Raw genomic sequence first — 137422 nt, 5'->3', positions numbered from 1 at the left:
ATCACCACTGTTAGCAGCAAATGGAAATACATTCTCCACAAACTTCACATTCCGAGATACAAAATATTCTTCAGTTTCAACATCGTACACTTCCCACCCTTTTTTCCATAGGGGTATCCCACAAAGATGCATTTTCGACTCCTACTAGCAAACTTATATCCTCCTCTATTTTCATTGAGAGCATAACATAAACATCCAAATACACGAATTTGTGTGTATGTCGGCTTAGCACCAAACAACAGTTCGTAGGGTGTTTTCCCACCTAGTAGTACAGAAGGGGTTCTATTAATTAGATATACAGCGGTAAGAATACACTCTCCCCAGAATCTTAGAGGTAAATTAGCTTGAAACCTCAACGCCCTTGCCACGTTCAAGATATGGCAATGTTTTCTCTCCACCCTTCCATTTTGTTGTGGTGTATAACGAATTGAAGTTTGATGAATAACACCATTTTGTTGGAAATAATTTTTCAATGCTCGAAATTTTGTCCCGTTATCACTTCTTAAAACTTTAATTTGTTTGTTATGTTGCCTATGAACCATGGCAAAAAATTGTTTAACAGTATGAGAAACTTCATCTTTTGTTTTTAACAAGTATACCCACACAGCACGTGAACAATCATCTACTAGAGTTAAAAAATAAATGGCACCACAAGAGGCACGTGTTCTATAAGCTCCCCATAAATCACAATGAATCAAATCAAAACAATTCTTTGCATTATTCTCACTCAACAAAAATGACTCTTTTATTTGCTTGGATCTAAAACAAATTTCACAAGTCTCTAGTCTATTATCAATTTCTTTATTAGTAACATCATGCAACATATTAACCATCTTAGATGACGGGTGTCCCATTCTTCTATGCCACAACTCACATGATCCAACGCTACTTGCTTTGTACGCACGAATCGGTGTCACCACACTGAGAATGTAAAGCCCCTCAGATTGTTCACCTGCTCCAATCGTCGTCCTCGAAATACGGTCCTGTATGACACACAATGTTTTAGTAAAGTGAACAATGCAATCAACATCATGCAATAATTGAGAGACTGAAATGAGATTGCAATTCAAATTAGGCACAAAAAGGACATGTTTTAGCATGAGTTTGTCTCTAATAGTGATTGTTCCCTCTTTAGTTGCATATTTCTCTGTCCCATTAGGCATTCCAACAGGACAAGGCTCTATGTTTCGGACATCATTCATGTACGCAAGAGTGTCAGTCATGTGGTGTGATGCACCAGTGTCGATGATCCAAGGATTCTTACCTGTCAATCTTGCACTTGTCCCACCTTTTTGTGTGTTAATCGCCTTCAGGAGAGCATTCCACTGTCCAGGACTTAAACCCGGCAGTCCTATCTATTCACCTTCGCCCTCTGTATCTTTATTTGTTGTTCCTGCAACATCAACAACTTGTGCCACATTTACCTTTGCATTAATTCCTTTTCCTTTCCCCAAACCACTCATTGGCCGATGCACCGCCTTGCCACGTCCAGGATCACGACCTTCAGTCCGTGGTCTATCACCCCACCAATCTGGATAGCCCACCAGCGGAAAACATGAATCAACATCATGTCCTGAACGTTTGCAATATGAGCATATTTTTGACGACATTTCTTGAGATTTTTTTTCCCTTCCTAAACTTCGATCAGCCTTGACAGCAAAGCTAACTGAATCTCCACGTTCTTCTTTGCCTCGCGCTATCACACCAACTCTTTCCTCTTGCACTGCCATCTGGTATGCTCTGTTTAGAGTTGGTAGCGGATCAAGGCTCAAAATGTTAGATCGCACAGTTCTAAACTGTACCTCATCAAGGCCCATCAAAAATTGATGAAGTTTTTCCTCTTCTCTTTTCTTGTTTAGCGTTGTGCATATTGGTATCTGATCAAAATCATTCAATTCATCCCACAACTTCTTAAGTCGTCCAAAATAGTTCACAATTGAATCTCCGTTCTGCCTTCAATTCGCCAGTTCAGACTTCAATTGTTGAATACGAGGGCCATTTGATATAGAAAGCCTCTGTTTGATGTCATCCCATAACTCCTGGGCATTCTCCTTGTATGTGATAGTCGATCGAAGCTTCGGCTCAATCGTATTCAGGATCCACGAGACAATCATGGAATCGACTGTCCACCAATCATCAATATCACGAGCATCTTCATCGGGTTGTTTGATCGATCCGTCGACAAATCCAAATTTTCCTCTTGCCCGCAAGGAGCCTCGGCTGCACGAGCTCATTAATCGTAATTTTCACACTTCAGTTGGACTTGGGTTATGATGTTTCCAGGGTTATCACTTGAATACAGATCATATGGAGAGATCTGTTTCTTTGATTGAGACCCACTTCTATATTTAATTTCTTTTTCATTGATCTTGCTGCCTTCATCCTTATTTTCTTCCATAGTGGTTATCAAAAAGGGTTTGAGAACCAAGCTCTAGATATCGTAAAGAAAGAGGACGAGGCAGAAAAAACCATATCATATATTGATTCACAGACCATGAATATATACACAGTGTACAGCTAGCTAAGTATCTCAGACATTACTACAAATTTCTAGGAATTATGGCTAATAATGAAAGATCCTAAGTACAAAAAGAAAGAAAATAATACTTTGCAGATCTGGTGTGAAGAAACTAATGACAAAATCTGATATCTCTTATTTCCTAATACAGGATAATTTCTTTGTGTTTTTTTTCTTACACTTTCATCTCTTTTATTTCTCGCTGCAAGTTATTTTTATTTGGTTAAAATATTTTAAGTGCTTAATTTTTTAATCATTTTTTGAGTACACAATTCACCCCCTCTTATGTCGTTTGGAGTGACTTGACTGGCGGGGGTATGTGAGGAGAAGTCAGTAGAAGGTATAAGTGGTGCTATGGTTATTCCTAGTATTGATGCAGGTTTGATTGCGACAGATGCTAACAAGGTGGCTAGTCCATCTACCTTTGTACGAGGTTTAACTTCATCTACTAGATTGGTAGAACGTGAACATAACGTGGAGGACAAGGGACCCACCCATTTGGATCCTGTATTTCAATTCTCTTCATCGGTGGTCCCGTTGGAGCAAGGGGAGGTGGAACTTGTTCACTGTTTTGAGGAGGCTTCCATGTTTGATCCAACTTGTGTGGGGCAGGCTGTTGTGTTGGATACCCAAAGTAATTTGGGCCTTAGTAAGGAAGGGGTGGGCTTAGTAAATGGACCAGTAATTGAGATTTTAGACAATATGGTCCAGCAGACACGTGTACACCAGTGTGGTGGTGTTTTCTTAGATCTATCTTATAATTATACTAATAGCTCTTCAACAGCTTCGGTAGAAGGTTCCTTCGATGACCAATCCAAATCTACTAAAGTCATTCCAAAGAAGAAACTTATTCCTCAAACTCCTTTCTCATCGTTGCTGGGCCTAAAATGTTTGAGATTGGCAGGAATCATAAATAACAGTGGTGTGCATAGCCGTCATTGCAAAGGGTAAGGAACTAGGCGGCTAGTTCGTAATCATGAAGAGAGTAATTGCTGCGGTGATGTTGTTTCAGTAGCTATCCCAACAGAAGATCAAGTGACTCACAACTCTGTAGGGTTCGATCTTGCAGTGATGTTGCCATTTGGGGATGAACCTGTGGCACAATCAGGGGTTCATTTATTGTTAGATGAAGAGTCTTTGCAGAACGTAAATGGTTTTCTAGCTACTCGTGACAACCAGTTGGCAAACAAACAGGAAGCTAACAAATTGTTGCAAGTGCAAAAGACGTTGGGCGTGGTGTTTCATGGTACAGAAGAGGAACAAGTTGAAAGAATGGTTAACATGGAGGTCAGGGATAGGAAAGAGGTGACAAATCATCAGGAGTCTAATGGTCCCCAATGATAATTTGCTCCATAAATATCATAGGCTTGGGAGGGCTGGTGAAGAAAAACGTTATTAAAGAGCTGATCCCCAAGGAGAGGGTTGATTTTCTTGTTATTCAAGAGACGAAACTAGAGGTTATTTCTGATAAGCTATGTTATAGTTTATGGGGTGGGGGGATTGTCAATGGGCTTTTCTTCCTTCGTCCGGAAATAGTGGCGGAATTCTCTCGCTCTGAAGTAAGTCTTCGGCTACTCTCATTTTCTCTTTTACTAGGGAGAGTTTTGTGGGTGTTTGTTTGGAATGGGGTCCCCCATAAAACTGTGTGCTTTGTTGTTAACGTTTATTCTAAGTGTGACCTTAGTGGTAAACGTAGACTATGGGAGACGTTAATTATGTCTAAGAGAGGCTTTGGCGGTGGTGTTTGGTGTGTCATTGGTGATTTTAACGCAGTGTTGCGTAGGGAGGAAAGGAAAGGTGTTAACTCAGCTCATGCTAGTTATTCGTAGTCGGAGATGATCCAATTTGGTGATTTTGTTAGAGAGATGAATTTATTGGATTTGCCGATTCTTGGGAGGAGATTTACTTGGTTCCACCCCAATGGTGTTTCTATGAGCAGAATTGACAGGATGTTGGTGTCAAATGATTGGTCGGTTCTCTGGAATAACCCTTCTTTGTGGGTTCTTCCCCGTCCGGTGTCCGATCATTTTCCTATTGTGGTGAGGTATGCTGTAACTGATTGGGGTCCAAAACCATTCTGTTTCAATAACCATTGGTTGCTTCACAAGGATTTCAAGGGGTTGGTTGAGGATATTTGGAGAACTAGTAACATTACTGGTTGAATGGCATATATTTTGAAAGAAAAACTCAAGGGCCTGAAAGATTGTATAAAAGGTTAGAATAAGGAGGTTTATGGTATGGTGGACTCGAAGATTGCAAAACTTGTTGAAGATATTAAAGGCATTGATGTCAGAAGCGAAGTGATGGGTCTTTCGGAAGGGGAGGTGGTGCTTCGGAAGAATCTATTTGCTGAGATGTGGCACCTCAAGATTAGTAAAGACTCTGTTCTTGCTCAGCGCTCTCGCCTGAAATGGCTTCAGGAAGGTGATAATAACACTCGTTATTTTCAAGCAAATATCATATACCGTGGAAAGAAAAACTTCATCAGAGCTATCCGTGTGGGTGAAGACTGGTTAGAGAGCCCTGCGGCTATCCGCCAAGCTGCAGTGGCTCATTTTCGTGAACAGTTCAGATCTCTCAAGTGGTTTCAGCCTAATCTAGATGGTATTTGGTTCCCGTGTATGTCGGAGGAAGAAAATCAGAGCCTGATTCAACCCTTTGGGATAGAGGAAATAGAGAAGATTGTGAAGGAATGTGATGGAAACAAAAGCCCGGGTCCTGACGGGTTTAATTTTGCGTTTGTTAAGGCTATGTGGAGCTTGTTGAAGGGGGAAATTCGGATTTTGTTTGATCAATTCCACGGTATAGCGACCCTTCCAAAGAGTTTCTCTTCTTACTTTGTGGCTCTGATACCTAAGTGGATTTTGAAAAATCTTACGATTCGGTAGAATGAAGCTTTTAGAGTATATGCTGCGTCGTTTTGGTTTTTGTATCAAATGGATTGAATGGATTCAAGCATGTATTTTCTCCGGTAATATGTCTGTTTTGATAAATGGGTGCCCTTCGGAAGAGATCAATATTCAAAGAGGTTTAAAGCAAGGCGACCCGTTGGCCCCGTTTCTTTTTCTCTTGGTGGCGGAAGGATTAGGCAGTCTAATGAAACGGGCAGTGGAGCTGAACTGTTTCCGTGGTTTTCAGGTGGGAGAAAATGGTGTATTTGTGTCTGATAAGTGCCAAAAAGTGGTAATTTTACATATATAATTTATGCACTTATTGACTTATTTTGCAAGATTTGTGTATATAAGTCCCCAAGAACTTGTACATATATGTGTTGATCTAATTTTGGTTAGTTTATCTTTAATCCCAACCATTTTGAAAGGTTTTTGTAATTAAAGTTGAATTTTTGATGAAAAATTAATGTTTGAACTGATATATGCTGGCTGGGCTAGAGAAAGCCAGAGAAAGCTAGAAATCTGGTTGAATTGGCAGAGAGTTTCTGGCTTAAGCCAGAGAAAGCTACCGACCCTGTTGAATTGGCAAAATGTTTCTGGCTGGGCCAGAGAAAGCCAAAAGAGCTGAGAGGTGACTCAGAGGACTAGTGGGACACGTGTTAGCAAACCCAACTATGAAGTAATGTAGCTGGCTGGGCGACCAAATTGCTGGCTGGGCCAACTTAAAAATCCAGTTTCACTACATAAGGCCACCAGATGCAGAGAAACGGAGAAGATACCATTCCCACCACTCAAATTCGTCTAGGAGAGACTTAGGAGGCAGATTCAAGGGGTTTTGGAGGTGGATACACAACAATAGTTAAGGAATCATCATTGTAATGTTTGTTCATCTCTTTTCTTCTTAATCTTTTGTAAAGTTCTCATCATGAATATGGGTAACTAATTTCTCTTGTTGTTGGGATTGAATGTAAATTACTCTATTAGTATGTGTTGATCTTGATCATGGTGTTATATATATTCTAGTTACAAATCAATATTGATGTTATCATTGTTGTTGAAATTCTGGCAGGTTGGCGGACAGATGCTGTGACAGATGCTACAACATCTTATACCAGTACAAAACACAATAGACAAGTTAAATAAAGTGCATAACGTAAATAACACAGGTTATTTGTTAACCCAGTTCAGTGTAAACACACCTAATCTGGGGATACCAATCCAGGAAGGAAATTCACTATAATAATGTTAATTCAGAGCTAAACTCCCCCGTTTACAACTCCTCACTTAACCACTACCCGTGCTAACTTCTACTTAGGAACTCCTAGATATGAGACCCCTCTCACTTCCTCTCAATCACACAACCTGTGATGTAAACTCAGTAGCGACTCAATTGTGAAGATACACTTCAAACACAATCCTAACTCCGTACTTCAAAGCTTAAGAGTAGGTTCACACAACTAATCTCATTGCTTAAAAGCTTTAGAGATATTACAATACTCTACTCATTACCTAAAGGTTTCTGAGTGAGGACATAGTGACCATCTCACAACCCGAGTGGTTCACTTTACACCAACTCTCCTAGAGAGTGGCTCAAAGACATGAAACCCTAAAAGACTACATCTTTGATATTCTATTTTTGCTTCAAGTTTCGGTAAACAAAACTAGGTCTTGAATCATCCTTATATAGGCAGAGCTTTGTGGGCTTTAATCAATATTCTTCTCCAAGAAACCTTTATTAAAAACAAATCTTCCACAAAAATATTTTTCTCAAATATTTTTGTTTCCAAGAAATCTTCACTCGATATATAATAAAATCAAATCTTCCACAAAAATATTTTCCTCAAATATTTTTGTTTCCAAGAAACCTTCACTGGATATATAATAAAATCAAATCTTCCACAAAAATATTTTCCTTAAATATTTTTGTCCATAATTATATTTTTGCAACAACCTCCTTGAAGCACAAAAATATATTTGACACAAATCAAATCTTTTTGATTCCTTAATCTTTAATAACAAACATGAGAAACTTGAGGAACAAATCAACCTCGTAAATCTTTTGTTGATAGCTGGAAAAAGGCGATGGCCAGCTCACAAGATATTCTTCAACAAACTCTTCACTCCCAAAAATATTTCTTTGACAAAAGATTTACTCCAAAAAATATTTCTTCAATTAAAAGATTTGATACAAAAATATTGAAACATATTTTTGTAACAAATAAAAAAAACTGTCTTTTAAATAACTTGCAGTGAAAGACGCGTTTTAACTTGCTGGGGGATAAGCACGAACATATTTGTAAATCAAAATCTTCCAAAGATTCAAAAACAGAGCATTAACGCGCGCAGCTTCAGGAGACACATGTTGTACGGACATGCTACGACATCTTGGTCCAACAGTTGGCTATTGTTGTTTTTGTAAAATTGTAACCAACATTCAAAACCCAACAGTTGTTATTGTTTTCATCTTTGGATTTAAAATGATATAGGAATATATGTTTTGAATCTTGCTCTAGCATAACATCTATTAAAAGCTAAGATCTAGGAATAGACTTAGATTTAATATGCACTTAAATTATTGGAACTTAATGCTATTGGATCGATTAAGCACCCGAGGGATCGGGGTTTGATTGGTTTAATAGATTTCTCGACGTTATTTGAGGACGGAAACGTTCGATGAGCAAATAAGTGATGATATTGATAAGTAGCCTGAATATGTGTAACTGATTAAGGAAATATGTATGAGTAGTTGAAGTTTAATCCCAGCAAATTAATCTCTCTGTCAAATTAAACATCGTTACTACTTTTATATTTTCGCACGTTTTCGTAATCAAACATATTTGCGAACCTTTACTTGAAATTATATTAATTTTTGAACGGCATCGATATCGCATCAGTCCCTGCGGAGACGATGAAAACATACTTACTTTTGTACTTCAACAGTGTCCCATCTTCAATATGCAGACGATACGTTGTTTATTGGGGAAGCATCTTTTGACAATCTGTGGATGTTAAAGGCGATCCTTAGAGGCTTTGATATGGCGTTGATCTGACGACAACGTGACTGCAAGTATACAGTCGTGTCGTGTAGTTTTAAAAAGATATCGAACCCAAAGGACCAATAATCGACCTACCGTTATCTAATGCTACTGTGTAAATCTAAGGCTTAATGATTAAATTTAAGGGGATTTAAATTAAAATATATTTTTTTATGATTTTTTTTTTAAAATTAATTTGGAATAAGCATTACTAGGATGTGCTTTTAGTTGCTTTAGAGGGTTCAGTATTTAAATCGTGCTAGATAAAATAATTAGTTTTCGAAACTATATTGTTTTAAAAATACTAATCTCAGCTCTCGCAAATCTTGACTAGTATTATAAATTATAAAGGTGGTGCTTAACTCTCGTCCTCACACCCGCTAATAAAATATTTTTTGGAAAACAATATAATTTGATTAACTCTAATCCCAACTCTCGTTGCTAATTAGAGTTAATGTTCAGTTTTTACTATCTAGTAAAAGTCTCACGCTCTCGCTCTATTGATTTTTACTTTAATAAATTTTCACTCTCGTGACAAATTATAATCGTTAAAAATAAAACTGCTTTGAGAAAACTAGTTTAAAAACAGTTGCACAACTATAACTACCGAACCCCTATTAACTCCTAATTACACATCCTAGCAATATTAATTTAGCTAGACATAACTAAAACTAAAGACATAAAAATAAAATAAGCAAATAAATAAAAAGACATAATAAAAATAAAAACGAAAAATAAAATAAAAGCAATAAAATAAAGACAAGAAATAAATAAGACAATAAAATAAAATAAGAACCTGAATTAAAAAGGCCAAAGTACGGACACCGGAAAATAAAATAAAGCTCTCAACTTAGAGAAGAAAACCTGTGGTACTAAGCCTACCTCTCAATTCTCCAAGTCAAGTGTTGTGTACAAAGTGTAAGAAAGCTAGTCTATTTATACTAAAATATTGTTGGAACCAAAACATAGTTGGCCGATGTGGGACTTGAGGCAAAATAGCGCCTGGCCGTGTGATCAAAAAATGAATGGATGGCCATGATTGGAGGAGTGGCGACCGCCACTTAGGGTTGGCTGGCGAGTGCCATGCCTTGCTGCTTGTGGGCTGGGCAGCATGACTTGTTGGGCTGCACATGTGTGGCCCTGTGCTGCACGTGTGTGGCCTTTTTCGTCCGTTTTTGCTCCTTTTCAGTCCATTTTCGCTCCTTTGAAATAAAAACATATAAAATATAATAATAATTTAACTAAATAAATAGCACATTTTTAGGTGTATCAGGCGTCCAGACTCAAAGTTAACTTTTGGAAGAGTAGCCTTATGGGAGTTAATGTTTCTCCGGAGTTTTTGATTTTGACGTCGGCTTTTCTGAATTGCAGGTTGGGTTCAGTCATGTTTAAATATCTTGGTCTCCTGGTTGGTGCAAATCCACGCCGAGCGACTACTTGGGAACCTCTTCTGGCTTCTTTAAGAAATCGGTTAGGTGCGTGGGGAAACAAATATGTTAGTCTCGGCGGTCGTATAACTTTCTTGAACTCGGTTCTTAATGCTATACCGATCTTCTATCTGTCTTATATGAAAATGCCAATTTTAATTTGGAAGAAGATCCGTCGTATTCAACGAGAGTTTCTGTGGGGTGGTTGTAGAGGGACGAAACGGGTTAATTGGATCATCTGGGATACAGTTTGCTTGCCTAAGAAGAAATGAGGTCTAGGTGTGAGGGATGTGCGGTTAGTGAATATCAATTTGCTAACTAAGTGGCGTTGGAGGCTTCTTGAGGATGAGCAGTCGGTGTGGAAAGATGTTTTGAAGAGTCAATATGGGGAGATGGTGGTGGGTACAGTGGTTATCACAGATGAAAATAAGCCTTGGTATGCATCTTTGTGGTGGAAGGATGTTTGCTCCATTGGCTGTAATCTTGATAATAATTGGTTCTCCCAAGGTGTGATTAAGAAACTTTGTAATGGAGTGTGCACTAGATTCTAGCGGGATACTTGGATAGGGGAAGTTCCGCTAAATGTTCGCTTTCCACGTCTCTTTTCCATTACTACTCAAAAAGATGCTTTGTTTGCGGATGTTTGGAATCCTATTAACAACACGGTGCGTTGGAGGTTTGATTGGTGAAGGAGGTTATTTGTGTGGGAAAATGATTTACTGGATGAATTGTTGGAGGCTCTTAACCATGTGGTCCTGATGGCATAGGAGGATATGTGGGGGTGGTTGCCGGAGAATGTAGCAGTTTTTTCGGTTAAGTCCACTTACTGTTTACTGTCAAAATTGTCTGAGGTGGAGGTATTGGAAGTACAGGGTAACGCTCGTATTTTCTCATCAATTTGGAATTGTCCGGCACCGTCAAAGGTCAGTGGCTTTGTTTGGCAATTACTGCATAATAGGATTCCTACAAGGAATAATTTGGTTTTTAGAAATATCATTCAGGCCGGCGCTGACAGTTCATGTGTATTCTGTGACGAGGAATTGGAATCTGTTTCTCACTTGTTCATTTACTGTGAATTTGTGAGGAGGGTATGGACAGAGATTTTCGATTGGTTGGATGTACCTTTTAGCCTTCCTCACAACTTGTTTTCGATTTTCAACTGCTTGATGAGTACAGGGGTTCGAAAACTTCAGAAAGGTATAGTTATGATCTGCAATTCTGTTGTCTAGCATATTTGGAAGTGCAAAAATTCTATCATTTTCGACACAGGTACTGGTGTTGTTGCAGAATTGGTTGAAGGAGTGAAATTACATCGTGGAAGTAGTGGATGGCGTATTCAAAGGTTTCAGATGGAAAGATGAACCGCGCCTTTGTATCCTTAGATAGCTGCTTCTGTTGTGTTTTTTGTGGCTTGGGAATTGTTTTAGTGCCTTTTGGGCTTGCTTTTGCTGTTGGTATTCCCTTCTGTGTTGTTAGATTTCTTGTACAAATCTTTGTTTTTGTGGCTTTGCCTTGATGGCACTGTTGGAGTAAGCCCTAAAAGCCAATTTATTTTGATAAAATCTTCTTTTGTATCATGACTTTGGTTTATATATATATATATATAATAAGACATTTCTTTATTATGTTTGTTTCAAACTAATAAAGTCCCTGGAATAGATAGTCTAAATAATGGAACATTAAGTGTGACTTAATAGTGAGACTCCATTAAACATAAGGACACTATTCTTAAAGTATCCATAGTCAAGTTTTACTGTGATGTGGGATAACGATAAAACATAGAGACTATTATGTGAGTAGACTGATGACCTCATCTCACGAGTCATGGATATGAGATATCAAGTCTTCACATAGATATAAATATTAGGAGTAATATTTATATTGGATTGACCCGCCATGAGAATACTACATAGTATGTTATGAAAAATGTCATAAGTTATTCTCATAGTGATAATGGTGTATACCACCCTTCGACCTGAAACCACTATGGACCCTAGATGTGGAGTAGAGTGCTTAGTTGTCGTTTAAACATCATCCGTAACAGGATGACTATAAAGTCGGTTGATGGGTACTCTACAAATCATGCTGAGGGACATGAGTGACCTAGATGGAATTTGCCCCTCCTACATAACAAGAGCAATATCTGTAGGCCTCTTGATGGAATATGACTGATAAAATGCGTGGCCACGCCGAACTAAGTCAATATGAGATATTGAACTTATTCGTTGCTCAGTATATTCTGGGATCAAGAAATAAGATATTGAACCATACAAGGGTGACGCGATCTATGCCTTGTGTTCAATATAGATATAAGGGCAAAGGGGTAATTATACACATGATCGTTATCACAGAAAGGTTTCGTTAGATCACATGACATTCTCGTCACTTGGGTAGCAGTGATGTGTTGCTAGATACCGCTCACTGTTTATAAAATTAAATATGTGATTTAATATTATTGCCAACGTTACGAGAACCTATAGGGTCACACATAAAGGACAGATAGATGAGAGAAATAAATAAGTAAGACTTATTTATAAAATAATAAGTACGACTTATTAGTAATTAAATAATTAAGTATGACTTATTATTTAATTTATGAAAATAGAGAAATGCGGTCAACCGTAAGGTACGGTGCAGTGCTTGGCTTGATGACCATACAAGTGGTTCTATAAATAGAACCCTTGTGATGAAGTTTTGTAAGCTTTAACCTAATTCACAAAGTGAAACCTAGCCGCCGCTCTCTAAACCCTATTCTCTCTGAATCTCTGGTGGAATTGGCTAGCACCGGTCATCGGAGAGGTTCTGTTCGTGTGGACTGAGTAGATGCATCGCTACTTTGCTTTGCTCGTGATCAGAAACAGTTTCTACTTCAAAGGTTCTACACTTCAAGAGGTAAACACATAAACTTGTGGTTTTGTGTTTTTGATTTGTGATTAATGGTTTAATCAAGATCCGTTCATCGGGATTGTTCTGCTAAGAGGATTAATTTTTGAAAAACCCCTCTTAAATCCCTCCAGGCAAAGCTTGTACATTCTTTTTGCTTTTCTTGTTGTATCTCTTTGTGTGACTAGCATCCCTTGTGCTGGCCTCACTTTATCAATATATTTTAGCAATTTCAAAAAAAGAAAAAAAGAAAAGAAAAGAGAAGAACACGTTTTTTCTTCAACCAATCACTGTAGCGTAGTTTATTGTTTTGATAAAACCATGGTGTATCTTTTTTTTTTTTTTACAGACACGGTGTATCTTTTTGTTACTCCGAAATTCAATGTTTTAATCCAAGCCATTAGATTAAAAGAAAAAGGGTGAAAATTTGAAGTAAGTATTTAGACTAATCTTCAAGACATTTTTACTTTTTTAAAAAATTTGTCTCGTAAAACCTTAATTCAATACACCTCTCCCTTATTCTTGAAGTTAACGGATCCCTCATCTACTTTTTATTTGTTAAATTTCAAGGCTTTTACATCCTATCACTTTTACACAAACATTTTTCAACCAAGCCCTATACAAGATTTTTTATTTTTTTTGGTTTATAACCCTCTGATTCCTAGGGGAAAGGGGCCCTAGTAGTCCAGAGTTCGGCCACGAGGTAAGTAAAGCCTGACCAAGAAATTATTCCACCCAAGAATCGAACCCGGGTTCTCCCGAAATCCATCCTTTTTGGTAAAGCTCATTAACCACGTGAACCCAATGACTTAGTTTTATAATCCATTACCCACATATAGTGGAACAGCTCCAACCAAGATATGGGCAAATAACTGCCTCCCCTATGATACAGGACTTATCTTTGCAGTCGAGTTTATTGGGCCAGTTCAAAAGCTTTATCCAAAAATACCTTGTATTTATTTTTACATGGTGTGTATACCAAAATCTTCATAATCAGGAAAGGGCAAGAAAATGGAACAAGGCCCTTCTTCAGGTTAAACTAATTTTATTTTTCTGGCAAAGTAACAATGGAACAAGAAAACCTACATGTTAGAGAAGAACACGTTTTTTCTTCAACCAATCACTATAGCGTAGTTTATTGTTTTGATAAAACCACGGTGTATCTTTTTGTTACTCCGAAATTCAATGTTTTAATCGTAGCCATTAGATTAAAAGAAAAAAAGGGTGAAAATTTGGAGTAAGTATTTAGACTAATCTTCAAGACATTTATTTATTTTTTTTTAAATTGTCTTGTGAAATCTTAATCCAATACACCTCCCTTATTCTTGAAGTTAACGGATCCCCCATCTACTTTTTATTTGTTAAATTTCAAGGCTTTTACATCCTATTACTTTTACACAAACATTTTTCAACCAAGCCCTATACAAGATTTTTTTTATTTTTTTGGTTTATAATCCTCAGATTCTTAGGGGAAAGAGACTCTAGTAGTCTAGAGTTCGGCCACGAGGTAAGTAAAGCCTGACCAATAAATTATTTCACACAGGAATCGAACCCGGATTCTCCCGAAATCCGTCCTTTTTGGTGAAGCTTATTAACCACTTGAACCCAATGACTTAGTTTTATAAGGCATCGAAGCCCTGTACAAGATTTTATCAATAATGTGACCGTACATCAGTACATGTAAAGATCATACTTCAATTGTTGTACGATGTAGAAGCTACCACGTCATCAATATTAAAACAACAATTATGAATGTGGGTCACAATTATTTAAAATCATGATCTACATTTATTATTAGTAGTCCATCCATTTTTATGGGTATGTTTGTTTTCAAACGGAAGCTTTTTCACTCACTTGCACTGTTGTTGGGAATCCATCAACGAAACACGTCACCTGATCATTTTGGTCAGGAAGACTTTCGATACAAGTAGTCGGTTCAACCATCGATTCTAATACAATTGTTGGGTCATGGGAGGTCCGAGGATCATCACATTGGACGTTGAGAAACTACATATATAACCACATTTTAACTCAAAACCTTAAGGCATTAGATGCATGGATCCTCTCACTTATAAAATGTTCAACATCTAATTTTCTATCCAATGTGAAACTCAACTCAACCTTGAAATATAAAACAGCTTCTTCAAATAATTGGATAAGTTTGAGAATAGGTGATAATAGTCATTATTGTTGTCTTGTTGAGATGTTAACATATTCCCTTTATCCCAAAATATAAAAGAAAATTGGTCAAACAAAATTGATATATTTACTCTAACTTTTTAACCAAATATATTACCTCTCTTTAACCAATTTTCCGTGAAAAAACTTATAAAAATGCTCTTAAAATTTTAGATGACATTATAGTACTAAAATTACTTATATAATTCAATACAATACACTGAGGACCTCTCATAACCCAACCATTATGTGCACACACAGTAGGTGATAATAAAGGTTTATGTTGGAGCTGAGTAGATTAGAAAATTCATCAACATGTGAATGTTTTTGTGGGGAAGATTGAAAATAAATTAAAACGTGTCTCATGAAAAATAACATCTAAATATGATGAATTTTCTAGTCTAGATGTTAAATCATGCAACTTGTAACCTTTTACACGATGAACATAGATAGATCACAATACAAATATCCAAGTACCATGATCAAGAGAGTCAAAATTGGAATCAAGTAGTTCCAGTATTTAGGATTCACAATGGACAAACCACAAATGAACATACAAATAATCAAATATGAACATACAAATGAAAATGTCAACCAAAAGTACTATACATACTTAGAAGATTAATTTATTTTTTGTAACTTAACAAAAAAAATTATTTGAATTAATTATTTTTTTGTCAAATAATCTATTTGTTAAAAATTCAACATTAAAATTAATACGTGAAAATGTACCAAAATAAAAATAAAAAATTAATACGTGAAATGTTCAGAATTCAATCCCTAACTTTCAACCTAACAATTAAATTAAACATGGAAACACTATTACTTTTGCATTATATAATTAATTTAACATCTCTCATTTTATTCTTTCCGTCCATTTTTATAAGAGCTACTTTGACTAAAATGTATTATTAAATTTTTCTAATTTTTAATGAGAGACAATTAAAGATATTAGTGATCAAAATTTTGTATTGACACGATGGTCAAATTTGGTCTTACATCTAGGACGAATATGTTTTTGAGGAAAATCCATCTTCACTATTCAAAACGGTGGGATTTTGGTTTCTATATAACTTTTTCAGATACTCTAGAATATTTCAATGCTTATAAAGCTGTATACCAATCGAGTGTCATTTTTTGGGCCATGTTTTGAAATGTCATTAAAGATAGGTTAAACTGTAGATACAGTGACTAGTACTTCACATGCTAGCAATTCAAGTATGAAAACATATGGAGACTGGATCCTCTCCTCTCAACCGGAGAGTCCGGTGTAATCATAGCCTTTAAAATTGAAACAATAAACATTTTAAAAATTATAAAAAAATCATTGAATGGTGTGGATTACCACACATGAGGAAACTGGAGAGTCCCATAGGAGACAATCCATCCTCGAAAACATGTATTCGTGAAACTTTCGTCAGTTCCGTTACTAACATTTTATGGACTTTAGGTCAAATACAAGAAGGAACAAACAAACTTCTTTCATTTGCAAATTGAATTATCATCAACTTCATCATTTTCATGATCCAAATTTTCGTTTGACTGATTCAAATATTCATTGCTATTATTAGCCAAATTTTCTTGGATATCTACCTTTTGAAAATAAATTTAGCAATTTCTTTTTTCGTTTTTCATTATCTAATAAATGTTTCTTACGTAAGATCTTCAAAACTTCAAATAAGAACAAAAAAAAAGTCAAGTAGAGAACTGTAGTATCTATGAAGTAGAAAGTTGACTTCGAAGGAGAATTGAAAACCTGTAAAATCCAAATGGTTAAAATTGGATGAAAAAAATTTCAATAAGTATTAACAATTTGTAGAAAATAAGTTAAATAACTTATTAATAAAATTAGGAACACAAAATAAAACAACACCAAATCTAGAGATTAATTGATATGCACCGACAGTGTAAAATAGTTTTGCACAATCGTCTAATAAACAACCATTATTTTGCCATGTCATATCAAGAAAGTGGGGTGGAGTGGGGTGATGTGGCGAAAAACATAGTTGGTATTGGTTGACAGTGTAAAATTATTTTACACCGTCGGTGCATATCAATTAAATCCAAACTTAAATAAGAAAACGCTATACAATCCATACATACCTTACAAAAACGCACGAATTAAAACATCACAAAATAAACGCAACATAAACAAAGACAAAAGTCGTGTCATTGTTTCATTTTTGATCTACGGAGTTCTATTTTAATAATCCTACCAATTATATGTATAATAATTATTTTTTTTAAATATAATATTATATAAGCATAATAAAAAAATTTATACGCCTTAAAATATTGAGCCTTAAACCACGAATGCATTGCCTTAAATCAGGACCGGGCCCAACTTTGGTGTGAAATACCTTCGCGTGATATAGCATACCTCATTTTCATCACGTGATTAACATGTGGTGGCTTCCACTACTTTGCATTCATTCAACTACGTACCACTCCCTCATTTATTACCATACCCTACTTACCATTTTTTTTATTAAAAAAAAGGAAATAATCAAGTCTTATCTGCGGACTAAAATCTAGGATGAAAAAAATATCCATACCCGCAAATATTCGCGGATAAAATTCGTCACGGATACGGGGCAGATAACTTAATGAATATCCACGGATGAAATAAATAGATATTTTAATTACCTAATACTTAATTGATATGAATACAAATTTAATCGTATCCACGCCCGTGGATATCCATACCTGCTAATAAATAAGAAACTTATTTAAATATCCTTAGTTATTAAATATAAAAGAGGCTTTTATTTTTCGCATAACTTTATGATGAATTTTATTTTAGTTAGAAATGTATGTATATTATTTTTTAAAAGAGAAATTTATGAATATTATATTAAGTTTCGATAAAAAGAAGAAAAATGAATGTGGTGACATTGTTGTAAATTGAAAGTGAGATGTATGAATATTATTATGTGTTAATATTTTTCTTTTACTTCTTTTAAGAAATTCTAGGTATAATTAGAAAGAAAAAAATTTCTTTAAAAAAATTATCATCTATGAATATATGTTGATATCCGCGGATACAGCAGAATCAGCGGATTACCCGCTTAGTGAATACCCGCACGGATATGGATCGGATATGAATATCATATTTATCTAATGGAGTGGATACGAATATCATACTATCTGCGTCCATGGATATCATTACATCCCTACTAAAATCATTGGACATAGGTAATTATTGAAAAAGACCATAAAAAAAGAGTTATAAATGAAAAAAATGGTAACATTGATCTTTATCTACGGACAAACGAATTATAGTGACATATTTTGTCGGTCACTAAGTCAATTTTTTTTCAATAAGGAAACAAAAATATAACAAAATTTTGGTTGCCATCCACAATTTTACTTAAACAAAAAGGGTAAATTGATGTGGGTAAATTGTTCAATTTTGATAATTGTGTAAAAATGTTTATTATGTACACAAGTAGGCCTCCTATAAAGGTACCAAGATTAATTATCGGGGTGCCATTTTTATTTTTTATGGTTATTAACCCTTTCATTTTTAAAGAAGAGAGTTTGATAACTCGGAGTTTGGTTGTAAAGTTAATTAGGAAAATTTGGTCAACAATTATTTCCATCATGAATCGAACTCAAGTTCTCTCTTAAATGATTTGTCATAGAAGAAGCTCATTAACCACTTAAACTTAATGTCTTGATTGGTGCTATTTTAGGTTTAACTATAAAAGCGTTTAATTTTACATTTATGGCGTTCTCAAAGGGTGCACATTAGAAAGCGATTTTTATTTTAAGCGTTGTGTGTAAGGTGAAAGTGTTGTTGTTTAAGGTGTATTTGTTAGAATTTTTCATTTATTTGAACAAAAAAAAGTGTTTTCACGAGTAGGTGCATCGTTTTAAAATTCGACTGGTCAGTCAGACCGTGAACTGGTGGAGTGGGAGGGTTGGTCAGCTTGTAGGACCAGTTTTGCTTGCAAACCGGTGAAAATCGGCGTGAACAGAGCGATGGTCAGACTGAAGAATCCAAAGAACCGGCTATATATAAACCAGACCCGTTCGTAACTTGTGTTAATTTTTTTTATAATAAGAATGCCAAATTCTGCCAGCAAAGAATCAAACAAGCGACCTTGCTTATATAAGTCAATCTAACCATTGTGCAAAGTAATACAGTAGTTATATATCATTGTCAACCTTTCAATTTCTCGCTACTACAAAATTTTCCATCTCCATTGGCTTTAGAGTTTGGCTTGCAGATTAGGATTTGTGGTTCATAAATTTTATTTTTTGGTGATAAATTTTATTTTTGAACAAGTTTGGTGAGAAAATTTGAACAAACATGATCAAAATAGTCTGATGTGACTTCTGATGTGGTTACGATGTGGCCGTACACGTAAATGAAAATTACACCACAATAATAATATGATGCGGTTGCAGAAACTACCTCATCAGAGCAATAGTGCGATATCAAGCAATAAAAATACAAATACTCTGAAACACACTCTACTACCTAGTGTTAGCAAAATATTTCAAAAGTCAAAAGAATTCAAGTGTTATCTTAAAACATATTATTTCTTAGAAAGGTAAAAACACTTGTCTGTGTACTGTAATAGAGTTTACATCTCTTTGAATTACTTGGAGATGCTCTAAATATAACAATACTTCAACAAAGACACACAAAGAGGCATAGTCTGTGGATAATTGAAAATACCATAGACATTATTAATACAACCAAACCATAACAATATTTAGCCAAGACACACATAACAACAATGTATTTAGTAACCTCTGTCAAATGCATCTTTTAGTGACCTCAACCTTCAAGCCATGTTTCATACGAAGAATAATAGAAATTCTTGGCATTACAGGGTGACCTTCCACTACCTTAATTTGAAACTTCCATAATATAGTAGCTGCAACCATCTTCATTTGAACAAAGCTAAGATCTTTACCCAAACAACTTCTAGGACCTGTATTGAAAGTTAAAAACTTGAAAGATGGAACATGTATAATGTATCCTTTATTTGATATCCATCTCTCAGGCTTAAATTCCATGCAATCTTCTCCCCATATTTGTTCCATCCTTCCCATAGCATACATAGAGTACATTAACTTTGTATTTTCACTAACATGGTCTCCGCTAGGTAGTATATCGGATTTGACGGAACAAATATGCTCAAAAGGTATTGGAGGATAAAGCCTCAATGCTTCGCATAATGCAGCATGGAGATAAACTAGCTTGTCAAGATCCTCTTCCCTCGAAGCAATACAATTCTCATATTGAGTGTGACAATTCTCGTTGATCTCGTCAATAATTTTGGCTTGTACAACGGGATGAATTGACACAAGCCAAAAAAACCAACTGAGACCTGAACTAATTGTGCCATTTCCTGCTATCAGAAGAGAGAATCCTGTGTCTCTTACATACGTCTCACTCATTTCCCCTCTTCCATAACCTTCTTTCGTCAGTTCTTTTACCAAGTCGAAATAACATACGTCAAATTCTTCACCGCATCTGCTGGAATATGTACTCATACATTCGTACAAAAACCGGTCGATATTTTCTTGGGCAACCTTGAATTTCTTCTCTTGTCCAACATTGAGCCATTTCTGCAGCTTCCGTAAATAAATTGGAATGAAGTGTCTGTAAAATATTACTTCCTCCATCACAGGAAGAGATTTTAGAGAAGCAATTTCTCTAAGCTTACTAAACTTGTTTGGAAGACAATTAGGATCAAATCCATATGCAATGGTGCAGGTTATGTCAAAGGTGAACCTATTCAAGACATCTTGCAAGTCCACCTGAGCTCCGGCTTCGGATACATCGTTAAGAAATGGTAGTAGGTAGTTCTCCACCTTCTTCTGAACAGATCGGTGAAAGAAGTTCTGGAAATTTTTCCTTTTGAAAATTAATTGATTCACTGTTCTCTCTAGTTTCCATTCATGGAAATCCAAATTTAAAATACTACCTCCAAGAACATCAAGAATTTCTTTGAAGTTAGATCCTTTCCCGTAGTTTCCAAAATTCTTGTTTGTAACGTGATCGATGTTCTTTGGATCAGAGGTACCGGTAAAACTTGTGTTTGTGAACCAGGGACCTTCAAATTGAAAAGTTCCTCCATGACGTTTCAAAACTAACGTCGTAAAATTATGAAAATCGGGCACATAACGCAGAATCGTAAGTACCATACCAATTATTGGCCAACTCGGAACAATTTTACCCCTATTGCGTCTCCAATAGTGAATGTATAAGAAGAAGAGGATGGAGATGGCTACAAATTCTACAATATTACTGTATTGAAGCATGAACATTTTGGATTTTACAAAAAGTATGTTTCGAATTTACTTGTGTCTATATTGCTTGTAGACAAGGTAGAGGTTCTTATTATAAAATATGTACATGCTTTACACTTATATATAACTTTTAGTGCATGAAGAGATTTAACCATTTCATCACACCTTTAGATGCTTTAAATTCTCTTCATCCCAATAAGAGTTTGGTGCATTATCATGTGGGTTGTTAATGGTTGAAAACCGTACTAAATTATAAGATGAAAAAAAAGGTAAAATATGTCTTAATAAGTTTAACTCAGTTAGTAGAGACGTCATATTATATACATAGAAATCGGAGTTAAAATTTTGGACACTCCACTTATTCATCTTTCAGGTAAAATTATTTGCTACTAAGTTACTTGACAAGAAAAAAAAAAGTAAAATATAATAACTTCAAGTATTTTTCTTAAAAGAAATTTTATGAGAAAATGTAAAAAGATTTTTTATTGATAATCAATTATAGGAAAAAGAAGAGAGAGAGTTATGTGGCATGAGCGGAATTGTAGAATATTTAAGGCAAAGAGACTACAATTCCCCACATGGTAGATAAAGTTAAATCGTAATCATTGTGGTGGTTGAAAACGTGTAATGTTACTCTTGGTTTAAACTTCCACATTTGGTGGTCGAGCCCTTTTGTTTGTAAACTTTACGAGTATTCCATTTTAGACAGAGTACCGGTACCAGATATGTATTGGGTACTGGTACATGTACGGTACTTTCCCGATACGTACCCTCAGAGTATCGGTTTTTTTTTTCATGCGGATACGTATTTGGTACTTTCGAATTACGCGCGTGGTATATATTTCATCAAAAACTGTTCCCATTTTTTCTTTTTGCAACAGTTCTCAATCTAGTTCTTTTTTGATTTGTTTATTTTTTAATAAAAATTCACTTTAGTTTAGAATTAAAATCGATTCATTTCTCTTCCATTTTTATTTCTTTTTAAAACCAGAGCCGCATAGTACTACTATACATAATTTCCTAAAAAATATAAACCACATTATAACTACTTTAAAGTTTGCTATTTTTTATGTTTGATTATTTGTTTAAACAATATAATTATATTATTTTAATTATATAATTATATTAAAAAAAATTATATAGAGGTACTGGTACCATAATTTTTTTTTTAAATGCTGTACCAAGTACCAGGACCGGTACTTGTAAAAAAAAAAGTACGAGGACCGGTACCCACCAATGCAACGTAGTGTGATACAAATTTTAATTATATAAACTCACTGGACTGGAACAGTAAATTTTTCTTTTTTTAATACATTAAAAAAATAATATATCTGATTTATACATACCAAATTTATAATTTTTTTAAATGCAATAAAAAATAAAAAATCAAATTTCCTTATCGTATCAGACTCAACTCTTTAATTAATTGTAATTTAGGAACAGGCAACATCGTAATGGTACAAAGAAAAGGGCCCTGAAACATCACATATGCAACAATAAAAATAAACACGATTCAATTAACTTAGCACTTGACATTTGGATACTCCTTTCTACTTTTTTTTCACTAATTTTTTCTAATTAAAATTTGACAAAAAATTGTTTCACCCAAAAATCGAATTTGGATTCTCCCAAAATCCGTATTTTTTGATAAAATTCATTAAACACTTGAGTCCAATTACCTAGTTTGTTCTCTTCATATATATGAATTTAATCACCACGAAAAAAATGTGCATTAAAAAAGGGCATTTATTATAAGATTAAAGATGGTGAACAGAGTTAGGCTTGTACGCTTTAAAAATCTAATGGATGTAGTACAGTACTAGTTAATATGTTAGGCTTGTATATGAGTCATGCTAAGGGCTAAGGATCTTGCGATAGTAGTAAAAAATAAACAAATAAAAGGGTTAATTTTTACACTTTTAAGGGGAATTTTTAATGTGTATTTTTTTTTTACTGTGTTTTTACTGTATGTTTAAAAATTTGAATGTATCGTTATATATTATGTCATTAAACTAATAGGTAAATGATTTCTTTTCAAAGAAATATTTTTTTTTTACATTTTTGAATTTTTACTACTCATTTTTACATTATCATGATATTGGTACAAAGTTTTTCACGTTAGTAATGATTTATCTCTGTTGGAAATTTGTGGTGATGCAGACAAGGTGAGTTCTTCTCTTTTAACAAAATTTTCTCTATATGCATGACTCAGGAATCGAACTCCTCTGACTACATGCTCATGTAATACTCAATATTGAATATTGAATTTTGTTTATGGAAAAATGTTAAAAAATAGTGTAATGCTTATAAAATAAATTGTATTTTTCTTAATGAAATTATTATTTTTTATTTTTTGGTACAAATTATCTTTAAAATATAATAATAGATAAATAATTCTTTTATTTGTTAGAATAGTGATACACAAATAAGAAAAGAGAAAGACAGCTAGGGTTTCAATAGAATACCAATAAAATATCATTGCATTACATTATAAAATAGAATTACAAAAGATTGTATAGTAAAATCTAGTGGACTATAAACCTAATGTGCCCAATAGCTTAAGCTCAATGACTTATTATCTAACACCTACCTCAAACTCACGATGCAACATCGAGAGTTTGTCAAACAGAAAACGAAAAACAAACTTAAGAATATAAACTCAAAACTTATTATCCTAATATTATTCATACAAATAATCGAGTCAAATTATAATGGATTTTTACTCTATTACCAAGCTTAAGCTAATTCTACCTTAAAAAAAAAAACCTTAAACGTTTTTCATCTATATTTTATGAAACGCAACCCTTATTTTTTAAGACAAGAATTAATAATAGCGATTGAACAAGGGAAACCCATTTATGAATTGTTGTTTTCTTTGTTTCACCAATGAAAATTGTTAGTGGCAAAAAATAAAGCTAAATGATCAGAATATAAGAAATTAGAATTAGCTTAAGTTTAGGAACAAATATGAAAAGCATATTGATAGCTTGTTTCTAGCTAGTTCCTGATTTGTTTTTTCCCAGACATGGAGTTGGAAAAAAAAGATTTTTAATTGATATAGATGAATATCTTTTGTAATGTACTCCACATCTATTTTCTTCACGTCAATAATGCTTTATTTGGATCTACCAATTCAAAACCATGAAGTCACAAATGCCCTTAATCAAAATGAGTGTGTTTCCATTGATGTTGCAGGTCTCTCTTACCATGTTAACTAGCACCTTGGAATCGCACTCTCCACTATCAGGTGAGTAATCCTTGTTTCCAAGCCAAATCTATGTCAATGTACATTCCCACATCTCTGCATGGAGGGCATCACATTCACAACTTCCAATCTTTCGAACAAATCCTTTCAAATATCTGCATTGTTTGTTGATTCCTTATAAGCACCATCATAGTTGAGTTGACCCACACCTCTAGAGGAAAATTCCAAATTAATTAACACACACTACAAGAATAAAGAATTTTGGCAACAACATTTTTCCAACGAAAATCAACTTGTTGGCAAAAATATAGATTTAACAACAATCTTTTTAAATTGTTGCAATATGATTTTATTTTCTCAACAATATTGTTATTGCTACAAAAAATGACTTATTCCAACAAACAATTAAAAATAATTAATTAAAAATAAATAAATTAAAAATACCAACCATTTTTAACTCCACTCACCCATAATTATCAACTAAAAAAATCCACTAATCCATCACGTTTCAAACAAAGAATAGTGGTGCAGTTATAATATGTGGAACAACCTTCCTCTTATTTACCATATTTTTAGAGAATTTGTTATATAATAATGTAGTGATAACTATTAATTTATTAATCTGAAAGTGCATGAGTCATTTGTGGGAAAGTTTCTCAACCGTAAAAGTTAAATATCAATCCATCGCTCAAAGCTCAATCATTTTTTTGTATGGAATTCTCAAACCTCATGGGAACTAGGTACACTACTTTCACTCTATTCTTCATTTTAATTTGTATATCACATTGCTCTTCATATTTTATATATACTAATTCACTTTGTTATTGTTATTTTTTTTCTTATGGTGCACAAAATCAATAATATAAGGGATCATTTGAGAAAAATGTTTTAGTGAGCAAAGATTTAAGAGCAAAAGATTAGGTCAATATTAAGTTCATGAGCATGGTACACTACTTTCACTCTATTCTTCATTTTAATTTGTTGATTACTTTTCTCTTCATATTTTTAATTTACTAATTCACTTTGTTATTTTTTTTACAGTGCACAAAATCAATCTAATATAAGGAAGCATTTGAGAAAACTATTTTAGTGAGCAAAGACTAAAGAGAATAAGTCAATATCAAATTCATGAATATGGTGTACGCCGGATGAAAAACAGAAAAATGTCATAGAATAAGGCCAATGTCATGTCTATGAAAGCTAGCCTACTAAAAAAAGACCAGAACAAAAGACCAGAACAAAAGAGAAATATAACCTATAAATTTAACTCCATATTCTTTCAAATCAACTATTATATGAGATATTAAATATTTAACTATTTTTACAAGTCTATACCAAAAAAAAAAACACTACAAGAACATATATAATGACCAAAGAAAAATATTTTAATAATATTGATTTGATTCAAGAACCTCTTTATTGCAGCGACTCTGGTTGTTGTGAAAAATATTAGAAATGGCAACAACTTTAAATGTCGTTGTAAAACTTTTTGCAACAACACTTATAGCAACGACATGCACTTACCTTGGGTTTCCTGTTGTATATATAAATCATTGAGTCTTCTTCCTCAATGAGTAAGTTGTAACATTCACAAAATATCAATGAAAACCCATGAGGTATATATATTCAGAAATTCTTCTTCTTTTATTGTTCCAATATGGTATCAGCCTTCAATTTCTTTTTTCTTTCGTTCCAATAGTTACCGCTGCTCATCGTCGCCGACATGTCCAAAATGTCTTTTTTTTTTTTTTGGCACAGTCTCTCAATATGTGTCCATAAAAGCCACATTTAGTACATATTATATGGAGACCTTCATATTGAACTTGATACCATTCACCATTAATTTCGACATGACCAATAACCGGGTGATTGAGGTCGACTTCCACGCATATTCTAGCAAATCTTCCTCAAACAACTTTCAAAGTGTGTAGATGTTTATATCCAACAGTAGATCAACTTTGATAGGACTACCTACCATGGAAGCTAATGTCCAATGACACTCTCATCATTAAAAACAAGATTTAGACTTGTTTTCATGATGTTGTTATCACTACAAGAAAACAAGGGTTTATTGAGGGCCAAATGCCCAAAAGCCCTCAATAATGCACAAAATTCGCCACAATTGCATGCATTATTGGTGGCCAAGGGCCCTCTGGAAAATGCTCGCCAGTAATGTTTATTGGCGGCCCAAGACCATCAATAACGTTACTGACGGCCTACAGCCGCCAATAATGCACATGACTTGAACTAATTGCAAAAGCGACGGCATTTGTGGCGGCCTGCAGACGCCAATAATGGAATTCGAGGGTGAATTCCTGGCGGCCTGCAGCCTCCAATAATGTGCTTCGAATTTAAAAAATAATAATTTAATAATTTAATTTTTTAAAAATCAATAATATTTGATTTTTAAATAATTAAATTATTAATTTTTTTTTAAATTCGAGTTTTAAATATTTAATTTTTTAAAAAAAATATACTGCATAATAAATAATTAAAAAATATTAAATATAATTTTATTTTGGCAAAAAAATATTAAAATTTAATTAAAAACATAATATAAATACTTAACATAAGCATAATTAAATATAATAATTATATTGTCATTTCAACCAAGCATAATTAAACATACCATCACAAAAAAAAACAACAATTAAACATAATAAATTGTCATTAGGTTACAACTAATTAAATCAAAAGATAATTAAAATTACATCATGATTATCATCGATTCAATATCCGCCGTCACTTGGTCGGTCAGGCTGAGTTTGTGGTTGTTTTCCCTTGCCACTGTATGTTGGCTCACGCGGCCTCCCTTGGCCTCGTCCTCTACCTCCCTCAATTATTCTTACTAGGGGGAGTGGGTTCGGTCGCACCAAAGGCGCCAAAGGCCGCGCCACAGGCCTATGAACGAGGAAGTTTCTGCCTTGGGTTGATTGGTGTAGTTGTCATGCGGGTTGATTTTGATATGATGATCTCTGTCGATGGTATTCGGTGAAGCCAGTTTGTTGATGATTTCTACCGCTTCCGCCACTGGTTCCACTTGTTTGCTCAACAGGATCCAAAAATTGCAAATGAACTAGATCATTAAGCATTTGACTCATATCCTCTATGCTCATACTCAATATCGGATCACCCTCTCGGTACTCCGACAGCTGATTCAAATTGTACATGTTATTTAAATCCGGTCGATATTCTTGTTCACCGGCATTCTGATTTTGTTGTGCCGATCCCTGAGATGATGATCCTTGCCCAACCGCCCCCATCTGCGCAATGTATTCATTCCATTTTTCCTGAAAATGAATTTCAACTCGTTGGTCCACCCGCTCCTCAATTGTTGCTTCCATTTCTCCGCATAGTTCTTCTCGAATCGTGGCCCTCATTCGTGCTACATACTCTTCATCAGTTTCGTCTCTTTGAGCTGGCCGAGATCGTCCTGTACTCATACTAGAGGTGTAACTGACATCTCTTAATCCACTTGGGTCACTTTCATACAAAGAAGATGTAGACCCAGCAGCGAATTTGCGACCTCGATTTATACCACCAGCATTCTGAACAAAAGCCAACGAAATCCTATTTCGATGAATCTCATCATTATCTCGCCTATGAGGTGGTAGTCTTTGTTGGTTGGCATTATATTCTTCAACAAAAATCTGCGTCAACCTCTACAATAAATTAAAAAATAAAGAATCATTAATTAATTAATTATAATGTTTAAATATGTTATAAGAAATAAATAATAAATAATATATATAAATACTTACCGAAACATCTTCCACCCTTGTCCCTGTCCATTCACCGGACTCTGCATACTTGTGCATCATTTCATTCATTTCCAGAAAGGTGGGTGGACGACCAAAACGTTGAATGAATTCAAGGCGAAGTGTTCCGGCAGATTTCGAACCTCCAGAGTGTACGCATGCACGATTGGCTTCATCAGTATGTCTGTTGTTTTTGTTCTTCTGACATATTGCCTTGTAATCTTCCTCTTCCCATCTGAGGCGCAATAGAGGGTATGAATTACCAGCGAGCCAGAGTGGTGGTTTTGATGGATCCTTTGCAACGTTTTTTCGTGCTTCAGAAAGTAAGGTCGATAGACGTTTGGTTGCTTTTTTGTTGAATATTGCCTCAATAGTCGTTGTGTGATGATTTAGCCAGGTTACTTGTGACTACGAAAAATAAAGAAATATTGTTAATAAATTAATAAATATAATATATATTTAGTAACAAAATTAATTGAATAAAAAAGTAATTATAAATAATAACGTACTCTAAAGCCATTCCAAAATTGGTGATATCCACGTTCATCTGCTCTGACCTCCGTCCAATTTAGATATGGAGCTTGAAATTTGGATTTTAATGCATTGTTGATGGCCTTCGTTGCCGCATTTTGCGGTTGCAAACTGCACAAAAATGAATTAAAACAATATATATATATATATATATAGGGGCTGCTAATTTAGACCCAGTTGGGTCTAAATTAGCAAGGTGCACCTTTTGAGTTGGACAAAAATACCCTTTCTTTTTTTTTAAAAAAAAAAAAAAACATATTGGCGCTGATCCAGTGTCGCGCGCCTACCGCAGGACCACCGTTACAGACCGTTGATTTCCATCAGACGGCCAAGAGATGATCTCATCATGGCTGTCGGATCAATCAGACAGTCCATATCATCTATCTCCATGATAAGCAAGCGCGTGCACCACACTAGATCTGCGTCTGGAGAGAGAAAATTTCATTTTAAAAAAGCAGGACACGTGTCAACTGCTGGGTGGTTGGCGTGTTTTTTTTTCCATTTAATACTTTAAACTCAATTATTTCGTTGTAAATTAATTTTTTATTTTTTTATTTTTATACCAAAATTCATAATTTTTTTTTATCTACAAATAGAGACTTGGTTCGTTTGATTTGGACACAAAAAAAAAAACTCAATTTTTCACTACCTTTAATTATCTTTATATAATACTGTGAAACCATTTAGCTGGTAGAATGGTTTCACAGTATAACTCTCTGAAACCATTTTACTGGTAGAATGGTTTCAGTGAGTAATTTCTTAATTGTTTGCTTCTGAAACCATTCTGAAACCATTTAGCTGGTACAATGGTTTCAGAGCGTTGTACTTTGAAACCATTTCACTGATAGAATGGTTTCAGGGGAGTTGATTTTTAATTGTTTGCTTCTGAAACCATTTTACTGCTAGAATGGTTTCACAGTATAACTCTCTGAAACCATTCTTCCAGCTAAATGGTTTCAGAAGCAAACAATAGCTTTTAATTACCGTTTTATCTCATTTAATTAACGAAAAATAGTTTCAGGTCTCAAAAAATTTCATAAAATATACCAAAAGTTCCAGAATATTATCTAATATTTTATTAGAAACAAATAAAAAAACAATTGGTTTCAGAGTACAAATCTATGAAATTATTATTATTATTTGTTAAATGGTTTTAAATAATCAGCGGAATTTGTGAAAATAATTTCATGACTTGAACTAGGGAGAGTGATGTACACAAGAGGGTTCTAAATAATTCATAGTACTTTACATAAAATTTTGGAAATTTTTTATGGAATTATAATATTTTTAATTACCTTTTTAATCATTTAATTAACTAAAAATAGTTTCGGGTCTCCAAAAATTTCATAAAATATACCAAAATTTCCAGAATATTATCTACTATTTTATTATGAAAAAATAAAAAACAAATAGAGCGTCCCTGAGGCCGCACGCGCCCCCACGCGCCGCCGGTGAGAGTGGGCGTGGGCGACGCGCACTGTTCATCGTCCCTCCCACCCGTTTTATGCAGAAACGGGTCGTGCGACCCGGTTTTTGACCCGGTTCGATCTCCCTCAATACTCAACGAAACTCGACGTTCCTTATATGGATTTTGATCGTTTTTCAATTTTACAAAGGTTTCCGGTATTAGTTTTTGAAACCGGCGTTCGATTCGCACGTAAAATGAGGTCGAAAATTGGAAGAAATTTAAAAAATGTAATAGTTGTTCTATTGTTTCAAAAAAAAAAAAAAAGGGTATTTTTATGATGCAAATTACATACATGCCCCAGTTGCTCTATTGTTTCAAAAAAAAAAAAAAATGGGTATTTTTGTCCAACTCAAAAGGTGCACCTTGCTAACTTAGACCTAACTAGGGTCTAAGTTAGAAAACCCCTATATATATATATTAGTTAAGTATAATAATCATATATATCCAAGTAATTTATTAAACACAAATTCTTAATAATAATTAACTTACTCTGTGGCACTATATGGCATGATGATGGGTCTATTATATCGTTCAACCAACAATTCATGTTGAGGAGCTAGAAGTGCAACTTCGGCAATTTCCTCATCCTCGTGGTCATCATCGTCGTAGGAGTCGTATTCTTCTTCCACATCATCTACAGTCCGAGGCATACCCTCCAAATATCGATTCCGAACAACGCGGCGGGGTAAAGGACGTCTACGTCCTCCGCGTCTGCGTCCGACGTGTCCGACGCCCGGCGGTGGAATATCATCAACAATGTCATCATCAAAATTGTCTTCATCTGGATTCATCTATAATATATATATATATATATATATATATATATATATATATATATATATATATATATATATATATATATATATATATATATATATATATATATATATATATATATATATATATATATAAAATTAAGAAATATATGACAAATATAAGTATATAATAATTCATCATCATTAATAGTAAAACAAATATTCAAGTACAACGATTAAATATTATTACAACGCGAGTAACTATATTATAAAATTAATTGTCATCCCAATCTGATACATCTTCATCATCACTGCCTCCATCATCTTCACCATTAGCTTCGACGTCCTCTTCATCAACATCACCATCAGGAGGTACTTCTTTGGCTTCTTCTTGTACACAAAGATGATTAAAAGTTTCAACTGCAATGACATCATCAACATTGGACATCTCATCTTCCTGATATAGTTCACCTTCACGTTCATCTATCTCATTTTTTTCAATCAGACCCCTTAGTTTTGATGTTATTGAGGCACACCAGCCTCGCTTATCCCTTTTAGTTGATGGTTAAGGGACATAGTGAACTTGTCTGACGTTATGAGCCATAGCAAACGGATCATACAGTGGATAATGTTTGTTCATTTTTATGTCCACGGTATTATTCTTTGAATCATATCTGGTACCTCTATTTGAAGGATCAAACCATTTACAGTAAAACAACACGACTGTTTTCTTGTAATCAAGGTAATTGTGAAATTCTGGTATCACTAGAATGATGTTACCCAAGATGTCCCAACAACTACTTTATGAATAATATTGTTTCTATTGTTAGCACATCTTACGTAACATGTAAAATACTGACAGAAAACAAATAAACTGCACGAGTAATTGTTAACCCAATTCAGCCAACTGCCTACTCTAGGGATTACCAATCCAGGAAGGAAATCCACTAATAGTTCTAGTTGCTAAGACCTCCAGCAAACCCTAGGATTTACGCCTTATACTAAGACCTCCAGCAAACCCCTAGTTTACGTCTTATAACCTCGACACTACTCATGCAACTTCTACCTAGGAACTCCTAGACATGAGATCCCATCTCACTTCCACTCACACAACACAACATGTGTTGTTTATACAATGTTGGGAATGATGTGGCAACAACTTACCAAGACACTACTTCACTCTTGCTTAAAAGCTTCAAGTGAATCACACACGGTAAACTCTGTATTTCAAAGCTTAGGAGTAACCTTAAAATAATAAACTCAGTTCTTAACTCGTGTTATAGAATCCACAAGTAAGAATCACAATTAACAAATACAAACAAAGACTCAACAAAGACTCAATATGTGTTTCTAATACTTTTCAATGAGATAATTAGTCTTGAACTTGATCTTCATATATATAGCACAATAGCACACTCCTCTTTCTTCACAAATGCCAGGACGCTCCTTGAGAGTCATAAAAGATGATCTGATTCACTTTTGATCTTCATCAAGAATGTATAGAAACTTTCCAAAAGTGTTTAAGGGATTAGAGGATAAATGTGATCATACCGTTGTTCCATTAAGTCTTAACTTATCCTTAAAACTCCTGATCAGATCAAATCTTCAATAAGCGTGCTCTTAAGTGGATTTCCATATATAGCAGATGCTCTCATTAAATGCGCGAGATTTCCTTAGCAAATATGATGTTGTAACATGTTTTCCAACATCTTGTTAGTATATTTGTTTTAGCAAAATTAAGCCAATTCAAATATCCAACAAATTGTATTCGAATTCAAATATGTCCTCAATAACACCGTAAAAATCTCCTTCACCATTTTCAGTCACACCTTTCATACACACTCCACTGTTTACTGTTGTTTTTCATTCACTCCAACTGTGTGTCTCAAATCTGTAACCATTGACAAAGTAGGTGTGCCATTGTTTAGCGATGGACTTTGGGCCATCAGATAAGTTTCTCAAGTGTTGTATGATACGAGTTGCGGGTGTTTGAAGGTACATGTATTCTTTGAACCATGCTGGAAACTGTGAATTGATTTGAGCAGAAGTATGTTGTGTTAAAAACATCTTAATTTATTAAACATCGTAAGTTATAAGCGAATTTGGATTAAATAATTATTTAATTAATTAATTAAAAATACTCACTGTAAATAGGGCTCGACTTCATTGCAATTAATCAGCAAGTGAACATGCGCCGAATATAAAACTTTGTCACAAGGATACAACACTTTCTCACCACCACCATTATGACTAGGCAAGCTGAATATTGACATGTTTAATGGGTGAATTCTCACAGACCGAGATATTTCAGATTCATTGCGAATATGGCTTGATGACAACGTGTCTTTGAAGTAATGGGAACAAAAGTAAATTGTTTCGCGGTGTAAGTATGTTTCACAAATTGAGCCTTCAACACTAGCTTTATTTTTCACGGCACGTTTTGCATAACCCATGAACCTTTCAAACGGATACATCCATCTATATTGAACCGGCCCACCAAGTCTAGCCTCATATGGAAGATGCACCACAACATGCTCCATAGAATCAAACAAGGCAGGAGGAAATATTCTCTCCAACTTACACAAGGTCAGTGGAATGTCATTTTCCATCTTGATGAGTTCAGCCTCTCTTAGCTTTGTCGAACACAAATTCTTGAAAAATTGACTGATTTCAATAAGCGGATTCAATACATGTTGGGGTAAAGAACTAAATGCAATCGGAAGTAAAGTCTGGAAAAAAACACGACAATCATGACTTTTCATCCCACGCATCCTTCTGTGGTAAACATCATCACATCTTGCCAAATTCGATGAATAACCGTCTGGCATCTTCACTTCTTTTACCCATCAACAAACAAATTTTTCTTCATAAGGAGATAGAGTATAGTTTGCACGAGGTTTAAGAAGTTTGCCGTTAGATGTCTCCACCAACAACAGTTCGTTACGTTTTCAATACAACCCTATGTCTCTCCTCGCGTTGTCATTATCTTTCGTTTTTCCTTTGACATTCATTACAGTGTTAAATATATTTTCAAACACATTTTTCTCAATATGTATAACATCAAAGTTGTGACGTAAAAGGTTGTCTTTCCAATACGGTAGATCCCAAAAGATACTTCTTTTTGTCCAGTTGTGCGTTTGTCCATAACCACGCAGTTTAGAGGCAACACCACCTACAACCTCTACCTTTGAAATATATTTCACTTTGTTCCAGACTTGTCGGGATGTCAAATAATCTGGTGAATCACGAGTTTCGGTCTCACCATGAACAAAAGCATTTTTATTTCTTCTAAACGGATGATCAGTAGGCAAGAACCGACGATGGCAATCAAACCAAGTAGCCTTCCCACCGTTGTCTAACCAAAACACTTTGGTGTCCATCATGCAAATAGGACATCCTAGTTTACCATGTGTCCCCCATCCAAACAACATCCCATATGCAGGAAAATCATTAATAGTCCTCATCAAAGCTCCTCTCATATTGAAATTTCATTTTTGATTGATATCATATGTCGCAACACCGTTCCACAATCTCTTCAAATCATCAATCAAAGGTTGTAAATAGATATCAATACCAATAGTTGGACTAGATGGGCCTGAAATTACAGCGGCTAAAAACATGTAAGGTTTTGACATGCACATGTCAGGTGGAAGATTGTACGGGGTAACCAGAACAGGCCAACATGAATATGGAGTGGCTGATACTTGAGTATATGGTGTAAATCCATCTGACCATAACCCAAGTCGAACATTTCGTGGCTCCGAAGAAAATTCGGGATAAACTTGATCAAAATGCTTCCAAGCGATTCCATCAGAAGGATGTCGCAACTCACCTGACATTTTTCTCCTTTCATAGTTTTCACGATGTCATGTCATTTTACTAGCAGTTTGCATCGATGCATACAACCTTTGTAACCTTGGTATTATGGGTAAATAGAACATCGCCTTTCTTGGGATCGGCTTCCTTCTGACTGACCGTGAATTTCTTGTTACACGATATCTTGGTTCTTGACAAAATTTACATTCAAGTAATGCACCGTCAGCTACACCAAATTTGTTGTTATAGTACAACATACACAATTCTCTTCGCTCCGAGTCCTAACTTTGCCACTAATTGTCTTGCTTCATAATAATTTTTTGGCAATCAAGAGGGTGGTCTATTGTTATATCCAACATCAGTTTCGTTATCAAGTCCATGGTGTATTCTGAAACTAGACATTCAGACTTGATACCCAAAAGTCTAATACACACCGTTAACTTTGAGTCTCGAGAGCCTTCACACAACGGTGTATTTGTCTCTTTCAAAAGATCAAAAAATCGTTGGGCTTCCTCGTTTGGTCGCTCGACGTTAACATCAACGTCATATTCATCATCAGTCGGGTCGTCGACGTCATTTGGCACATAAATCGGCGTATTAAACCCAAGGGCATTAGTTATCATATTGTCCATCTCATTTAACGGATCATAATGCTGATGATAATATTGGGGAACAACAACGGGTTGAAAAACACTGTTTGAAGCACGATTTTGATTCACGAGAACACTCGTGGAACGTCCCTCGCCATGACTTGACCAAACCCAATAATTAGGTTGAAATCCCTTTTTATATAAATGAGACCTAATTTCTTCTTCGTTACCTATTCTTGTACATCGACAAAGTACACACGGACATCTAATTCCCCCTTCACGTATCACAATGTCATTATATTTTACTGTATTGATAAATATTTCGACCCCTAATTTAAATTCCTCTTTAACTCATCCTCTCTTTCCAGGATTATGTCTATCGTACATCCAATTACGATTGGTAAAATCCATATCTGCGTAGTTTAATTAATATATAATTAGATCAATGTATTAAATTTGCTTTATTTTTCAAAAGTATTTTGGACATATGTCTACTCAACAATAACATATTAAATTTTGAACATATTTTGGGTCAACAATAACATTTTAACAAAAATACTAAGTTTTCTTATTTGATGACAAAAATACTGACTTTTAACATTGTTTTAAATATAATATTTATCGTTGTGTTGTTTATTATTTCAAAGAATACTAACTTTTTAATTTTATTTTTTGACGCAAATATAAACGTTTAACATTTTATTTTTAAATTTTATGGTTTATTATTTCTAAAAAATACTAAGTTTTTTTGTTGACAAAACTACCAACTTTTAACGTATTATCTTTTTTTAAATATAAAATTTTTCTTTTATGGATTATTATTTCACAAAATACTTTTTTTTTTTGTACTTTTAACAAATATACAAACTTTTAACATTTTTCTTTTTTAAAATTATTGTTTTTCGTTTTATTGTTTATTAATTCACAAAAAAAACCTAAATTTTCTTTATTAATTCACAAAATACTAACTTTTGTTTATTTTTTAAAAAAATATACAAACTGTAAAGATTTTTCTTTTTTAAAAAGAAATTTTTAAAAATTTCGGTTTAAAAAAAAAGAATATAAATATACTGTTTTTTTGAAAAAAAATAAATTCTTTTTATGAAAAAATATTTACTATTTTCGAAATTTTCAAATTTAAATATACTTTTTTTATTATTTTTACAAAAACAATAACTTTTATACATAGTGATAATAAAATGTTAGTAACAAATCACAAAGTACTAATTAATATCTATTACTAAGTATACCGTCAAAAAAAAGTATCACTAAGTATTATAAATTAAAATTACATTACTTACTTGGGTGCCGAGTAGATTCTGACTTGACGCGCTCCTAACCCACGAACTCCGCTCCTAACTCACGAACTCCGATGACCACGAGAATAACACTTGCTAATAAAAATAGTAAACAACAAATATTAGAACATATACATTTAAATAACAAAGCAAAAATTTTAACTTTGTAAAATTAAAATACAAACACTTACCACTTTTTGGATGCGGTATGAAAGTTAAAAGTATAAAATTTAAGAGAGAAGTTACAGAAAATTTAGAGAGAGAATGAAAGTGTAAAAATGAAGTGAAGTAGAATGGATTTGTTGAGGAGTTATATATAGGAGAAGTAGGAGAAGTGAATTAAATATATGGTATAAGTGATCGTTGGTAAAATTTTAAAATTCGAAATGCATTACTGGCGGCCTGCAGCCGCCACTAATCAATAATGGTCATAAATTACTGACGGCCTGCAGGCGTCGTAAATTATGTGCATTACTGGCGGCCCTCCCTCACCATAAATCACCAACGGTCAACAATATTATTGACGGCCTGTAGCCGTCATAATGCGTACCAGCCTTTCTTGCATTACTGGCGGCCCCTAGCCGCCACTAATGTCCAATCTGACTTTTTTCGTTCTTCAAGGAATGATAAATGCATTACTGACGGATTTTGGCCTTCAATAACCTAAAACTACATTACTGAGGGCTTTTTTAGCCCTCAATAAGTTTGGTCAAGAATATCATATTTTTTTGTAGTGTATTGAAGTTATTTGGAGTCCCCATTGCTCAGGTTCTTGGACTATTGAGTGTATAAATGTGCTTGAGCACCCTCACCTTTTGAGTTAATTTTTGGAGTTAAAATCCAAACTCATTTAACTACGTCATTAATGTAATTAACATGTTTCTTATATTAATTTTTTACACCCAAAATAACTTTTCTCAAGTATTAATTTTTTACATCCAAACTCATTTTTTACACTTATGCATACACCTTCACCTAAACCTTCAAGTATTATTCATGTTACATATTTCTCAAGTCAAATTTTATTTTCATTCCTTTTGATGTGAATATGTGAATTTGATGATCTTCATTCTTCAGGTACTATTTAGTTTGATTCAAATCAGTGTAGAAGCCAATTGAAAATTTGAGGGGGCCAAATGACTTCAACAATGGAGGGTGAATATAATGACATTGAATTTCTTTAAAATAGTCAAGTCACTCATGGAAGCATATTGAAGGTGAGCGAGCTTAGTCTTGTTTCCAGAAAGAGAAACACAAGACCTATCATTGAAACGTCACTTTTCCAATGGATAAGTTTGTTGTTAAATGAATCTTACTTGATTTCTACCATTCCAAATGGTATTGATCAAATTAACAAGTAGCTTTAATCACAATACTACATTGAGGCTTCCAACCTTTATCATAAATCAACCAGATATCTTCCATAGAATTGAAATGCAAATTTAATTGAAATGTCTTAGCTAACCAAGTCCAAATATTGACTGCATGCATAGGGACATTCAAAAAATAAATGAAAAGAAGCTTTACCTTGAAGGCATCAAGCAACCTCTCATCATAAAACTTACCTTGCATAAGTCTCCAAGAGACAAGTGACTTAGAGAAGGAGGAATATCAATACTCCAAATTGATTTAAAAGAATATGCATGCATCTTTAAGGTTTTGCCTGAGCTCTTTTCTCCATATCACCTACTAAATTATTGGTTGGCTACTGGTTTTGCATGTCCATACAAATAAATACAATCAACATTCATTAAAAAAAAGAACATATATTCATAAAAACATATATTTTTCAAATAAACAATAGTTGTTTAAATCCTCATTGACGTATATAAAAATAAAATCGTCATTAGTTAACAAACAATCAAAAAATTATAAAGGTTATGCTAACCGGAGCTCCGAGACACAAGTTATAAGAATACTAAAACGAGAGAATTCTACCTAAAAAATAACACTTTTTACATTATTTAGACGTTGATTACACAAATTTCAAGAAGACTTTACCATATTTACTTCTTTAACTAGTGCCCGGACACTAGTTAGTATTTTCCAAATTAAATAAAGGATCGGATTAATTGACATCAGGTGTCATAATTCTCTCTGATAGTTAATTTATTATTATCTTTAATTCACACGCGAGCAATAATATCTTTACGGAATCCTCGCAGTCTCTCTTGTCTCTCTGATAGTTAATTGTTTGATTTTCTGTTTCATTTTTATTAAGGGATCTCCATCTTCGATCTACTTACTATGACCATTATACTAATATCTGGATTAAAAAAATCAACGAGAAAAAGTTTGAAGATCTCGTTAGACCAAAAAAAATAATCATGATGGTTAAAAAAACTAGAGACAAAAATCATATCACATATCAAAATATAAAAGTTCAACAATTATTATTTAAAATGTTAAAACTTTACATTACTATTATGTCAACATATTTGACATTATAGCAATAATTTCAGCAATATCATTAACAGCACTAGCATTTTTTGGAAGCTCAGAAGTATCTTCGATGGGAATGTTTTCACGCGAAACGCAGTCTTCAGTAAAATTCATTATAGTACCCATAAACATATTCACACCAACGTAATTAGAAATTTTCAATTGTTCTTGAGCTCTCTTAACCCTACCAAGAATTCCATCATCTCCAAAATAATTCAAGCAAAGACTGTAATGATTTAGTTTCTTTTGATCGCTACCACTCTGTGCAATTAGTTTTGTGATTAGAGTGATTGTATTGGACACATCGGTGTGAAGTATGCCAAGGGTGTATGATTCAAGGTCACCAAGGTCTTTTCCCGGTCCACCAGGTCTTGAATTTAGAAAAGTTAAGCAAAAAGAAGGGTTTTGTGACCGCTTGCAAATAGCTTGCACATCAACAAAATTAGTCCTCGCATAAGAGGATGCAACACATAAAAAAAACACAATCGCTAAGAATGAGAAGCGAACCATTTTTTTTTCTTCTTCTCCTTATGAATATTTCCTTTATTTCACACTAACGTCTTTATATAGATTTTACCAACCAAAAAATATTGGCAAAGCGTATAATATGGTCAAAACTCTAAGTATAATTTGATTTTGTATCTAATTTGATTTTGTATTTATATGAACAATTTTAATTCTACTATTATTATAAGATTTTTTATAATGTTTTGCGATTTTCTTTGCAAATATATTTTCTTTCCATATATATGAAATCACCTTAATTTAATATAATTCATAATTATGATAATTTTAAAAGATAAAGGTCCTTTATGATACAAATAAAAGATAAAGTACTAAAGTGTTACAAATAAATAAGATAAAAACTCATAGTGTAATTTTGCCTATGTGTTGATATTATAAGTAAAATAAAATATTATAGTTATATTTTTTTCATAATTGAAAATAAGGACATGATTGTGCATATTTTAAAAGATAAAGGTCATATATGATACAAATAAAAGATAAAAGACTAAAGTGTTACAAATAAATAAGATAAATGATAAAAACCCATGTAATTTTGCCTATATGTTAATATTAGATATCAGTCAAATATTATAGTTGTATTTTTTTTCTCAATTACAATAAATTATAATCAATGCAAATATATTTTTAAAGGAAACAAATATTTGTGTTGTTCAACCAATCGTTAGTTGGTTCAGTGGTGATTGACGCTGGCGGTGAACAAATATTTGTTTTGTGCCCGCTTGCAAATAGCTTGCACGTCAACAAAAGTCCTCGCATAAGAGGATGCAACACATAAAAAAAACACAATCGCTAAGAATGACAAGCGAACCATTTTTTTTTTCTTTCTTTTCTCAATTCTCCTTATGAATATTTCCTTTATTTCACACTAGAGAAATTCTCAAGAGGATGCAACACATGAGATTATATTAAATTCTCAATCAATCACATAATTACAAATCATTAATATATTAAATAATTACAAATAATTAATAGAGAAATAATTAAAATCAAATCTCTATAAATAAGGAAAGAAATAAAAAATGAGTTATCAAAAAACACATGTTGTGCGCTTTATTAAGTTTTTTCTTTCTAATTGCTCCTTTTTTTTTCTTTCTAATTGCTCTTTTTTTCTTCTTCTTCTAAGCTCTCTCTTTTTGTTTTTTGTTTTTAATTTCTATGATTCAATTATTTTTATGTGAATATTTCGATGATTAATACATTGTTAAATCATGTTAAGTATAATGTCTTATCACGTACGGAAAAAAAAAAGAGTATAATGTCTTATCATATTTCGATACTATAACTTATATTTACATAATTTATATTTCAAAAAATTTTGTGTATGGAATAGCGGTGTCCAATAATACAAGTTCGGTACTAAAGAATATACCTTATTGTTATTCAGTATTATTTTTTTACTTTTTGAAAACTTAGAGACTGTCCAAAAAATAGTGAATAGTTGATAAACAAACTTATATCGTATAAATTATAAGGTAGCTTATAGCCAGCTAGATAATTAAATTTGTATTATTTAGTAAAATTAACGGTTGAATTATCTTATTAATATAAAATGTCATAAAAATATTTAATTATTTTCAAGTAAGATAACAGGAATTTGCTACGGAAAATTTCAATCTCTAGATATTCCATCCCTAAAATCACCATATCAATGATGAATTATAAAATTTGTGAGGGAATTATTCCATCACAATAATTTTTTTTTAATTACAAGAGTTTTTTTTACTTACAAAACCATTTTTTTTATTAGAAAGTAGCGGGTCAGACAGGCACGTTTTGCGCCCGTGTCTAACTTAATGTAAAAAAAAAACTTTTATGTTATGAAATTAAAAATCAGAGATTAATAAAGTTTTGCAATTAAAAAATGTACCTTATTTAAATTTCTACAAAAACTAGGTACAAACCCGTGCGTACGCACGGGACGCGCCTTCGGCGCGTTATATTGCGTCGGGGCGTTAGGTCGTAAGGGGTCTTCGGCGCGTTGCACGCGAAATTGCAAATATGTACAAACTAAACTATTTTGAATGTACTAATTCATTTTGGCTTAATTTTTGAATCCTTTGTTGTAATGTCCTTTTTCAATATGTGATTTTCCTTTTGAATATACAAAGAAATTGACATGTTTTACATGTGGTACATCAAAGTAAAATAAGAAAATTATAAGTTCTAGAAGAAATGTGGAGACATTACCTTTAAATACTACAAAGAAATTATTTTTGCATTTCAGATAAACACATTTACCATCAATGCAATACTTTCACATGTTAAAACAAAAAAACTAACCTGAAAAAATATGAAATGTGTCGGTGAGTTTAGCAAACGCGGCGATTGTACAGATATATACCTCAACTAAATGCAAAGCTCAATCACTGTGAGTGACCATTGATGAAGATGAATCAAATTAACGATATTTAGAAAGCAACAAATTATGAATCGAACTTCTGATGATTGAAGTCGAGAGAACATAAAGCCTTCTCCTTAGCATTTTTCTTCTACTCTAATCTTTCACTAACAAACATGAAGCATTACTTCCAGATGGTAACAGCTTCAAACCATAAAAACAACCAAAATAGAATCATAAACAAAAATGTTAAAAAATCAGATAATATGAATCAACTGAAAATAAAAGTAGCATTATGGCTTATAATAGCAGCAAGAAACATGCTCACTCACACCACAACATTTTGACTTCTTAAATGACCAAACAACACATGAAAATGATAAAACAACTGAAAAACATGATGCTACCTAAGCAAAACAACCACAAAAAAAGTCTAAAATCCTAGACAATACTAAGTAAAATTTCGTACATTCGAATTAAATTCCAAAAACACTAGGATTGCAGTATAAAATAGTGTGTATTTTAACTCATGACAATACTCAACAGCAAGTATTGAATGTATTTTACCACATGACAATACGTAACAGAGGGAGCACGATTAGAGATGCGATTTCGGAGATGGAAATTGGAGAAGACGAAGAATTGAATGTGAACCCTAGGAATGTGTTTCATTTTTCAGGGAGTGAGAAAAAGAAAAGAACAAAGAAAATGGGGAAGAATGAGAGAACAATGTTACTATAAACATATTTCTAGTAACATTTTAAAAAGTGTTTACATCAAATGTTAGTAAAAGGTCAAAATGTAAGAGCATAAGGCCAAATGCCATATATGCAGTAGTGATAATTATATTTCCTAATATCCAAATTAAGGCAACATCTACATAAAATGAACTCAATACTACAAAATTATCTTTACTAGATAAACAACTTTATCAGACAACGAACATTCAGTTCAGGATAAGAAAAAGAAATGAATGAACTAAGTAAGAACACCAGAAGCATAAAAACCACTCAAAATACAAAGATTTTAATATTCATCAAAAAATAAAACCAATTTAACAACTTTATCACCCATGACATGGTCAGTTAAGGATAAGAAATCCAAGACAATATTAAATCAAATTTGGTGCATTTAAATTAAATTCCGAAAATCACTAGGATTGCAATATGAAGTAGTGTGTATTTTACCTCATGACAATACTTCACAACAAGTTGAGAAAGTTCCCTTTTCTTTCAAAACTGACATGGAAATATAGTAGTAAGTTGTGGACGAAATCCATCAGAGAACAGAGAGAGGACAAAATCAAATAGATCGAGTATTTTCTCATGCATTGAAAAATTTGAATCCATTCTGCAAAATTCAAAATCAAAAATAAAATTAAACATCAAGACCAGAATTTAAAATGAATATTAACAACCTTCCAACATCAGAAAAACATGCATCATACGAAAATGAATTTGCAATAAATTTAGCCTTTTAAAATAGATGAAGTTATCCTACATTAACAATTATAAATTACAAGTTTCATTTAATCACGATTGAAATGCTGAAATAGGTAGAGCACTAAACCAGTACTTAAACAGATAATACACTAAATACCAAATATTGTTCAATTAAAACGCATATTATGATTATAGCTAGAATTCTAAATACCAAAGTTATCAAACAGTCTCACAACTTTCCAATCTTTCTCAAAACATAAAACTACACAGATTAAACATGAACTTATCGCTATTAAAAAAAAATGAACTTATCAGTGCAGAATCTCTTCTAACTTTGTAATACTAGCATTGATCTAATAGAACCTAAAATATCAACTGTCAAATGTATCATTATCACATTGATGGAATACTCCTATATCAACACATGGATTGATTCTCTGACCCAACTAAGAAAAGAACCCCTCAAATTCAATTTGACTAGAAACCATAGTATAAAACCCTAAATCTAATGTACTAACCGATTAATTCAGGAGAGGTGGTTGGCAGAATTTTTGTGGATGCCAAACTGTTGGGATGGCGTGGTGGTTGGCGGCGGTGCAGAGAGGTGGAATATTGTTGTGGTGGAGGAGAGTGTTAGACGGAGCGGTGGGAATAAAAGTAGCATTATGGCTTATAATAGCAGCAAAAAACCATTTCAATCAGAGAAAATCATGCTCACATCACAACATTTTGACTTCCTAAATGACCAAACAACACATGAAAATGATAAAACAACTGAAAACATGATGCTACCTAAGCAAAACAACCTCAAAAACAAAAGTCTAAAATCCTAGACAATACTAAATAAAATTTGGTGCATTTGAATTAAATTCCGAAAATCACTAGGATTGCAATATGAAATAGTGTGTATTTTACCTTATCACAATACTTAACAGCAAGTTGAGAATGTTCCCTTTTCTTTCAAACCTGACATCGAAATATAGTAGTAAGTTAAAAAGAAATGAATGAACTAAGTAAGAACACCAGAAGCATAAAAACAACTCAAAATACAAAGATTTTAATATTCATCAAAAATAAAACTAATTTAACACTTACAGGTTCAGCACAAAGTTCTTAAAGCAGAACCAATTCGCAAAACTTTGTCATAACCAGACAAACTAAATATATCATACAAAGTCTATGTTTGACAAAATTGCATTTCCTATAGATACCCAACCTCATTCTAAAGCCAGTGAGAGTGTTAATGTACTTAATGTATCATAGTTATCTTCTTGGTGCATAAGAATCAAATCTGAACTATTTACATAATCTAACTAGTAATCCAAAGGTATGCAGAATCAAATATGAACTAGTTACATAATCTACAAATAATTTACAAATCAACTTAAAAGTTAAAAATCATTGAATTTCTTAGTGAACTAAATAATAACATAAGCTTCTAAACAACGCAAGTAACAACATGAGGACTTATACTTTTGATTCAGAATTTTACTAACCTAATCTGAATTTTGCATTATTAAACTACCAAAATATATCTGATTCATCTTGGGGTTTAGATTCATTTTTGGGGATTATTTCATCAAATTTTAAGTAGTAGTGACTTAGGCCTTAGCTCTTATATGCTAGATCAACAATATACGTCACAACAATAATGTAAGCAAAGATTGGAAACAGAATAGAACAATGTAGAAACTAAAATAAGAAAATTATAAGTACTGGAACTTCTTAAGTATAAGAAATGAAAAATCATTTCAGATACAACAAAGAAATAATTTTCGCATTTCAGATAAACACATTTACCATTGTTGCAATACTTTCACATGTTAGAACAAAAAAACTAAGATTGAAGGTAGATAGTCACACTTGTCAAAGCAACTAATAGAAATTGCCTAAAGAAACAAGATTAAAATAAAAAAAGAGAGATAAAAAGAAGCTTAGGTGGGTCAAAAAAAACGAAAAAGAAGAAGCTTAGGTTATACTCCCTCCAGCCACTATTACAACTAAAAAGTTGCTTTTCAGATTCATTGAATAATTGATGTATCTGGTTACATCAGTTATTCAATAAATATTAAAAATGGATATTTGCTTATAATAATTTACTCAACATTACCATTTCTCAACCTATGACTAGCCTGTGGATCTAATTTACTCTTAGTTGAAAATGGTTACAAATTATTAGAGAAGTGAATCATAATTCATTACCATTCATTTAAACCTTCACTAAAGTAACTTCTTCTACAACAAGGCTAACTTCAAAGAAATAAAAATTTAACACTTACAGGTTCAGCACCAGAAGTTCTTAAAGCATAACCAAATTGCAAACATGTACAAACTTAACTATTTTGAATGTACTGATTCATTTTGGCTTAATTTTTGCATCCTTTGTTGTTGTGTATTGTGCAGGTTAAGACACTTGAGGGACAAGGAGTGCCTTTAGATCAAGCTGAAGCAATAACTGCTGCTGCCATAACTCATCGGTCCAAAATCAAAGCAAAAGTGCAGAACTCACAGGTATTCATTAATTGAGAATTGTTATAATGTGATATTTTAAGCCAAAGATTTTCATATTCATCAAAATATAAAACTCATAACAGAAAAGGGAAATATATAGAGTTTAATTGCTATACATTGACGGTGTAAAAGTTTTTTACACATGCATCCAATCAAATCATATTAAATGTGAATTTGAAGCTAATAGCTTCCTGATAGAACTTTAGCACCACCCTGGAAATCTTAGTGCGCATATTTGAAATTTCGGTGAATTTGATAAAGTTACATATTTCGGTAATTTCACCAAATTTATCAGTGCAGAATCTCTTCTAACATTGTAATACTAGCATTGATCTAATAGATTAAAACTACGGATTGTTAAAGCCACAAAAAAGAAACAAAGTGAAATACTGATTTGGGCTAGCAGAAAATCCAAACTGAAACAAAGTGACCACAACAAAAGATTGAAGGTAGATAGTCTCAAATAAAAAATAGAGAGATAAAAAGAAGCTTAGGTGTGTCAAATTAAAAAAAAAGAAAAAGAAGAAGCTTAGGTCATACTCCCTCCTGCCACTATTATAACTAAATACTTAAAAAAAGTATAAATCCCCTAAAATATAGTTCTCTAAATTAACCCTACATAGAGATTGATACCCCAAATCCCAAAAAATAAAAACTTTACAAAACCCCATTTTCTTAAGATATCTCAACAACATCCACAATATATTGCAACCAAGCCTAAAATATCAACTCTCAAATGTATCATTATCACATTGATGGAATACTCCTATATCAGCACATGGATTGATTCTCTGACCCAACTAAGAAAAGAACCCCTCAAATTCAATTTGACTAGAAACCATAGTATAAAACCCTAAATCTAATGTACTAACCGATTAATTCAGGAGAGGTGGTTGGCAGAATTTTAGTGGATGCCAAACTGTTGGGATGGCGTGGTGGTTGGCGGCGGTGCAGAGAGGTGGAATATTGTTGTGGTGGAGGAGAGTGTTAGACGGAGCGGTGGGAATAAAAGTAGCATTATGGCTTATAATAGCAGCAAAAAACCATTTCAATCAGAGAAAATCATGCTCACATCACAACATTTTGACTTCGTAAATGACCAAACAACACATGAAAATGATAAAACAACTGGAAACATGATGCTACCTAAACAAAACAACCTCAAAAACAAAAGTCTAAAATCCTAGACAATACTAAATAAAATTTGGTGCATTTGAATTAAATTCCGAAAATCACTAGGATTGCAATATGAAATAGTGTGTATTTTACCTCATGACAATACTTAACAGCAAGTTGAGAATGTTCCCTTTTCTTTCAAACCTGACATCGAAATATAGTAGTAAGTTAAAAAGAAATGAATGAACTAAGTAAGAACACCAGAAGCATAAAAACAACTCAAAATACAAAGATTTTAATATTCATCAAAAAATAAAACTAATTTAACAGTTACAGGTTCAGCACGAAGTTCTTAAAGCAGAACCAATTCGCAAATCTTTGTCATAACCAGACAAACTAAATATATCATACAAAGTCTATGTTTGACAAAATTGCATTTCCTATAGATACTCAACCTCATTCTAAAGCCAGTGAGAGTGTTAATGTATCATAGTTATCTTCTTAGTGCATAAGAATCAAATCTGAACTATTTACATAATCTAACTAGTAATCCAAAGGTATGCAAAATCAAATATGAACTAGTTACATAATCTACAAATAATTTGCAAATCAACTTAAAAGTTAAAAATCATTGAATTTCTTAGTGAACTAAATAATAACATAAGCTTCTAAACAACGCAAGTAACAACATGAGGACTTATACTTTTGATCCAGAATTTTACTAACCTAATCTGAATTTTGCATTATTAAACTACCAGAATATATCTGATTCATCTTGGGGTTTAGATTCATTTTTGGGGATTATTTCATCAAATTTTAAGTAGTAGTGACTTAGGCCTTAGCTCTTATATGCTAGATCAACAATATACGTCACAACAATAATGTAAGCAAAGATTGGAAACAGAATAGAACAATGTAGAAACTAAAATAAGAAAATTATAAGTACTGGAACTTCTTAAGTATAAGAAATGAAAAATCATTTCAGATACAACAAAGAAATAATTTTCGCATTTCAGATAAACACATTTACCATCGTTGCAATACTTTCACATGTTAGAACAAAAAAACTAAGATTGAAGGTAGATAGTCACACTTGTCAAAGCAACTAATAGAAATTGCCTAAAGAAACAAGATTAAAATAAAAAAAGAGAGATAAAAAGAAGTTTAGGTGTGTCAAAAAAAACGAAAAAGAAGAAGCTTAGGTTATACTCCCTCCGGCCACTATTACAACTAAAAAGTTGCTTTTCAGATTCATTGAATAATTGATGTATCTGGTTACATCAGTTATTCAATAAATATTAAAAATGAATATTTGCTTATAATAATTTACTCAACATTACCATTTCTCAACCTATGACTAGCCTGTGGATCTAATTTACTCTTAGTTGAAAATGGTTACAAATTATTAGAGAAGTGAATCATGATTCATTACCATTCATTTAAACCTTCACTAAAGTAACTTCTTCTACAACAAGGCTAACTTCAAAGAAATAAAAATTTAACACTTACAGGTTCAGCACCAGAAGTTCTTAAAGCAGAACCAAATTGCAAACATGTACAAACTTAACTATTTTGAATGTACTGATTCATTTTGGCTTAATTTTTGCATCCTTTGTTGTTGTGTATTGTGCAGGTTGACACTTTAGGGACAAGGAGTGCCTTTAGATCAAGCTGAAGCAATAACTGCTGCTGCCATAACTCATCGGTCCAAAATCAAAGCAAAAGTGCAGAACTCACAGGTATTCATTAATTGAGAATTGTTATAATGTGATATTTTAAGCCAAAGATTTTCATATTCATCAAAATATAAAACTCATAACAGAAAAGGGAAATATATAGAGTTTAATTGCTATACATTGACGGTGTAAAAGTTTTTTACACATGCATCCAATCAAATCATATTAAATGTGAATTTGAAGCTAATAGCTTCCTGATAGAACTTTAGCACCACCCTGGAAATCTTAGTGCGCATATTTGAAATTTCGGTGAATTTGATAAAGTTACATATTTCGGTAATTTCACCAAATTTACTATAACTCCAAACACAAACTTACCTTCTAACCATACACTAATATATCATGAGTGATATGGATATGTGGCAATCGTTGTCATTCAACTAATTCCACCTATGTTTGAATCAGATTCTATAGGAAATGAAATTTTGTCAAACATAGACTTTGGAACCACTATTCATCTTCAGACTTTCGAAAATCATAGAAATGGGTGCTTTTTTTTTACGTCGTTTACCTTAGTTACTGGGGGGTTTAGGTGAAGACCTATGTGGGGAACCTTTTGGGTGTGGGATGCTCGTTTAACCTCTGTATTCATCTCGTTTCCAATTTACCTGGGTGCACTGCAATTTCAAAAGTAACAGAAACATTCAACCTCATTCTAAAGCCAGCGAGAGTGCTAATGCATCATAGTTATCTTTTTAGTGCATAAGAATCAAATCTGAACTATTTACATAATCTAACTAGTAATCCAAAAGTACATGGAACCAAATCTGAACTAGTTACATAATCTACAAATAATTTGCAAACTACAAACTGCACGTTCCAATCAACCTAAATTTAAAAATCATTGAATTTCTTAGTGAACTAAATAATTAACATAAACTTCTAAACAACGCAAGAAACAACACTATGACTTATTTTGGGAGATTGCGGCGCGAGAGAGAGTTACCGAATCTCTGTTTGAAAACCTAATCTTATATGTTTAATTCAGAATTATACTAACCTAATAGAACGAATCAAAATCTGAATTAAAAATAATAAATATAATTAAAGAGGGATCGATTATAGAAAAGAAGTATACCATAGGTTGGGATTTGTGGAAGAGGTCTGAGATGAGAGCGGAAGGTTCGGATTATTCGCCTTATCACAGCACCTCCGCCGTCAAACACTTCCATTGGCGGCGCCATTTTCGATAGAGAGATGATGAAAATGACGATTCAGTTTTGGGATTTTGGGAGCGGGAAAGAGAAAATGATTTTTGGGATTATTTCATCAAAATTTTCATTTCCGGAGTTTTTTTTTTTGAGCGTATATAACATAGTTGTCTATAACAATATATAAAAGATAGGTGAGTTTGGGCTGAATTTTTTATATTGTCCAAATTACCCTTCACTTTAAATTCAAATTTTAAATTTAAATAATATAATGGTTCTTTCTTACTAAGGTCTTCCAACTATCACAATCTACTAGTAATCTAAGAAAGAAAGATGATGCTTAAAAACCCTTTTTGTCCTTTAGTCTCATTTTTTTTCATTTTTGTTTGATCCTTCAAGTAAGGGTAAAATGGGGTTATTTGGATGAAAGTTCTCTAATTCATCCAAGGCCAACTTTTTCGTCTATGACAATTTCGCCCTTTGCTAAATACACTAACAATTTCAATCTTTGAGGGCAAAACTTTGACCAATTTGGGAATTTCACAAATATGTTTCACACTACCCAACATAATATTCTATCTCCCACCAACTCATTCACTTTATTTTGAATTTCAAATTTTAGATTTCTCAAATCCAAGATCCACTTCACACTTCCTCTCTTTGTTCTCACGTGTTCTCTCTTCCTCTCTTTCTTTCTCATTTTTCATTCTTTCTTTTGCTTTCTCTCACAGTCAATCGAAGACCGAGAAAGAAAACAACATCGGCGAAAGAACGGAGAAAGAAGAAGATCGGCAGAAGAATAATACAAAGGAAGGAAGAAGAACTATTGGGTTAGTCATTTTCTTCTATAAAATCATCTTTGTTTGTGTGTGTAAAATTTGTGATTTCTTCTTATTGGAATTTGCTATGCTAGAATTTAATTACATATTACAATTTTATGTTATTTGTTTCAGATTCATACACGCACACCATGTGTTTGATAAAATATCTAACAAAAATCAGCAGGTTGAAGAAATGAAATTTTTACTATTAATGAATTTTTTTTTCTTACTCGAATACAGGTTGAAGAAATGGAGGCTAAAGATCAACAGGTTTTGTTCTTTTTCGTTGTTCCTCCTTACACCTAAGTGTTTATTTACTAACTTTGCAATACATTAACGCGCGTTTCGTTATCTCTATTTGAACGCGAAATGTTTCATTAATAGAGTGTTTATTTTTATTTTTTAAGGTGAACGGAGCTACTTCTTCGATGGAAATTGTGATGCAAAAGGTAAATTTCTATTGTGACGTTGAGATCCATCATGAAATAGAATTTTAAATAGAATATTGTGACTTCATAACATATTTTTCAAAGTTGGAGTTTAGATTTCAAGATTAAACTTTGTTTTCAAAGATTAAACTTTGAACATATGTTATAATTAAAATGAAGTTTGTTCCACTTTACCTAAGTTTTATTATGAGTTTGCTTTGGTTTGTGAAATCTCTTTTCATTACTTTTGTCTCTCATATTTTGGTATAATTTTTTTCTGTTTTTCACCTCCATTTTGTTTTGTATGTTGGAGATTGAAATTTAAGTGCATTGATTATATTGATTTCTCAATATTATAACATGTTCTTTTTATGACTATTGAATTATGAGTACTTTGATAAACTCATTGATTATTATTGTGGATTTTTTTTGTTAACATTTTTAAATGTTTTGCAAGGAAATTGATTATCATTGCTAACAATTGGCCACCATTGAGGGAAGAAAAATGCAAGGTGCTAAGATAAGCACAATGCAAGGTATTAGTATGTAATGTAAAGAGAACATGTTATTCAACTTAATATGCATTATTATAACCATGGGAGACATTTATTCTAACCATCTAAGACATTGATGAGGTATTGATTTGTTATTTGCCTAATTATATTCTACTATTCTACATATCAAGGACTGTTAAGGTGATAAAACATTTTAATATTTGATAATTCCTCTACTTTTTTTGTAGAGATAACATAGCGGATGTTAAGATGTGGGAGTCTTTGGCTACAAAGTTTATGGAATTTTGCAAGGATAGGAGTGACTTTTGCCCCATCATTGTCATCATCAAGAATGCACACTTGACACAAGCAGTTGGTAAGTGTCTAACGACATTAAAAAAAAGAACAGTATCATAGTCGTTTCTCTGCATTGTAAATTTTTTCACCACTTTTTATTTGGATATTTAGACAATTATCCTGTACAAGTATCAAATGCATGGAATGGTACAAGACTGCTTATTAATGAAGACATACCAGAAATCAATGACTTTAAGAAAGGGTTAATTCATTCAACTTATGCAAAGTGTTTATTAATATTATCCATTATTTCAAACATAATTAGTTTATACATCATATTATTATTCCTGCACTTTTCTCTGATTAGCCTTTTTATTAGTTCATTTACTGTTTATTAGTCTTAATTTTATTTTATTGAATTTTATGGTTTTAATTTCACTGAAGCATGATTCTCATTAGTTTAGTGCTGGACAAAAAGTCTCCTTACATAATTGTTGTTCATGGTCAAACAGGAGAAATATTTATAAGCTTAAAAAAATACATAAATCTCTACTAACTAGGATAAGCATTGTTTACACAAATCCAACTCATATTTGTAACCTTGATAAAAAAAAAGGAAATGCTTACATAAGTTTTTCACATATATAAATGTATTATTATAAACTAGAATTGAAATATGATGACATATATCGTAAAAATATGACTTTTATGATAAGATTGAAATTTCTCACATGATGTGAGTTGTTACGGTCAAAGTCTCACTCTAAAACATTTTTGCAGTATATACTACTCCTCTCTCCTACAACAGGAAAAATCAAAATTGATAACATCAGACTCCTTCTTGCTTAAAAAAACACATTTCACTCCTTCTCCTTCATGCTTAACGATAAAGAAATTAACAGTTTTAACTATTAATTTTATTTTAAATATTTATCATACACAAAAAATTTGTTCTTGATAAAACAATTTTAAAAAAAACTAATATACACATAAGTTAATAATATAAAAAGAAAGAATTATTTTATAAAAAGTTATTTTATAATATAAATTTTTTTGACAATATGTCGATGTCGTAATTAATATAATCCATCAATATACCTGCATGGGCCTATGGCCTAGCATAGGCTCAGATCAAGATATTTTTATAAGCCTATTTAGTTAAATAGCTCAGGTTGTAGGCCATTAAAAAAATATTTAACCTTCTAGGCCGGCCTATTTAAGTTAATATGAATAATATTTTTACTACTGTAATTATTTATATATTAAAATTTGTACTTTGATTAAATTATACATTTATTAACTTTTTCAGTAGCTTAAGTTCATTAATCTACATAAGTTTTTCACATATATAAATGTATTTTTATAAACTAGAATTGAAATATGATGACATATATAGTAAAAATATGCCTTTTATGATAAGATTAAAATTTCTCACATGATGTGAGTTGTTGTGGTTAAAGTCTCACTCCTCTCTCTTCTTGCTTATAAAAAAACACATTGCACCCCTTCTTCTTCATGTTTAACGATAAAGAAATTAACAATTTTAACTATTAAAAAAAATTAAAATGATCATATTTATCAATTAAGCAACAATATTTTGAATTTTTGTTTCAGTGATACGCTTTTTAATAAAGTAATTAAATTAATCATTGTGTCAATTAATTATAACACAACAATTTAAATCAACTAATTCTTTCTATTTATAAAATTAATTTCTTTGAACCTGTAAGTGTTAACTTTTGATTATCTTTAAAGTTAGCCTTGTTGTAGCAGAAGTTAAATTTTGATTTGCTTAACTGGTTTAGTGCTCTACCTATTTCAGCATTTCAATTGTGTTACAGAGAAAGGGAAGCAATAATTATCTCCTACCGAAGTTTATCAGCATGTTAAATTCTTTCGGTTCGTATAATCGCAGTACTCCCCATTGGCAAAAACGGAAATTCAAGGGGTAGAAAAGAAATGAGGGGGTCGGGAGAGAAATGATCTTGTTTATATACTTACATATAACATGTCAATTATTCCGTTAAAAAAATGTCCATTATTTAGGTTCTATTTGATTTAGTTCTAAAAAACTATTTTTAGTTTTTAAAATTTTGAAAAGATAAAACCTGTTTGATAATACAGTTTTGCAAAATTATTTTACAAAATTGTTGTCTATTTCTCTGTTTTAAAAACTATTCCCTCCGGTCCTTTTTATAAGGAACAATTTAGAAGAAAAAAAATTGATCCTTTTTATAAGAAATAATCTTTAAATTTATTGTTTATTGATTATTTAAACAATTCCACTTTTACCTTATTAAATTGTATCAAATGTAATGCATTTCAATGTTATTCATTAGTTAGAGTAACATATTCGCTATACACCAAAGGTTAGTTTTGGAATAGATTATAAAATTTTAGAATTTTTAATAAGAAAGATAAAATTTTTTGGTCCGTGTGTTTTTTCTAAATTGTTCCTTTAGGCTTAAAAAAATCTACATTGGTTTATAAAAAATTAAAACTCAACAAGTTTTGGTTTTGAACCACCTCAAATATTAATCTTTTGATGAATGTTAAGAATAAAATATTTTATTCAAGTATAAAAGGGAAAAGCCCACATGTTTAACTCTTCAATTGGGGATCGTTTTTTCTATTCTTAATGCACCCTTGACTTTTAAGCTTTGGATTCTTTAATTTTTTTCCTTTAGAAACATAAAACTGGTGCATTAGTTCTACAAGGTAATTTCTTCACAAAATATACATGTATATATTTGGTTCTACTCTAGATGTCATTATTATTAGTGATGCGTTGTTTTATATTATAACGTGAAAAAATACAATAGTAACAATTTTATAAATAATTTTATCTTTCTTTACATGGCATGTGCACCGGCTTATCCATCAAATCATTAAAATTTCTTCATAAAGAAATGATAAACTAAAGTGTTAAAAACCAATTTCCAAATAAAAGAAAACTACTAAAGTAAAATAGATATAAAATTGCGGCTCACAATAAAAATGAAAATACTTCCAATTATCTTTATATGAATCTCTCAAAATAAAATATTCAAAAGTTTGTATAAAATAATCTTAAAATCACTTAAAAAGATGACAAAATATATTTACATGAGCTACCATTTTTCATAAGTAAGGATGTAACAAAAGTGAAAATAGAAGCGTTTATCTCACACACACACACGCACTCACGCACGCACGCACGCACGCACGCACGCACGCGCGCGCGCACACACACACACATATACTTACATGAGCAACTATTTTTTATAGACTTCCCGAACAATAATGATGCAACAAAAGTACAAAATAGTCATGAGTAAAATTATCTTAAAGATATTAAGACCCAAAATAAAACAAAATCCACCATGGTATGACTTATGAGTTGAATTATTTTTTGTGAATTTCTTTAGTTAACAAGATATACTAAATAAAATTCATTAACCACTTACCAATGAATGAGATACATTCTCCAAACTTTCATTCAACACCTGATACAAGCACATGAGTATTACAAAATTTATGTTAGTATTAAAAAATTATAATATGCAAAGATGTGAGTGAGGTACACTTACTTTTGCATTTTCCAATTGTTGAGTGTCAATTGAATAGAAAGAAAATACAATGAGAAGCAAAATTGCATTGCATGAAGCCATAACACGTAAAGATTTTGAGCTTGAAATCTATGGCTTTGTAATTGTGCTTGCAAGAGAAGTGATTATATTTTAGAAGTGAAACTAATTGGTTGAAGAAATAGAAGTGATTATATAAGCACATGCATAACAAGAAGTGTTATAGCCTTAGACCCAGTGGCGTCTCCGAGTTTTATGAGGCTCTGTGCAAAATATAAAAGTGGCCCCTAAATAAAAAAAAATTAAAAAAATTATCGATTTAAATTGCATATAATATAAAAAAAACATTCTTGTAAACATATAAATTATCAATATTAAATCTTACATTAAATTAAATGGAACAAGAAATACAAAATAATTATCTTTGAATATAACGTCAAAAAGGAACATCATAATCTAAGATTAAATTTTATGCAAAGATTAAAATGGACTAGAACTATATTTACGAGTATAGATAACTAATATATTGATATATACTCATGATATTTATGAACATTAACAATATATAACTATTATTTTAGGGCCTAAAAATTAATCTATTAATATACATCTGATATTTTATAGGTGTAAATAATATATAAGTAATATTATAGGACCTTAAAATTTTGAGTTGAGGCCCTCAAAATTTTGAGGCCCTATGCCGTCGCACACCTCACACATGCATGCGAGCCTCCTCTGCTTAGACCTCAACTGTTCATCACCTCTCTTAATTAATTTTTCTACAAGAATGTATAAATTTGGATTTTTTATCTTTAAGGACGGACCCTCAAACCTCAATTTTCGTAAGCTCAAACCAAATAATTCAACCTAAAATTCCCTCATTTAAATTAATATTAATAAATGTAAAGATACTTAGAGATTCCTTAGAGATCAAAGTCGACACATCAAATTTTGATTTGCTTCTTTTTTGTTTTATAGGTAATTACTAATTTTGTAATATACATTGGAGTTACTAATTTTGGTTTTTTTGTTTTTTTTTTTTTTACAAAGATTACTAATTTTGGTTTAAAGTCACTTTTACACGGTTTTCTCATCTTAAAAATCAATTCAAAATTACTACTAATCCTTTGTGCCAAAAAAAAAAATCACTTCTAATCCTATAGCATAGTACTAATATTTTTATAGTAAACAGAAAAAGACTCATTTAACTAAAATCACAGTTCACATGATAAAAGTTGGAGAGATATTTAAAATATTATGTGTGTAGATTTGAACTTGCAATTTTCTACTTTTATTATTTAATGTATATGAGTTTCTCAACTATCTTCATAAGAAACCAAAATAAAGTAAAATAAACAAAAAATTTAAACAAGGGTAAAAACTCATTTAAGCAATAAATGCATCTTAATAGTATAATTTTTATTTATAAAGAGACGAATAATATATTCAAAATTTCTGTATATTGTTCTAAAATCATTTTTTTATTTCGCCAAAATTTCTCTTGTAATTGGAACTAGAACAAATGGAAATAGTAACTCCTCACATAATTTTTGTTTATCAATTCTACATATATAGTTTTCCCTTAAATACATGTATATGTTTTGGTCTTTGATGATGTGACATTGATTACATATGTAAGACACTATTATTTTTGGTTTGGTTTATACTTTGGTTTAAATGTCACTATTTTTTTCCTTCAAATGTCACTTTGGTTGCTACTAATTTTAGAATGTACAATGAAGTCTTATAAAATATTGAGATTAAAATCAATATAACATATAGTCTGAAATGGTGAGGTGGCTGGGAGACTGGCAGTTGGGGGCCGGAGAGGCTCTGCGTGGTGGAGAGAGGTGGCGATATATCGGTGCGCTAGGGTGGGAGGAGGGTGGGGCGGCGTGGAAGTGGTGCCGTCATAAAAATCCATTCAAAATTACTACTAATCCTTTTTGTACAAAAAAAATTACTTCTAATATTACAAAAAAAAAATCATATCAAAATTACTTCTAATCCTTTTTACTCCAAGTTTGTAAACTTGGATTTTTTTTCTTTAAGGACCGATCCCAACTCTCAATTTTTTCTTACATAATATTATTACCTAATAATTTATTTTTAAAAACCACTAAGTCAACATAAAATTCCCTCACTTAAATTAATATTAGTAAGTCTCAAAGTTGTACGTTGGTTTAAATGTCACACAATTTTCTTTCTCAAGTTGGCTTATAGGTTGCTACTAACATCAGAATATAAAATATTATGAAGAAGTCTTATAAAATATTGAGTTGTAAATCATTATAACATAGTCTTGTACAATAAAATTTATAGCTGTACAATATTTAACTATAGAATATCCTTTGAAACCATTTTTTTTATTAAGAAAATCCTGGAAAACATTTTTTGAATTTGAAGTACATTTGTACAAATAAAATCCCTTGAGAAATGTTTTATAGTGAATTATATATTTAGCTTCACTAGATTTTCTTTTTTATTTCCATCCAAAAAATAAACCACAATCATGAGATATTATTTTTTTGCTTAAATATGTCATTAGTCCCTGCAATTGTATCATATTTTGGTATTGGTCCTTACACTTTATTTTGTTTGGTTTTGGTCCTTGCACTTTAAAAAAGATTTGCTTTAGGTCCCTACCGTTAGCCAACTGTTTAAAAAACGTGAACAGTAACCGAGTGCCATGTGGCCCAATCATTTCATGTCATGTGGCACTGTAAAAGGATTATTTTTTATATTCAATTAAATAAAATAATTAAATTGATTATGTTTATTACATTATATAGGGAAAGTACTTTATAGTATCGGAGAAGTATCAGAAATTAATATTATTATTATCTAATTTCTGTTACACTTCATAATATCAGAGTATCAGACGAGTATCGATATCGAGTACGTATCGGACACGATACTTCACCATTTTTAAAGTATCGGGGCTTCACATCAGAAGACATATCTTTTTTTTTTTTTTTACATAAAGCATGGCCCGCGCTAGTTATTATAATTATTATTTGAGAAAAAATAATATGCACTAAAATAATTTTACACTGTCAACCAATACCAATCATGTTTTCCGCCACATCACCCTACTAAACCCCACTTTCTTAATATGATGTGGAAGAATGATTCATTCTTATTGGTTGTCAGTGTAAAATTAATTTACACTGACGGTGCGTATTCTTTAAACTCTTATTTTTACATAAGTTTGCATAATAAACACAGACAGACGCGAAACACGCCCTAGCTGACCGTTAGTACTTATTAATAATAATAATAATAATAATAATAATAATAATAATAACATCTTATAAAAAAATAATACCAAGCGTAAGTGTAACCGTAAGATTAAAAAGGAAAGAAAAAAAAAAAAAACCTGCTGTGTTTTATGTCTTCACTCTTCACATCGCCCCTTCATCGCCCCTTTAATTATTTTATTTATTTGCATTTAAAAAATAACTCTTTTATTGTGCCACGTGGCATGAAATGATTTGGCCACATGGCACTCCGTTACTTTTCACATTTTTTTAACAGTTGACTAACGTCAGGGACCTAAAGCAAATCTTTTTTAAAGTGCAAGGACCAAAACCAAACAAAAAAAAATGCAGGGACCAATACCAAAATATGATACAAGTGCAGGGACTAATGACATATTTAAGCCTTATTTTTTTTACCAAGACAATCATGAAATATTGATTTTTTTTTCACTAAGAGTTATATAATTTTGTATCATTGAAGTAAAATATGTATGTGTTTCATAAATATTACATAAAATTATAGGACTAAGTGTAACTTATTAGTAATGTATGAAACTTAAAATGGTATCATTAGTGCTACAAATTAACTTCAACAAGTTTCTCCCTTATGTGACATCATGAGTTTTTTTATTTTATTTTGACAATTTATGAGACATGAGTTATGTACCACACGTTATCCCTAAACCCAATATAGATTAGGTTTAATCCAATTATAGCAGTCTTACGACGTCGTCACCACCAAAAAGCCCCTTCTGGGTGGTTCTATAGCAGTCTTCTTCCGCCGTCAAGCACTACTCTACTACAATCCGATCTAGACCTTAATTAACCTCATATAGCCATAAATTACCATTTTACCTTCCACTAAAATGGGCTCATACATAACCAAACACTAGCCCAATAAATAGACATCCTAAATAATACATAAACATGCCAATTAATTAAATTAACATAAAATACCAAATTAATAAATTTGGGGCGTTACACTTATATTGAAAGAGATTTGTTCGACAATATAGATAATAAGTTGTCATTCAACGATTTCAAAACTTGAAACCGCGTAGTGAAAAATTGTAAAACATATATAAGTTATTTTTTTAGTACAATTTAATTTATATGTATATATAAATTAAAATATTGATTAAAAATGTGCACCCTTGGACCAGGGTCCGAGCACCACCACTGGTAATGAGCCAAGTCTCCCCATAAATGAAATGGACCCCGATAAATTCTTGGGCATCTTTGTCTGACAATCTCTGTATCCATGGAAGTCTTCCAGCAAAATTGGATCCAGGTCCAGTACACTTATATTCTGCGTAGAATACGCTCCTGCATTTATGCACAAAGAAATACATACAATAAGTCTTTTAGCATTGCATTTGCATAATTTGTATAAAGGCAAGGTATAGTTAGTACTAACAAGTGGTGGTCACCGTCGTCCATAGTGTCAACCCATCCTTGAGGGAGAACAAGATTGTCCATGTAGGTATAAGAGAAAATTACTCTCGAGTAATCTCCCCATGGTCTTCCCAAATAAACTTGACCACTCCCTATTACTTTGCTATTTAATATTGAAAATCCACTATCATCAGTTGTCAAACTTGAGCGCTTTTGAGCTGTGATAAAGCTTACATTTTGCGCTATGGAATTTATAGTGCAGCCCTGCATCAAGAAAACATGATTAAACAACAAACAAACATGATTAAGCAACAAATAATTTTTAAATGGAAGAATAATACCTGGTAAAGGGACCTCCCATTTCCAAAGATAAAATCAATGGTGCCTTGAATTTTGCAACCTTTGAAGTAGTGGAGGCCTTTATGATCGTACAACGTGTCTTGAAATCCATAGAAGTCGCTATTGTAAAAAGCACATTTGTTTCCAGAGACGCGAAGAGCAACAGCTTGATCATCCTTCGATCCAATACGTGGTGATGCAGTGTTCTGTTTTAATAAGAAAATTAATTTTGTGAGTAATCTTTATCATACTTTTAAGTTGAAAAAATTATAATAGAATAATAAAAGCTTAGGAAAAAAACATAAAATATAATAGCATATTAAAAGCTTAAAAAAACTAAAGGGTATCTTTTATTGATACTATGTTTATTCGTTTTTTTTATTACCTCAAATACAATGTTGATAGCTATGAAATAATCTGCATCTACTGCAACTGTTGCACTCTTGAAGGTCGCCAATGGTTCGCCATCACTTCCAATGGTAGATGATCTATCATTTCCGGTAATAATTGGTTTCTTCGTTGCATCCCCTAAGAATGTTATGAAATCCAAATCTCGAGGGATCACAATTTTCTCCCTAAAACAATTAATCATCACAAATTAGAAAACTTCATGGATTAAATTAAACTCTGCATATCTTAGTTTTCTAGAATTCCAACAATTACAATTGGAAAAAATAATGAGAGTAACAGTTTTTGTAACTTAAACAAAAAAAAATACATAATACTTTATATTAAATTTTGATACCTGTAAAGACCGGGCGCAATGAAAACAACTACTCTTCTGCTGTTGGGTGCTGGAATGCTGTTGATAGCTTCAGTAATGGTCATGAAATCACCACTACCATTTGGGTTAACATTAATAGTCACCTTGTCATTCTCCGCTTGCCTCAGCTTCCAATCAAGACTTTGTTCGATGTCAGGGCCGGTCCCGAATATTATTTGGAAGTCCTATTTGAAAATTAAAAATAGATCTTTAATAAAAAATACAATTTTTTTAAAAGTTATTCTCTATTTGAATCGTAAATAACATAAAAAATAGTAATCATAGTAAATAACATCTAAAAGCGACATATTTTAATCAATAACATTAAAATACATCTTCAATTTAATATCATTATCAACTTACGGTTCCTTTGAGAAAAAAAACTTTCTTGAAATATTAGTTTCTTTTTTTACAATCAACCGCAAGTTACTTATAAAATTAAGAGTGTATCTATTAATTTTTTTTAGTACTAAAATATTTTTAGTAGTAACAAAGTCATTATTTTTTTACATATATAAATTTTTTAATAGACCGATATAAACAATTTGAGGCCCCTAAATGTTTGAGGCCCTGTGCAGCCACAGGGCCGGCCCTGTCCGATGACATCCATCGCATTCCATTTTCTTACATTTTCCTGGTTGCATGTTATTGAGTTTTCAAAATCAAAATTAACGAGTTTGAATTCAATGGCTAAATTTACTGCAAATTCATTCTCGTACAATGCAATTTTTAATGATGTTGGAGATTGTTAAGGTTCATTTTTAATCTGGTCTTGATGTTTAATTTTATTCTTGATTTTGAATTTTGCAGAATGGATTCAAATTCTTCAATGCATGAGAAAATACTCAATCTATTTGAATGTAATCTTTTAAGTACATTTGCTTTCTAAATATCTAAACTTCTCAATTAAATGAATACCTGTGAGTTCTGCACTTCTGCTTTGATTTTGGGCAGGTTGGATTCAGCTTGATCTAAAGGCACTCCTTGTCCCTCAAGTGTCTTAACCTGCATAATACACAACAACAAAGGATGCAAAAGTTAAGCCAAAATGAATCAGTACATTCAAACAGGGCCCGGTTCCGACATTCTGGAGGTCCAGGACAAATAATTATAAGGGTCCCTAATAATTTTTTTTTTGTTAAATTTTTTTATTTTTTTTAAAAGAACATCATCTATTTAAATTGAAAATAACATATAGTAAAATAAATATGTTTTTTATTTTAAAAATTGCAATTTAAAAAAAAAAATGAAAATAACATCAATAATATAAAAAATGTCATATTCTAATCAATAACAACAAAATACACCTTAAAAAAATGATAGTATTTTTGGTCTTGAAAAAAAACTTATGGTTTTTTTTAATAAAAATTGCAACTTAATTTTAAAAATGAATTATTTATTTTCAAAGAAATAACAAAATATAATTTATTTTTTTTAAAAAAAAAATAGTAAAATTATTTGTAAGCTATAGAGTTCTATTTATAAAATACTCATTATTATTTTATAAAAGGAAACAATTTTTGTCATATTCAATACGAACTATAAATAATATTAAATTAAAATACGAACTAGCATTTGTGGTATTAAATAAATAAAATATTTGTTTTTTTTTAATTGCAAAGGTTACAACACAGATTTCATAAATAGAATAGAACCCCACAAAACTATATCACATACAAGAAACATAGGACAAAAAATAAGAACCAACAAGAGCTTTATCCACTATCCCTAGAAAAACATAGAAAAACAAGAGAGCAAATAACTATAGAAAAAGTCATAGAAAAACAAAGGCGCAGCAAATGGTGGTGACTACTACTATTTAATTGACATGAAAAAGGGCCCGCATTTGAAATTAAATGCAGTTCACATGATAAAAGTTGGAGAAATATTTGAAATATTATACGTATAGATTTGAAATTACAATTTTCTATTTTTATCACCTATGCATGAGTTTTGCAACTATCTTCATGAAAAACCTAATTTTTAACATTTTCCTAATTTTTTATTTATAAAGAGAATAAGAGCCTGTTTGATTTACTTTTTAAAAACTGTTTTTTAGCAATTACACTTAGTTTAAAAATATGTTTGTAGCAAAATGTTTTTAAAACATAGCATGAAAACTGATTTACTATAAATAATTTTTTTTCATTTTCTCATTTCTAAAACAATTTTAAAAAATAGGACTATCAAACAGATTTTATTTTGTTTTGTTTCTTGAAAAGTGTTTTAAGAAGTTGATTTACAAAACATGAGTACTTAGAAAAAAAGAAACCAAAAACTAAAACACAATCAAACAAGCCCTAAATGTTCTACAATCAAATGTTACTTTGGAACATGGCATGAGCTGTACTATGACAATAGTTGTGACATGTCTTGTGCCTAATAATTAATAAATTTTTTTGGCTTTCTCCAAAATCTGACTTTATAAAATATTGAGCTATATTTGTCAAAAAAAAAAATATTGAGCTATACATCATTATAACATACTTCATCCGTCCCAAATTATAAGAGAAAAAATCCTTTTTTTTTTGTCCTAAATTATAAGAAAAAAAACCATTTTCAAGAATGTTTTTTTTTCCTTATTCTCATAAAATTAAATGTAAATTGGATTTAAACAACCAATAAAAATTATTTTTACATCTTCCTATGCAACTTATTTCAAGGAAAACCCATAAAAAAAAATTTCAAATTATCATGTTTTACTTTTTCTTAATAAATGTGATTTATTTCGCTTATAGTTTGGGATGGAGGAGTAGTCTTGTACAATAAAATTTATAGCCGTACAATATTTAACTATAGAATATCCTTGAAACCATTTTTTTTTGTTAAGAAAATCCTGGAAAACATTTTCTGAATTTGAAGTACATTATTTGAACGATAAAATCCCTTGACAAAATGTTTTATAGTGAATTATATATTTAGCTTCACTTGATTTTCTTTTTTATTTCCATACAAAATATAAACTACAATCATGAGATATTGATTTTTTGTTTTTGACTAAGACAATCATGAAATATTGATATTTTTTTTATTAAGAGTTGTATAATTTGATATCATTATAGCAAAATATATATATGAGACATGACCCTTATGAGACATGACATAAGTTTTTTTTTTTAAGGAAACATGACATAAGTTATCTGCCACACTTTATTCCTAAACATATATATATAGATTAGCTTTAATAATCCAATTATAAGCACATAATTTGATTTCACATTAAGAAATGTTGTTCTAGAACTTTTTTAGATCTATTAAATTTTGGGTTAACATTAGGTTCATAAATTTTTTTTGTTAATTTTTTTTGCATATATTTAAAAGAACATCATCTATTTAAATTGAAAATAACATATAGCCGTTCTAATACATTTGGAGCTCCCAGATAAATTGGATAAAGAAGCATTTTAAAGGTAAATAAATTTAGTAAAATTAATATGTTTTTTATTTAAAAAAATGCAATTTTTAAAAGAGAGTAACTTTTAAAAAAAAAATTAAAACAACATCAATAATATAAAAAATGTCATATTCTAATCAATAACAACAAAATACACCTTAAAAGAATGATAGTATTGTTAGTCGTGTAAAAAAAACTTATGGTTTTTTAATAAAAATTGCAACTTAATTTTAAAAATGAATTATTTATTTTCAAAGAAATAACAAAATATAGTTTTTTTTAAAAAAAATAGTAAAATTATTTGTAAGCTATAGAGTTCTATTTATAAAATACTCGTTTTTTTATAAAAGAAAACAATTTTTCTCATATTCAATACGAACTATAAATAATATTAAATTAAAATTAACTATATTTATTATGAATTGATCTCTTAAAATAAAATAAAAAACTAGCATAGGTAGGATATGAACCTACCACCCTAAACATTGGCACTTAGCAGCCATGCGCACACCACTAGACCACTCAACACTTCATCAGAAGTTTTCACCAAAACATTTACTTAACTAATAACTGTGATCATGGACTTGAAAAAAATTTTTGAGGCCCCAATATTTTGGAGACCCTGAACTGGGGGCTTGGTTGCCCTGACCCAAAACCGAGCCTGCATTCAAATTGTTAATTTTATACATATTTGCACTTTGAAATTAGCATTTTGCCTCCGTCCACATTCTCGCGGATCTCCACAATTGATGCAGGGATCCATTAACATAAAAAAAAGTTATCAAATATATTCTTTGTGTCTATGAGAGAGTAAAAAGCATTAACACAAAGACATTTGACGTGGCAGGGGTGGCCTAGGGGGAATATCTATTGAGATTAGCAGACCTGACCCCACTTCATTAAAATTTTGCTATCAACTAAACATATGTTTTTTTGACTTAATCAATTAAACATATGTTATTTTATATTATTATTTATAAATTAGTTTTCCTCAATTCAGTAACTCAATTCAGAAAATTGATTTTTCCTCTCCTATATATTATCATTATGTGCACTCATCTAAATAAATTGTTCATTTGAATTTCTACTTCTCAACTCACTGAAATTTACTCCTGAGGCTTTATATATAGCCAATAAAGAAAGAGTAGTGAGAGATTTTTCTTTTACTTATTTAATTTTTTTTTTTTGAGCAACAGAAAATTTATTAACTAGTACTCATCATAAATAACATAAGGCATGTTATGAGAGCCAAACATAGTACTCCTAAGGCATGTTATTTAATTATTTAATTACATTTGAGTAACTTTATTTATTTACTTATAAATTACATTGCCTTTTTAAAAAAAGTCTTTTAGGCTAAAAGTCTTTATTTATTTACTTATAAATTACATTACATTGCCTTTTAGATTTTAATTAGATCATACAATAAAGCTATTTCATAAAATAATAATATAGGGCCCGCATTCGGAGACTAAATTTGAAAGTCAATAAATAATATTCCTTACTCCCTCTCTTAGTAGTTAGTTAGTTGTACTAAAAAATTATTTGTTATTTTAGCGTATGTTTGTATAAGACCATTTCCAATGATATAGTATCTATTGGATATTTATGGTACTTATTATGTACTATCATTGGAGCACAACACATTTTAGTATCAAATAGGTATCACTTCTCAAATAAGTACTCTCTCTCATAGTACATAATAGAATTTGTGGGACTCATTTATAAAGATGTAGAGTTATTGATGACATGTGGAGTTATTTGTGGGACTCGTTTAGAATTTTTTAAGAGGTGCTGAGTTGAAGAGATTGAGTGCTTACTGTATTATGTACTATTATTAAAAAATTATAAATAAGTGATATGTACACGCGGGACCCACTTAGGCACTCAAAATTAGATTTCTCCATTGTGGATGCTCTAACGGTCAACTCCCCACACTACTAATTAATCAGAAGTAAACATAACTTTTCGTAGTAATAAGATAAAATATAATAGTAAATTAAGTATGGGGTATCACATTATTTCAGTCATAATTTGAACTCAATTATGTTTTAATAATCCATCTTTAAATAAAAGTCATTAGTCACTAGAATCTATCTAAGTGGTTAATTTCAGATATACACTTTATTAAATTTCTACTTTTAGCTAGCTTAATATGTGTCATAACTTTCCGTTATTATTTAATGTTGTGGTTAATTCATAGATCAATAATCAACAAACAATAACTGTACGATTATAGATCATTAGATCAAGAAGTTAAGGAAAATTAGATATTATTTTTTAAAAACTTGAAGTGATTATAAGATCAAAACTTGAAAATTAGGGTGCACTTAAATTGAAAAAATTTATAATAATAATTCAAAAATGGAATAGACATTGGATATATAAGTAGATGCTTAAGAAAGAAAGAAAAAAATTCAATTTTTTTTATCAAAGTTTGGTTCATATAGCTAGCTAACCTCATAAGGTGGTGGAGAAGAAGAGTAACTATCTCCAGCAGCAGAAATCACAATAATGAAGAAGAGTAGCATTGCCATCGGTAGAGGAGGAGAAAACAGATGGAACGAAGGAAAATAAGAAGAGAATTTGTTGATATTATGTTTATGTCAAATGTAGAATGAAAGAGGTATATATAGAAGTTTTCGTAATAGCTATCATTATCATGTAGGACCATTCATATATTTTATTCATATCAACTAACATGAATGTGTAATATATGATTTGGAATAAATATGTTGCATGTTGCAGTGAATTATTTTAATTAACAACAATTACACTGTTCTAACTTCACTATGCATTAAATCACTATATTTGGTCTAGTGGTGAGGGGTTTGAGCAATACGTTATAAGTCTTGAGTTCGATTTTCAGCTCATTGTAAACCAAAAAAAAATTTCATCATGCATTAAAAAAGCAAAATTACACTGTTCTATAACATAAAGTAATTATATTATATAGTATAATTATTATAAAGTTTTTTTACTCAATCCAATGACTATAATATCATTTTTCAGGGACTAGACAAAAACAATTTTTCATTAACACCGTTCATTTTTGAAATTTTTGAAACCGGACAAATTGAGGATCAAGGGACTAGAGAAAAACAAACTTGATGAAATGCTAATGCATTAGTCAAAACTAAAAGCCCCCTCAAAACTAAAAAAGGAAAAATGATGAATGAAAAATGAGTGGGACGTATTTCTTTCTTTTAGCGAGTGAGTGTGGTTTGTTCCTTTGTGGTGGGTGTAATAAAAGTAAATGAAGTTTTTTAACTAATATAACTTATATCAAGTTTCTATTGGATGAGAGATCGATGTAGCACTAATCAAATGTGAACATCACAACATGATGACTTGTGACAACATCACATTCACAATAACCCCACAACCTTTCTTTCTTTTTCCTTTTTTTTTTTGAACAAAAGGTATATTGAGGGTATCCAGGGGCAGGGTGACAATTTTAGGTGCATAAGCACATAATGACTTGTATATTGCATGCATGGAAACATATAAGATTTGTGGGTCAGCATAATTTTAATAACAGCTTATTTGTCTTAGTTTTTTTTTATAAGAAAAAAATTGAATTATAAGAAGTACGTACTTAAACCTTACAATTCAAGAAAAAATAAACTGTTGATGCTTAAAATGCACACTAACGGGTCATTATACCAATCAGAAAATACAAAAGAAGAAATATTCCCTATTCGTCCTATAAACCAAAACCAGGAAATAAACATAATTTGATCTACTAAGGAAGACAAAATTACCAGGAAATAAACATAATTTGCGTGCACGCCATAGACTCCAAATGGTTGCTAACCAAATTATATGTCTTACTTTCTTATGCTTCACCAAACTGCCAAAAGTATTAAAATGCTTCCATCCTTCTTCAAAGGGTATGAATTCCACATTCAACCACCTAAAAATTTTCTTCCAAACTTGTAATGAAAAAGAGCAATTAAAAAATAAATGGTCGATGTCTTCTTCTCGGAAACAAAACGCGCAACTAAATTCATGAGGATTGACAATAATATTTTTTCTCGCCAAAGCCATACGTGTTGGAAGTCTTGCTAATAATAACCGCCATCCGAAAATGCTCACTTTGGAAGGAACATCATTCGCCCATAAATTTTGTAGCGCATCCACAACGTTACTGTCAAAAGTCGTTTGTGCGTCGCGATTTTGAAGGAAAGCATAAGTTGAACGCACCGAAAAATGCCGGCATGGTTTGGCGTTGGACTAATATTTGTCAACATGCATGTTAGTTCTGATAAAGCTTCCATCTCGATTGATAGCAATTCCTCTACCCATCTCGGTTGATAAAGCTTATTTGTCTTAGTTACTTACAAACAAGTTGTGCCTTGATCGGTTGTTTAATAAAGGTGTTTGCTATTCAAACATAGATAAAAATTAGTAGAATGTAATTGTGTCTTAAGACATTACAAGAATAAAGAATTTTGGCAACAATATATTTTCAACAAAAATCTTTTTAAATTGTTGTAATATGATTTTGTTTTCTCAACAATATTATTATTGCTATAAAAAATGACTTATCTCAACAACAACTAAAAATACTTAATTAAAAATAAATAAATTAAAATACCAACCACTATTAACTCCACTCATTCATAATTATAAAAAAAAAAACATTCCCACTTATCCATCACGTTCAAACATAGAAAGTTCACTTCTCCACCTATTAATTTGGGATAACAGTATGACCCACCATCACCATCATGGTGCAACTATGATATATGAAACAATCTTCCTCTTTTTTACCATGTTTTTAGAGAATTTGTTATTTAATAGCCTAGTGATAACTACTATAAATTTATTAATCTAAAAGTGCATTTCATCAACCGTATAAATTAAATATCAATTCATCCCTCAAAGCTCACTCATTTTTTTTATGGAATTTTCACACCTCACGGGAACTATGTAAAAATAAAAACAAATAAAAAAAAAAGAAAGAAAAATGATAAAAGTTGAAGATGTTGGAATATGTAGTTGTGTTGTTGGTTTGTTTGAAGTTTCACATTGCTTAGGTTCCGGAATGTGAAGTGTATAAATATGTGAGGGCAACCTCACCCTATAACATGGTATCAGAGCCGGGTTAAGGACTGTAATATGGACATTTGACCCAGACCACGCTAGGCGTGAGGGTGGGTGTTGGAATATGTAGTTGTGTTGTTGGTTTGTTTGAAGTCTCACATTGCTTAGGTTCCGTTGGAATATGTAGTTGTGTTGTTGGTTTGTTTGAAGTCTCACATTGCTTAGGTTCCGTGAAGTTTATAAATATGTGAAGGCTTTTGGGATGAGATCCAAACATAGGTTCGCTGAAAAGTGAGTCTTCATCGAGTAATTTTATTAGCATCCCGCCTTTCCTGGAACGAGTCACATGCGTCAGTTTGTGGATCGCGGTCTCAAGGAGAGATATTTGAAATATTATACTATAGATTTGAACGTACAATTTTCTATTTTTATCACCTATGCATGAGTTTCGCAACTATCTTCATGAAAAACCTAATTTTTAGCATTTTCCTAATTTTTTATTTATAAAGAGAATAAGAGCCTGTTTGATTTACTTTTTAAAAACTGTTTTTTAGCAATTACACTTAGGCTCTGTTTGGTAACACAAATAAGCTAGCTTATAGCTTATTATATGAGCTTATAAGCTTGTTTCAAAAAATTAGAGGTGTTTGGTAACAAGCTTTTTGTACTAGCTTATAGCTTTTTTTCAGATGCTATTTCAAGTAGCATTTGAGCTTATAGCTTATAGCTTTTTACACTTTATTCCATTTTTACCCTTTAATTTAATAACTACCCACTAACAATTATGTCATTTTATATTTATTAACCACTTTAAAAGCTAATTTTACCAAACACTTTAATTTCAATTAGCTAGCTTTTCAGCTATCAGCTATAAGCTAGCTTTTCAGCTATCAGCTAGCTTATCAGCTATCAGCTAGCTTATAGCTTATTTTTACCAAACAGAACCTTAGTTTAAAAATATGTTTGTAGCAAAATGTTTTTAAAACATAGCATGAAAACTGATTTACTATAAACAATTTTTTTCATTTTCTCATTTCTAAAACAATTTTAGAAAATAGACTACCAAACAGATTTTATTTTGTTTTGTTTCTTGAAAAGTGTTTCTAGAAGTTGATTTACAAAAACTAAGACAATCATTTGTTTTGGTCTTTAAAAAAGACAATCACATACGAAAGACACTATCATTCATTTTTGCTTAACAACCATACGCAAGAAGAAGCTGGGCCCGCGAATCTCTTCTTACTTTTTATTCTTATATTTTCTTATTTTGTTTCTTTCTGTTCTTTGAAAATTTGGTCTATTCACATTAAAACTTTTCCTTACTCTACTTTATTTTCAATAACTTTCAAGTTTAGGTTCTTTTGTTCTTTATTCAAATGTTGTTTATGTTACTGGTTCTCTGTTCCTTTAGTTTTTAGCTTAGACAATTAACTCAATGAAGCTAAAAGTAATTTTCTTTCAAAACAAGGTACTTATTCAAGTTATTACTGGTTACTTTTATTTGATTTTGTTTTGTTATTTTATTCAGTCACTACTCTATATTAATTCCCTAAGTTTTTAACTAAGCAACATTTATTTATTTAATTGTTTACAAAAGAAAAAGAAATTAAATAAAATGAAAGAAAGAAAGAAAGATAAACGAAAACATGGTAACAGAACCCTATCCTTCTAAAAATATAGTTGTGGTTCGGTGTGTTTTTAAAATGATGTGCATTTACCAACTTGAGCGTATCGTAATGTTTGATATCGAAATGATGGGTATTATAACCGTCCATTATGGCTCTTCGTTCGTTTTCCGCACGACATCTATTGATAGCATTAACATGTTCATCAATGGTCTTGGTCTAGCGTCGAGCTATATGTAATTGCATGTCCCTCACATTCACCGGAACGGAAGAGCAGGCCGTTTCTAAGATTTTAGTTGCCTAAATGTGAATCACACTGTGGGCACAAACTAATAATTGTATTATAAAAAAGTTAAATACTCTAAAAACATTAAACTTTTCATTTAATATCAAAATTATCATACAAAACAATTGCTACGTGCAATCATGCAAAATCAATTTGATTTCAAGAAGACAAGGAGGGACGAATCGCGAAAGATGAAGAAGCGAGATTGGTGACAACGCTAACTTGAAAATGCAAATACAATGAAAAAAGAGGAAGGGCGACTCGCCAACTTGTTCAAAGTCGCCAAGAAACAATGACAACAATATTCAAAGCCACAAATGGCGTACATCAAGATATTCAAAAGTCATAGAAGGACGTACAAATTAGCTAAGAAATATCAACAACAAAAGGAAGGAAAAGGCGACAAGCAAACGAAGAATATAAGTCAGCAACAAATAGGCGACATAGAACAACGCCGAGGCATAATAATCGCCAAGTGATTTCAATCAAAAGCACTTCGCCTTCTTGAAGCCTCGTGCTTGGGGGGCTGTGTACCGGGCCATGGACCAGGAGGTGATTTGTTAAGGCCCAATACAAAGAAAGCCCAATGGGAGCATCTAAAGGAGAAGCGTGAAAACATCCATGAAAAACACATGATGATCCACCATGACTTGGAGAAGAAGGAAGAAGCTTGGAGAAGAAGGAAAAGAAACCGCCCACTACCCATGAATTCCTCTCCAAGCAAGGCAGTTACTTAAGAAGCAAGAGGAGAATTTTTGCCTATAAATAGGGTATGTTTCAAGAGAAGAGAGGACAAGATTTTTCTCACTGATTCTACAAAGACAATTGATTCATTCTGAAAAACCACCATACTTTCATTCTTGTAAAGAGAATCAATTTTTTCTCTGACATACTTGTATCAGTTATCAATCTTGAATAATACAAACCCCCTATGTTCTAATCAAATTCTGACTGGTAAAACTCCCAGGGTTGTTGGGATTGAACCAAGTGTAATCACGTCATTTAATCAATAATATAACCCCCTTTGAGTTTTTACCAGAACACATACATTTTTAACTAAAATAAAATTCATCATAAATTTATGCGAAATATAAAAGCCCATTTTATATTTAATAACTGATAATATTAATGTAATTTTCTTATTTATTAGCGGGTAAGGATATCCGCGGGTGTGAATACGATTAAATCCGTATCCATATCTATTAAGTATCGGGTAATTAAAATAATTTCATCCGTGGATATCCATTAAGTTATCCGTCCCGTATCTGTGGCGGATTTTATCCGCGGATATTTGTGGGTATGAATATTTTTGCCATTCCTGCTGATGACTGGGTTTAAAGGATGCTGACTCATAAAAAAATTACAATGAAAGGACAAAATTGCCCTTAATAACTATAGGAATTGACAAAATTTCACTTTTTTATAATGGTGTAGAAGGTTAATTTATTGCTACAAAAAACCAAAATATTATTGATCAATTATATAGCGGGAGTGGTTATGGTGCATAAGCTTCTTCCTTATGCACCATGCATAAATAATGAAAATTGCTTAAGGCACCCCTCAAATTGCTTTGCGGCCCCCCCATATACTTAGCGCACCCCAGATTTTCTCACGCGACCCCAATTTTTTCTCACGCACCTCCCCAAATTTTCTCGCGCGCCCCCCAAAACCATTTTTATTGTGGAATGGTTTCACATTAGATGTACTTATAATGTCAAAACAATTTTTACTGTCGAATGGTTTTAGAGGGTTGTAATCCAAAACCATTCGGCTTGTGGAATGGTTTTGTGTGTTATTTATGTTGGGGGTGGGGGCGTGCTTAGCAATTTGGGCTGGGGGTGCGCTAAGCAATCTGGGGGGCGCACTAAGCAAATTGGGGGACGCGCTTATGCACCATAACTTATGCCTTATATAGCTATGATGAAAACATGAATAAGAAACTAAAAATGATAAAAAAATGATCGAAAATATTTGGCTATAAAAAAGTAGCAATAACAGTTTAAATCTCAATAATAAACTTGTACAAAAAAAAAACTCAATAATAAATTATTGATCAATTATAGGAATTAATTATGAGAATCATAGGAATAGAAATAGTTGACGGTGCTACAATTGAATGATATTCAATCATATTACTTGCCTTAATTAATAATATTGGTTCAATGATATGAAAAAACATTGAGGACGGAATGCCAAAAAAAAAAAAAACGAAAAATCATTTATACCATTTAATGCATTTACTGCTAAAATAATATGGGAGGAGAAGAAATTCTTAGGTGAGTCATCACCTAAGCATTAATGATTAAGCACAACTAATCTTATAATTACAACTCATTGCACTACAAATAATTAATAGTGTAGTAATTAATAAAATCAAACCTCTTTAACCAAAAAAAATTAACAAAACAAAATCTCTATAAATAAGGAAAGGAAAAAAAAAACATACATGTGCATTTTATAATTTATTTCCACGCTCTTTTTTTTTTTTTTTCTTTTTCTTTACATACTTAGCAATTTCTTTTTATTTTTTTACTGATTGGAACCTTGTATTTATAATTAACGATAAGCTAACTCAATTAGTTTACAGTTTATATTTTATTATTTTTCTTTTATTTTATTCCTGTTATCTTACTTGAAAATAATTAAATATTTTTTATGGCATTTTATATTAATAAGATAATTCAACCGTTAATTTTACTAAATAATACAAATTTAATTAACTAGCTGGCTATAAGCTACCTTATAATTTATACGATATAAGTTTGTTTATCAACTATCACTATTTTTTGGACAGTCTCTAAGTTTTCAAAAAGTAAAAAAATAATAATGAATAAAAATAAGGTATATTCTTTAGTACCGAACTTGTATTATTGGACACCGCTATTCCATACGCAAATTTTTTTGAAATATAAATTATGTAAATATAAGTTATAGTATCAAAATATGATAATACATTATACTCTTTTTTTTTCGTACATGATAAGACATTATACTTAACATGATTTAACAATGTATTAATCATCGAAATATTCACATAAAAATAATTGAATCATAGAAATTAAAAACAAAAAACAAAAAGTGAGAGCTTAGAAGAAGAAGAAGAAAAAAAAGAGCAATTAGAAAGAAAAAAAAGGAGCAATTAGAAAGAAAAAACTTAATAAAGCGCACAACATGTGTTTTTTGATAACTCATTTTTTATTTCTTTCCTTATTTATAGAGATTTGATTTTAATTATTTCTCTATTAATTATTTGTAATTATTTAATATATTAATGATTTGTAATTATGTGATTGATTGAGAATTTAATATAATCTCATGTGTTGCATCCTCTTGAGAATTTCTCTAGTGTGAAATAAAGGAAATATTCATAAGGAGAATTGAGAAAAGAAAGAAAAAAAAATGGTTCGCTTGTCATTCTTAGCGATTGTGTTTTTTTTATGTGTTGCATCCTCTTATGCGAGGACTAATTTTGTTGACGTGCAAGCTATTTGCAAGCGGGCACAAAACAAATATTTGTTCACCGCCAACGTCAATCACCACTGAACCAACTAACGATTGGTTGAACAACACAAATATTTGTTTCCTTTAAAAATATATTTGCATTGATTATAATTTATTGTAATTGAGAAAAAAAATACAACTATAATATTTGACTGATATCTAATATTAACATATAGGCAAAATTACATGGGTTTTTATCATTTATCTTATTTATTTGTAACACTTTAGTCTTTTATCTTTTATTTGTGTCATATATGACCTTTATCTTTTAAAATATGCACAATCATGTCCTTATTTTCAATTATGAAAAAAATATAACTATAATATTTTATTTTACTTATAATATCAACACATAGGCAAAATTACATTATGGGTTTTTATCTTATTTATTTGTAACACTTTAGTACTTTATCTTTTATTTGTATCATAAAGGACCTTTATCTTTTAAAATGATCATAATTATGAATTATATTAAATTAAGGTGATTTCATATATATGGAAAGAAAATATATATGCAAAGAAAATCGCAAAACATTATAAAAAAATCTTATAATAATAGTAGAATTAAAATTGTTCATATAAATACAAAATCAAATTAGATACAAAATCAAATTATACTTAGGGTTTTGACCATATTATACGCTTTGCCAATATTTTTTGGTTGGTAAAATCTATATAAAGACGTTAGTGTGAAATAAAGGAAATATTCATAAGGAGAAGAAAAAAAAATGGTTCGCTTCTCATTCTTAGCGATTGTGTTTTTTTTATGTGTTGCATCCTCTTACGCGAGGACTAATTTTGTTGATGTGCAAGCTATTTGCAAGCGGTCACAAAACCCTTCTTTTTGCTTAACTTTTCTAAATTCAAGACCTGGTGGACCGGGAAAAGACCTTGGTGACCTTGAATCATACACCCTTGGCGTACTTCACACCGATGTGTCCAATACAATCAATCTAATCACAAAACTAATTGCACAGAGTGGTAGCGATCAAAAGAAACTAAATCATTACTATCTTTGCTTGAATTATTTTGGAGATGATGGAATTCTTGGTAGGGTTAAGAGAGCTCAAGAACAATTGAAAATTTCTAATTACGTTGGTGTGAATATGTTTATGGGTACTATAATGAATTTTACTGAAGACTGCGTTTCGCGTGAAAACATTCCCATCGAAGATACTTCTGAGCTTCCAAAAAATGCTAGTGCTGTTAATGATATTGCTGAAATTATTGCTATAATGTCAAATATGTTGACATAATATATAGTAATGTAAAGTTTTAACATTTTAAATAATAATTGTTGAACTTTTATATTTTGATATGTGATATGATTTTTGTCTCTAGTTTTTTTAACCATCATGATTATTTTTTTTTGGTCTAACGAGATCTTCAAACTTTTTCTCGTTGATTTTTTTAATCCAGATATTAGTATAATGGTCATAGTAAGTAGATCGAAGATGGAGATCCCTTAATAAAAATGAAACAGAAAATCAAACAATTAACTATCAGAGAGACAAGAGAGACTGCGAGGATTCCGTAAAGATATTATTGCTCGCGTGTGAATTAAAAGATAATAATAAATTAACTATCAGAGAGAATTATGAGTTTAGATTTGGTGTTAAAGTTTAATTTGACACCTGATGTCAATTAATCCGATCCTTTATTTAATTTGGAAAATACTAACTAGTGTCCGGGCACTAGTTAAAGAAGTAAATATGGTAAAGTCTTCTTGAAATTTATGTAGTCAACGTCTAAATAATGTAAAAAGTGTTATTTTTTAGGTAGAATTCTCTCGTTTTAGTATTCTTAACTCGTGTCTCGGAGCTCCGGTTAGCATAACCTTTATAATTTTTTGATTGTTTGTTAACTAATGACGATTTTATTTTTATATACGTCAATGAGGATTTAAACAACTATTGTTTATTTGAAAAATATATGTTTTTATGAATATATGTTCTTTTTTTTAATGAATGTTGATTGTATTTATTTGTATGGACATGCAAAACCAGTAGCCAACCAATAATTTAGTAGGTGATATGGAGAAAAGATCTCAGGCAAAACCTTAAAGATGCATGCATATTCTTTTAAATCAATTTGGAGTATTGATATTCCTCCTTCTCTAAGTCACTTGTCTCTTGGAGACTTATGCAAGGTAAGTTTTATGATGAGAGGTTGCTTGATGCCTTCAAGGTAAAGCTTCTTTTCATTTATTTTTTGAATGTCCCTATGCATGCAGTCAATAGTTGGACTTGGTTAGCTAAGACATTTCAATTAAATTTAGATTTCAATTATATGGAAGATATCTGGTTGATTTGTGATAAAGGTTGGAAGCCTCAATGTAGTATTGTGATTAAAGCTACTTGTTAATTTGATCAATACCATTTGGAATGGTAGAAATCAAGTAAGATTCATTTAACAACAAACTTATCCATTGGAAAAGTGACGTTTCAATGATAGGTCTTGTGTTTCTCTTTCTGGAAACAAGACTAAGCTCACTCACCTTCAATATGTAAGGAGTGATTGTGTTAGCTTGTATTGATGCTATGGGAAGACCCCATTATATAGTGTTTACAATAGTGAAGCCAAGCCAGCCTTTACTTAAGGCGCAAGTAACAATCTTGCCAAGGCCAGGCCCAACCAATCAAGCCCATAGGCGTGCGCGTGAGCTTATGTACTCCTAACATATGCTCCCCTAATCTGAGCATTGTCTAATTCAGATTACAACATATCAAAACTAAAAATAGTATGCAATTACAACCAGCTATAGTACACAAACATTAAGCTAAGCATTGGAGTTGGTAACATCACACACTCCAAGTTTAGATCTCAGCTTCACAAAAGACTCCAGCTTGAGAGGCTTGGTCATAATGTCAGCAGTTTGTTCACCTGTGCTGCAATGTACCAGTTCTACTATACCTTGCTTTGTCAAATCCCTTAAGAAATGATATCTCACATCAATGTGCTTGCACCTGCCATGCAATATTGGGTTTTTTGACAATTTAATTGAAGAGCTATTGTCACAGAAGATGGTATTTGCACTTGTCTGCTCTTGCCCTAGTTGCTCCAATATCTTCCTTAGCCATACAGCCTGACAGGCACAGGAGGCTGCAGCTACATACTCTGCCTCAGTGGTGGACAAGGTCACAATTGGCTGTTTTTTAGAGGACCATGAGATTGCACCAGAGCCAACCTTGAAAATGTACCCAGATGTGCTCTTCCTGTCATCACTATCTCCTGCATAATCAGAATCAGTCCAACCTTCAAGCTTAATCACAACCTCTCCACTTTCATAAAGAATTCCATACTTCATGGTTCCTTTAAGATATCTGAGAATCCTTTTTGCTGCAGCTAAATGAATCTCTGTTGGCCTCTCCATATATCTTGCAATTAAACACACTGAATAGCACAGATCAGGTCTAGTGGCTGTAAGGTACATTAAACAACCCACTATCTGTTTAAACTGAGTAGAATCAACAGCTTTTCCACTTTCATCCTTGATCAATTTGGTCCCAGGCACAATAGGGCTACATACAGAGTTACATGAATCCATGTTGAATCTAGTTAAGATCTCAGTGGCATACTTTTGCTGATTAATGAAGATTCCTCTGCTGTCTTGAATTACTTCCACACCAAGAAAGTACCTTATTTTGCCTAAGTCTGTCATGGCAAAATTGTCTTTCATGGAATTCTTGAATTCTCTGACCAAATTATCATCATTTCCTGTGTATATTAAGTCATCAACATACAAACTCACTATCAGTATCTTCCCTTCAAGTTGCTTCACAAACAAAGTATGTTCATGTGAGCACTTTTCAAATTTTTCTCTACTGAAGTATGCTTCAATCTTGATGTACCATGCTCTTGGAGCCTGCTTCAATCCATATAAGGCCTTTCTTAACTTGTACACTTGATTTTTCTGACCAACTTGATACCCTAAAGGCTGCTCAACATATACATCTTCACTAATTTCTCCATGTAAAAAAGCACTTTTGACATCAAGTTGATAAACTATCCAACCTTTGGAGGCTGCAATGGAGAGTATAGTTCTTATGGTGTCCCATCTAGCCACAGGAGCAAAGACTTCTTTGAAATCTATTCCATATTTCTGAGAGTATCCTTTTGCTACAAGTCTTGCCTTACACTTTTCAATCTTTCCTTTCTCATTCAACTTTGTCTTATATATCCATTTTACTCCAATTTTCTTACTTCCAGCTGGTAACTCAGTTAGTTCCCATGTGTCATTTTTTTCTATGGACTCAATTTCTTGATCCATTGCCTTCCTCCATACCTCATGTTTCACAGCTTCATCAAATGTTGCAGGGTCATCATTATTGCAGAATACAACTAGATTGTGCAACTGATCTTCTTCTTCAATCTCTTGACCAGTTACATAATCATTCAGATATCCAGGTCTTTTGATTACCCTAGGGGGCAACTCCTCTTCTGATTCATATTTCTCATCACTTTCACTATCTGGTACAGTGACATTTTGAGGATCTGCTTCAACATTTTCACCAGCAGCTGGTTCTTCTTCTGTTTCATACACCTCATTTTCACTGTTATCATACTGAGTTGCTTGAGCTTGAGAACTCTCACCCCAGTTCCAGCCCTTTGATTCATCAAATACTACATCTCTACTGACTATGATCTTTTTGTCAGCTGGATTGTACAGTTTATAGGCCTTTGATTCTTCACTCACTCCCAAGTGAACACACTTGATGCTCTTGTCATCTAGTTTCTTCCTTTGTGCATCTGGAACATGAACAAATGCCAAACATCCAAATACTTTGAAGTGCTTCACAGAGGGTTTCATGCCACTCCATGCCTCTTCTGGAGTTGTATCTTTTACTGACAATGTAGGACTTCTATTCAGCACATACACAGCCCACTTAACACTTTCTGGCCAGAATTTCTTTGGTACATTTTTGTCACTTAGCATACACCTAACCATATTCATGATTGTTCTGTTTTTTCTCTCAGAAACACCATTCTGCTGAGGTGTATAAGCTGTGGTAAGCTGCCTTTTGATGCCTTGATCTGTACAAAATCTATTGAATGCTTCAGACAAAAATTCTCCTCCTCTATCAGTCCTTAGAGTGAGAATTTGACAGCTAGATTCCTTTTCTACTACAGCTTTAAATCTTTTGAAACTTTCAAAAGCACTTGCCTTGTTCTGCAAGATATCAACCCAGGTTTTTCTTGTGAAGTCATCTGTGAAAGTGATGAAGTATTTATTGCCACCATTTGAAGCAGGGTTGATTGGTCCACATATGTCAGAGTGAACCAATTCTAATTTCTTTGTTGCCCTCCAATTCACTTTCTTTGGTATTATCTCTCTATGTTGTTTGCCTGTCATGCAATCAGAGCAAACTTCATTATCTTCTTTCAAGTTTGGCAGGCCTTTCACCATTTCTTTCTTAACCAAAGTATTCAGCCCTTTGTAACTCAAGTGACCATATCTCTTGTGCCAAAGTAGAGAGTCCATTTCATTGGTAGTTTTCATACACATAGGGACAAGTACAGTTGCATTAATCACATACATTCTATTACCAAACATTTGAGTTGACATAATCAAGCCTCTTTCTTCATGAAACACTTTGCAAGTATCTTTCTTAAACACAATGGTTAAGTTTTTCTGTTGCAATTGGCCTATACTTAGCAGGTTGTTTTTAAGCCCAGGTAGATAATACACTTCACTGATGACTTGAGTAATCCCTCCAATATACAACTTCAATTTTCCTTTTCCCATGACATTCATTCTAGAATCATCTCCCAATCTAACAGATTCTCTAAATGTATCATCAAATTCAAACAACCATTCCTTATTTCCTATCATATGGTTGCTGCAGCCAGAGTCAAGATACCATACCTCAGTTTTTGTCTGAACTGTCGAGTTTTGCTTAGCCATCAAAAGAACTTCTTCATGCTCATTGAATTCAGCAAAATTGGCATCTGACTCTTCCCAACTGGGACACTCACTCTGATAGTGGCCCAATTTATGGCACTTGTAGCACTCAACATTCTCTTTGTTGCTACCTTGCCTTCCTCTCCCTCGACCTCGTGAACCACCACGACCACGGCCTCTTCCACGCTCACCACGCCCACCACCAGTTACTTTCAAAACTTGCTCCTCATCTTTGTCACTTTGAAACTTCATTCTTTGTTCTTGAACAATCAAGCTGCTTTGTAATTCATCAATTGAAAGGCTTGTCACATCATTGGATTGTTCAATTGAACAAACGACATAGTTGAATCTTGATGTTAGCGAGCGCAAGATCTTTTCAACCACATCCGTTGTATCCATCTTATGACCTTGAGCTGTCATCTTGTTAACAATGGAAAGAGTTCTTGCAAAGTAATCATTGATTGATTCATTGTCTTTCATAGCAAGAATCTCAAAATCACGACGAAGAGCTTGTAATTGAGCACGCTTTACCTTTGATGATCCTTGATACTTTGTACGCATTGCTTCCCAAATGTCACGTGCAGTTCCTTTTTCAAGAATGGTCTCCATTATCGTGCGATCAATGGATTGAAACAGGAAGTTTTTGGCCTTGAGATCACGAAGCTTACTCTCATCTGCAGCACGTTGTTGATCTGCAGTTGCCATGGGAGGCGCAACTGTAACTCCATTCTCAACTACACTCCAAAATTCCTTTGATCGGAGAAGATTCTCCATTAGCATTGCCCAATGATCGTAGTAACCATCGAATCTTGGAACACTAGGCTGCATGTAATTGCTAGATTCAGCCATGGATGAAGGAAAGAAACTGATTTGGGAACAAAGAAGATGATGAAGGAAAGAAAATGGTGTAACAGATTTGTAACGGTTTTGTAACTAACTATCTTTCTTGAAAAACTGCGTTTCAATGCTCAATAGGTCCTTGGATTAAGGCCTACTGATACCACTTGTAAGGAGTGATTGTGTTAGCTTGTATTGATGCTATGGGAAGACCCCATTATATAGTGTTTACAATAGTGAAGCCAAGCCAGCCTTTACTTAAGGCGCAAGTAACAATCTTGCCAAGGCCAGGCCCAACCAATCAAGCCCATAGGCGTGCGCGTGAGCTTATGTACTCCTAACACAATATGCTTCCATGAGTGACTTGACTATTTTAAAGAAATTCAATGTCATTATATTCACCCTCCATTGTTGAAGTCATTTGGCCCCCTCAAATTTTCAATTGGCTTCTACACTAATTTGAATCAAACTAAATAGTACCTGAAGAATGAAGATCATCAAATTCACATATTCACATCAAAAGGAATGAAAATAAAATTTGACTTGAGAAATATGTAACATGAATAATACTTGAAGGTTTAGGTGAAGGTGTATGCATAAGTGTAAAAAATGAGTTTGGATGTAAAAAATTAATACTTGAGAAAAGTTATTTTGGGTGTAAAAAATTAATATAAGAAACATGTTAATTACATTAATGACGTAGTTAAATGAGTTTGGATTTTAACTCCAAAAATTAACTCAAAAGGTGAGGGTGCTCAAGCACATTTATACACTCAATAGTCCAAGAACCTGAGCAATGGGGACTCCAAATAACTTCAATACACTACAAGAAAACATGATATTCTTGACCAAACTTATTGAGGGCTAAAAAAGCCCTCAGTAATGTAGTTTTAGGTTATTGAAGGCCAAAATCCGTCAGTAATGCATTTATCATTCCTTGAAGAACGAAAAAAGTCAGATTGGACATTAGTGGCGGCTAGGGGCCGCCAGTAATGCAAGAAAGGCTGGTACGCATTATGACGGCTACAGGCCGTCAATAATATTGTTGACCGTTGGTGATTTATGGTGAGGGAGGGCCGCCAGTAATGCACATAATTTACGACGGCTGCAGGCCGTCAGTAATTTATGACCATTATTGATTAGTGGCGGCTGCAGGCCGCCAGTAATGCATTTCGAATTTTAAAATTTTACCAACGGTCACTTATACCATATATTTAATTCACTTCTCCTACTTCTCCTATATATAACTCCTCAACAAATCCATTCTACTTCACTTCATTTTTACACTTTCATTCTCTCTCTAAATTTTCTGTAACTTCTCTCTTAAATTTTATACTTTTAACTTTCATACCGCATCCAAAAAGTGGTAAGTGTTTGTATTTTAATTTTATAAAGTTAAAATTTTTGCTTTGTTATTTAAATGTATATGTTCTAATATTTGTTGTTTACCATTTTTATTAGCAAGTGTTATTCTCGTGGTCATCGGAGTTCGTGAGTTAGGAGCGGAGTTCGTGGGTTAGGAGCGCGTCAAGTCAGAATCTACTCGGCACCCAAGTAAGTAATGTAATTTTAATTTATAATATTTAGTGATAGTTTTTTTTGACCGTATACTTAGTAATAGTTATTAATTAGTACTTTGTGATTTGTTACTAACATTTTATTATCACTATGTATAAAAGTTATTGTTTTTGTAAAAAAAATAAAAAAAGTATATTTAAATTTGAAAATTTCGAAAACAGTAAATATTTTTTCATAAAAAGAATTTATTTTTTTTCAAAAAAACAGTATATTTATATTCTTTTTTTTAAAACCGAAATTTTAAAAAATTTCTCTTATTTTACAATCAATCGCAAATTACTTATAAAATTAAGAGTGTATCTATTAATTTTTTTAGTACTAAAATATATTTAGTCGTAACAAAGTCATTATTTTTTTACATATATAAATTTTTTAATAGACCGATATAAACAATTTGAGGCCCCTAAATGTTTGAGGCCCTGTGCAGTGGCTCACCTTGCATACCCACAGGGCCGGCCCTGTCCGATGACATCCATCGCATTCCATTTTCTTACATTTTCCTGGTTGCATGTTATTGAGTTTTCAAAATCAAAATTAACGAGTTTGAATTCAATGGCTAAATTTACTGCAAATTCATTCTCGTACAATGCAATTTTTAATGATGTTGGAGATTGTTAAGGTTCATTTTTAATCTGGTCTTGATGTTTAATTTTATTCTTGATTTTGAATTTTGCAGAATGGATTCAAATTCTTCAATGCATGAGAAAATACTCAATCTATTTGAATGTAATCTTTTAAGTACAGTTGCTTTCTAAATAGAGTTTAATTGTTGTGCACTGTCGGTGTAAAGATTCTTTACACATACATCCAATGATGCGTTGCCACATCATTTAATGAATGTGACACATCATGTGTTTTTAAATACCATACATGATGTGTCAGTATATTATTGGATGGATGTGTAAAATAATTTTACACTGACAGTGCATATAAATTAAATTCTTCTAAATATCTAAACTCACCAAGACACCAACACCAAAGTCCTTAAAAATCACTTTATAACAACTTCTCAATTAATGAATACCTGTGAGTTCTGCACTTCTGCTTTGATTTTGGGCAGGTTGGATTCAGCTTGCATTTCTTCTTTTGGTAAGAATGACTGATTAGTTATGGCAGCAGCAGTTATTGCTTCAGCTTGATCTAAAGGCACTCCTTGTCCCTCAAGTGTCTTAACCTGCATAATACACAACAACAAAGGATGCAAAAGTTAAGCCAAAATGAATCGGTACATTCAAACAGGGCCGGTTCCGATATTCTGGAGGTTCAGGGCAAATAATTATAAGGGCCCCTAATAATTTTTTTTTTTTTAAAGAACATCATCTATTTAAATTGAAAATAACATATAGCCGTTCTAATACATTTAGAGCTCCCAGATAAATTGGATAAAGAAGCATTTTAAAGGTAAATAAATTTTGTAAAATTAATATGTTTTTTATTTAAAAAAAATGATTGTATTGTTAGTCGTGTAAAAAAAACTTATGGTTTTTTAATAAAAATTGCAACTTAATTTTAAAAATGAATTATTTATTTTCAAAGAAATAACAAAATATAATTTTTTTTAAAAAAAAATAGTAAAATTATTTGTAAGCTATAGAGTTCTATTTATAAAATACTATTTTATAAAAGGAAACAATTTTTGTCATATTCAATACGAACTATAAATAATATTAAATTAAAATTAACTATATTTATTATGAATTGATCTCTTAAAATAAAATCAAAAACTAGCATAGGTAGGATTCGAACCTACCACCCTAAACATTGGCACTTAGCAGCCATGCGCACATCACTAGACCACTCAACACTTCATCAGAAGTTTTCACCAAAACATTTACTTAACTAATAACTGCGATCATGGACTTGAAAAAAAAAATTGAGGCCCCAAATATTTTGGAGGCCCTGAGCTAGGGGCTTGGTTGCCCTGACCCAAAACTGGGCCTGCATTCAAATAGTTAATTTTGTACATATTTGCGCTTTGAAGTTAGCATTCTGCCTCCATCCACATTCTCGCGGATCTCCACAATTGATGCGGGGATCCATTAACATCAAAAAAAGTTATCAAATATATTCTTTGTGTCTATGAGAGAGTAAAAAGCATTAACACAAAGACATTTGACGTGGCAGGGGTGGCCTAGGGGGAATATCTATTGAGATTAGCAGACCTGACCCCACTTCATTAAAATTTTGCTATCAACTAAACATATGTTTTTTTGACTTAATCAATTAAACATATGTTATTTTATATTATTATTTATAAATTAGTTTTCCTCAATTCAGTAACTCAATTCAGAAAATTGATTTTTCCTCTCCTATATATTATCATTATGTGCACTCATCTAAATAAATTGTTCATTTGAATTTCTACTTCTCAACTCACTGAAATTTACTCCTCCTGAGGCTTTATATATAGCCAATAAAGAAAGAGTAGGGAGAGATTTTTCTTTTACTTATTTAATTTTTTTTTTTTGAGCAACAGAAAATTTATTAACTAGTACTCATCATAAATAACATAAGGCATGTTATGAGAGCCAAACATAGTACTCCTAAGGCATGTTATTTAATTATTTAATTACATTTGAGTAACTTTATTTATTTACTTATAAATTACATTGCCTTTTTAAAAAAAGTCTTTTAGGCTAAAAGTCTTTATTTATTTACTTATAAATTACATTACATTGCCTTTTAGATTTTAATTAGATCATACAATAAAGCTATTTCATAAAATAATAATATAGGCCCGCATTCGGAGACTAAATTTGAAAGTCAATAAATAATATTCCTTACTCCCTCTCTTAGTAGTTAGTTAGTTGTACTAAAAAATTATTTATGTTTGTATAAGAACATTTCCAATTATATAGCATCTATTAGATATTTATGGTACTTATTATGTACTATCATTGGAACACAACACATTTTAGTATCAAATAGGTATCACTTCTCAAATAAGTACTCTCTCTCATAGTACATAATAGAATTAGAGGTTAAGTAAATGTATATGTTTAGAGACACATGTGGAGTTATTGATGACATGTGGAGTTATTTGTGAAAATTAGAGGTTAAGTATATAAGGGAATGAATAAAGTTGTGTATTGCATTACTTTTGAGAGTTTACAAGAGGTGTATATATACACAAGTATAGTAACCTAATTGGAGTAAATTAAGGAACAAATATCTCCAACAATTAAGGTGATTGACTCTATAGACTTTATACAAATCCTAAAATAATAATGATAATAATTAAATACTAATTATGCTTGATATCCCCCCGCAAGTTGGGCGACCTGGAAGAAAGATGCAACTTGGATAGTAGAAACTCGAACCGGGGGCGAAGCAGAGGCTTGGTGAGAATGTCAGCAAGCTGGTCGTTGGTAGAGACGAAGGAAACACGAAAACGGCCACGTTGAACGTTTTCACGGACAAAGTGATAAGCTAAGGCTATGTGCTTCATTCTGGAGTGGAAGACAGGATTAGCACTCAGATGTGTAGCACCAAGATTGTCGCAGTAGATGACAGGACCAGCTGTAGGAGTGTGACCAAGTTCAGTGAACAAAGAGAGTACCCAAAGGAGTTCACTGGCCGTGTCGGCCAAGGCTTTATATTCAGCTTCAGTGGATGATCGAGCAACCGAGCGTTGCTTGCGGGAACTCCAAGAGATGGGGGTGTCGCCAAGATAGAGCAGGTAACCAGTGGTAGAGATGTAATCATCTTTGTCACCCGCCCAGTCCGCATCTGAGTACGCATGAAAGTTCAGGGGAGCAGTCGCGGAGATGAAAATGCCTTTGTCGCAAGAGCCGGCCAGATAGCGAAGTAGGCGCTTGAGAGCCAACCAGTGCATGGTGCTCGGGTTCTGCATGAACTGAGCAAGTTTGTTGGTCGCGAAGGCAATGTCTGGTCGAGTAAGACTCAAGTATTGGAGACTTCCAACTAGTGCTCGGTATTCAGTCGGGGAGGGCAAGGGATCACCAGAGTTTTTGAGCAGCGGAGGAGTAGCAGTTATTGGAGTGGACGCTGGTTTAGCTTCTGTCATGCCCGACTTTTGAAGGAGATCAGTGATGTATTTCCGTTGTGAAAGAAACATGCCCGCAGCGGAAGGAATGACTTCAACACCCAGGAAATAATTGAGATAGCCAAGATCTTTCAATGAGAAACGGGCAGCAAGTGTAGCAATGAGACGAGACAATTCTGTCGAGGAGCTCCCCGTAACAATGATGTCGTCGACATAGACGAGCAAGTATAGTGTCGCGCGTGGTGTCCGCTGAATGAACAAAGAGGCATCGGCGGTGGAATTGACGAAGCCAATGGAGAGCAGGAATACACGAAGTTCCATATACCAAGCGCGAGGAGCTTGCTTTAACCCGTAGAGCGCCTTCTTTAGGCGACAGACATGATCAGGGAAGCTTTTGTTAACAAAGCCAGGTGGTTGAGCCATGTAGACCTCCTCGTTGAGCGTCCCTTGAAGAAAGGCATTGTTAACATCAAGCTGGCGGACGGACCATCCTTGTCGAACTGCCAAGGCGAGGATGATCCGAATTGTCACTGGTTTGACGACGGGGCTAAATGTTTCTGTGTAGTCACAACCAGGGCGTTGATGGAAACCCTTAGCGACCAATCGAGCCTTGTACCTGTCAATGGACCCATCTGGATTTCTCTTGATGCGAAAGACCCACTTACAACCAACCAAATTTTGAGCAGAGGAACGACCAACGAGTTCCCAGGTGTTGTTGCGATGTAGGGCATCAAATTCAGCCAACATGGCGGAACGCCAGTCCGGATCACGAAGGGCTTGGGTAATAGTACTAGGTTCCATCGGGGATGAGGGACGGACATGGAGGTTGAGTTTGTGGATGGGTTTGACGATGTTGTTTTTGGACCGGGTGATGATCCCACCGCCATGGGGTTCAGTGGTCGTTGTGGGGGGAGAGGTCGTTTGTGGTTGTGGGAGCAATGTTGGCTGTAAGGAGGAAGGGGGGTCATTACTGGTCGTTTCATTGCTCGTTGTATTTGAGGACGAGGATTGGGATGTGGTCGGGGAGGAAATGCCAGACGGGGAGGGAGGCTCAACAAGTGAGGTATCCGGGGATGTGGGATTGGTGCTCGCAGTAGGTGGAGCGATGGTCGGCAAGACGGGCAGTTGGAGTGGGCCAGTCTGTGAGGTCGTGGACGTGATCGGTTGGGCCACCAGTGAACGGAAGGGGAATTCAGTTTCGACGAACTTGACATGGCGAGAGGTGTAAATCCGTCCAGTTGAAGGATCGAGGCATAGATATGCATGTTGATCAGCTGAGTAACCTACAAAAACACACATAGTAGACTTTGGAGCAAGTTTATGGTTAGCATAAGGTTTAATCCAGGGAAAACACAAACATCCAAAACATTTTAATTTATGATAATCCGGACTAATGCGGATGAGTTTAGAGTAAGGTGATTGGTGCCCGAGGATTGGGGTAGGGAGACGGTTAATGAGGTAGGCTGCAGTGGTCATGGCGTGAGGCCAGTAGGTGAGGGGAAGGCCAGTGTGGTGAAGGAGGGAGAGACCAGTTTCGGCAATGTGCCGATTCCACCGTTCAGAGATGCCATTGTGTTCGGGTGTATGAGGGGGAGTGGTGTGGTGACTTATGCCATGAGTACTTAGAAAGGAACGAAGACCAATGTATTCGCCACCATTGTCAGTGTATAGGACTTTTATTTTGTGTTGGTAGAAGTTTTCAACTAGTGTTTTAAATTTGGGAAAAATAGATTGCACATCAGATTTTAGTTTCATGGGATATAGCCATATATAGCGAGTATAATGATCAACAAACAAACAATAGTAACGAAGACCATCAATAGATAAAACAGGGGAAGTCCATACATCAGAAAAAATTATTTCTAATGGATAAGTAGATGTAAGAGTAGATTCATGAAAAGGAAGTTTATGACTTTTATTAATTTGGCATGAATTACAATCTGATTGCGGAAATTTATTTGAACCTAAAGAAAAATGATGTTGAATAAATTTAAAGATGGAAGTTGAAGGGTGTCCAAGCTTGTGATGCCATGAAGCAGAGGATTCCACTTGGACGGTGTGGGCGGAAGGTGAGGTCGTGGGCAACAGATAAAGTCCATTCACACATGAGCCTTTATGGGTTGTTTGGCGTGTCTGCAAGTCCATTACATAAAAAGAGTTTGGTAAGAAAACAACGGCAGAGTTAGTTTGTTTGGTGAGTTGAGAAACAGAAATGATTTGTTGTTTCATGGAGGGAACATAAAGAGCATTAGACAAGGATAAATCATTAATTAAAAGTGTTCCAGAGTGAGAGATGTTTAAACCTGAACCATTCCCCATGAAGAGGGAGTCGGGGCCAGTGTAGGGATGATGAAGTGCCAGATTTGTAAGGTCGTTGGTCACATGATGTGTTGCTCCACTGTCGAGCAGAAAACCAGGCGAGGATGTGCCAGCAGTAGCGGTGTGGGCCTGGGCCTGGCCAGTGGTGCTCGGAGAAGAACGAGGAGGTGCGGGGACGCTGGGGTGTTGGGTCCGAAAGAGTTGGCAGTCAGCGAGGACGTGTCCCTTGGTGTTGCACCATTGACATCGACCAAGGAATGGTTTGCGATCACCTGGGCGTTGGTTGGTCGGTGCAGGTGCCTGACTTGGTCGAGGCTTGTTGTTGGTCGACCTTGCCTGAGCGTGCAGCGCAGTAACAGGAGCAGGTGATTGGCGTTGAGCAGCAGCAAGAGAGAGTTCCTGGATGAGGAGCTTTTCGAGGAGATCATCAAAGGTGATTGGAGTGTCCCTTGCGTTGACCCCATCAATGACTGCTCGGTAACCGTCATCAAGGCCGCGCAAGACATGGTCGGTCATGTCCTCGACGGAGACAGCAGATCCGAGAGAGGCGAGGAGATCAGCAGTTTGCTTCAGAGAGTGCATGTAGGTCGTGATGGATTGAGTACCTTTCGAGGCCATCCGAAGACGTTCCTTGAGTTGTTTAAGGTGACTGCGGGAGGCTTTGGCATAGGTGTTCTTGAGAAGCTCCCAGAGGTCGTGCGAGGTCTTCGTCTGGGACACCAAGGAGGCCACCTCGTCGGAAAGAGTGGTGAGGATGGCACCATAGATGAGGCGATCCTGGCGACGCCATGTTTGAAAAGCAGGGTTTGATGATGTTACCGGAGGCGTTGCGGTGGTGGTGATCGTTGTTGTCGGCGCAGGGAACGATCCATCAGTGTATTTGAGTAGATCAAAACCATCAAGGAAGGCTTCTACCTGGAGTTTCCAATTGAGGTAATTGGTAGGGAGAAGCTTGGTGACACCACTGAGGGTGATACACGCAAAGGGTTTGGAGGGTTCATAGGGGTTAGCTATGGAGCGAGAGCCATCGGAAGCCATGGGAGGCAAAGTGTTACGGCAAACGGAGAAAAAACGGCGTTTTCTGGTTTAACAGGGTAGGGCTGGAACGTTACCAACTGATACCATATAAGGGAATGAATAAAGTTGTATATTGCATTACTTTTGAGAGTTTACAAGAGGTGTATATATACACAAGTATAGTAACCTAATTGGAGTAAATTAAGGAACAAATATCTCCAACAATTAAGGTGATTGACTCTATAGACTTTATACAAATCCTAAAATAATAATGATAATAATTAAATACTAATTATGCTTGATAAAGTAAACTACATAGCCATAATAGAATTAGAGGTTAAGTAAACTACATAAATGTACTCATTTATAAAGATGTAGAGTTATTGATGACATGTGGAGTTATTTGTGGGACCCGTTTAGAATTTTTTAAGAGGTGCTGAGTTGAAGAGATTGAGTGCTTATTATGTACTATTATTAAAAAATTATAAATAAGTGATATGTACACGCGGGACCGACTTAGGTACTCAAAATTGGATTTCTCCATTGTGGATGCTCTATAACATAAAGTAATTATATTATATAGTATAATTATTATAAAGTTTTTTACTCAATCCAATGACTATTTCGTTTTTCAGGGACTAGACAAAAACAATTTTTCATTAACACCGTTCATTTTTGAAATTTTTGAAACCGGACAAATTGAGGATCAAGGGACTAGAGAAAAACAAACTTGATGAAATGCTAATGCATTAGTCAAAACTAAAAGCCCCCTCAAAACTAAAAAAGGAAAAATGATGAATGAAAAATGAGTGGGACGTATTTCTTTCTTTTAGCGAGTGAGTGTGGTTTGTTCCTTTGTGGTGGGTGTAATAAAAGTAAATCAAGTTTTTTAACTAATATAACTTATATCAAGTTTCTATTGGATGATAGATCGATGTAGCACTAATCAAATGTGAACATCACAACCTTCTCTCTAGGACAACATCACATTCACAATAACCCCACAACCTTTCTTTCTTTTTCCTTTTTTTTTTTTTGACCAAAAGGTATATTGAGGGTATCCAGGGGCAGGGTGACAATTTTAGGTGCATAAGCACATAATGACTTGTATATTGCATGCATGGAAACATATAAGATTTGTGGGTCAGCATAATTTTAATAACAGCTTATTTGTCTTAGTTTTTTTTTATAAGAAAAAAATGAATTATAAGAAGTACTAGGTGTAGTTAAACCTTACAATTCAAGAAAAAATAAATCGTTAGATGCTTAAAATGCACACTAATGGGTCATTATACCAATCAGAAAATACAAAAGAAGAAATATTCCCTATTCGTCCTATAAACCAAAACCAGGAAATAAACATAATTTGATCCATTTGTTAAGAAAGCAGTTAATTCATCTTGAAGTTTGTTTTGTTTGATCCTAGGTAGTTAGTTGGTTAGTCTAACTACCAAAAGTTGTTAGGAATTAGTTAGGCCAAGGTAGTTACTTGTAGCTTAAGTAACAAGTATAAATACACCTTAGTGTATCAATTGTAATATAACTTTTTGGCCCATTAAGGATGAATAAAAATCTCTATTTTCCCTAAGTCTTTTATGTTCAGTTTTTCACCAAAATCATCAAAGAAACTTGTTCATCTTGTATATAGCAGTTTCGGCAAAACTGCTAGTTTGCCCACAGTCAAGCCTGCGTGCCTGCTGAGCTTGCCTGCAACCATCCTCTGAAGCGCAACAGAGTCAGAGGCAACACAACCTCTGAACCTTGCATCCTCTGAACCAGCCAAACTCTTGCTTCTGCTGCGCCAACAATTGGCATCAAGAGTCTGGTTCAATCACAGGTAACAAGAGTGAATTGTGAAGGAATCAAGTGGAGAAACACAAAGTGAGCTGTGTAGATTGATTTCTTGAAGATTCAAGATGAACACCCAAGGTTTTGGTACAAACATTCTGATTCTTGATGGAAAGAATTGGGATAGATGGAGTGCAGTGATGAAGTCCTTATTTGGAGCACAAGAGTGTCTTGAGGTAGTGGTGAATGGATACGATGAGTTGGGAGCAAATCCAACCATTGATCAGAGAAATACCTACAAAGAAAACAAGAAAAAAGACTGCAAGGCTTTGTTCTATATCCAGCAGAATTGTGATGCACAGCATTTTGAAAAGATTTCAAAATCAACTAAGTCCAAAGAAGCTTGGGATATACTCGAGGGTTACCACGATGGTGGAACCAAGGTCAAGAAGGTGAAATTGCAGGCCTTTAGGAGGCAATATGAGTCTATGGTGATGGAAGAGGATCAAAAAGTAAGTGATTTCTTCTCAAAACTTCTTGCACTTGTTCATCAAATGCAAAATTGTGGAGAGACTGTCACTGATGAAATGGTAGTAGAGAAAGTGCTTAGATCCTTAACTCCAAACTTTGATAATGTGGTAATAGCTATAGAGTATGTGAAAGATACAGCTACAATGAAAATTGAAGAATTACAAAGTGCTTTGGAAGCACATGAGATTAAAGTTCTCAGTAGAGGTTCAGAAAAGAAAGAACAACAAGCCTTGCAAGCTCAAACCAACAAGAAAGAAGATAATGGCAAGAACTACAAAAAGAAAGGCAAAGATAAACCAAAGTGGCTTAAAGATCAGAGTTCAAAAACTGATGACAAAGCTGAATCCTCTAAAGGAGGAGGTTTTGTCAAAGGTAAGAACAAGAAGAAGAACTTTGATAAAAGCAAGGTGAAATGCTACAATTGTGAGAAGCCTGACCATTTTGCAGATGAGTGTTGGTACAAGAAAGATCAACAAGAGGCTAATGTTGCAGAAGAAAGTGATGTAAAGTCAGTCTTGATGATGGCTACTATAGGGGATGAGTGTGAGAAGAATGAAGAATGGTTTCTTGATTCAGGGTGTTCAAATCATATGACACCACATAGAGAGTGGTTAACCAATTTTGATGCAAGCAAAAAGTCTAGTATAAAACTAGCAGATGGGAGAAAACTTGCTGCTGAAGGTATTGGTAACATAGTGATCAAAAGTAAGAAGGGAGGTAAAGTGATCATCTCTGAAGTGTTATTTGTCCCTAGTATGAATTGCAATTTGCTCAGTTTAGGTCAATTGGTGCAAAGAGGGTTCTCTGTAAGTATGGAGGATAATGCACTGAAGCTGTTTGACAAAATGAAGAACTTGATCTTGATGTGCAGCTTGTCAAACAACAGAACCTACAAGTGTAGAATCTCAAGTGTAGATATGATGTGCATGTCTACCACAGTGATTGATGAGGTTGAAGCACTTTGGCACAAAAGGTATGGACACTTGAACTATAGAAGCCTCAGTGATTTAAATTCTAAGGAATTGGTGTATGGCCTGCCTAAGTTTAAGACTAAGAAGTCCATATGTGAGATATGTGTGAAGAGTAAGCACAGTAGAAAACCTTTTGTAGCTGAAATGCCTAAGAGAGCTAGTGGTGTATTGCAAGTTATTCATAGTGACATCTGTGGTCCATTTGAAGCTGCATCATTAGGGGGAAGCAAGTATTTCATCACATTTGTTGATGAATACAGCAGAATGATCTGGTTATACACTTTGAAGCTGAAGAGTGAAGCTTTAGAAGTGTTCAAGAAGTTTAAAATCTTAATTGAAAAAGAAAGTGAGAAATCAATTAAGATTCTGAGAACAGATGGTGGTGGAGAGTATACCTCAAGAGAGTTTGAGAACTTCTGTACTAATCAAGGCATTACACATGAAGTTACTGCTCCATACACACCACAGCACAATGGACTAGCTGAAAGAAGAAACAGAACATTGTTAGATATGGCAAGAAGCATGATTAAACAGAAGAATTTGCCACACATGTTCTGGGGTGAAGCAGTACTTACTGCAGCCTACATTCTGAACAAATGTCCAACTAAGAAACTGAAAGTTGTGCCAGAGGAAGCTTGGTGTGGGAGGAAGCCAAGTGTGAAACACCTCAAGGTTTTTGGCTCATTATGCTATAAACATGTACCAGATGCTAGAAGAACCAAACTTGAGGATAAAAGTGAAATAATGATACTCATAGGATATCATCCAACTGGTGCCTACAAGCTATACAATCCAGTTACTCAGAAGGTTCACATTAGCAGAGATGTAATTGTGAATGAAGAAGAGAAATGGAAATGGGAGAAGGAACCAGTGTACAATAGTGAAGTGCAGTCAACTTTCATCTATCCAAGTTCAAGTGATGAATCTGATGGAGGTGATGAAGGTGAACCTGCTGCTGAAACTATTCAGAATCAAGGTACTGATAGTGATGGTAATATGAATTTATCAAGTGATGATGATGATAGAATTCATATGATTGCAAGGACTCAAAGAACCAAACATGTACCAGCTAGAGGATTCTTACAGAAACATGGAATTGACTACAATGAAGTGTTTGCACCAGTTGCTAGAATAGAGACTGTGAGGTTGGTTGTAGCATTGGCCTGTAAGAACAAATGGAGCCTGTACCATCTGGATGTGAAATCAGCATTTCTGAATGGTCCACTTGATGAGGAAGTGTATGTGTCACAGCCTCCAGGTTTTGAAATAAAAGGAAAAGAATCAATGGTGTATAAGCTGTATAAGGCACTATATGGCTTGAAACAGGCTCCTAGAGCATGGAACAAAAGGATTGATGACTTTCTGATTCATATAGGGTTTAAAAAGTGTGCTGCTGAGTTTGGTGTATATGTACATTGCCCTAAAGATGAAGATATAGTCATAATCTGCTTGTATGTTGATGACTTGCTCATAACTGGAAGTAGAATTGCAGAAATTGCAAAAGTGAAAGATAAGCTCAAAAGTGAATTTGAAATGTCTGATCTTGGTGAACTTTCATTCTTTCTAGGAATGGAATTTATGAGAAGAGGAGATGGTATAGTAATGCACCAGCAGAAGTATATTGGTGAATTGCTTGAAAAATTTGAAATGGAAAGCTGCAATCCATTATCAAATCCATCAGAAACAAATACAAAAATTGATGAGTGCTCAGATGAAGAGAAGGTTGATCCAACTGTGTTCAGACAAATAGTTGGCTCATTGAGGTATGTGTGCAACAATAGGCCTGATATATGCTATGCTGTGAGTGTTATCAGCAGATTTATGCATGATCCAAGGAAGTCACACATGATAGCTGCTAAGAGAATCCTCAGATATCTCAAAGGTACTTTGGAAATTGGCTTGCTATTCCCTATTGGTACAAACAGTGCAGGGAGTACTTTGATAGGGTATTCTGATAGTGATTGGTGTGGAGACATAACTGATAGGAGGAGCACATCAGGGTATGTTTTCAAGTTCAACAATGCTGCAATCTCTTGGTGTACAAAGAAACAAGCTGTGACTGCTCTCTCATCTTGTGAAGCTGAGTATATAGCAGGCACCTTTGCAGCATGTCAAGCAATTTGGTTGAATTCAGTGATGATAGAAATCAAGTGTGAACCAGTGAAGCCTCTAATCCTAAGGATTGATAACAAGTCTGCTATAAGTCTTGCTAAAAATCCAATTTCACATGGCAGGAGCAAGCACATTGCTACCAGATTTCATTTCATTAGGGAACAAGTGACAAATGGAATGATTGAAGTGCAGTATTGTCTAACTGAAGTACAACTTGCAGATGGTTTTACAAAGGCTGTGAAGCTTGACAGGTTTGAGTTTTTGAGGAGGAGCTTAGGACTGGTTGTTTGCAATTCAAGCATGAATTAAGGAGGAGTGTTAAGAAAACAGTTAATTCATCTTGAAGTTTGTTTTGTTTGATCCTAGGTAGTTAGTTGGTTAGTCTAACTACCAAAAGTTGTTAGGAATTAGTTAGGCCAAGGTAGTTACTTGTAGCTTAAGTAACAAGTATAAATACACCTTAGTGTATCAATTGTAATATAACTTTTTGGCCCATTAAGGATGAATAAAAATCTCTATTTTCCCTAAGTCTTTTATGTTCAGTTTTTCACCAAAATCATCAAAGAAACTTGTTCATCTTGTATATAGCAGTTTCGGCAAAACTGCTAGTTTGCCCACAGTCAAGCCTGCGTGCCTGCTGAGCTTGCCTGCAACCATCCTCTGAAGCGCAACAGAGTCAGAGGCAACACAACCTCTGAACCTTGCATCCTCTGAACCAGCCAAACTCTTGCTTCTGCTGCGCCAACACCATTAAGGAAGACAAAATAACCACTTCTCCTCTAAACATGATGTTATTGCGTGCACGCCATAGACTCCAAATGGTTGCTAACCAAATTATATGTCTTACTTTCTTATGCTTCACCAAACTGCCAAAAGTATTAAAATGCTTCCATCCTTCTTCAAAGGGTATGAATTCCACATTCAACCACCTAAAAATTTTCTTCCATACTTGTAATGAAAAAGAGCAATTAAAAAATAAATGGTCGATGTCTTCTTCTCGGAAACAAAACGCGCAACTAAATTCATGAGGATTGACAATAATATTTTTTCTCGCCAAAGCCATACGTGTTGGAAGTCTTGCTAATAATAACCGCCATCCGAAAATGCTCACTTTGGAAGGAACATCATTCGCCCATAAATTTTGTAGCGCATCCACAACGTTACTGTCAAAAGTCGTTTGTGCGTCGCGATTCTGAAGGAAAGCATAAGTTGAGCGCACCGAAAAATGCCGGCATGGTTTGGGATCCATTTCATACGATCTGGACTGTTTGGCATTGGACTAATATTTGTCAACATGCATGTTAGTTCTGATAAAGTTTCCATCTCGATTGATAGCAATTCCTCTACCCATCTCGGTTGATAAAGCTTATTTGTCTTAGTTACTTACAAACAAGTTGTGCCTTGATCGGTTGTTTAATAAAGGTGTTTGCTATTCAAAAATAGATAAAAATTAGTAGAATGTAATTGTGTCTTAAGACATTACAAGAATAAAGAATTTTGGCAACAATATATTTTCAACAAAAATCTTTTTAAATTGTTGTAATATGATTTTGTTTTCTCAACAATATTATTATTGCTATAAAAAATGACTTATCTCAACAACAACTAAAAATACTTAATTAAAAATAAATAAATTAAAATACCAACCACTATTAACTCCACTCATCCATAATTATAAAAAAAAAACATTCCCACTTATCCATCAGGTTCAAACATAGAAAGTTCACTTCTCCACCTATTAATTTGGGATAACCGTATGACCCACCATCACCATCATGATGCAACTATGATATATGAAACAATCTTCCTCTTTTTTACCATGTTTTTAGAGAATTTGTTATTTAATAGCCTAGTGATAACTACTATAAATTTATTAATCTAAAAGTGCATTTCATCAACGGTATAAATTAAATATCAATTCATCCCTCAAAGCTCACTCATTTTTTTTATGGAATTTTCACACCTCACGGGAACTATGTAAAAATAAAAACAAATAAAAAAAAAGAAAGAAAAATGATTGAATTGTGAAATTAAATGCAGTTCACATGATAAAAGTTGAAGATGTTGGAATATGTAGTTGTGTTGTTGGTTTGTTTGAAGTTTCACATTGCTTAGGTTCCGGAATGCGACGTGTATAAATATGTGAGGGCAACCTCACCCTATAACATGGTATCAAAGCCGGGTTAAGGACTGTAATATGAACATTGGACCCAGGACCACGCTAGGCGTGAGGGTGGGTGTTGGAATATGTAGTTTTGTTGTTGGTTTGTTTGAAGTCTCACATTGCTTAGGTTCTGTGAAGTGTATAAATATGTGAGGGCAACCTCACCCTATAACATGATATCAAAGCCGGGTTAAGGACTGTAATATGGACATTGGACCCAGGACCACGCTAGGCGTGAGGGTGGGTGTTGGAATATGTAGTTGTGTTGTTGGTTTGTTTGAAGTCTCACATTGCTTAGGTTCCGTGAAGTGTATAAATATGTGAGGACAACTTCACTCTATGAGCTAGCTTTTGGGATGAGATCCAAGCATATTTAACGGGAGAGATATTTGAAATATTATTCGTATAGATTTGAACGTACAATTTTCTATTTTTATAACCTATGCATGAGTTTCGCAACTATCTTCATGAAAAACCTAATTTTTAGCATTTTCCTAATTTTTTATTTATAAAGAGAATAAGAGTCTGTTTGATTTACTTTTTAAAAACTGTTTTTTAGCAATTACACTTAGTTTAAAAATATGTTTTTAGCAAAATGTTTTTAAAACATAGCATGAAAACTGATTTACTATAAACAGTTTTTTTCATTTTCTCATTTCTAAAACAATTTTAGAAAATAGGACTACCAAACAGATTTTATTTTGTTTTGTTTCTTGAAAAGTGTTTCTAGAAGTTGATTTACAAAAACTAAGACAATCATTTGTTTTGGTCTTTAAAAAAGACAATCACATACGAAAGACACTATCATTCATTTTTGCTTAACAACCATACGCAAGAAGAAGCTGGGCCCGCGAATCTCTTCTTACTTTTTATTCTTATATTTTCTTATTTACTTTTATTTGATTTTGTTTTGTTATTTTATTCAGTCACTACTCTATATTAATTCCCTAAGTTTTTAACTAGGCAACATTTATTTATTTAATTGTTTACAAAAGAAAAAAAATTAAATAAAATGAAAGAAAGAAAGATAAACGAAAACATGGTAACAGAACCCTATCCTTCTAAAAATATAGTTGTGGTTCGGTGTGTTTTTAAAATGATATGTGCATTTAACAACTTGGGCGTATCGTAATGTTCGATATCGGAATGATGGGTATCTACCGTCATTATGGCTCTTCCTTCGTTTTCCGCGCGACATCTATTGATAGCATTAACATGTTCATCAATGGTCTTGATCCAGCGTCGAGCTATATGTAATTGCATGTACAAAACCCCCCTCACATTCACCGGAACGGAAGAGCAGGCCGTTTCTAAGATTTTAGTGGCCTAAATGTGAATCACACTGTGGGCCCAAACTAATAATTGCATTATAAAAAAGTTACATACTCAAAAAACATTAAACTTTTCATTTAATATCAAAATTATCATACAAAACAATTACTACGTGAATTTCTACGTGCAATCATGCAAAATCACGAATAATTGTATTTACATCAATATGTTATATAAGAGAAAGTTAGTGATGATTGATGAGTTGCAGTCTTGCGAGAAGAAAAGAAATTCATACGTGTAGTGATGAGAAGGTCGTACGAAAGTGGTCTGAAAGAGAATTTGATACTTGATATGAGTGTGAGATACATACACAAAGAGAATTTGACCATTAATACTTATATATCATTGTATCAACTCATCAATTATCAACCATATATATCAAATATCATTGTACCAAAATTCATACCCTCGGTCACTATTATAAACAAAAAATCATTTTTTAGGTTAATTAAAAAAGTAATGTATCTGGTTAATAATATAGACTAGATACATTATTATTTCAATGAACCTAAAATATTATTTTTTTGCTTATAATAATGATTGAACGGAGTAATTGATACTTGATTTATATGTCCACTAAGAGAGAAGTGATAGACAAAAGTAAGAATTTCGTTTTTTTTTTGTTGGCCTTATTGGCACCTAAAAAAACCAGAATTTTTTTTTCTACCCCAACAATCTTCCATCTACCCCAACACAAATTTTTGAATGGACGAATATACCCTCGTATATAAACTAAAACCATAAAAAAAAAAATCATTTTCTACTCACCTCTCAAAAAAGTGTTCCGGTGTTGTGAAAGAGGACATCGAGAGAGTAAGTGCCAACCGAGAGAGTAAGTGCCGATAACGAACCGGAACACTTTCGTTTAAGTATTCCGGTATGAATATTAATACGGGAACTCTTTTTTGAAGTGTTCCGGTATTAATATTCATACCGGAATACTTAAATGAAAGTGTTTCGGTATGAATATTCATACCGAAACACTTCAAAAAAGAGTTCCAGTATTCTATTTGTCAATTGTTCCGCGTTTGTTAATATTTGCATACCGGAAGACTGAAACTCAAGTGTTCCGGCATCAATTTTTAAACCGTTTTGCATTTTTTATTAATGAATGTTGTTTTTTTTATCAGTGGCGCGTATCAGAGGACGCGATGGTAGAATTAGGCGTTCCGAAGATATCAAACATGAAGAGTTTCTACGGCGCCAGGCGGAGGAGACACATGAGGAGGAGCTTGTGCCTGAGGTGCAGCCTGTGGTGCAGCCTGTTGCGCAGCCTGTGGTGCATCAGCAGCAGCCTGTGGTGTGGCCTGGAGGACCGATTGATACTAGTCTTCTGACACGGTATCATGAACACGTTGCTCGTCATGTATGGTTTGGCGAGGTAATCAATTATTATTTATAGTTTTAGTTAAAGTTCAATGAAATGTATAACAGTAGGGTGTATCTTATGATCAATGTTTGGGGAAAGAATCTCAGGTCAAAAATTATGAAAAAATTCACGTAATGTTTTGGTAACACTCGTAACCTAGTATTCTTATAAATAGCTATTGCATTTTGGTGGATAAACTTAAGTTGTAATTGTGGTAAACTTAAGTAGTAAATATGTATGGTTTTTATTAATTTTTGAAGACCATTTAAAGCTGAAGAGGATCTCTGAAGATGAAGCGAGACTCTGAAGAGATCAAGGTTCACTAAGATTCTGAAGTGATAATAACAAGTATTGTACTTCTTTGAAGAGCATGCTCCTACAACTGACACCTTTGTCCTCTTGCTCTAGAACATCAACATCATTAACCTGCTCCATGCATTTTGTCTCTGCTACATTAAATGCACTTAGCAAACATGCCCACAATCACTGATGTTTATAGAGATAACTTTCAAGGAAGCTCAAACATTTTTAGATAGATACTTACAACTCTCTGTATATATTTGTGAATATTTGTAAAACATAAACACTTAGATAGATTCTTGCAAACTTATAGAATAATATCTAAGTTGTTTAGAAAAACTCAGCGCTCAATTGTAATCTTACCACTCTTTGGACTCTCAAAAGTATGCAAAACCAAAACAATCTCTATAACTCCGATTGTAAAAGTCCTTAGGTTGTAGTGTTGAGGAAATATTCCAAAAATCCCTTTGTGTTTTAATGATAACAAACTTAATCACTAAGAATCATTTTATGATTCTGATATGTTTTACTATCTAATATGTTTCCTTGAGTGTGATAGAGCATAGGAACATTTTCTAAAAGAATCCAAAGTCTCACTCATATATGAGAAACATTTTTGCTTCACAAGATGAGAAGCATTCAAGCTTCATCATAAGAACCATTCATGCTTCATGATAAGAAGCAACCATGATTTGAAAATCATATGATCAGAAGCGATTAATTAGAAGAACATTTTCAAATCAATTTGAAGGTTCACAGTATTCAATAAAAAAGATTTATATATGGAAGGAAAAAAATGTCTACACCACATGAGAAGTAGATTCCATGAAAGGAAGGCGTGCCTCCTATTTATCCAACCACTTCATGTTCCTACATATAGGAAGGCGTGCCTCCTATTTTGGTAAGAGATTTCAAAGATATTTGAAAGAAAGAAAAGTATTGGTTCTCATCAACCAAGATCAAAAGTATTTCGAACAACAAAAGAAACTGAAGCAATTGCCTTGCTCTTGCATACAAGAAGCTTCATATATCTCTTCACACTTATATGGTTCATCATTTATCCATTAAAAGTGAATGTATAATTATCTACCTGTAATTTAGAGTTGAGAAGCATTTTCATCCTTTCCCCGGTTTTGTTGTAAACACCTTTAATCTTCTTTGTACTTAAGGAATGATTTGTAGGTTGTTTACTTGGTCTAGTTAGATTGGATTGTTGGAAAAATATTAGACATAGAATTATTTCATTACAATAAATCAAATTAGTACAAATAAATATGATACATCATAGAATAAAATTGATAACATAGTAAAATAAAATAGAGAAGAAGAAAAACTTATCGATTTGATGACTGAGGCGTGCAATGCACTGGGCTTAAGAGTATTTCGCCACCACAGGTAAATTACCCGGTGCAGTTGGTCTCATAGCTAATACCCTCCAGGATACAACAGTCACTTCTTGCTAGCACTGCACGTGAATTAGCAAGGTCTCATAGAACTACTTTTGGATGCTCGAGGGAACTTAATATTATATTATTTTAGTAATAGAATTTGTTGTATCTCTTATTCATCTTCTTCTCTTCACTCGCCACAATATATAGGCAATATACCATTGTTGATTATTATCACAAGACAAAACAATAATTCCAATTTATTAGGATTGATTGAGTGTTACTGCCACAATAAAAAAAAGGAAACTGCTAATTGACTAAGCAAATAATAACGTTCATCACCAATCAATATAATAATAACAATAATAATAATAATAATAATAATAATAATAATAATAATAATAATAATAAAATAACTTTAAAATAAATTAATAAAAAATCCAACAATCCCCCACAATTTATTTTAAAGTTTTAGTTTTTAAAATGTTCCCAAGAGCGTGAAAAATCAACGCATAAGCACTAGTGTCTTTTGGACTATGAACTAGCACATAGAGCAAATGAAATTTGATCCACTAGAATGTCGGTGAGATTATAACCTCTATGAACCTCATTCCGTATGTGAAACAGTGACTTCATCACTCACATTGATCTTTCGTCCAAAGTTGTTCAACGCGGTGTGGTGCATTTTGGCCTTGCACCTATTCCTGGATTTCATGAGTGTCTCTAGAAAGTCTGCCCAAGCTTTCATAGAAGCGGCCTCACCTCAACACTCATATAGGTGAATCTATCAAGTGTACACCACAGTCAAGCACACCACTCATTCATGAGCTATAGATTCATTAAGAGAAAAACTCAACCTCCATCGCTGTAGTATACACTATCCTACACCATAGGGATGAACTCAAATAAAAATTGGATAGTGCTCCTCAAATTGACAAGTGACTTGTTCTTACCCATATGAACATAGCCTTGCAAATTTTCACAATCTATGTTGGGTTACCATCACTCTCAATTTTTGTATTGGACATAAATTCATCCCCCTCGATGTATATATCATCCACTAGTTTCCTGCTCAGTGGGATTATCACAGGATCCTTTATATATATATATCACTCACAACGCGTTGTTTCACAAAATCACAATACATTGACTAAGACGTCTCTTAATCAATATTTCATCATTTATTTTCAAATGCACATCTATGATTTATTATCATAGGCTTACTTAGATAAATTCTAAGCAACAACATCTCCACTATGAGAGAAATTAAATCTATATTTAGATTTATTGGTATAGGTCTACTTGAAAATTTCCAAGTGACAACACCCCCACATTTTGTAGAATTAATTCTCCAAACAAATTATTTATCCAAGTCTACTTGAAAGATTTCCAAGCGACAAACCCCCACATTGAAGAAATTAATCCGCAAAATTATTTATTTTTCTATCAAAGATTTTATTAAACATCATTGTATTATTTTAATACAATGGATAATCCACGATGCATACCATATAATATTTTATGGCATATCTCTCAAATATTTAATCAATTTCTTTAATCAAGTAGCATAAGTCATAAGGGATATACATTCAAAATATTTAAACTTCTTATGAAGCATCTCAACATAATATACTTTCTATAGAATTATACTATCACACATCCTTATGATCTTATACCACAAGTTATATTTGATTCTCTTATGCATGCACTTCACATTAATTTAAAAATGTCTCAATTTTCTATAAATAAGTGTTAGCATATCATATGAAATGTTCAACGATTTAACTCCAAATTTCAAACTAAGTACTCATAAAATATTGACTCTTAAAAGTTCACCGTCACTACTGCCACTAATAACATAGAACCAAAAAATTGGAAATATCATACCAACACTATATTACCAAAAAATGTGACAGCACATAAGAAACTGTCAATTATTTCTTAATTTAATCGATTAAAATTTTCAGCTATATGCAATATATATACTTCAAGTTTGACAAACCCAACCAATAATGCTGCCCATATCAGCCACAAAAACCTTTCACACTAAATTAAAGCTTATAAAGTCCTAGCTAATATGGTCACGACAATATATAGGGTAATTTTATTTTCACAAAAAACATTAGAATAATTATATCTTTTTATTCAATCATACCCGGCAACCACACTTGTTTCATAAAACATATAATATATTTATTTCCAAAATTTCTCAATTTCTTTCCAATCACATAATAAATAAGAAAATAATCTTTTCATGATAAATAAAATTTTAACACACATTAACTTTAATTCTCAAATATAAATATGCCCCCATATCAAAATATATTTCACACAAATTCAAGTGAACATCAATTTAATTTCTACTCAATAAAATTTCAACCTTAAATCTATTATCAATTTTGCACAATTAAATCAATAAAACTATTGAGGGCAAATAATATTGAAATACACAAACAAGCACAAAAAACTCAGACACGAGCGTAAAGAATTACACAAACTTTTATTTATATTTTTCCATCAATTTATATTGATCCAAACATTACACTTTATTACAAATAAAATACATGCATCCATATACTTCTCAATTTACTAACAATAGAGAACACAATTAAGTAATATTTCACATTAAACTAAAATTTTCCAAATAGATATATTTTCACACATAAATTATTATATTAAACATGTCATGATAAAATTCTTATTATGAGTTGTATAACCCACACACTTTCACACAGATTAAACAAGTGCACATACATATATCATCTTGAATTCACAAATGCCAATTTCAAAATATAAAATACTAGAAACTCTAAATATGTTAACATGATAATAAACTCAATATAAACCCCCCCTTATTTTGACAGTTGCATATTGATAAAAAATAATAATAACGTGTCATATTGAAAACAAATGACACACAAATTCGGCATAAAAAAAAAAAAAAAAATTACTTCAAGTCAATACACAATTTTATAAGCACCGAACAAAGCAAAACGAGTAACAGCTTGAAATTCATAAAATTACTATATCACTAAGCATATTCAAAACAAGTTCACAATTTGAACATATCATTTCCACAAAAAATTAAGTACTCATATCCACCGATTCATAGCATATGTACAAATAAGGCACTCAAACATATGGACATGGTTTGTAACTAACACAAATAAATCATCCTTAAATAAAGAGAATTAAATAAGGTAGAATAGATAGAACCTGGATAAAATATATATATGAAGATACAACTTTCAGAAACTTATTCACCATTTTCCCGTAGCATCAGGTTAACCAAACTCCAGATATACTTTTAAGCACCATGTAGACAAGCATATACTGGAACTCCTAATTCCCACAATATTCTTATTACAGGTATCTATCAAGACCAAAATTTATTATTGTATCACCAATCGAATATAAAGGCAAAACAGAACATAATAAAATTTCTCCACTACTGATTGCGCCAATCATTTTTCATTAGCAGCCCTATAAACAAATCTCAAAATAAAATTAGTAACATACTTTATAATAATAATAGTAATAATAATTCTATGCCAATTAAAAAATAAATACTCTTAAGATTGTTGGAAAAATATTAGACATAGAATTATTTCATTACAATAAATCAAATTAGTACAAATAAATATGATACATCATAGAATAAAATTGATAACATAGTAAAATAAAATAGAGAAGAAGAAAAACTTATCGATTTGATGACTGAGGCGTGCAATGCACTGGGCTTAAGAGTATTTCGCCACCACAGGTAAATTACCCGGTGCAGTTGGTCTCATAGCTAATACCCTCCAGGATACAACAGTCACTTCTTGCTAGCACTGCACGTGAATTAGCAAGGTCTCATAGAACTACTTTTGGATGCTCGAGGGAACTTAAAATTATATTATTTTAGTAATAGAATTTGTTGTATCTCTTATTCATCTTCTTCTCTTCACTCGCCACAATATATAGGCAATATACCATTGTTGATTATTATCACAAGACAAAACAATAATTCCAATTTATTAGGATTGATTGAGTGTTACTGCCACAATAAAAAAAAGGAAACTGCTAATTGACTAAGCAAATAATAACGTTCATCACCAATCAATATAATAATAACAATAATAATAATAATAATAATAATAATAATAATAATAATAATAATAATAATAAAATAACTTTAAAATAAATTAATAAAAAATCCAACACTAGTACGCATAATTTATCTAGGTCAATCACAATCACATTATAATCTATCTAGGTCAAACTTGTACGGATTTGGGAGGTTATCCCAAACACTAGTGAACTTTCACAAAGTTTGTGAGGACTGGAGTAGCCCACCTTGGGTGAATCGGTATGGAGCTTTGTCACGGGCCATATCCGGCCGAACGCTTGAATGTGTTGTCGGTTATATCAGTTTTGAGTCAGATCGTGGGTTCATACTCAGCCCTACCCATAATCATATGCATAAGTTCAATCATATCTCATTACTCCATCCATCTTAAATTATATTGCAAAAAAATAAATCAAATTTATTAAAAAAATCAAAACATAAAAATTTAAAGTATGTTATTGTATTTTTTTTAAAGTAAGTTAAGTTGTATGAGAAGATTAAAAAATTCTAGAAAAAGATATATGTTTGTTTTTTTATCTTATAATTTCAGATAAAAAATTGAGTTTTTTTCTCTTATATTTTGAGACGGATGCAGTATTTTTATATATCATAATAATATTTCTAGATCAACCCCTAATTGGATGTTTGTTTTTTATAAATCATTTGTTGCATTTGAAGAATGAAAAACCTTACATAATAAAACCGTTGATTACTTAATTTTATCATGAGTAGTATACATTGTAACAAAGCAAGATAACTTACTCAATATTGAAATGTAATTGTGAATGCCACACTTTTTATTACAAACCTAAAAAATGATTCTCAAATAAATGTATTGCATGATTGTGCAAATTATTTTTTTTTTTTTTACAATAGAGCTGAGAATCGAACTTAGAATCTCTAGTATATTACTCAAACCCCTCACCACTAGATCAAACTTAGTGATTTTGATCGTGCAAACTTTAACATTACACATAAAAAGAATTAAGCAACAATTAATTAATTAATTAAGCAGTAAATAATCCTGCTATAATTTGAATAATTTGATCAATTTGCAACGCAACTTCACCATAACTTGGAAGGGAAGAAGTATCATGATAACTCAGAAGTTGGTTTCCCAAAAGATTTGTCTTAGGGGAGAAATTCTAACTCGTTTAGTTTATTGTCTTGGTTAAAAGTAGTTTATATTGTAGCATTGAAAATAGAGTTTCAGATGTGTTTTCTTTATATATTAAGGAAATTCATTTAGAAATTCAGAAGTAAAGGAGGAGCAACATGGCGGGCTAAGGAGCTCTCGAGGGAATGCGACTCTCCTCATCATAGGGAGACAAAACTTCCTCTTCAAGAAATCGAGGTTACTTTGTATGCGTGGTTTTTACTCTTTTGTTTTAATTATGACTATGAGTCGCTAAATATCTTTAGGTTAGGTCGGGTAGGTAAACTTCTCTATGAATGCTTGAGACTATGTAATTTGGTTAGAAAAAGTTTATATTAATTACTATTCGGTTTATTATCTATTATTATCTTTGCTTTAATGTTTGATTCTTAATACTGATCACATTATAGAATAAACCTCTAGGATTAAGTGATCTCGTGACAACACTACTCATCCCAAACTAAGAGATAATATAGCTAGCCAACATTGGGAACGGAAGTACAAGTACCCGAGGTTAGGGGCAAAGGATTAATGGAACACATTGTTAATTTCTGCATGTTCTAGAGCTGTTCAATCAAGGTAAGCTTAACGTTGAGAACTTGTTAAATGCTAATACGTGACAAACAATGGCACTCTTATTATTGGTTTAGTATCAGCGTTCTCAATTGCAATATGGTGATTTTGGTATGCGACAGCACATACTTTAGAATTAATTTGCCAGATAATAAAATGAATAGAAGAACCCACTTGGGTTGGTCTGGTGGCATTAACTTGAGACCTGGAAGTCTCAGGTTCGATTCTCTCTGTGTCAATTTGGGTGAGCTAATTTAGCTTCTTCAAAACAAAAACAAAAATGAATAGAAGCAATATAACGTCAGTTACCAAGCAGGAGTAAGAGAGGAATTCGAAAGCACTTAACCTATATTTCTCATCTGATTTTCTTTTAGTTTTTATCATCTGATTTATGTCTCAAAACATTTTCAAACTAAAAAACGAATGCAAACTATCTAAATCATAAACGAAACTAATCGCTTTGGCACGAATCCTGTGGAGACGAATCTTTGTTATAAATATTATTACTCGACGACAGACTGATCCACTTGTTAGACTGTAGTCAGCCCCCCAAAATTCAATTTTTGCCCATTGAGAATGGTTTGGATTCTATTTTCCAAACCAAATTTTAGTTCAAAAAATTGATTCCGCTATCTGCAATTTGGAAATGTAATTTGAACCGGCCAGTGTTGTTAAACCATAAATTGATATCTTCCAAACTGTAGCGAGCATAAAAAAATTTCCCCTTACACCCCAACACAACACTAAGTGCTATAGTCACACCCTCTAACACACTCCTTAAACACACTCCAATCAGGGACGGAACAAGGAAAAATCTTTGAGGGTCCGATTATGATCATGATTCATCTTCCCTCAATATATTTCTAAGGTTAACATCAAGTATATGTCATTTTTAAATTTGTTTGATGTCTGATTTTACTATTATCTCAAGATGATGGTGCTTTGTTTCAGAACTGGAGAGGGTAATGAACCTTGTTAGTAGTTGAGGTAGTAGTGATAGTTTAGAAAATAGTTAGATAGTGTAGAATGCTTAGTTGATAGTTGAATAGTAGTAGCAAGTAGTGTGAGGAATGATGATCACTTAGAGCAAGAATATATTGAATTGCTCTCCACTTGGATACATTACAAATGAGTCATGGTTACATATTTATAGGTGTGGATGACATATTCTAGATCATTTATTCTAGATCATTCATGATATGTCCTAGTACTTACATATTCTACTAACTACTCAAGTAATCTAGAAAGTTCTACAAGTTTACAACATCATTTAATAACTATTAATTATTCTACAACTTACTAATGAATTCTAGTAAATTCTAGAAATGTGCATCATATTCTAACACTCCTCCTTGATGCATATTTCGGTAACTCTAACCATAGTTCATCGTTGCTCAAAACTTGTTCTTTCCGAATCCTCGTTTGATGAGACAGTGATCAATTCTATTGTACCATTCTGGATGAGCTTTCTTGAGTCCATATAAAGGTTTTCTTAGTCTTGGAAGTTTTTCTTGATTGTCTTTTGTCCATAGTTGTTTTGACGCCACTTGATAACTTTTAGAATCAAGCATGGAAAAGTTGCAGGTTTCATATATATCCACCAATGATTTTATTCTTGTTGGAGTAGATTCTAGTGAATAAATCTCTTGTTTTGAAGGTGAAAGTAGCGTACCTGGTTCTTCTATTGCGTGTTCCATATCCTCTATGTCTGATTGTCGTATTGGAGTATATTTGAAGTTTATTGGAAAGCTTCTATTCCTTTTGTCCATTTTCACTCTGGCTATCTCATTTCTTTTTTTGTCATATATTGAACATGTGTCTCCTTCAAAGTGAAGAATATAGCCTTTCTCCATCATTTGACCAATACTCAATAGATTTTCTTTGAGATTGGGAACCAACAAGACATCTTTGATGAATCTCGTACCTTTATTAGTCTCCACCATCACAGTGCCTTTGCCTTTAGATTCTACAACAGTGCCATTTCCCAGTCGAACTTTTACTTTGACGGAGTCATCAATATCCTTGAAGATGCTCTCGTCTTTCGCCATATGATTGCTGCAACCGCTATCCAAGTACCAATTTTTGCTCAATTCATCATTAGAACCTTGCTCATATTCATGTTGATCATTCTCACACTCGTGCTCTACAACGAAATTTGCTTGATGCTTATTTTTGCTGTAACAATTTTTCTCCACATGTCCAAATTTCTTACAGTGTTGACATTGCTCTTTCTCGCGCCATCGACAATATTTCTCGGCGTGATTTGTCCTCTTGCATATGCCACATGGAGGATACTCATCTTGATTTTGCTTTCCTCCATATCTTCTATCATCATGAGACCGTAATTTGAGCTTTGATTGAAAGGCATTTTCAAATGTATTGTCATCATGCCTACTCAATCTTTGCTCATAAGCTTCTAGTGAGCCTATTAATTCTGTCACCGACATAGTAGATAGATCTTTGGTTTGTTCAATCGTAGTCACGATTGCATCATATTTACGAGGAATCGAAATTAGAATTTTCTCAACAATTCTTTTGTCGAGAATATTTTCCCCATATGATCTCATTTGACTCACTAATTCTTTTATTTTAGTATAGTAGTCTTTTACGGTCTCAGACTCTTTCATTTGTATTAATTCAAACTCACGCCTTAGAGTTTGAAGTTTAATAGCACGTACCTTATGACTTCCTTGAAACTTCTCCTTCAATGTACCCCATGCATCTTTGGCACTTGTAGCTCCCATTATTCTCGGAAAGATGTTATCTTCTACCGCTTGTTGTAGAAATAATAGTGCCTTTGAATCTTTTTGTTTATTTTCTTTCAACTCTTTTTTCTGATTAGCATTGAGAGTTGAAAGATATTCTGGAATAGTAAATCCTTCATCTACAATGTCCCATAAATCTTGAAAGCAAAAAAATGTCTTCATTTTAATGCTCCAAAAATAATAGTTTTCACCATTAAAGATAGGGATAGTCATAGATGATGGTTGAAAGATATTGGCCATGTCTTAGGGGAAAATTTAGAAATGATGTAGATATAAGGAGGGCTTGGTTGAAAATATATGAATGAAATTTCTACGCCCAATGTATGATCGAACGTTGCTCTGATGCCACTGTTAGTAGTTGAGGTAGTAGTGATAGTTTAGAAAATAGTTAGATAGTGTAGAATGCTTAGTTGATAGTTGAATAGTAGTAGCAAGTAGTGTGAGGAATGAGGATCACTTAGAGCAAGAATATATTGAATTTCTCTCCACTTGGATACATTACAAATGAGTCATGGTTATATATTTATAGGTGTGGATGACATATTCTAGATCATTTATTCTAGATCATTCATGATATGTCCTAGTACTTACATATTCTACTAACTACTCAAGTAATCTAGAAATTTCTACAAGTTTACAACATCATTTAATAACTATTAATTATTCTACAACTTACTAATGAATTCTAGTAAATTCTAGAAATGTGCATTGATAGAAATTTAGCAAGTGTACTAAATAGCCGTCAAGTAGTATAATAAAATCGTTCTCTCCGCAGGGATTGTTCTAAATCAATTGTAAATTGAAGACATACTCATGTAAATTGACATAAATTGTAAAAGGGGGTTCTTGTTTGGTTTCAAGTTCAAATTTTTAAACTTTGGAATTGCTTTGGTGTTTAGATTGATGTAAGAAAAGCGATTGATCCTTTTTGGGTCATCTAATTACTATTTTTCTTGGTAATTTCATGTATGATTACAAATTACTCAACTTTAGTTTCACGATTAGATTAAATCAAAAATAATTATGCTCAATGTCTTGGTAACATAATCCTCTCCCTTGATCATCGATCCCTAATGTCTTAGGTAATCTATGATCAATTGAGGTTTATAACCTTTAATCCTTTAATCTCAATTAACAATCAAAAATGTCTTAAGTTAAAGTTAATTGATTAATCATTCCTAGATCGATGATTTATTTCTATTGTCATAGTAAAACAAATCATTGCAATCATCATATAAGTCGCGAATTCATACAAAGCATTAAGCACAAAGAACAATCAATAGAAACTAACTTCGTAATTCATTAATCATATCATATGACAATCACATAATTCAAGATCAAAAGTAATTAGAATCACCTAAGGACCAATCATGAGAATTTAGCTAGACATTGCAAATTCAGAAATTACATCAAATAAAATGAAAGAAAGCATGTTTACAAGAAGAATCTTGATGTGTTTCCACACTGGAATCCTTGCTTGATTGCTCTTGATCCTCCAAAATCGCTCCAAATGCTGTTCTTAGTGTAAAAATTCGATAATGATCCAGATCTGATGTTTCCCTTTTATAAAACTGATCAAAAGTAACGTTTTCCGCCTGAAACACAGAATTTCCGCCCCAGGCGTAAGCAGTTTCGTTTCAGGCACAAGAAATTCGCCTGAAACGGCAAAACAGTGAGCAAACCAGCTTCTTCAGTGAAATTTCCGCCTCAGGCGCAAAAACTTCCGCCCCAGGCGTAAAAATACTTCAATTTCCACCAATTTTTATCTGCTATCTTCCTTCGCATGTAGCTTCAAATCAATGTCTTATTCTTCATGATTTAGGTCAAAAACCTCTAAAAACACTTGAAAATGGTCTTTATTTCCATGTAATGACTAACGTCATCACAACCCCATGTAGCGCCCTCCCTAAAAATTAAGGCTAATTCTAAGGATGAACTGCTAATCTACTCAACTAGCTAATACAAAAACTGCGCGAAGCGATAAACGCTCGCTAAAACAGTAAAGTCGCCACCGAATTTTATTTATCCCACGCGGCCACGCGGAAAAGGAAAATATCGATAAAACCTTTAAGTGGAAAGGGTGGTCATCGCAACCAAAATTTCGGGTTCGGGAGTCGGTTATGCGAAGGGAAGGTATTAGCACCCTCTCGCATCCGTTGTACTCAACGGGAACCTTCTCTTTAGATCTAGGATTAAAATTAGTTCTCGCGCTTGTGTAATGATGCTTTATTATTTGTTCTACACTAATTAAACAAAGAAAAGACATTAAACGACACTAAAGACTCTTAACATTTTTTTTGACACAAAAAGGGTTTTTTTATTAATGTGCTTGACGAGATACACCATCCCGCTCCTACGTATTCCCAGCTGCAATGGGAAATTCAAAGCTACACACAGTTCTCGGGTAGAAAATAAGTGTTTGTTGGTTGATTTTAATTCACAAAAAGGACTCTTTTTACACAAACACTCTTTTTTAACACATAATACACTCTTAACTACACAAAATACCCTTTTTAAATACACGGGACTCCTTTTTTAAACACATGGAAAAAACCTCTTAAACACATAAGACTCCTTAACATTTCTTAAACACATGAAACACTCTAATACATTTTTTAAACACATAAGACTCAGTTAAACATTTTTCACAAAAAAGACTCAGTTTAGTGCGTTGCGTTCATTTTATGGTTTTTTATTACTTTTTGAAAAGAAATAATTAAAAGAACGCCGGTTATCCACATTTCGAGGTAATCACCAAGAATACGAATAACCAGAGAACCGGAGAGCCACATGACAAACCGATCCTTTTTCATTCTATTTTTATTAAAAAAAAGACAAGTTTCTTTTTTATCATACAAATAACTTAACAAAAGAGATAAACTATTCTAACATACTAAACCCTAAAAAAATAATCTAACATATTTCCACCTTTTTATACTGAAAGAAATAAAAATACGAAAGATAAAACACTAAAAAAAAGATAAAAAAAACACATTTTTTAAGTCAGGGGGTGTAAACAGCAGATCTGGGCTGCACAGGGGGTGTGGATAGCAGAAGAAAAATTAATCAGGTACAGCGTTAAGATAAGGGTGTATGGTAGGCTTCACAGATCTAGGCCTTCTGATTTATCGGACGGCTTGGATTTTAAAATAATCAAACAGATCTCAGCCTTTCACCAGATCCAACAGACCTGTTTTAAACTTGGGAGGGAGCCAATGACGTGCTGACACGTCATCGTCTTCAACCTCCCCTCCTTCTTCTTCACGTGAAAGCAACAACCAGAAGCCATGAAAGCTTCATCGAAGCTCACGGCTTCAACAACAACATCATCGAAACTTTGCCGAAATTTAAAAGTTTATATACCGTTTTGCTCGGTTTTTCGCACTGGTCATGAATCTATGCTTAGATTTCACAGTGGAGGCTTATATTTTGAAAAAACGGAACAACAACTTGAGAACTAAAAAAACCAAAATATGATTTAAGCAAGCTTAAGCAAAATTAACGAATGGAAAAGCTTCAGTGGGTGTTCATGAGTAAAAAACGTTTAGAAACCTACTTGTTTTGAGCTTTGTATCAGTGGGTGTGTTAACCCCTTTTTCTTGGCAATTTTGGAGTTTTGGGTAGGCTTTTCTGGACGGTTTTCTTTCGTTTTTCCTTGTGTGTTTCGCTACTGGTATGTGTTAGAAGATATTAGTGAAAGAAAATTGAACTTTGAGGGTGATTTGAATGGATTTCGAAAATTTGGAAAAGTGGTGAAAAGATGAGTTTTTGGTTATTTTTCTGTCTCTGTTTCAGCTCCTCAAATTGCCTCCCTTTATGCTGAAAGGATTAGGGTTTGGTAGATAAAAATGGAATGAAAAACATCATCTTTTTCTCTTGGTGGATGATTGATTTTATTTGGGAAAAGGTTAAAAAAATTTGTTTGAATGGGAGAGTGGAGAGTGTTGCAATGTTGTGTTGTTTCACGTGAAGCCCCTTTCTTTTCTTTTATTCTTTTGATTTTTTTTTTTTTTTTTTTTTTTTTTTTTATAATAGTAATAATAGAAAATAAGTGAAAAATAGAAAAATAATTGTAAAAAGAGGGTAGGACAAAATTAGGGTACAACAGCTGCCCCTATTTAATTGACTTTCACCCAAGAGTGCATTGACTACATCTTTGCATACTCATGGTGGAAGACGATTAAATATTTAAGGACTCGAATTTTGACCAGACAGCAAGAACGGACCTCTACGATTACTTCAATTACATGAGACTCTGTTTGCACTATGACCCTGATGAGACTCGTTTGAAACTCTATACTCGCACGGGCAAGACCCCAACAATCCAGCAAGACTCAGATAATACCACCCTTATCATCTTCGCCAGTAAGACTCAACTTCATGTATACAGATAAAACTCAACAACAACTCAAGGTAAGACTCAAATTACATCCACACAGGTAAGACTCATTAAAAACCTCAACATCCACAAGGTAGGACTCAATTTACACAAGTAAGACTCATCACAAACTCGACATCCACACAGGTAAGACTCATTAAAAACCTCAACATCCACAAGGTAGGACTCAATTTACACAAGTAAGACTCATCACAAACTCAACATCCACACAGGTAAGACTCTATTACGTTCATATAGATAGGGCTCAATTCACATAAGACTCAAGTTTTACTTCACATAAGACTCAATTTCCACTCATACAGATAAGACTCACTTACTTCACACAGGACTCAAAAACATTCGTTTCACATAAGACTCGATCCATAATTATACATAGGGCTCAATAACATTCACTTCACATAGGACTCGAAATAACATTCACTTCACATAGGACTCGATATGCACTCATACATACACACTAGCCATCTGGGTAAACCACTATCGACGTCCTGCGAGGCAGGCAAACACACATTCGAGAAATATCATCTCGTTACCTCAAGCTAACTGGGGGAGAGGGTTAAACAACTTCTAAGCCATCGGGTTTCCACATACCATGAATTCTATATGCGAGCATGTTTATTTATGCAGAAAAACTTTTTAAGCCAAATGCATGATTTCTTTTGAGGTGTATGAATTAAATCATTAATGCACGTCATCCTTCTCGTCTCTCCACAGGTAATGCCCCTATTATCTCCTCTCACACAATACTTATTTTTTCTTTCAAGGAACACGATCTCTTTGCTTGCCACGAGTTTGCACTGCGGGTGCAAGGTTAAAAACCGAGGATCATCTTTTCTTATAAACAAATGCCGTTTTTTCTCGGAAAAGTCTTAACTATATCCTTTTATGAGCCCTCACATTTTTTATGCACTATCAAGAAGAAAAGAATGCATTTTATGAGAAACAAGACATAAAACAAATAGACAAAAGGGATTTTATTGATGAAATATTGACCCTCGAATGGGTGTCAATACATAGGAAAGCAATTCCTATAAGAGGAGATTACTAATTTTGGGAATGGCAACAAAAACAAAAGGTCAACAACACCTCCTCCGCCGTTTCCCTCGTGACTTCCAACATACACAAACTTTAACCTTGAAGCTGACAATTAGACTGATCACTTCCACTTGAGCCTTCTACTACAATGCTGACGCCTCGGGTCTTTTGCCCTTTTTTTTTTTTTTTTTTTTACATATCCCTAACTTTTGCCTGGATCGCCCTTTCGGGTTTTCAATCCACCGGGATTACATTTCCTTTTTTGGTGTCCCTAATTTTTGCCTAGACTGCCCTTTCAGGTTTTCAGTCTACCGGGACGCTCTCTATTGCCTAGATTGCCCTTTCGGGTTTTCAATCTAGCGAGCCTTTATTTTTATTTCTCTTTTTTTCTTAGGCATAATACTTCTTGACCGCGTCAGCATTCACTGGGAGTGGAAATTCTTCTTCATCCATAGTGGCGAGGATTAAGGCTCCTCCTGAAAATGCTTTCTTCACCACGTATGGTCCCTCATAGTTAGGGGTCCATTTGCCTCGGGAATCTTTGTGGATGGGCAAGATCTTCTTCAATACTAGCTCGCCTTCTCGAAACTCACGGGGGCGCACTTTCTTGTCAAAGGCCTTCTTGCGTCGTTGTTGATACAGCTGACCATAGCAGAGTGCCGTTAAGCGCTTTTCCTCTATGAGATTCAACTGGTCAAACCTTGTTTGGGCCCACTCCGCCTCTTCTAGTTTGGTCTCCATCAACACTCTCAATGAAGGGATTTCCACCTCGACGGGAAGTACTGCCTCCATGCCATATACTAGAGAGAAAGGGGTTGCCCCGGTTGAGGTACGGATGGTCGTCCTATATCCATGCAATGCATACGGGAGCATCTCATGCCAATCTTTATACGTCTTGACCATCTTCTGAATAATCCTCTTGATATTCTTGTTGGCTGCTTCCACGGCGCCGTTCATCTGTGGTCGGTACGGCGAAGAGTTATGGTGTTCAATCTTGAAACCATCGCATAATTCTTTCACTAACTTGTTGTTTAGGTTTGACCCATTATCTGTGATAATTTTGTTAGGAATCCCGTAACGACAGATTATTTCTTTCTTGATGAATCGGGCTACTACTTGTTGTGTCACATTCGCATATGAAGCTGCTTCAACCCATTTGGTGAAGTAATCAATAGCGACCAAGATGAACCTGTGTCCGTTAGAAGCTTTCGGCTCAATCATTCCAATTACATCAATGCCCCACATAGAGAACGGCCAAGGTGCCGTTAACACATTCAACGGGTTTGGTGGCACATGCACCTTGTCGGCATATATTTGGCACTTATGACATGTTTTGACATAACGGTAGCAGTCTGCTTCCATGGTCAGCCAATAATACCCTGCCCTCAAGATCTTTCTTGCCATTGCATGCCCATTGGCGTGAGTCCCGAAAGTTCCTGCATGGATTTCTGCCAGAAGATGATCCGCTTCTTGTCGGTCTACACATCTAAGCAACACCATGTCATAGTTTCTTTTGTAGAGTACTTCCCCATCTAAGAAGAACTGTGTGGCCAACCTTCTCAATGTCTTTCTGTCACTGATTGACGCACCTTCGGGATACTCTTGTTTTTCCAAATATCGCTTGATATCATGGAACCATGGTTTGTCATCATATTCCTTTGAAGCCACTGTGCACACAGCTGGTTCATCCTTACGTTCCAATATTATGAGAGGTGCTTCGTTGTGGAACCTTACTTTGTACATTGAAGATAACGTAGCTAAAGCATCGGCCACCTGATTCTCTTCCCTTGGAATGTGATGGAAAGTGATCTCATCGAAGTACTCTGTTAGCTTCTTGACTTGAGTGCAATATGGGATTATCTTTGGGTGCCGTGCTTCCCATTCTCCTTTTACTTGACAGATGACTAACGCTGAGTCTCCATATACTTCTAAGATTTTGATCCTTAGATCGATGGCTGCCTCGAGACCCATGATGCAGGCTTCATATTCTGCTATGTTGTTTGTACACTCAAAGCACAATCTGGCTGCAAGAGGTCTATACCCACCTCTTGGTGATATCAAAACTGCCCCGACTCCGTGCCCCATGGCATTGGAAGCTCCATCGAAGACTAGTTTCCAACGTGCGCCTGGTTCGGGCCCTTCTTCATCTCCTATAACTTTCTCTAAGATCATGACATCTTCATCAGGAAAATCGGATGGAACCGGCTGATGCTCTTCTAGAGGTTGGTGAGCAAGATACTCCGCCAACACACTTCCTTTGATTGCCTTTTGAGCGACATACTGGATATCGTACTCAGACAGCAACATCTGCCAGCGCGCAATCTTTCCGGTAACGGCAGGTTTTTCAAAGATGTACTTGATAGGATCCATCTTGGAAATCAAATGCGTAGTGTACCTTGATTCACAATCTGTGAACTTCTTGCTTAGGAAATAGATAGCATGCTCCTTTTTACCGGTTTCATCTTGTTGACCCAACACACAACCCATTGAATCTTCAAGCACAGTCATGTACATTAAGAGCGGCCTACCGGGCACAGGTGGAATCAGAATGGGCGGCTCTTGCAGATATTCCTTGATCTTATCAAATGCCTTTTGACAGTCGTCATTCCATTCAACAGCTTGATCCTTCCTTAATAACTTGAAGATTGGTTCACAGGTAGATGTGAGATGCGAGATAAAGCGGGCGATGTAATTCAGTCTTCCCAAGAAACCACGCACCTCCTTTTCAGATTTGGGCGCAGGCATTTCTTGTATAGCCTTAACCTTATCTGGGTCTACCTCAATTCCTCTTTGGCTGACTATGAACCCTAACAGTTTTCCTGATCTGACCCCGAATGTACATTTGTTAGGATTCAGTCGCAATCTGAACTTCCTTAAACGTGCGAACAACTTACGCAGGTGGACCAGGTGCTCTTCTTCTCCTTGAGACTTGGCAATCATATCATCCACGTACACCTCTATCTCCTTGTGAATCATATCATGAAAGAGGGTCACCATCGCTCTTTGATATGTTGCTCCAGCATTCTTCAAACCAAAAGGCATGACTTTGTAGCAGAAAGTCCCCCACGGAGTAATGAAAGTAGTTTTTTCCATATCTTCAGGATTCATCTTGATCCGATTATATCCGGAGAAACCATCCATGAAAGAAAACACTGAGGACTGAGCGGTATTATCCACCAACACATCTATGTGGGGCAACGGGAAGTCATCCTTTGGACTTGCTCGGTTCAAGTCTCGGTAATCCACACACATTCGTACCTTGCCATCCTTCTTTGGGACAGGTACAATGTTGGCAACCCATTGCGGGTACTTGGCCACAGTTAGAAATCCTGCATCAAATTGCTTCTTCACTTCTTCTTTGATCTTGAGAGCCATATCAGGTCTTGTTCTTCTCATCTTCTGTTTTACAGGTGCACATTCAGGCTTGAGTGGGAGCTTGTGCACAACTATGTCGGTATCCAATCCTGGCATATCTTGATAAGACCAAGCAAACACATCGACGTATTCTTGCAACAAACTGACCAAATCCTTCTTCACATCTTCTTGCAATGATGCCCCTACTTTGACGTCTTTTACATCTGACTCGCTCCCCAAGTTGATTGTCTCAACTTGCTCTTGATGCGGCTGAATGGCCTTTTCTTCTTGTTTCAACAGGCGAGCTAGTCCTTCAGGAAGTTCACAATCATCCTCGTCAACTCCTTCGGCTTGGTTTACCGGATGTTCGAAGTCAAAAGGGAAACTAGCGGGGTAGGTTTCAACGGGTATTTCTATGGATCTGCATGAGGATGTTTTCATTTTTTAGGAAACAATGCAAACTGAACAAAAGCTTAAACTGTAAAAGTCTTCTTTTTTTTTTAGAAAAGAGTTGTCATTTTGAAAAACATGGAGCGAAAAACAAAAAGTTCTTATTCAACATAAAATGCACTTTTATTCATGATAAACTTTTAAAACAAGAGGGGCCCTTTAAAAGATATTCATTTGCCTTGGGCAGAGCAAATGTATTTTCATTTTCTTAAGAAGAACAGGCATATTACTTAAAAGAAACTTCAGAAATCTCCTCGGCCTTCCAATTGTTGAGGGGCTCTTCATTAGCACAGCTGCGCACTAGGTTAGGTGCATCTTCCTCATTATCCCCAATCATGTTCACTTGCTCTTTGTTGTTGAACCCCGCACTGCGAAACATTTCTTGGAGGGAACGACCACCCTTGTAGTTAGAACTGGTCGATCCCTTTGTTGATGGTCGATATCCTAGCCCAAAGCGATCCTTCTTTTCTTGAACCACAGGCACCTTCCCCCAACCCTCTAAACTTGCTTCGTCCAATGCTTCCTTCATTGCTTGCCATGAAGTGAAGGCAGGTTTAGCTTTCTTCTTTCGCTTCATGGTGACAGTTGCGACCTCCAGAGCATGAAACGGAATTTCCACTGCTTGCTCATCTTCCTCAATGTACTGAAAGGCGGACAAATGACTCACCATAATATCCTCTTGACTGGATACTATGATGATCTTGCCGTTGGACATGAACTTGAGCTTTTGATGTAGGGTGGATGTGACAACACCAGCCGAATGAATCCATGGTCTTCCAAGGAGGCAACTATAAGCAGGATTAATATCCATGACTTGGAAAGTGATTGTGAAGAGCTGGGGACCAACCAAAACTGGAAGGTCTATCTCTCCCATGACCGTCCTTTCCGAGCCATCGAAGGCTTTGACAACAAGTGTGCTAGGCCTCATTACTGCCCCTTCGCTGTTTAACTTATCGAAGGTCCTCTTGGGCATGACATTCAGGGACGAACCATTATCTATCAATACTTTGGACAAGATGTTGCCCAAACACTTGACAGATATATACAATGCCTTGTTGTGGTCACAACCTTTGGCTGGTAATTCTTCATCATTAAACCCGAGATATCTGCTTGAAGCGATGTTGGCTATTATCCCGTCAAATTGATTCACGGTGACGTCTTTCTCAACATGGGCTTCTCCCAACACTTTCATTAAGGCATTCCTATGGATTTCTGAGGATAGCAATAATGATAGCATAGAGATTTTAGACGGAGTTTGCCCTAACTGATCAACCACTTGATAATCACTCTTGCGAATGATCTTTAAAAATTCTTCGGCATCCCCTTTAGGTGCCACCTTATGGGGCTGCTCTTTACCCATCTCTTCTACATGCTTCCCTTTAGCTAGATCCAACAGGGGCTTCTCAATAACCTTGCTTGACTGATCATGAGAAAAGATCCTCCCACTTCTTGTCATCCCTCCTATCCCCACAATGCTGTCAACGGAGGGATTTTCAAGTGTTACTTGCTCTTGGCCCATGGAAACAGTAGGTTGATAATTCCATGGTACCTTTTGAGTGCTCTCGAATGGAAAAGACTTAGGCACCCTGAAGACTAGTGGGTGGACCTCCTTATTTAGTATAGGGGCCCCTTTGAATGGGATCTCAATTGGCGTGAAGTCCTCTAATGCCGCAATGACGGGGTTTACTACTGAGTAGCCAATCTGGACCAAGCCTTGATCCATCAACTGTTGTAAACACATCCTCATCTTCTTACAATTCTCAGGTTTCCTTGTACACTCTTCACAGTCAGAGTGCATCATCTCGAATTCTTCATAACCAATTAGCTTTTCTCTAACTATTGCTAGTGGAGTTCGGATCTTAGAAACTTCATCTATCAATTGAATTCCTCCATCATCCTCCACAGCATTCACAGATGGGCCAGCATGGCCAGGCAGCGGATTGGTCTTCACATTGGGTCCCTCCTCCTTAAAGGTTAACAGCTTCTGATCAATCAACTCTTGTACCTTGTACTTAAAGGCTTTGCAATTTTCAATAGTATGTCCAAGTGCCCCAGAGTGGTAATCGCACTTGACATCACTCTTAAAATGAGCTGGGTAAGGAGGTACTACCGGTGGAAGCTGCTTTAGCTCTATCATCCCTTTTTGTAGCAGATAAGGGAGGATTTGACCGTATGGCACAGGCACACGGTCTAATTGCACAACCCTCTTTTCAAAGTTGTTTCGGCCATTAGATTGGTTCCTTTGTTGTGGTTGTGGAGGAACCATTGCCGAGTATGATATTTGAGCTGGTGCACTTGTGGTGATGGCATTAGTTTCCTCCTCCTTCTTCCTTGGATTCGCATTGAAGGACCTCCTTCCACCAGTCTGATCCTTAGTGAACTTCTGAATCTTTCCATTCTTAATTCCTGCTTCCACACGCTCTCCTATGATTACCAAATCTGCGAAATTGGATGAAATACTCCCTATCATTTTTTCATAGTAGGGTCCTTGCAGAGTGCTCATGAAAGTGTCTACCAATTCGCGATCCATCAAGGGAGGTTGGACTTGAGCGGCCAACTCCCTCCAACGCTGGGCATATTCCTTGAATGCTTCATTACTCCTTTGAGACAGGTTTTGTAGTTGCATGCGGTTGGGAGCAATATTCAGATTGTAACTGTATTGAGTAAGGAAAGCATCCACAAGATCTTTCCAAGTTTTGATCTGAGCTCTTTCTAATTGCATGCAGTGGCGGAGCTAGCCAAAAATAGTGGGGGGGGCCGTAAAACAAAAAAAAAAAGAATTGTAAATCCAAAATGCATATTATATTATATACCAAAAAATTAAGTTGTAATAAGGACAAAGTTCATCATCCAAAAAATTAAACTACATGATTTAAAATACCTTAAAACGATGCATTACGCGTTCCAATAGCCTTGAAAGCATCAATAATAGTCTCTGAATCGATACTTGCAGCAATTTCCCTTTCAATATAAACCGACATGCTATCTGCTAGAAAATCAGAGTTCATCTTGTTTCTCAACTTATTCTTGATAATTTTCATTGCTGAAAAGGATCTTTCAGTTGTGGCTGTAGAAACCGGAAGAGTCAAGATAAGACGTAGTAGTCTATCAATCAAGAAGTAAATAGTCGCCTTTTCAGTTTCAACCAAACGTGAGCATAATTCTTGAATTGTTGATAAGTTCTTCAAATGTGAAGATTGACGAGCATCAACAATGAAATGTTGAAGTTGATAGCGCAAAAGAAGCTGTTCTTGTTCATTGAAGTCCATGGGATAATATTTTTCAACTAAAGTGCAAATAGTTTCAACCTTAAAAGTTTTGTAATTGTTCTTAGGAGTCAAAGCACAACTTAGAGTTAATAATTCCATTGATTGCTCACTAAATCTACTATTCAACTCTTGCAATTGTTTGTCAATGGTAGTAAAAAATATTTCAACTCTAAAATAATGTTCAATTGTCACCTGATTTTCTTCAAGACGAGAGCGACCAAATCTTGTTGTTGAATGAACATCATGGAGATCAGGGATCTCAATTTCATGTCTTTGACAAAAAGAAGTCACAGTAGAAAGCAAGTCATCCCACCCATCATCTCTTAAGTCTTGAATAACAAGCTTTGTTGAACGAACCAAATCCATGGCATTAACAACATCTTGATCTTGTTTTTGTAAGGCTTGACAAAGAACATCAGTTACACCCATAATTGCTTTCATCATGAATAAGATCAATACAAAATCAAATTCTTTCAAATAATTGTAAGAACTATTAGCATCCCCAGATGTTGTCCAACTTTTACTCTCTTTTTGAAGTTTTTTTAAAACATGACAAGTTGCTTCATACATATTTATCACACTACAAATAGACCTAAAATGTGATCCCCAACGAGTATCTCCAGGCCGGTTCAAAGTTCCAATTTGATTTGCCCCTTTACCAGTCATAATCTCTTTAATATCCACCATATATTGATTTTCTGTTACTTGGGCAGCTTGTAACTCATCATGGCGCTTAGTAGAAGATGTAACAACATTGATAATCATAGTCAGCTTATCAAAGAATCTATGAATTGGTTTGAGATCTCTTGATGCTGAAACCAAGGCAAGCTGCAATCGATGGGCAAAACAATGGACATAGTATGCGAAAGGACAATCCTTCATAAAGAGTGATTGTAAACCATTCCATTGTCCTCTCATATTGCTAGCACCATCATACCCTTGACCACGAATGTTAGAAACATCAAGGTTATGCCTAGAAAGTATAACACATATCTTTTCCTTAAGAGTTAAAGATGCAGTGTCATTAACATGTGCAACATCAAAAAACCGTTCTTGTATTTAACCGACTCTATCAACAAATCTTAACACAAGAGACATTTGTTCCTTTTTTGATTCATCGCGAGCTTCATCAACAATGATACAAAATTTGGCATCACCAATTTCTTCACGAATATGTTTTCTCACCCCTTTAGCAAGAACACTCATGAGCTCCTTTTGAATTTGAGGTGAAGTGTATTTGGCATGCTTTGGAGCATTTTTCAATATAACTTTTGCAACTTCAACATTGTACGATGCCAACAATTTTAACAACTCAAGAAAATTACCTTGATTTCTTGACTTACTAGATTCGTCATGACCCCTAAAGGCACAAGCTTGAAATGTTAACCAACGAACCGCGTCAATTGAAGCCTTGAGACGTAAACGATTCTTGATAATTTCATCTGAGTTTTGCCCTTCAATAAGATTCCTAATATGTGCCTCTTGATTCAACAAGTCTTCACAAGCTTTCATTGCATTGTTGTGTGATGAGCAAGGATCCTTTCCTATATGCTTAAGAAAGGAACAACGCTTTCCTTCTCTAACTCTCTTCCAAGCATTAAAACCACCGGTAACGAATACATCTGATAATGGATGTCCACTCGATCCTTTGTTAAAAAGATAACACGACAAGCAATATGCAGCATCTTTTGAAGGTGAATATTCTAGCCATGAGGGAAATAAACTAAACCAAGAGTGTTGAAAACGTCTTGGATGACTCTCTTGACCAGATAATGGATAGTTTTCTAGACGAATTTGATATGGACCCCAATTTAGATAAGCTCTTCTTATTTCATCTTGTTGATTTGGTGGATATCGCCAAATTGGAGGACGCTTTCCAGGATCGCGTTCTAAAGAATGCAACATATCAACCGTATCCGTAAATTCTTCAGTTCTTGGAACATTAACGGGTTCAGATGCAATAGTTATAATTTCTTCAATTTCAATTCTCGGATCATTAACTGGTTCAGTTGTAGGAGTTCGAGTTCTAATTTCTTCCTCTCTTTCATCTTCACAAGTTCTTCTCTTAAAAAAAGAGTCAATTTTTCTAACTTTCATCTTCAATTTTCTATTGCAAATCAACAAACAATAACAATAAATACTACAATATAAACAATAAAAAACAAAGTAACAAACTAATTTAGAAACAACAGAAACAATAGACAAACTTGTAACTAGGGGTGGGCATGGTTCAGTTCAAGAGAGAAACTGCAGCTGAACCCAACTGAACTGGAAACACAGTTCTTCAAACCACACCAAATTGTTTTCTGTACAATCATAAACTTAACTGAAATTCCAGTTCAGTTTACCAGTTTATGTTGTTTATCAGTTTACCAGTTTAGTCTAAAATTGGTTTGGTTCAGTTTAGTTCTCCAGTTCAGTTTGGTTTATGGTTTTTTTTTCCCATCCCTACTTGTAACTAACAAACACAAAACAGAGTTTAATAACATGACATTAACAAAAACAATAAAATCAATGAAAACCCTAAAATTGAAACAAACAACAACAAAATAAGGAAGTATTGGAAGAGTATTGAGCAAGAGCAATAACATTCAAGAAAAAACTGAAACACAACAATCCAAGTATTATTTCATATCTATCTAAAACAGAGCCAAAATTTGAGAGAGGAAAAGGGTTTTGCAATTGAGATTCATACCTTAATCTGAGAAGTACGGTGGAGTGATTGACGTGATGTGGAGGTGCGGTCAATGGTGGTGGTGGTGCGGTGGTGCTCAGGGCGGTGGAGGTGGTGTGTCGACGTGATGTAGTTTGCCGTTGGGTTGTTCGCAATCGCAATACATACTCTGTTCTGTGTTTCTTGCGTGTGGTAGTTTGATGTGTGGGAGGAAAACCAAAAAATTAGCTAAGGGTATAATTGTAATTGCTCACTATAAAAAAAAAAAAAGCTGGGGCGGGCCGTGGCCCTGTCCAGCCCACAAGCTCCTCCGCCCCTGATTGCATGTACCAATCAAGTGAAGCTCCACTTAAACTGTCTTGGAAGATGTGAATGAGCAGTTTTTCATTCGAAGCATGAGCAGCCATCTTGGTATAGAACCTCTTGATGTGGATTTTTGGACAGCCAGTGCCCTTGTACTTATCAAAATCTGGGGCTTTGAACTTTGGTGGGACCACCACATCTGGAACTAAGCACATGTTTGAAGCATCAAACCCGAAGGCACTAACACCTTCAATAGCCTTCAACCTTTCTTCTAAGGCCTTATACTTATCTCCTTGATCAGCCTCAAGCGTTGGTGGGGTCTGAGTAGGCTGAACAATCTCCGAGGTATTCGGCTCGGTGCTGGCGCGAGCTCCTTGAGCGGATGGTACTTCATTCGAAACAGGGATGACAATAGGCTCTGGAGGGGGAGGTACGCCACCATCTTCTTCGGGTGGAGTGTAGCCGGCGGGAAGACCGTATTCAGGCCAGTTCGCATTCGGAGCGGTCGCAGCAGGCTGATGGTTGTTTACCAAAGCTTGGACAAGCTCGAGCATCTTGTCCATCTTGACTTTCATTGCGTCAACGTCCTCTCTTAAGGCCGCTTGATCCTGTCCTTCTTGATCCATGAGTCTGTGGATGTTTGCACGCGTAGGGTATGAATGTGGGGGAAGGGGCTCTTGAGCCGATTTCTTCTTCGATTTCCTCGCTATGGTGAAGGGCAAGTCTCTTGAAGTTTCGAGAAGGTATGAGCGTGTTTTTTCGTTTTATTATTATTGAAAAAAAGGTAATGCATGAATGTGGGAATGCGATGCATACAAAACAAAAACATTTTTATTATCATTTTTGTTTATAGGCCTTTTATGACATAAATTTGAGAATAGGTAATCTTTTGTCAGGTGCCATTTTCTCAAATCAATGTCTTTTCCTTCCTATAAGCAACGATGAATATGCAAGAAAATCAGTTTTTGAATATCATGGTATGTGGAAGTGATGTTTAGGGTAGAGATAGTAAATCATGTGTTTGTATATATATCCCATCCCATCTCACATGTGGTTCTAGAGTTTTTTAAGGTTCCTAAGATCGTAAACCCTTATTTGAAAATATTAACATTGCAAAAACTCGCAAGACAATAATATTTCCAAATAAGGTCTCCTTTAGGTGAGGTTTACGCGTTGACTTTACAAGACAAACGCCAAGAAAGTCAACATTGCGTACCCCTCATTATGTACTAGTAGAGGCCTTCTAACGCGTTTAAGTTCTACTTTAAAAGGTCCCTAGAGTCACGGATCCCTAGAAAGATACTTGTTCCCATTACGAAATTTCGCAAGGTAACACATCCTTCGAAGGAATCTACTCTAGGCGGAGTTTTCGTATTGGTCCTCTCGAGGCACGCGCCAAGCAGGCCAATACTAAACCCCTAACTTAACTTAGTTTCTCTCGAAGCTCGGGTGTAGAGCTTTATCCACATGTAACCCAACATCACAACCCCACATATATATATATAACAGATATATTTATACAAGTAATAAACAAATACAACACATGCAAATATTACGGCAAATAAAGCACATGACTGAATAAAGCATAAAAAATAATACACAGTAAACACAAACAAACGCAAAAACCCAAAAACCTAAATCTAAAGAGAGTGGGCTCGACTCTCTTAGTTAACTATTCCCAAGTGAAGTCGCCAGCTGTAGCGCCCTCCCTAAAAATTAAGGCTAATTCTAAGGATGAACTGCTAATCTACTCAACTAGCTAATACAAAAACTGCGCGAAGCGATAAACGCTCGCTAAAACAGTAAAGTCGCCACCGAATTTTATTTATCCCACGCGGCCACGCGGAAAAGGAAAATATCGATAAAACCTTTAAGTGGAAAGGGTGGTCATCGCAACCAAAATTCCGGGTTCGGGAGTCGGTTATGCGAAGGGAAGGTATTAGCACCCTCTCGCATCCGTTGTACTCAACGGGAACCTTCTCTTTAGATCTAGGATTAAAATTAGTTCTCGCGCTTGTGTAATGATGCTTTATTATTTGTTCTACACTAATTAAACAAAGAAAAGACATTAAAAGACACTAAAGACTCTTAACATTTTTTTTGACACAAAAAGGGTTTTTTTATTAATGTGCTTGACGAGATACACCATCCCGCTCCTACGTATTCCCAGCTGCAATGGGAAATTCAAAGCTACACGCAGTTCTCGGGTAGAAAATAAGTGTTTGTTGGTTGATTTTAATTCACAAAAAGGACTCTTTTTACACAAACATTCTTTTTTAACACATAATACACTCTTAACTACACAAAATACCCTTTTTAAATACACGGGACTCCTTTTTTAAACACATGGAAAAAACCTCTTAAACACATAAGACTCCTTAACATTTCTTAAACACATGAAACACTCTAATACATTTTTTAAACACATAAGACTCAGTTAAACATTTTTCACAAAAAAGACTCAGTTTAGTGCGTTGCGTTCATTTTATGGTTTTTTATTACTTTTTGAAAAGAAATAATTAAAAGAACGCCGGTTATCCACATTTCGAGGTAATCACCAAGAATACGAATAACCAGAGAACCGGAGAGCCACATGACAAACCGATCCTTTTTCATTCTATTTTTATTAAAAAAAAGACAAGTTTCTTTTTTATCACACAAATAACTTAACAAAAGAGATAAACTATTCTAACATACTAAACCCTAAAAAAACAATCTAACATATTTCCACCTTTTTATACTGAAAGAAATAAAAATACGAAAGATAAAACACTAAAAAAAAGATAAAAAAAACACATTTTTTAAGTCAGGGGGTGTAAACAGCAGATCTGGGCTGCACAGGGGGTGTGGATAGCAGAAGAAAAATTAATCAGGTACAGCGTTAAGATAAGGGTGTATGGTAGGCTTCACAGATCTAGGCCTTCTGATTTATCGGACGGCTTGGATTTTAAAATAATCAAACAGATCTCAGCCTTTCACCAGATCCAACAGACCTGTTTTAAACTTGGGAGGGAGCCAATGACGTGCTGACACGTCATCGTCTTCAACCTCCCCTCCTTCTTCTTCACGTGAAAGCAACAACCAGAAGCCATGAAAGCTTCATCGAAGCTCACGGCTTCAACAACAACATCATCGAAACTTTGCCGAAATTTAAAAGTTTATATACCGTTTTGCTCGGTTTTTCGCACTGGTCATGAATCTATGCTTAGATTTCACAGTGGAGGCTTATATTTTGAAAAAATGGAACAACAACTTGAGAACTAAAAAAACCAAAATATGATTTAAGCAAGCTTAAGCAAAATTAACGAATGGAAAAGCTTCAGTGGGTGTTCATGAGTAAAAAACGTTTAGAAACCTACTTGTTTTGAGCTTTGTATCAGTGGGTGTGTTAACCCCTTTTTCTTGGCAATTTTGGAGTTTTGGGTAGGCTTTTCTGGACGGTTTTCTTTCGTTTTTCCTTGTGTGTTTCGCTACTGGTATGTGTTAGAAGATATTAGTGAAAGAAAATTGAACTTTGAGGGTGATTTGAATGGATTTCGAAAATTTGGAAAAGTGGTGAAAAGATGAGTTTTTGGTTATTTTTCTGTCTCTGTTTCAGCTCCTCAAATTGCCTCCCTTTATGCTGAAAGGATTAGGGTTTGGTAGATAAAAATGGAATGAAAAACATCATCTTTTGCTCTTGGTGGATGATTGATTTTATTTGGGAAAAGGTTAAAAAAATTTGTTTGAATGGGAGAATGGAGAGTGTTGCAATGTTGTGTTGTTTCACGTGAAGCCCCTTTCTTTTCTTTTATTCTTTTGATTTTTTTTTTTTATTTATTTTTTTTTTATTTTTTATAATAGTAATAATAGAAAATAAGTGAAAAATAGAAAAATAATTGTAAAAAGAGGGTAGGACAAAATTAGGGTACAACACCCCAAACTTGAACTTTTCCTTGTCCTCAAGGAATATCTCAATCTCTAGGAAAACAAAACACTACCTCAATCCATCTGGCTAAACAAACTCAAACCCAATCAAGTTAGACGTAATTTGCATAACATTTCAATGATCAATTTCGTCATGATTCAAATACACACAGCTTCAAATTTAAGCAAAACAAAGAGCATCAAACAAAGATTGACCATACTTAATCTCTTCACACCCTCACCGACTCTCCTGTTTAAGGGTAATATAATCACTCAATCAACACATCATAACTAGACTACTATAAATTTGCAGACATTCTCAAAAATCAATCACCATGTCATGAGCACACACATTAGAGGACTTTTAAAGGTTATAACGTGGCCTGGTTAAAAGGTGGATGGTGGCTTTTCTGGTAAGTGAGTAAAAAAAACTTGAAGTCAGATACCACTGAATTGAATAGATACAACACCCCACCCTACTTTGTAAGAATTGATACTAGAGAACAATTTTCTTTCACAAATTTTTCTTTCAAGGAATTCCTTTTTGTTTTCAAGAAGATCACCATGATTATATATTTTTTTTTTTTTTTTTCAATACTTCTTTTTTTTGGTGAACTTTTGAATTTTTCTTTCATAAAATTTTTAGTTCTCTAGTATACCCACCCCTAACTTAAGTTGTTGCTAGTTCCAAAAGCAACCCCAAACTTAGTGACATGCATTGTGCAAAAATACTAAAGGTATCTAATTCTCCAAGAAAATCATTTTTTTTTTTTTTTTTATTTTGATAACTTGGGTCAGATAACAAACAAACATTTTTCTTTAAGCTCAAAAGGTGTTAAACAAAGGATAAGTAATGATAAGGGTGGCTAGAACAGGCTCAAGGTACCAAACAACTTGCCTCGTGTGTGCATCACAACAATAAATCAATTAAAGAGAACATGCGCAAATTCTAGAGACATAGCTAAGTGTGGAATTCTCATAATCATCAAAAGAAATCAGTGTTTGAGCTCAAAATCTCACAGTTTTTGCTGAATTAAACTATGGTCAATATTTGTGAGAGTCCCTTAGCCTTGCCTAAATTATCACTATGATGCATCAGAAACAATCAAAAACATCACAAATTCATATCACGCAGTTGGTCAACAATTTTGAATCTAAGATGATAGCCAAACAAATTTCAAATAGTATGAGGTTTTCAAAAAGACTAAGACATTCAAGGAAAACAAAATGACTAGCTCAAGTATTTATTATAGACCAAAATCAAGCATGCAACAATTTCAACAAAAGAATCATAACACACAGGCCAAAAAGAATTCATAGAGGAGGAGAAGGAAAGTAAGATGAATGGCACAAAACCTCAATCCTGCTCAGGCATGTTATGATCATGATCAAAACGAGGCAAGTTTCCAGGAAATTGCATTGAAGAAGACCCTCCTTCATCCGGAAGGCCAGCTGCCCTCCTTTGGCGAATGTAGGTGGCACGGTTCACTTCATGTGTAGCTGCCATGCTCCTAACTCTTTGATTGTAAGCTTCATCAAAATCATGCATTGTTGGATATCTCGGATAGAAATATGCCGGGACTTGCTCTCGGTAACGCATGGATTCTTGCCATAAGGCGGATGAAGTGTCATAGTGGTCCGCCATATCAATGCCCTGTTGAGTACTCATATCCATCTTCCATACCATATCCGCAAGAACATTCGCATCAAATTGCGGAGCTGGAAAACCCTCCATTTCCGGAGCCTGTGGCATGTCATGGTGCATCACATTTTCAACATTCTCCTCCCTTTCTTCACCTCCTCCCTCAACCGTGTAATCCATCACATCATCCACGTCAGCAAATGGAATGAATGTCTTCCCGAAAGTTTTCCTTCGCACATCTCTCACAAAAGCCGTAGTGACTTTTCTAGGTTCTTCTATTTGATCATCATCAAAAGCAGCAACATTTTGATCAAGACACAGTTTTGTGATCAAACAGAGATGTGTCAGACTATATGAACCGGGGTCTCTCTGGATAAGTGAAGCCAAATAATCACTCAAAATTGTGCCCAAATCTATGTCTTCTCCTAGCAAGATAGCTTGAAGTGCTAGTCCTATATCCATCGGAATCTCAGAATTGTTCCCACTTGGCTCCACGTTGTTTAGCCAAAATTCAGCCCAAATCCGTGGAATATCCAACAAATGAGCGGTTTTAAACCGCTGGGGTGGGAGCTGTCTAGATGGTCTCACCCACATACTTCCAGGTGCAGTCAGCTGAGATTTTAATGCCTCACGTTTGTCTGATGCCATGATTGCCCTATTCTCACGTCGATGTTTCAAAACACAGAATTCAGGAACAATAAAATGAAACACCCTATTGATAGCTTCCGGGGAATAGTCTACATCTACCCCGCGTACTTTAGCAATCCGCGGTGACACATTTTTCACTCGCCATGCATTACTCAAAAATTCTAATGCCAAAGTACGATTTCCAGACCTAAGACAGAAATTAAATTCATACCAATGCCGGTTGCGGAATTCTGCTTCAATTATGGGGTATGCTAACACTTCATCCGTGAGACGCCTTTCGGGTTTGAAATCTTTACTTTTGAGAGTCCGGTACCGATTGAAAGCCGTTTGACGAACAAAGCGTGACCGAGGAATTTCAGTCACAACCGGTGGTGGAGGAGGTGGTGATTGCTCTCTAGGCGGTGATGGTGGAGGAGAAGGCGAAGGTGACGGTGTAGGAGTTCGTGCTACTCTCCTTTTTTTCACTACTTTGGATCTTGATTTTGAAGACCCAACTTCAACTTCTTTGTCTTTTGAAGATTTTTTGAATATGTTCTTCATGGTGAGAAAGGTAAAGATTAAGAAGGGTAATGGTTTATGGGTGATTGATGGAAAAGATGAAGATTTATGGTGGTTTTGGATGAATTTTCGTGTAGGTTTAATGGTGGGTTTTTGGTTTTGGGTTTTGGGACAAAGTTGAGGAATTGGTTGTTGTTGATGATGAGTTTTGAAGAATAGAGTTGGATGGAAAGAATTTTCGTGGGTTTGGTGTTATGGGTGTGAGGGAGGTTGTTGTTTTAATGGGATTTTGAAAGATTTGGGAGGTTTGGGTTAAAGAAGGGTTTGAGATTTGAGGGTAGAATTTGTGAAAAAGAATGGGTGAATTTGTTGTGGTTGTTGTTTTAATGAAGGATTTGTGTTGGGTTTGAAGGTTTGGTTGGTTGTTAATGGAGGATTTGTGTGAGGAAGATGAGGTTTTGTGAGAAAGGATAAGGTTTGTTGAAGAAGATGAAGTTTGAGAGAAAGAATGAGGGTTTCACGTTTCCTTTTCGCCTAAAACGAGCAATTTCCGCCTAAAACGTAAGGTTTTTCCGCCTGAAACGGCAAAACAGAGAGCACCATCTTTTTCAGCATGATTTTCCGCCCCAAACGGCAATTTTTCCGCCCCAAACGGCAAAACATTGAGCAACCCAATTTCTTCAGGATTTTTACGCCCCAAACGTAATTTCTTCCGCCCCAAACGGCAAAACAGTGGGCACCCATTTTTCATCATTATTTTTACGCCTTAGGCGCAATTTTTTTCCGCCCCAAACGTAAATCACTCAGGATTTGAATTTTTCTGCTCCTTTCTTACGCCTTAGGTGCAATTTTTGTGTCCCAAGCGTAAATTCCTGATTGTGACACTTTTCACACTCCTCTTTTTTTCAATTTGACCTGCAAAACACAAAATTTCAAAAGAAAAACTATTACAATTAAATAAAACCTTGGGTTGCCTCCCAAGCAGCGCTACTTTTAGCGTCATTAGCTTGACGGTCTCGAAACCTCAAGGGTCTTCGAAAAGTACTGCCACCTTGTGGCGATTAAAATCTCCTCCCTTATAAAACTTGAGTCTTTGTCCATTTACTTTGAAAGATTTCTCCTCCTCTCCTGGTGTAAAAATTTCCACAGCCCCGTGTGGAAAAACTTCCTTAATGACAAATGGACCCGACCACCGAGACATCAGCTTGCCCGGGAATAACCTTAAACGAGAATTGAACAACAAGACTTGCTGTCCTTTCTTAAACTCCTTTCTTACCAACCCTTTATCATGATACTTCTTTGTTCTTGCTTTAAAAATCACGGCATTTTCATACGCTTGCATCCGCCATTCTTCAAGTTCATTAAGCTTAAGCAATCTTTTCTCACCTGCAAGACCAGCATCAAAATTTAAAAATTTCACAGCCCAATATGCTTTGTGTTCTAGCTCAACCGGTAGATGACATGCTTTGCCATAAACTAGTTGGTACGGAGAGAACCCCAAGTGTGTCTTGAACGCGGTTCTATAAGCCCAAAGTGTATCATTAAGCTTCATTGACCAGTCTTTCCTTGAAGTAGAAACCGTTTTCTCCAGAATTTGTTTCAATTGCCGGTTAGATACTTCAACTTGTCCACTTGTCTGAGGATGGTATGGGGTGGCCACCTTGTGCTTGACATTGTATTTCTCCAAGACATTCTCCAAGTATTTGTTACAAAAATGTTTGCCTCCATCACTAATGAGAATTCTAGGAACCCCAAACCGAGTAAAAATATTTTCTTTAAGGAACTTCACCATAGTATGAGAATCATTTGCTTGGCAAGGAATAGCTTCCACCCATTTTGTAACATAATCTACACACACCAATATGTGAAGGTTAGACCGTGAAGATGGAAAAGGTCCCATGAAATCAATCCCCCAACAATCAAAAGGTTCTACTTCGAGCATTTGGTTTAGAGGCATCTCATCCCGCTTTGAAACATTGCCGGTCCTCTGGCAATTATCACATCTTCTAGCAAACTCTACACAATCTGCAAACAGTGTCGGCCAAAAGAAACAACTTTGAAGCACCTTTGCTGCTGTTTGTGGACCACTGTGATGACCACCATATGGAGAACTGTGGCAATGCCACATTATGCTTTGCGCCTCTTCTTCATCAACACATCTACAGATCAAGCCATCTTGCCCCACCTTAAATAGGTATGGATCATCCCAAAAATAGAAGTTAGCATCTCTAAAGAATTTCTTCTTTTGTTGATAGGAATAGTCCTCCGGAATTTCATTTCCTGCTTTGAAATTAGCCATGTCAGCAAACCAAGGCCTTTTAGAAACCATCAGCAATTTTTCATCCGGGAACTCTTCATTAATGCACTTCTCTTTTGTGGTCACCATTGGATTTTCTAACCTTGACAAATGGTCCGCGACCACATTCTCCACACCTTTCTTGTCTTTTATCTCCAAATCAAATTCCTGCAAAAGTAGTACCCACCTCAAGAGTCTAGGCTTTGAGTCGCCTTTTGTGAGGAGGTACTTAAGTGCCGAGTGATCTGAAAAAACAACAACTTTCGATCCAATCAGATAAGAGCGAAATTTTTCCAAAGCAAATACTATTGCAAGCAACTCTTTTTCAGTAGTTGTGTAATTGATTTGGTTTTCATTCAAAACCTTGCTTGCATAATATATAGCATGGAAAAATTTCGCATGTCGTTGGCCAAGCACCGCTCCAACCGCATAATCACTTGCATCACACATTAATTCAAAAGGGAGATCCCAATTAGGTGCAACGATTATGGGCGCGGTGACCAACTTTTCTTTAATCACAACAAAAGCATTCAAACATTCATCATCAAATTTAAATTCATTTTCCTTCACAAGGAGGTTACTTAAGGGCTTTGCTATTTTCGAAAAATCTTTGATGAAACGCCGATAGAAACCGGCATGACCCAAAAAACTTCTCACTCCCTTAACATTAACGGGAGGGGGCAATTCCTTAATAACCTCTATCTTTGCTTGGTCAACTTGAATGCCCTTTGAAGAGATTTTGTGTCCAAGCACAATACCTTCTTTAACCATAAAATGACATTTTTCCCAATTTAAAACTAAATTGGTACTTATGCATCTCTTCAATACAGCATTCAAATTGGCTAAACATTTATCAAAAGACTTACCAAACACAGAAAAATCATCCATAAATACCTCGATTGTGTCCTCCATCATATCAGCAAAAATAGAAAGCATACACCGCTGGAATGTGGCTGGTGCATTACACAACCCGAAGGGCATCTTCCGGTAAGCGAATACTCCAAAAGGGCAAGTAAAAGCTGTTTTCTCCTGATCCTCTGGGTCTACCACAATCTGATTGTACCCAGAATATCCATCCAAAAAGCAATAATAGGCCTGCCCTGCAAGCCTTTCTAACATCTGGTCCATGAATGGAAGAGGAAAATGGTCCTTCCTTGTTGCTGAGTTCAACCGCCTGTAGTCTATACACATCCGCCACCCAGTGACGGTGCGAGTGGGTATCAGTTCATTTTTTTCATTTCTCACAACTGTCATACCACCTTTTTTTGGAACCACATGGACAGGACTTACCCACGCACTATCCGAGATTGGATAAATCATACCAGCTTCTAGAAGTTTAAGAACCTCTTTCTTCACCACTTCTTTCATGGTTGGATTTAGTCTTCTTTGAGGCTGCACCACAGGTTTGTATTCATCTTCCATTTTTATTTTATGCATACAGAATCCGGGACTAATCCCTTTCAAATCAGAGATGCTCCAACCCATGGCTTCTTTATTTTCTCGCAAGACTCTAGTTAGCTTCTCTGCTTCCAAAGAACTCAACCTGCAGCTTATGATTGCCGGTTGTGAAGCATCTTCTCCTAAGAAAACATATTTTAAGTGAGGGGGGAGCTCTTTCAACTCC

The 137422-nt window shown here is 34.1% G+C and overlaps 5 protein-coding genes, 1 long non-coding RNA gene and 1 pseudogene across 6 annotated transcripts; 1 reads left to right on the top strand and 6 right to left on the bottom strand.

Annotated features, from left to right (window-relative positions):
* Window positions 1–19459: 19459 nt before the first annotated feature.
* LOC123887512 (alkane hydroxylase MAH1-like) lies at window positions 19460–21408 on the bottom strand. The gene has a single exon (XM_045936839.1). It carries the CDS (start codon window positions 21218–21220, stop codon window positions 19700–19702), a length of 1521 nt encoding a protein of 506 aa, XP_045792795.1. The 5' UTR covers window positions 21221–21408; the 3' UTR covers window positions 19460–19699.
* A 17639-nt stretch (window positions 21409–39047) lies between these two features.
* On the bottom strand, window positions 39048–39575 carry LOC123885924 (pectinesterase inhibitor 1-like). The gene has a single exon (XM_045935260.1). The coding sequence runs from the start codon at window positions 39573–39575 to the stop codon at window positions 39048–39050; it is 528 nt and encodes a 175-aa protein (XP_045791216.1).
* A 2100-nt stretch (window positions 39576–41675) lies between these two features.
* On the bottom strand, window positions 41676–49976 carry LOC123887095. Its single transcript, XR_006801343.1, has 4 exons — window positions 49815–49976; window positions 47154–49353; window positions 43119–43281; window positions 41676–42135 (listed from the first exon to the last, which is right to left on the bottom strand). It is a non-coding gene; the product is annotated as an uncharacterized LOC123887095 (long non-coding RNA).
* A 5385-nt stretch (window positions 49977–55361) lies between these two features.
* LOC123885922 (probable pectinesterase 53) lies at window positions 55362–67181 on the bottom strand. Its single transcript, XM_045935259.1, has 8 exons — window positions 67104–67181; window positions 62169–62255; window positions 61233–61435; window positions 60873–61062; window positions 60490–60693; window positions 60171–60412; window positions 59914–60079; window positions 55362–55412 (listed from the first exon to the last, which is right to left on the bottom strand). Exons 1-8 carry the CDS (start codon window positions 67179–67181, stop codon window positions 55362–55364), a joined length of 1221 nt encoding a protein of 406 aa, XP_045791215.1.
* An 8652-nt stretch (window positions 67182–75833) lies between these two features.
* On the top strand, window positions 75834–76361 carry LOC123885921 (pectinesterase inhibitor 1-like). Its single transcript, XM_045935258.1, has one exon. It carries the CDS (start codon window positions 75834–75836, stop codon window positions 76359–76361), a length of 528 nt encoding a protein of 175 aa, XP_045791214.1.
* Window positions 76362–116932: 40571 nt separating this feature from the next.
* Window positions 116933–123284, bottom strand: LOC123885920. The gene is made up of 2 exons (XM_045935257.1): window positions 120792–123284; window positions 116933–120556 (listed from the first exon to the last, which is right to left on the bottom strand). Exons 1-2 carry the CDS (start codon window positions 123282–123284, stop codon window positions 117149–117151), a joined length of 5901 nt encoding a protein of 1966 aa, XP_045791213.1. The 3' UTR covers window positions 116933–117148.
* A 160-nt stretch (window positions 123285–123444) lies between these two features.
* LOC123887043 lies at window positions 123445–126678 on the bottom strand (annotated as a pseudogene).
* Between the last annotated feature and the right edge of the window lie 10744 nt (window positions 126679–137422).

Source organism: Trifolium pratense, linkage group LG5 (assembly GCF_020283565.1).
Source record: "Trifolium pratense cultivar HEN17-A07 linkage group LG5, ARS_RC_1.1, whole genome shotgun sequence".
Lineage (NCBI taxonomy): Eukaryota > Viridiplantae > Streptophyta > Magnoliopsida > Fabales > Fabaceae > Trifolium > Trifolium pratense.
The sequence above is the reverse complement of the archived record's forward strand: the minus strand, read 5'-3'. Positions and strand labels throughout refer to the sequence as shown.

Excerpts from the sequence above, each read along its gene's own strand:
- LOC123887512 (XM_045936839.1), bottom strand. The coding sequence starts at position 21,220 with ATGTTCATGCTTCAATACAGTAATATTGTAGAATTTGTAGCCATCTCC.
- LOC123885924 (XM_045935260.1), bottom strand. The coding sequence starts at position 39,575 with ATGGTTCGCTTCTCATTCTTAGCGATTGTGTTTTTTTTATGTGTTGCA.
- LOC123885922 (XM_045935259.1), bottom strand. The coding sequence starts at position 67,181 with ATGGCAATGCTACTCTTCTTCATTATTGTGATTTCTGCTGCTGGAGAT. Across the intron at positions 60,080-60,170 it reads GACGACGGTGACCACCACTT|GAGCGTATTCTACGCAGAAT; the intron begins GTTAGTACTAAC and ends GCATAAATGCAG. Across the intron at positions 55,413-59,913 it reads GTGGTGGTGCTCGGACCCTG|GTGTTGAATGAAAGTTTGGA; the intron begins GTCCAAGGGTGC and ends TGCTTGTATCAG.
- LOC123885921 (XM_045935258.1), top strand. The coding sequence starts at position 75,834 with ATGGTTCGCTTCTCATTCTTAGCGATTGTGTTTTTTTTATGTGTTGCA.
- LOC123885920 (XM_045935257.1), bottom strand. The coding sequence starts at position 123,284 with ATGCAATTAGAAAGAGCTCAGATCAAAACTTGGAAAGATCTTGTGGAT. Across the intron at positions 120,557-120,791 it reads TTTCTGAAGTTTCTTTTAAG|AAAATGAAAACATCCTCATG; the intron begins TAATATGCCTGT and ends ATTGTTTCCTAA.